A 144,179-nucleotide genomic window follows, 5' to 3' on the forward strand; every position below is an offset into this window, starting at 1 on the left:
ATCTCAAATGACTATATATGCAAAAATTCGCAACAAGATACTAGCAAACAGAACACAACAAAAATATCAAAAAGACAATACACCCTAACCAAGTGGGGATTATCCCAGGGATGCAAGGATGGTTTAACATACATAAATCAATAAATACATCACAGAAACAGAAGCAAGGACAAAAATCACGTGACCATCTGAATAAATGCAAAAAAAGCCCCTGATAAAAATCCAACATTCATCTGCAATAAAAAAAAGAATCTGGAAGAAAATTGATATAGAAGAACCTTATTTCAATCTGAGAAAAAGCATTTGTGACCAACCTACTGCCAAAAAAGGAAAAAAATTGAATGCTTTTCCTGTAAAATCAGTAAAAAGACCAGGTTATCTACTGCCACTTCTCCTACTTAAAATAGTGCTTGAAACATTTGCTAGAGCAATCAGGCAAGAGAAGGAAATAAGAGGAATACTCATAGAAAAGGAAGACATCAAACTATCATAATTTGCAGATGATATAATCTTCTATTTACAAAATCTGAAAATTCCACCAAAACACTCATAGAATTAATCACCAAATTCAGCAATAGAGCAGGATACAAAATCATCACACAAAAATTGGTAGCATTCCTGTACACTAACAATGAACTCACTGAGAAGAAAATTAGGAAAATACCACTCCCAATAACATCAAGAAAAGGAAAATACTTAAGAATTAACCTAACCAAAGATATGAAAGACCTCTACAATGAAAATTATATTACTCTGAAAAGGGACACCAAAGAGGATACTAGGAAGTGGAAAGATATCTTATGTTCCTTGGACAGGTAGAATCAATATAGACAAAATGAATATAATTTCAAAACTGATATATGGATTTAACACAATCCCAATCAAAATACTAACAACATTCTTCTCGAATCTAGAAATAACAATCCAAAAATTCATATGAAACCAGGAGAGACTTAGATTAGCAACAGCAATCCTGGGTAATCAAAACAGGAGGTACCACAATCCCAGATTTAAAGTTATACCATAAAACTACCGTGATAAAAACAGCTTGGTATTAGCACAACAACAGATATGAGGATCAATGGAACAGAATAGAGCAAGGAGAGACAACCCCAGAAACACTCAGTTTTTGGTCTTTGACAAAGGGGCCAAAGATATACACTGGAGAAAAAATAACTTCTTAATAAATGATGCTGGAGCCAGGGGATTTAGCTCAGCAGCATAAACGCCTGCCTTGCAAGCTCGCAGTCATGAGTTCGATTCCCGGTACAAAAAAAATTGAGATAAATGATGCTGGGAAAGCTGGACACTCACATGTAGAAGACTGAGTCCAGACCCACGTATCTCACCATGTACTAAACTAAAATCAAAACAGATAAAAGAGCTAAGTGTTAAAACAGGAGCACTGAATCTGCTGGGAGATAGAATAGGTACAACTCTTAAAGACATAGGCATAAGGAGGGACTTTCTGAAAAGAACCCTAATGGCGTAAGAAATAATACTGAGAATCAATAAACGAGATCACACTAAATTAAAAAGCTCTGTGCACCAAAGAAAAAACACCAAGAAAGTGAAGAGATAAGCCTACAGAATGGGAAAATATTTTGCCAGCTATTCCTTGGATGGAGGGTTGACATCTAGAATATAAAAGAACTGGATAAAAATAAAAAGTTCAATCAAAAAATGGCCAAATGAAATGAATAGAAACTTCTCAGAAGAAGATGTACAGGTAGCCAATAAATACATGAAAAAATGTTAGAACTGACTGTAGAGGGCTACACATTGAAACAATATTGAGATGCCATCTTCCTCCAGAAAGAATGTTTATCATCAAGAAGTCAAATAATAACAAATGCTGACAAAGCTGAGGAGGAGCAGGGAAGGAACCCTTCTACATTGTTGCTGGGAATATAAGCTAGTACAACTACTATGGAAACCAGGATGGAGATTCCTCGAAAAACTAAAAATAGAAATTCCATTCAATCCAGCTATTCTCCTCCTAGGTATCTTCCTGAAAGAGTTAAAGGCATCATATTACAGTGAGACCTATATGCCATTGTTTATAGCAGCACAATATGTAATAGGTAAACCTTAGAAATAGCCTATATGCTCATTGACAAATGAATAAAGAAAATACGTTATTTATGCACAATGGAGTACTATTCTGCCATAAAAAGGATAAGCTTGAGCCATCTGTAGGTAAACGGATGTGCTGAAAGACCATAATGTTAAGCAAAAGAAGTCGGGCACACAAGCTCAAAAATATTTGCAACAGCATGGTTTCTCCTACAGGAGAAACCCAAACTATATACTGCAAACAGAGTGGGGGAGAGAGAGACAGAGACAGAGACAGAGACAGAGACAGAGACAGAGACAGAAGATGCTGAATGCATCTTGGGTCACCAGGCAGTCTGAGTTGCCCTCTTGAGATGCATGTTATTTTGATCCATCAACCCATCAACTCATGTTATTAAATGATCCAGTTACACTAGGGACTCAACTTTCAGCAGGAAAAGGTGACCTGCCCAACAATTTAAGTCATCTTCTCTCCCTACCTAGCCCATTGATTATACAATGGGCTTGCAGACTTGGCAACTGTGGAGGTAAAGACAGAACAGTTCTGTGGTCTTAACAACATGGACTTTCCACTCCCGAGACTGACGTCACCAGTCAACTCTCAATCTTTCAGAAGTTACCAAGACTTGGAGTTGTCCCAAGCGTCCACATGGAAGTAGATTATATAGACCTCTTTGCCTGAGGAGGACATCAGTCACTCGTCCTCACTGTAATGGACAATGCTTTGGAACTTGGGTGTACTTGCCTGGCCCATCAATGCCTTCACTGCCATCCTTAGATTTTCTGTATGCTTTATCATTATAGTAACCCACGGTATTGCATCTGCCCAGGGACTTCATTTTATACCAAAAGAAGAAATGTTATGGGCTCATTTCTGTCCTTCAGTAGCAGCTGACTTTTCTAGAATGGTGGAATGACCAGTGGGAGACAATACCCAGCAAAGGAAAGTCCCTACCCTACAAAAATCTCTGAATCCAAAATCAATGTAGGGTACTACCAACTTGCAGTCAGGACACATGGCTGGCTATAGGAGCAAAGAGAATCTACTCATCTCTCAAGAACCCACCCACTGATCTATTTGCAAATTTTTGTGTCTGTTTCTTCCTCTCTAGGTTCCACTCATTTGAAAGTGCTGGTTACCAAAGAGAAATTCAGCCACAGCAAGGAGTGAAGCAGAGTTTTATCGAAATGGAAACTGAGACTGTGGGTATTTCAGAGTCTTCATCCCAGAGAGTGGTTGCAAAAGGGCTGGTTCTGAGACAGTGATAATTATGACAATAAGGAGAATCACGGAAGTGAGGTAGGTGAGTGCAATTCAGCCATGGAGATGCCTGTTGCTACCAGCAGGTCCAGTGGCAGACAATAAACTTCAAATTCCTCTGGGCAGTTGAGATGCCTGACAAAGGGAAAGGGAGATTATGCAATGGTCTGTAAGGCCAAGAGTCATAAATCCCAACTATAGCTTTATGCTCGGCCCCAAATGGGAACTCTAACTTCTGTTTTTCTCTTTGCTGTGGTCTACATATATTTATATCTATTTCAAAGTAGCACCCCTCCCCGTCTGTTCCTTTTTCTCTACCACTTTATATTTTATATAGGACCAACTTCAGTCTGTGAGTTACAGAATATTGAGATGGGGTTGCAACAGAATTAAAGGAGGAAGGATTACTACTTAGCGCTCCTGGGCTCAGAGCTGGACATAGAAAGTCACAATTCTTTTAGGGGAAGGAAGAAATGTGTTTTTCTGTTGTCAAGGAGTACTACATTATATTAAGTGTGTGCGTTTTTCTTATTATGGATGCACACTTTTACATTAAGTATCCATCATCTTTATTTTTAGAATTATAAGGATGGTAGGAAGTACACTGGGCCCTGGGTAGTCAAAGAGCTGGTGTACTGTAAACATTTGGCATTTTTTTCTGTCTATTTTGATGGTGTGGTAAAGATTGAGAGTTCCTCCCCAAATCCATCCCTCTCTTCATCTGTAATAACAGAACTGTGAATTTTAGCTGTGCGTAACACTATGCTGAATAAAAATGACATTTTCCAATTTCTCTTATAGCTAGCTCACTAAGGTAATTAAGTTTCTACCAGTGAGCTGCAAGTGGAGCCTGTGTGTTAGTTCTGGGATGGTTCCGGGAACAACAGAGGACAAATGCCAGTTAGTTCTTGTCTGTTTTCCCTAATATCAGCCTAATGTGGATGCAATGGCTGGAAAGCTATCCTGGATAGTGAGATGGTCTTGTGAATAGGGCTCAGGCACAATGCAGGAGAAATTTTAGAGCTTGAACCTCTGATGACAAACTCTATTCTTATAGTGTAATAAAATGTAGACAGAAGCTTTCTCCTTGTAGCAAGGGAGACACTGGCAAACAAGGCCTGGTTTGTCTCCCTAGGAAACTTGCAAACAAGTCAAGGTGCCTAGCAATCAGGCAGTGAGGTAAGGAAGCACACAGATGGAGCATTAATCCCAGGGAGTGATAGGTGCATGGGCGGTGCGGCCTGTGAAGATGGTCTGGAGGAAGTGACACCTCTGCAGATGAGCAGAACTGGGCCAGTTGGTGGAGGAAGTGTGAAGGTCTTTGCCTGTAAACAAGGGTCGCACTGCTCGCATTTAGGATATGACTCAGGAGATCAGCTGGGGAAGTTTGGCCAACAGAACAGTGAAGAGCAGAGAAGGGGAGTTTCAGCATGGCAGGGGAAGTCATGCTGGCAGGTGTATTCGTTTTTAATTTTTTTATTAGTGCATACTAGATAGGCCGAATAGGAGGATTTTGTTTTGGCATATTCAAGAATACACATATTGTACATTGATCACTCTCTGCTTTTCCCCTTTTTCTCTCCTGGCCCTTGATCTCACACTCTGTCTTTTTTCTACTTCATGTCATTACTTTTACTGTTAGATTCCACATATAGGGAGAAAACAGGAAATGTTTGACTTTCTGAGTCTGGCTTATCTCAACATGATGTGCTCCAATTCCATTCATTCTCCTTCAAATGATATGATTTCATTATTTATGGTTGAATAATATTCCACCAGATTTTTGTTATATCCATTCATCTGTTTATGGGCATGTAGGTCGTTTCCACAGCTTGGCTATTGTGAATTGTGCTGCAAAACATGGCTATGCAGGTATCACTGTAGTATGCCTGGCAGTTTCTGTCAAAAGGTTATCCAGACCGCTCTGCTCAGAACAGCTTGAGGGGAACAAGGCCAGAGGTGAGGAGACCAACTCCGTAGCTTCTCTTCAGAGAGAAGTAAAGAAGTAGAAGCTCAGTAGGAAGCTTGTAAACAATAAGTAATTTTGAGGAAAAGCCATATCCTAGTTCCGCTGGGTCCTCTTTAGGAAAAAGCCACCCAGTTCTGCACAAATAAGCATCAAGTTGAACGTTAAGAGGAGGGAAGAAATCACAGTGAATGACTGGCACCTTGGAAATTCGGGTCCCTCGGGTCCATCTGAATTGCTCACCTAGTTCCACCCTGCAGCCTGTCTTGCCCTCTCTGCCCAGAACCCTTTCCAGCTCCCTGTGCTCCTGGCCTGATGTTAATGTGGCACCCAGGGTAAACTGAGGCAGCTTCTTGTCCCCGAAGGGATTGCTAGGTCACAATGGCAGAACAAGATGTTGGGCCTGCTGGGCCAGGGAGACAGGACCCGCGGTAGACTGCTTGGAGAGCGCACCCTGAGGGTCCCCAGGGCCAGCTCCCGCCTGGGCGGGGGCAGCCGCCTGGCGGCACCATCTCCCATTTCTCCCATGAGGTTACAAATGGTCTCAGAAATACAGATCCGGTCTTTGGCGTTTGTGAATTTAGAAATAAACCTCACTCCAGAGACCCTGGCTAGTTCACAGCTAGAGTCGTAAAGTTTTATTTTTAAAAGGGGGAAAAAAGGAACCTGCAAAGCACTTGGCTTTTACACAAAAAAGAACGAACTGCTGCAAAAGAAGTGGTCTCCAACTGAATGAGCGCGCGAGAGGACTGGGGCGGGACCCTAGGGGCGGGGGCGCGGGCTGGGGGGCGGGTCAGGGCGTGTCGGGGGCGCGCGTGTCGGGGCGGGGCGGGAGTCCCGGGTCTGGGCGGGGCCTGGGCGGGCTGCGCCGTGCGCGGGCGCGCGGTCCGGGGGCGCGGCGCTGCCAATCTCAGACAAAGGCCGCCCCGAGGATCATGTGGTGCAGCGGAGGAAGTGCGGCTTGTTTTTTGCGCTCGGTGTTGGGCCACTGGCAGGGCTCGATGCCCCGAGATCCCCGTGGGGGCGGCGGCTGCGAGCCCCGATGAGGCGCGGGCGCCCCCGGCCGGATGGAGTCGTCGCGGTGGGACGCGGCGCGCAACGACTCGCTGCCGCCCACGCTGACCCCCGCCGTGCCCCCGCACGTGAAGCTCGGGCTCACGGTGGTCTACACTGTGTTTTATGCGTTGCTTTTCGCCTTCATCTACGCGCAGCTCTGGCTGGTGCTGCGCTACCGGCACAAGCGGCTCAGCTACCAGAGCGTCTTCCTCTTCCTCTGCCTCTTCTGGGCCTCGCTGCGCACTGTGCTCTTCTCCTTCTACTTCAGGGACTTCGTGGCGGCCAACTCGCTGGGCCCCTTCCTCTTCTGGCTGCTCTACTGCTTCCCCGTGTGCCTTCAGTTCTTCACGCTCACGCTCATGAACCTGTACTTCGCTCAGGTGAGTCGCCTCCCGATCTTTGGCAGGATGTGGGTGGGGCAAAGATTCTGCCCCTGGGGACCCACCTGGGACCTGCTCCGAAGTCACCCCTCCATTCCCTAAGGTGACCCAGGTTGGGACCCAGCGCCGTGCTGTGCCTATTGAGCAAATGGGGTCCCCATGGAGGTTGAGCCCTCAGGGAGGCCCGGAGCGCCGCAGTTTCCCTTGTCTGCTTACTCTAAAGTACCTAATCTCTCGCCGTGTTGGGGCTGGACACTGCATTTTTTTCTTTTAAGTAATAGGCCTGGGTTTGATGAGATGTTTTGAGCCTCTGGCTCCGGAGCCTTAGTGAACTGCGACTAATTCTTGCTCCTTGATTGCTTAACAGCAGTGTGGGGTCACGCCCAGCTCCCCAGCTGCCACAGGAGGTCAGACTTGCTGTCTGAGAGGCCCCTAGAAGAGAGCTGTAAAAGTTAACCGGTGCTCTTTATGTACAGCATGCCAGATTGCTTTTATGAGGCGTATTGTTTTAAGCTAATGGAAAGCCTATGAATTCTTTACCTGTGAACGTAATGAAAGTACAGTCCTTGGGAAGCACTTTGCAAGTCCTGTGAACAGTGTAAAGCATCCCAGGAAGGTTTAATGACACTGCTATCTCTAATCCCCAGTAGCTTTCCAAGCACTCAGCGTTCCTTTTTCACTGGGACTCTGCCCAAGGTGGAGGCTCCAACTGTGTCACCTGCTGGCTGTGATTTAAGCAGTTTCTTGGGCAGAGGTCCCTGGCAAGAGTGCAGCCATTTATCAAGAGAAAAATATCATTGATTAAAAAAATAGGTAAACATAGAAATGCTCTAGTATGTGGGAAGACACTGAGAGTTTGAAGGAAATGGCTCAGACAGCAGATGTAAGGTTTGTTTGTTGGGTGATATATCTGAGTGATGTGTCTGTGCTCAGTCCAGTGTGGTAGCCTGTTTATCAGCCCAGCAGTAATGGGTATCACCTGTCCACTTAGCATTTTAAACTTGCAAACTAGTTTAGGCAGGCCACCTGTGTCACCGAGCTTTGTAATTGGATGGAGATTTGTAATGGGATGGAGATTGGGTGGTTCCAGTTAGGTGCAAAAGTCAGCCAAGCTGGTACTTCCTCAAGAAGAGACAATAGTAATAGCTTTCAGTGAGCTCTGTATTCCTGTCCCTTTTTGAGGGGAAAAAGGGAACTGTCTGTCCTGACCCTCGGGTAATCATATGCAAATCCTGAACTTAGAGCTGGATTAGGACTGGACTGTGTGCTTTCTGCACTGTCTGCTGGTTGTTGAGTAAATGCTGAGCAAGGGGAAAAGTGACCAGACAAGACAGAGCCACTCTGGCCAAGAGTCCCAAAGTCATGGCCTTTGCCTTGTTTTTGTCTCCCAGGTAGGTTGCTGCCAGAGCAGAGGGTGCTTTGCCTGGGGGCCAGGGTGACTGGCAGAAGGTGGCACATATGTGCTGACATCTTGGACTATTGGAGGACAAAGCTGTGCCTGGATTCTTGACAAAAACTCTAGTCCATCTGGGGAGTATGGCAAGGGGTTGGCTCTTTGACTCCAGTCCTTGGTGCACTCACTTTCCCAAACCCACTCTTTTTTATACAGAGTTCTTATCTGGGGAAGTGCCTAAAATAGGGAACTTTTAGGATTCCTGCTGTGGGCTCTGCATCCTATTTTGCAGGGAGAGGAACGGGTAAGAAGCACATGCTTTGTGCCAGGCTCCAGGTTGGGCAGTTTGTTTTCATTGTGTTCACAACATGCCTCTCTGAAAGAAGTGCTGATGCTGTCTCCATTTTACAGAAGAGGAAGTAAGCCTTAGGGGGTTTAAATGACTTTTGCAGAGTCACAGTGGAGCCTGGCTTCACTGCTACACCTGTGATGTCTCAGTGTAAGCCCTAGTTTCATGGGGTGGGATTTGGGATCTCTAATATGGAAAAATGTACCCAGATTCTGCAAGCAGCGCTTGCTGTCCAGGAGCTGATGATTTGGGTGTATACCCAGCACATGGTTAAGTGGTGATTGCAATGTGTTTGAGATGTACATCAGAGAACTAAGCCCTGTGGCTAGAGGCCAGGTGGGAAGGGAACTGTATGGCAGAGGTTTGGAATTAGGTATGAATTTGAAACTTAAAGAGGGGGTGTCTGAGAGGTAGAGGGAACTTTTTCTTTTTGTGGTACTGGATATTGAACCCAGAGCCTTTGCAGTGAGCTTATCTCAGCCTTTTGAATTTTTAATTTTTTCCCTTTGATACTGGGGATCAAACTGAAGACCTTGCATTTACCAAGCAAGTACTTGAACCTCTGAGCTAAATCCATGGCCCTCCTTTGGAATTTTGAAACAGGGTCTTCCTTGTTAGTTAAGTTGCTCAGACTGGACTTGAACTTGCAAGTCCTCCTGCCTCAGCCTTCCAGAGTGCTAGAATTATAGGTGTGTACCATCATGTCCAGTTGAAATCCTTGCTTTTAACTCTGCTTGGTCAAACCTGTCAGTCCTAACGTGTAGTCAGGTGGATCCTGTAGGTTTCTAGTCGTATTAAGTTGTTAAATCTTTCAGTCCATTTAAATCTTCACTCTGCTCCATCCAGGGCAGGCCTGGCTTTGAGCAGCAGGGCTTGGAGAAGTGCATAGCCTATCTTGTCCTCTCCATTTCTGGGGCATGGTATGTTGTGGCTCAGGCTGTATACTCGTCTTGTTAGGGTTATGCCTCTATAGGTGTCTACATGGTGGGCTTTAGCTTCACCTGACCCTCTCTGCCATTCCAACTCATTCTTTAGGTTGGATACCTACATGCCTTAGGTCCTCTTTCCTGTAGTTTCCTTTCTCATGGAGCCATTGGGGCCATTGCAGCTCCTCTGCCACTCGGCCACACAGGTGAAAGACTGGATGACCAGTAGGGTCACCACCTTGACCCTTTTCTCCTCCATGGCAGCCAGGGGCCTTTGTACAGATCCCAGTGGAAGTGCATTGCCATCACCAGTTTCCTTTAGACCTACAAAATATAGGTTGGCTTTGCCTGGGGTCCTCTCCTCAACTCATCTTGTTCTTCTACACCTCCTGGCGCTGCAGGGCCTTAGCCCTGTCCAGGCTCCCTTGATGACCTGGGGTGAGTGTCCTCCTGCCGGCAGGCTGATGAGTGCCCTGTCCTGTCTCTAGTCCCTCCTGAAATAGCCTGTGGAGCTGCGGAGGTGCCCAGTGGCAGGACTGCACCTTCGAACTTTCTGAGGGACCCACAGGCAGCTCATGTATGTCTGGCCCTCCTTGTGTTGGCTCTTTTTGGGACATAAAGCATTGAGGATCTGTTATTTGCAGCCATGGGCTTGTGCCAGCTCCGTGTTGCCCGAGGAAGCGACAGATCTGGGTGTCACCAGGGGCTTTGGAGCCAGTCCTGAGTGCTGTGTCAGGTCAACTTTTTAAAAAGTTATTTTAGTGGTACACATTATCAATGCATTATAATTACCGGCATCTTGGGGAATTGGTACATATACATACTACATCTTGATCATTTTTGTTTCCCCTCTCCTCTTTCCATCTCCACAGTGTCTTATTTTGCTCTTTATATTTTAACTTTCTCATGTAAGAGACACCATGTGATACTTAATTTGTATGTCTGATTTATTCTACATAGCATTAAGTCTCAAGATCCTTTCATGTTTTGCAAGTGAATCCAATTTATTTTTTTGTGGCTGAGTACTCTGTCTTATGTGTATATATGTATGTATAAAATTGTATTTTTTTATCCATTCAGCTGTTGGGGACATAAGTCACTTCCGTAACTTTAGCTATAGGGTACATGTATCACCATAATAAGAATTTAATTGCTTTGGGACAGCACCCAGAAGAGGAGTCATACCTGGGTCAAATGGAATTTTTATTTTTATTTTTTAGAGGAATCTGCGTAGTGGTTGTACTGGTTCATGGAGTGTTGAGTGAGTGGGATCCTGAAAAGCAGGGTGCATTGTGCTGCCCTCCACCACCAGGGTAGATGCCTGAAGGCCAGGCAATAGCTTCGGCACCGGATGGATCTGTCTGCAGAGCAGGCACGGAGGTGCACTGTGACATTGGGCTCCATGACACCCTGGCTGCCTGTGTTCCAGCCACCTTGCTTCCTCGAAGTTACCAGTCTGGGACCTAAACTCAAGGCTCCTGAATTTGGTTGGATGAAGTGGCCTCAGCCTTTTTTGGGTCCTGTGACAGACTCCTGCCACTGCGGTTGACTGAGAAAGGAAATGGAGAACTGAGCTCTCTGGTTGGGGAAGTGGGGGAAGAATGTTTGACTCTGGGGCAGAGACCTGATGACACCTTAGAGTGCCAGTGGGAAGCTGGAGCTCACTGGGGTTTGGTATGTCCCGGAACTCTTCCCTATGCCTCTGCTCCTAGCTCAGGCAGGGAAGAGTTGTTGGTCCTGTGATCCTATGAGGTGCTGAGTGCTTACTCTAGGGAGGTTGAGCTCTAGCTGGGGACTGGGGCAGGACCTGAGGCTTGTAATGGGGCCTAGGGGCTCATGGTGGGGTGGGGCCTGCAGAGGCCTCTAAATCAGAAGAGGCAGCAAAGGAAGTGAGAGGACAGGGAGCCTGGGGGCCAAACTGGGTTTGAGTCTAAGCTGTGCCCTGGGTCAGTCCGTGGCCAGTTCTGGTCTCTGAGGCTGCTGTTTCACTGGGGCAGGTGGAACGTGGTATTTCACCCAGGGGTGGAGGAGGCTCAAGGGGACACTCAAAACTGAAGCAGCCTTCCTTCTCCTTAGTTATGGAGCTCATTGTCCATCTCCTGACAGCCCTAAGCCCAGGCTAGGCACCAGCCTCTATCAACTGGCCCTACCCTGTGCTGTCATGGTAACTTTTACTAGCAAGCCACAACTCTTTGTTTATGCTAAGTGGCAGTGACTCTTGACACAGCTTTGGTGGGAAGAGTATGGCGAGACAGCAGTCCTGACTGTAGCTCCTGAACTGGGGCATGTGGGCACTCACCACCTAGCAGCCCAGCCCCTTGCCTTGCAGATAAGCCAGTGGAAGTCTAGAAGTTGAGTGACCTATCTGAGGTCCTGCAGTCAGATCTGCACAGCCAGGGTAAGGCCTGGCTCTGATTTCTATGATGCTGTGGCACTTGCCATGCCCAGTCATAATATGGTCCTTATCCTACTGATGGGGTGCAGGAGACACTTGCAAATCTAATCTGGAAACTGAATCTGTACCTCTGCCAAGAAAAGAAAGACTGCTGACTGTAAGATCAGGTGGCTTTTGCTATGTGCCTTAGTTTGCTCATTGCTGAGGCAAAATACCTGACATCCAAAGTTAAAGGAAGAAAAATTTATTTAGCTCACAGTTTGTAGAGGTTTCAGTCCATAATCATCTGGTTCCAAGGCAGCATGGGATGGCAGAGGGGTATTGATTGCAGAGGGGTATTGCAGAGGAGAAGTAGTTTGGGTAGGCAGAAGGCAGCAGAAAATAAACCTCCAGAAAACAAACAAAACACAATAACAGACAAGGAATGAGCATAGCTCTTTCCCTTATATGTTTTTTTTTTTTTTTCCCGGTACCAGGAATCAAACTCAGGACCTTACTTCTTGCCAAGCAGGCACTTATGCCACTGAGCTGTATCCCCAGGCCTTCCTTATAGCTTGTCGAGGCTACTTAGGTAGTTAGCACTCATACTCTTAATCCTAATTCCCATGATCCTAGCATAACACCACAAATCAATCCCAGCATCATACACTCTAGATCCAGCCACCTATGAAGAAACCCCACCTATGACTGTGTGAGGCTTGGATAGACAGCTGGACATAAACCCTGAGACTATGGATTCTGGCAGGCAAGAATTATTAAATATTTGACCCAGTCCAGGAGATGGGAAGGAGGTGACTTCAGGCCACTTCTGATTGTGAAGAAGTGAGATGCTTAGAAGATAGAGCAAGCCTCTCCGCCCAACGTGCCACACTCTTCGTCTCGGATGGCTCTGTGCTGTGCCTGGACTCAGTGCCACACCTGGGCTTTAGGCCTTGGTCGCTCGCTACGCTCATGGCCAGTTGGAGCTGTGTGCTTTCCTGTGTGTCTGTGTATGTGGTACTTGTAGGATAGGTTCTGCTAACTCTGTGCTGCCTGTGCATATATGCCTGTGTGCCTGTCTGTGTGCGTACCTGTTATGTCTGTTTGCCTACCTCTGCATGGCATTGTGTGTGTGGACAAGTTGTGTTTGGCTGTATTCAGTTGGCTACCTGCCACCAGCCCCTGGGAGGAAGGTCCCTTTTTTCTACATAGTTTAGGCCAGTGATGGTGAATGTTTTAGAGCTTTCAAAGGTGCACACAGCCTGCTGTGGCACATGTGCCATCAGTTTGCCACCAGCGGTCTGAGCTCTCGAGTCTCCTCCTCAACCCTGCCTGTATTCTCTGTCCCTTCTGTTGCTTCAGTACCTCAGGGTGACCTGCTGTGAGCTGGGGAATGCGCTCAGAAATGAGAAATTCAGGCCCACAGCTGCTGTTACCTGGGAACACATCTCAGCACCTGCTTTTGGTCCCACACACCTCAGCACCTGCAGGCTTTGTTCCATCTTTTTCTCTCTTGCCTTTCAACAGACAGACAAGCAGAGGCAGGGGCAGAGCACTATGCTTAGGCCAGTGCCATTGCTCAGGTAAATTCTGGGATCCAGCTGATGGCTGTGTCTGACAGCTGATCCTGTCCCCAGGCTGAATCCGTCTCCTGAACTCAGTGGCCCTTCCACCAGCTGCTGAGCTCTGAGTGATGGAGAATTGAGAGTCGGGGCAGGAAGCCAGGAGGCTGACCAGAGAATAATCTCATTGCCGTTGTCTTGAGGTCGGGGAGTAACATGGCCATGGGACTTTTAGAGCCACATCTGTCGGCTCAGCCTCATTCCCTGGGTGTTTCCATGGCAGACAGAAACACCTCCCTAGTCTGAAGGCCAGTAGATCCTGACCTTCCGACAGCCAGTTCTTCCAGTACAGAAATAGCTGCAGCAGACAGTCCAGGATATACCTGGGCACAGGCATTCATGAGGTCTGTAAAGGTGCATAAATATTTCACCTCTTTCTTGTCCCACAGCTCAAGTTTAGAGTCTTAACTGTAAGGCAAGATGAACCTGAGTAGTTTTACTCCTACAGAGGAGGCTAATTTATTCAGGCAAGTCTCTGGCCGGTATTTTGGGACTGCGAGCCACGTGTGGTGTACAGTGTATGTCCTTTCTCTCTATTTTTAAACAACACTTTAACAAGGTGAAAACCATTCTTGGCTTATAGGCTTTACAAAAATAGCCTTGAGCTGAGCATAGTGGCGCACTCCTGTAATCCCAGCACTTGGGAGGCTGAGGCAGGAGGATCATTGCAAGTTTAAGACCAGCCTGGGCTACAAAGTGAGCTCAAGGCCAGCCTGAACTGCACAGTGAGACCCTGTCTCAAAAAGACAAAGCAAAACAAAACAAAACAACCCAGCCTCAAATCATTCAGGGAAATCAGACAGACTTTGGCTTCTTTCTAGGTTTAGGGAATATCAGTCATTCAAGTTTCTACTGCCTCTGAGTGCTACCATACTGGGGACCGTACTTCTAATGTGAACCACTGGAGGGACAAACCACATCCAACCTGCTGAGCAGTCACTCCCCTGTCCTCCATGCCTCAGGCCTGGCAGTTCTCAGTCTGTTCTCCTCCTGTGCAGTTTTACCTATTCTGGGTGTTGTTGGTTGATACAGGGTCGTACACTTTGTGTCCTGTACTGTTAAGCTTCTCACGTGGCATGGTGCTTTGAGGTCCATCCACCCTGCAGTGGCAGCAGAGCCTGGCTCCTTTTTGAGGCTGAATAATAACTTCACTGTCTGGACAGACTGCATTCTGTTGATTCTTTTGGCCAGTGGTGGATATGTAGGTTGTTTCCTCCCTGTGTTTGAGGCCCTGCTGTGAGCCACACACTCAGTAGACTCTGAGTTAAGGTCAAATGCGATTCCTACCTTTTTGCAGCTTTGCACTAGACAGGGAAAACACACTTTGCATAAATAATGCCTCTGTTGTGCAGTTGACTGATGTTATTTAATGGCAATGCTTATGAAGATGAAGTGTGGGGTGTGTTCAGTGGGAAGTCAGGGGCTTAAGTCTTTTCTGTGATTCTTTCTTGAGGATTTATGTTTAGAAAAAAACCAGTGGCTTTTGATGCTGTTAGCTAAGTAAAGCTCAAATTTATCTTCAGTGAGGGCTGGGGATTTAGCACAGCGGTGTAAGCACCTGCCTGGCAAGTGCAAGGTCGTGAGTTCAATCCCCAGTACCAAAAAAAAAAGTAGAAGGGCTGGGAAATTAGCTCAGCAGCATAAGCACCTGCCTTGCAAGTGCGAAGTTGTGAGTTCGATCCTCAGTACTGATAAAAAAATAAAATAAAAAGACTAAATGTAAATTTATCTGCAGTGAATATTATTATAGAAAAAAATCCCTCATTGCAGCGAAATAGAATATTTCCCAAGCCCAGATGTTCACTAAGAAGAAAGACAGACCCTGGGGGATAGACTCTTGGTCTGCCTGTGATTGGAGCTGTAGGGTGTCCACCCCATCATCCTAGGCCTGCTACTAGAGGCCACCGCTTGGATACCACTGCGGGGTGGGAGTTCAGCCTTGGGTTGACATGGGAGTGTTTTCTGACTGGAACTGAATTCTGGGTGGCCAGGTTACCTTCATGACTGATCTTAGGTTGTGTGTAGGAAGCCACAAGCTTCAGTTTCCTCCTGTACCTTGGTTTCAGGATGTTCATGGAGGCATCTGGGGCTTAGACCAGCATAAGGGTGGAAGATGGTGCAGATTTAGTCCAAACCCACAGTCCTGGGGCCACCCACAGGACAGGTGATCCCTCTCTCTGGGACAGACAGCTTGTCACAAATTGAAGGCCCATAATTCATCCTCCTGAAGCCCTTTCTGCTCGGAGGTCAGACCTTCTCAGTTCCTTTCCTTGTTCCTGGTAGAATATGGGCATGTTCCCTGCCCTCCTGGCAGCTGTTGCTCAAAAGCTTACTTTGTGTCCCACAGCAAGTGGAGGACAGCGAGCCAGTCTCACTCCCAGGGGAACTTCTTTTTGTCACACCATGCCACTTCTCCTTGAGGAAGTTCCTGTGACTGTGATCATTTAGTCAGTGGCAGGATCAGCGGTCATCATCTAATGCGGTGACATGCCCAGCAAGGGCATGGTTTCCTCAGAAAGTCTGAAACCTCAGAATTGTTGCATTTGAAGGATAGGGTTATTTTATATGTGTTTGCGGGGAGAGCCTTTTATTGCTAGCTTATTTTGTAGTTTTTCATATTTTACCCTTAAGGATTAGGGGGACCTGGTAAGTGATGGCACATGCCGCACTGTGGCCCTTTAGGCCTGGCTCAGAAGAGAGAGGATCCTGTCTGGAGGCTGGGCTGCTTGAGTAGTTTCCACCTCTGAGCTTGGCAGAGGGAGCTTCTCCCGTGGCCCACCCTTCCCTGGGCAGGGGCCAAGACAATGTGCTTCCCAGGCAGAAGATGTCCTCAGAGGCCACCAGGCTGCCTCCCTCTACCTTCTTCCACCTTCCCCAACCGGTAGGTCTAGCAGTGTGTGGCCCCCTTAGCAAGGGGCTTGCAGCAGGGCCTGTGGGGCCGTCCAAGGCAAGGGACACAGGTAGGCCCTGGGAAGGTACCTTGACAAATATTTTACTAATTCTTTTATCTGACAGAGGGTCACTGAGGCCCTTCTAGAAAGGTAACAGCTAACCATGGGCAGCAAAGCATGTTCTTTGATCTAACCAGGCTCATCCCCAAATCCCAGCTCTCATCTGCCAAGAGGGAACTTGGAAAAACAGGGACACTGAAGGCCAATGTGGCTGTGTTCATAGATTGGCTTGGAGAGTGTTTTGATGGAGGCTCCCTGCCCAGAGAACCTGGTCCCACCATTCCCATAGAGCCATCTTGTGACTGAGAGCCTGCTTTGGGGTGGCCTGCACCAGCGCTGTTGTGTGAAGTCGTAGCTTGGTCAGGGAGGACTGGGAGGCTCCTGGGCGGTAGAGGAGAGGAAGGCCAGCCTGGGGGTGCCAGAGAGAAGCTGGCCCTTCAGGAAAGGTAGTAGGAGCTGGATAGCCTCCGCTTTGAAGTAAAGACTTTTAGGTGCTACTTCAGCATTGAGTACTGGAGGGATGTCAGCTGTGAGCTGAGCATGGGCGTGCCATGTGTGAGGCTTATGGACACACATGTGAACTCATACACAGACATGCCTTTAGAAGCACACAGACAGCTTGAAGAAGAACCTTTGGTGCTGGCGCAGCCAGACAGAAGTGTCCCCCAGAGCTCTGAGAAGAGCAGAGAAGGCCAGGAATGTGTGCTGGGCTCTAGTGTTTATAGCCCAGGGGGAGGTGTTGGTGTCCCTCAGTTACCCGGCACAGGCTGAGGCTCCATGTTCTGAGGGTCACTATGAGGCCAGGAAGTCGGCCCTGGCAGGTTCAGAAGTGAGAGCTGACAGGTAAAAACTGACTTAGTCCCTGGGTACCCCTATGTCTTGGCTCTGGCACGCCTCAGACCCAGGGCCCACCTTGGCTTCAGGCCACTATACCCCAGAATTACGTGGGCTGCATGCTTCTGTCTTCTTTGAGGTCCCATGGCTTTTAAAAAACACAGATCTCTCTGGATGAGTTCGTCTTTGGAGCTCCAAGGATATTATGAGGAGGAAAGTCAAGGCTTCAACGCAAACTTCTTTTATGCGTGACAGCAGCCCTGGCTGCATTTAGAGTGATGCGGATGCTGGTGGGAGAAGCCCCTGTCCCATCGTCCCTTCCAGGAGCTGCTGACGTTCTCCTTTGTGGTGAGCTTGAGGGTGCTGAGCATGGCGAACACAGCTGGAAGCAGTGACCTATGAGTGGTGCCGCAGGAGCAGGAGGCCGGGTCACTTCCCTAGGAGATCAGGAAGTGGCAGCAGAGGGGCCAGCAGCCAGCCGCAGTGTCAGTGTGTCCTACCACCTGGACATGACAGTTCCTTTTATGGTCAAGAAGGTGTCTGGGACCACAGGCATGGGGTTGTGTATTTAGGATCAAGGTTTGGGAATAGTGTGAGGATGAATAGCCCTAGCAGTAGCAGCAGCACACCTGTGCATAGTGCTTACTGGGTGGCAAGGTTGCCCAGGGGCTGCACACAACACATTCCCACTGCTTGAACCCACCAGTGGGATGGGCATGACTGTCCCATTGGGTGATTTGAAGGAACCGTGCCACCTTGAGTCACTGTTACTGGTCTTTTTACTAATAAAATTCATAAAAAGCCGCCCAAGACCTATACATTACAGTCTTATTGTGAACCTGTTAACTCATCTTAGTCTCACAAAACCTGTAAGTGGGGTATTTGTTATCTCATTTTACTGACAAGATAGTTGAGGCACAGAGAGGATGGGTAACTGTCCCAGGGTGGCACAGCTGATAATCAGTGGAGCCATAATACAAGCCCCGGTAAGGCAGTTTCAGACTGTATACTCTGACTTCTTTCCGCATCTGTACTGGAGGTGGCTATGCAGTGGTGGCTTTGGAAAGCACTAAATCCTGGGCCTTAGTGAAAATGGACGAATGAGAGCTGTGCTCCAGACATAATCCTGGGTGAACAAGCAAGCTTGTGGAAGGCTTCGAGAGATGCTCAGACGCTCATGAGATTGTAACACTCTGCAAGGCTGGCCTGAACATCATTTATGATGTGTATGTACCTGGTAAAGGGCTCAGCCTTCCTGGGTAAACACCAAAAAGGTGGGCGTGGCAACACATGCCTTTGATTCTAGCACCCTGGAAGACATGCAGGAAAAATGCAAATTCTAGTCCAGCCTTGGCAATTTAGGTTCTGCCTCAAAATGGAAAAAAAAAGTTTGCAGGCTGGGGATTTAGTTTATCGGCATAAGCATCTGTCTGGCAAGTGTGAGATTATGAGTTTAATCCCCGATATAAAAAAAAAAGTTTAAGAGCTGGAGATGTAGCTCAGTGCACAGGCCCCGGTCTCAATAGTGACACAAAAAAACCCTAAAATGTGGGAAAGGGACTTTTAATGATTACCCTGGGGAGGGAATAGAGCCAGGCAGGGCTTGACTTAAAATGGTTGTACTATTTTTATTAAAAATATAACTGGAGGGGCCAGGGATTTAGCTCGGCCTGCTTGGCAAGCACAAGGTTGTGAGTTCGATCCCTGGTACCAAAGCAAAACAAAAAACCCCAAAACTGGAGCAAACATGCAATGTTCAGGTTGAGAGAACTGAGTGGTGAGCACATGCATGTTTATGGTTGCTTGTGCATATGTGAAATATTTTGCCCGTTTATTCATTTTAGTGGTGTTGGGGATGGAAATGAAACACATCCCCAGTCCCTTTTTAAGACGGTGTTGTTAAGCTGTTAAGTTGTCCAGGCTGGGTGCAAACTTGTGATCCTCAGTTTCTCAGTGTGCTAGTATTACAGGTGTGTACCACCATGCCTGGCTGAAATATTTTATAATACAATGTATAAGGGACTAGGGGAGTGTAGCTAGAGCTCTAGCCTCGCATGCATGAGGCTTGGTTTTAATCTCTAGTTGCAAGAAAAAATTGTAATCGATCCATCGAGTTGTAACATTTCTGAAGGAATTGGAATATGTGCATTTAAAAACAGAGAGAGTGTGTCGCATCTTCACAGTTATAGGCCCCTCAGTCACTCTGAGGGGCTCCTAAGGGGCCACAGCCCGCAGGCAGACCTAGGAGCACGGAGTTCCGAGGTGCCAGGCTTACCAAGGTGGGATGGGGAGTTGTACAGTGTGCCCTGTGCCTGTTCTTTTCCTGTGTGCCACACTTCAGGGGCTTGGGGCAAGACGCAGAGCGCCTGGGAAGGTTGTGTTTTGGGGGGATTGCAAAGCAGAGCTGCTGCACAGAGGAACTCCAAATCTGGTGTGGGGCAGGAAGCATAGCTTCATGTAGTCGTCACTCACCTCTGCCCTTGGGGACAGCAGAGGTTTCCTATTGACTTCACTGCACAAGGGGATGTGGTTACACCCCAAAGCTCAGCCCTGGGACTTTGCTGCCAGCTGCAGCCAACATGACATGAGAAAGATTGACTGTGGGTAGTAGCTGGGAACTGGCGGCAGGGTGAGACGGGCAGCTGCGTCAGCAGACTGATTTATCAGGGGCAGGGGCCAGAGTTCAGCCACCACTTCTGCTGCAACAAGTACGTCACCTGCAGAGCTCTGGGCCTCTTGCGTCACCTGAAAGGGTGGGTTGGAGGGCATGGGGTGACCTCGGGAATTTAGGTCATCCAGAATATGGGGGACACTGTGGGAAACTGTGTGGGGTCTCCTCGGCCTCATCTCCTCCTCTGCAACTCAGATGCACCGAGGTCTCTAGAGGAACCAGGCCACTCGGTGCCATCATGGCCCATGCGTGGTCCTGCTGAGGTGATTAGTAGGGTTTTGGAGAGCAAAAGAAATGACACTCAGTCCCAAAGGAGTTTGCCAAGCGAGAACCACATCCCTCAGGGATGACCTCAGGTTCTGGTGAGACCTCTCCAGCATGCTTTCCACCCTGGGACCCTGGAAGAGCTCGTACAGGCTCTGTGCTCACTGCTCGGCTCCTGATCACATCTCCCAAGGAGCCCCTGGGAATCTGGGGGCTGACGGTGGGCGCAGCCCCTTCTCCCCCGCCACACTCCCTCAGTCCCTCCCGCTGCCTCAGTTTCCTGGCCCAGGGCCTCTCTACCAGATCCTCTCCCTGTCCCTGCCTGGGCCCTTCTCAGGGCCTTGCTGGGGTCTTCCAGATGTTAAAAGCCGGGTCTTGCATCCTTGAAAGACCTCTTTTGCCTGTCCCCAGCATACATTTTTACAGAGAAGTCTAGAACTGGCTCGGGCTTTTCCTGCCTGCACACTTCCCCCAGCCACCTCCCCCTCTGCAGACCCAGGTCACACGTGTCATTGTCACTCCCTGCTGTCCTTGAGGCCTTGACTACTGAGGGGCTGCTTGTTGACCTCTCCCCGTGCTTTTTAAGTTTTTTTAGTAACATGTTTGTTGTGGTATAATTCATATTCCATACAATTACCCTATTTAAAAATGTGTCATATTCACAGAGTTGGGCAGACATCACCATCTGTTGCCTATCTTTTTTGTCACCCCATCAAGAACTCCCGTTAGTGGTCACTCCCCATGTCTCTCCAACTTCCCCTATCCCGAGGCTCAGGCACCCACTAATGTGTGTGTGCCTGATTTGCCTTTAAACCCGGGCCTGTTTTTATCTTCCGTCTCAGCCATAGCCCAGACCCTTTGCTTCTCTCCCCGCCCCTGGGCCGCTCTCCTAGGCACAGCCCTGATTGCGAACAGCAGCAGTTCTCTCCTGGAAACCCGGGTCCTGTGCCTCAGCCCTCCCTTAGCCTCCCCCTTTCCTCCCCTTCTTTCTCTTCTGTCCTCCTTCCTCACATCTCTTCATTCCACGGTGGCCGGGGTGGGGGCGGGGCTGTGATTTACAGACACGTCTGTCTGACTGTGGTCTCATTTAGGGGCATCTTTTCCTCATTTTCCATAATTCTGAATCCACCCCAGTGTCAGTGCTCAGTGCCCCTCAAGCTGGGTTGAACCTCTGATAGTGGAGACATTTTGAGTGTTTTCTAATCTCATTTGCCTCTTACCAACCTCTTTCCCCCTCTGGGGAGGGGTAGGTGGGCTACTGTGTCACTGTCTTCGCCTGCTCTGGTTTGCATTTTTGTGTGTCTGGGTTTTGCTCTGGGCAGCGAGCGCCTGTGCTGTCAGCAGGTCTGTAAAATATGGAAAAGTCATTAATCCATTCCACCCTCTCCCAAGCCCTCGCCTCCTCTGAATACTTCTTGCCAAGGTCAGTGGGAGCCAGTGAGGGGCTGACGGAGATGAGGGGCCAGATAAGAAGTCCTGGAGGGCCAGGGGGCAGATGGTGACCCGGGTACAGCTCCAGCTCTGGACAATAATCAGTCTTTCATGAAGCCCCTTGGAACACCCATGGGAGTGGAGAGGAGAGCTTGAATTTATTGTTTTGGAATACTTGGTTCTGACATTTATGCCCTTTAATTAACAAGGGCATAAATTGTATTGAAATTACAGACACATGCATATAGACACACACACACATACACACACACACACATATACGCCTGTATCTATGTGTATAATGAATTGTGTTGCCTGTGTGTATAATATTGGTTCATACATGTTGTTACTCACTTTCAAATGCCTGCAATTAAGATCCCACTTGTAGGAACTTAAGTTTAAGAATTCACTTTAAAAACCTCTAAGCCAGCTATGTGGGATACTGAGGCAGGAGGATTAAAAGTCTGAGGCCAGTCTGGACAACTTTGCAAGTCTCAAAAGAAAAAGGCATATGAGCCTAAGAATTCTTACAGGAAAAAGTGTTTTCCCAGCAATTTCTAAAGTTGTTTGATCACATGGCATTGTTTCCAATTATGTGTATTGTGAATTTCCAGTTCTGTGGAACATCTTAGAGGCTGCTCTCCCTAGTCCTGACTGCATTCAGCCCACCCCCAGCTCATGTGGGACCCAGCAGTGGGGCCAGCCACTGCAGGAACCTGGAAGGGCATGGTGTGGGTGGGGGTGGGCTACTCTGTCACCAGAGCCCTTGGCCTGTTCTTGCTGCTCTCACCCGGGATGTCATTCCCCAGCTCTCAGTGAAAGAGGCACAGCATTGGCAAGTTTGGGAGTGAGCTGGACCCCGCAGGGGCTGTGCACCGACGCCAATCATTTGCATTCCTTTGTCTTCATGGAACCAAGAGCTGTGCCAGCAGCAGGTGCCATGACGCAGAGCAGAGCCGATGTTCCCACCTGAGGTGGGGCCAAGCTGGCCAGATCAGCCCTCTGCACTCTGACCAGCTGAGAGCAGAACCTTCCCCTTTGCTAATGCTTGTGGGACTCCTGCCTCTCTGATGGGTCTGTGGGTGCGTGGAAGGCAGGCTGGTCCCCTTCTCATCTCCTCTCTCCTCTCATTTTTAGGTGATTTTTACCAAATAGCTAACATTAAAACTACATTAGGATACCATCTTACTCCAGAAAGAATAGCCATCATCAAGAAATAATAACAAACGCTGGGTTCCTGGGGAAAGAAGAATCATTCTGCACTGTTGGTGGCAGTGCAAACTAGGAAAACCACTATGGAGATCAGTATGGAGAGTCTTCAGCACTAAAACTAGAAATGTCATTTGACCCACCTATTCCCCTTTTAGATAACTTCCTGAAAGAGTTAAAGGCATCATATTACGGTGATACACCCATGTGTATAGCAGCGTGATTTATAATTGGTAGATCTTGGAAACAGCAAATAGCATGTCCCTCAACAGATGATTGAATAAAGATTAGTATTTATATGCTGTGATTTAATACTCTGTCATAAAGATACACTTGAGGCATTTATAGGCAAATGGTCACGATTTCTTTGTCATTGCTGACTTTGTTCAGAGTTGAATGCACAGCAGGGGGCTCCTTGGTCCCCATAGTCACCTTGGGTGATGCTGAGAGCTGTACACTGTTTGGTAAGAGTGGGCAGACTGGTTAGAATAAGTTACCTACCTAAAGCAATCACCACTATGACCCAGTCAGAAAATAAAACATACATGTTTCCTTGACAGCGTCAGACACTTTCATTTTTTGGTGCTGGGGATGGAACTCAGGGCCTCATGCATACTGGCAAGCCCTTTACCACTGATCTACCAACCTCAGCCCTTAACATTCTTTAAGACAAGTTGCCCAGGCTGGCCTTGAACTTTCTGCACTCCCGCTTCACCTCCCTGAGTAGCTGATGCCACCATGACTTGCAAAGGTCAGATACCTTTTTTAAAAATAGTGTACTTTCTCCTCCTCTGCTGTTTTGAAGAGTTCTTGCAATTACTGAAAGCAATATCCTCAAGTCTGTTTTAACAGGAGGATTGTACTTTGTGGCAAAACTTAACGGTCAGGTACTAACTTACTCCTTGTCCCTAAGAGAGATTGTGGGTAACATTTTTCCTTAAGGGTAGCAGGGAAATACCAAAGGTGACATGCCCAGCCTGAAAGCCCATGTGGGCTTCTGTAAGGCAGGGGGCCTGCTACTGTGCCTTTTCATGTTATCAGTGGTCATAAGATTTTAATGTTTTATGGTGTGAATTTCTGCCTTCTGTCTTATTTCTAAGAAGGTTTAGGCAAAGACAAAGTCTTGTCAGAAAATCATTCTGCTTTTTTCCTCTGTGGTGCTAAGGAATGAACTCAGGGCCTCACACATGCTGGGCCAGTACTGTCATTGAGCTACATTGCCAGCCCTTTATATTTTATTTTGAGGCAGAGTTTCACTGAGTTATCCAGACTAGACACCAACTTGTGATCCTCCTGCCTCAGCCAAGCAAGGAGCTAGGGTTACAAATGTGTACCAGTGTACTTCTACTTAGCTGAAGGCCCACCTACAAACCCTGAGAAGGCTGACAAGGAGGAGGTGCTTGCCCTTCAACCCCAGGGAATACGTGTGCTGCTCCCTGGTGATTTGGCTTGGAGTCCTCTGTCTGGCCGGGTGTAGAAGTGCAAGGTGGGCCTGGGTGTGGATATCCTCTGGGGCTCCCTCTGTTCCCTGTCCGCCTGCTTTCTTGCCCCTCAGTTACTCTTTTTTTTTGGTCTTTTTCATTTTTGATCGGTACCAGGGATTGAACTCACGACTGCCTGCTTGCAAGGCAGGCGCTTATGCCGCTGAGCTAAATCCCCCGTCCCCCCTCCTCCCCCAGTTACTCTTGACTCTGGACTGCTGATGACTGTGATTGCTGATGCTGTGATGATGGCTGGAGTATTGGGCCAGGCAGCTCCAATCTGTGTAGGTCAGAATTTCCCACCAGGGACCCCTGGGCTGGCTGGGGAGAGTCACCCTAGAGAGCCATGGAATGTAGATTCCCGGGCCCTGCCTAAATCCCCTGGACTAGGATCCTTGTAAGGGGAGTTCTGGGATGTGCATTTTTCACAAGCTCCTGGGGAAATTCCTCTGCTCGTGAAAGCCTGAGAACTACTTAGGTCATCAGAACATCTTCTAGAAGGTTCCCCAGGCAGTGGCTTCTGTGTCAGTGGATTCAGGAGAGGGGCCCAGTGTGTCCTGGGCATCAGCAGCCATCACAGTTCCTGAAGGATTTGCACGGTTCCTTTCAGATGTCCCTCCACAAACTGACTGCTACTTCTTCCGCAGACAAGGTGGCAGCCCTGTAACCCCGCTCACTGTCACCTCTCCACCTCCTTGTGTCTCTGTAGACCCTGAGCTGCCTGCCCCTCCCCTCATGGCAGGAGTTCCTGCCTCCTGCTTGCCACTGAATCCTGTCAACTTAGCCCTTGCTCGGTCTCTTAGGCAAATATTTGCAGGGACTGAACAAACCCTGAGAGCCTCCAGCAGAAAGCTGAGAAGGGGAGCCTTGTGACTGGGGATTTGGGGGAAGGGACATGTGTGCTGGGGGCATGGGCAGTGCAGGGAGACAGGTTTAGGGCTGGCACAAGGAAAGTCCATGGAGAACAAGTATGGAATGTGAGTTGTCCTTTTTCTTTTTTTTTAAGAAGCTGTATTGAGATATAATTGACAAAAATCGTGTTCATTCAAGGTGTACACCGTGACGTTTTGGTTTATGTATCATAGTGATTCCCATGATCAGCAGTTAGCACACCCATCCCTTACATAATTATTCCCTTTTTTTTTTTTTTTTTTTCCAGACAGGGTCTTGCTATATAGTTCTGGTTGGCCACGAACTCACTTTGTAGTCCAGACTGGCCTCAAACTTGCAGCTTCCTTAGTGCCGGGATTACAGGCGTGTGCCACCATGCCCTGCTATTATTCCCTTTCTTGTGATGAGAAGTCTTTTTTAAGATCTACTCTTTTAGCAAATTGCAAGTGTTGTGTAGGACACTGTGTGGATAGCACGTGAGGTCTCCAAGACTTACTCGGTGCCACCTGGACGATGCTGAGTGAATCAGCTCGGAACAAGCAGACAGGTGCTGCAAGATCTCCTTTACTTGTGGCATTGAGAAAGTCACAAAAACCCTGTAGAGGGGTGGGAGGGGAGGGATGGAGAGGTGCTGGCCAGAGGGCCCCTGACCTCACTGGATCATCGCTCTTTCCCTCTTTCACACTCCTTCTGCCAGTGCCCTTGCCTCCCTTGAAATGCCAGGGACCCGGAGACCATCAGCATAGGGGCCCACGTGCTCCTGTGCCACCTGCTCTGCCGAGGTCCTGGTGAGCCTCACATGGTGGAGGAGTGGGGCTGGCCTTGAATGGGACGTTTTTCTTTGTCCTCTGCACCTTCTCAAAGGTGCTGCCTGACCACTGCCACACCCACTGTGTGTGGGCACAGTCACAGTAGTGTACTTGAAGTTCTTGGGAAATTTTGGTCTGTAATATTTCCCCCAGAGAAGACAGCCTGGTGATACTTCTATGCTCCAAAGCCGTCATGTTACTGTAGTTTGAGACCTGGCTTGTGGGGTGTCTGTATTCAAGTTGCAGTAATTTGGTGCCAGTGCAAATTCTTAATGGAAATGTTGGCCTGTTGATTTCACATTAAGAATCTTAAAATAAGAGAAGAGCTTGGTACAAGTAGATCAGTAACAGCTTTACTTTTGTTTTTTTTAAAAACCATTTTAGCCATTCCTAAATACCTTTATTTTTGAATTTAAAATGGTACACACAGATTTAAAAAGTTTGCATAATAAATGTGCTTACATAATGAAGGCATCTCTGTTTCAAGAAATATGCCTGAGTATTTGGGTGTGTAGGAGAGGGTTTGGACCATGAAGGGGGAGGATTTGGGTGCCAACATGCTATATACTAACTTGTGGGGTTTTTTGTAATTACAGGTGATTTTCAAAGCCAAGTCCAAGTATTCTCCAGAATTGCTCAAATACCGGTGAGTACCTGAGCATTTCACCCCATGAGGGAGCTGGGAGTGTTCACGTGAAGCCATCCCTCTACCTGTCCTCTGGGAGCCCTGAATGGCTCTGCTTGCCAGCTGTGTGCCTGTGGCATCATCCCCAGGAGAGCCAGCTCATGGATTATGACTTAACTGGGTGTGTTAGTCCGCTTTTTGACACTGTGACCAAATACTGTACCTGAGACAATTAGTTAAGAGGACAAAAGATTAATTCTGGCTCACGCTTCCAGAGGTTCCGGTCCATGGTCAGCTGGCTCCAAGGCAAGAAGGGCGTGGCAGAAGAAAGCTGCATCCCCCGAGAGGAAAAGGCCAGGGAAGAAGGGGCCGGGAGCAGACGTAGTTCTCAGGGCCACACTCCCGTGGTCCACTTACTTCACCCAGTCTGCTCCCCGTTTTTAATCACTTCCTAATAATGCCGCTGCTGTGGGCCATCTGAGTGAGAGGAATTTTGTGGAAGAGTGGCTCATGCTGGGGTGCCTGCCGATAGCCTTAGGTTTGGAAGGGAATCTCTTAAATTATGAGCCCAATTTATAAGAAGAGGTAGCACCACGTCCTTTTCCTGGAGAGATGATCTGTGGCTTTCCCCAGATTTTCAGAGGCCTGTGACTCTCCCAAGCCTAGAACCAGTGGTTTGAAGAATAGGTAGACTTGAGATGGGCAGGTGGTGTGCACCTTGATCCCAGCATTCGAAGTGAGGCAGAAGGATCCTAACTTCAAGCCCAGGTTGGGCAACTTAGCAAGACCCTACTTAAAAGACAAAGTGGGTGCAGAAACCCTGGATTCAGTCCCCATGTGCTCCATCATGGGAAGAGGGGACCCACAGTGTGGTAGGGGTGGGCCTAAGGAAGAAAAGGCCTGTGGTGGATGAGTGGCCTCACCCTGCAGCACTGCCCACCCGGGGTATACAGTTCTCAGAGTGTGACTGTGGCGGGCCACCTGCATGGGTCAGGATGAAAAATTAATTTGTTACTTAAATGTTCAAATTATACATTTTATAGTTTCTTTAAATATAATCTATGTTCTATATCCATGGGTTCTACATCCATGGATTCAAACAACTATGGGTCAAAAATATTCAGAAAAAAATCATATCTGTACTAAGCATGTACAGACTTTGTTGTTATTCCCTACATACTGTATAGCAGCTACTTACGTAGTGCTTACATTGTAGTAAATATTGCAAGTAATGCAGAGATGACCTGAGCTCTTCAGATGGTATGTAAGGGTTCTGTGCAAATACTGTGCCATTTGATGTAAGGGATGTGCCATCTGGGTCTTGGTATCTGGGAGTCCTCAAATCAGTTCTCTGTAGATATTGTAAGTCCACCATGTGTATGGTCTAACTTGATTTAAAATTCTGAAAGTGTAATACTTTCACTGTGCTTTACATCCTGGGGGACAAGTTTAGAAAGTTTCTCTGAAGTTTGGAAAATGACACCCAGGGCCCAACTAGAATATAAGTCCTGAGACTGACTGTCCTGGGATTTGGTTGTCTCTTGATTGTGCTGTTTCCCTTCACCTCTTTTTGGGTCATTCTGCTTACATTTCTATCAGAACGTTCAGCTGGACTGCAGAGTCCATAAGAAAGGATGTTGGTCCTAAGGAGACTGAGCATCCCGGACATGAAAACTTCAAATCCAGAGTGCCCTCCAAATGGAAATTCCTCAAGCCACATGACACCAGAGTAGGAGATTCCACACTTGATCTCAAGTGACAGGTCACACTCAGAACGCAGGTGCACTAAAAATGTTGTCTAACATCATCTTCCAGCTAGGTGTATGAGGCATATGTGAACCATAAAAGTATGGTTTGTTTAGATTTGGATTCCAGCCTGAAGATACCTCTATATGTACACTATGCAAATATTAAAAATATCCTGAACCTGAAATAAATACTTCTGGTTCCAAGATTGTGGACAAGGGATGCTCAGCCTGTAATAAGTTGTGTACACTGTGCATTTGTGTATGCGTGTGTGTATACATGGACGTGTGTTTTGTTTTCAATACTGAGGATTGAATGTAAGACCTTTACACTGAGCTACATCCTTAGGCCTTTGTTTCATTTCTATTTTGAGACATGGTCTTGTGATCCTCCTGTGATGGGATTTCAGGTGTACCACCTTTTCCAGTAAACAAACCAGCGTGCCTTTACTCTGCATCTATGATATTTGCTGTCTGGTCTCAACCAGAAATGCAGATCAGCAAGGAGTCTGGAGGGGAGTGAATGAGGACCGGCTGCACATTCTGATTGGTCAGGGGACTGGTTTATGGTGATCAGGTATCTTCTGTTCCACCTGTTCAGGTGGAAAAGGAAGGCACTAGAAAGAAAGGACGTTTAAAACCATTCAGTTCCTGAGCTATTTCCCATCCCCCAGCTCAGGAAATACAATGATGCATTGCATTACATATGTTTGCCAACAAAAACTAATGTTTACCTTGCTTGTACAGCTTAGCATCCTGACTTTTTAACTTCTGATAGATCATGTTTTCCAAATTATTTTAAATCTTCCAACGCAGCCCTTATGATAAGGATAACAGACTTTTGATGAGTGAGCTTCGAGAACAGGATTTGATGGAAATCAGGAGGGGAAGAAGGTTGCAGGCACAAAGACTAGAGTAGGGACCCAGGGCTGTTGGAACCTAGGGGCCTAGCTTGTTTGTGCTTAGTGTCAATGGAATGACTTGTTGGGCAGTGACTGAAGAGTGCAGGGTGGAGTTCAGAGTGGAGGCGAGAGGCCTTGACTGAGGATTCTCTGTGGGGTGGGGATGGAAACAGTGTAGGGAAAATCCTGGTACCCCTAATAGAATTAGTAACACTCAGGAATTGAGTTTGGGATGCTGGTGTGGGGGACAGGGATTCCAAGCTGCAGGCCACCAGAAATGTGCATCTTTATCCCGAGGTGAGGGATACTTGAATTTAGTCCTCTGCCAAGTTGTAGCAGGAGCTGTAGGTGTGAACACACCTCCCAAGCAAAGGGCAGAGGAGAATCCACAATACCTTCCTGTGGTAGAAGAGGTGGAACCAGGGTCCTCCAGGGATAGGCCAAGGCAGGAGAACCAGGAGGTTAGGACCCCAAGGCCCAGCGCCCCGAGGCTGGGCAGCGCACCTGCTAAGTGAGGCCTTCAGTCCAGTGAGCAGGTGGCAGAAACTGTCACGAGGGCTGCTGAGTCCCGTAGGAGGAGGAAAAGAGACACTGGGCAGGGTGCAGGCGGAGGGCACAGAGAAAATAGGAAAGGGAGGCTTAGGATCCTGTTGGTCCTCACAGTGGCCAAAGGAGGGATGAACTGTCATCTTCCTGGCAGAGAGGAGACCGAGGTCTAGAGTGGCCCAGACTTGCCCAGTGTCACAGCTGAGACTGGTGGCATGTTCCTCCTGCCCCCCATGCCTGCCTTCTCCCCTCAGTGCTCCACCAGGCAGGGGTGGGTTGGGGTGAAGGCTGATGGGACTGATCTGGAAACCTGGGTTGGTGACAGTACGGGGAGCCTCTGCTGGTGGCGGGGAGGGATACTTGGTGCTTGGTGGGACGCTGTGACCAGTTTCTTCACCCTCTATCCTTCTGATACTTTCCCAAAGGGGAAGAACAAGTTTATACCCACAGTTTCATGGAATTTAAACACCACCTTTAGGGGTCGCCTGGAAAGATGACTGGCCCTGTGCTGCCTGAGTGGCCATGGCTGTCCCTGGCAGGATATATGCCTAGAGGAAGGAGATCTGGAAACAGCAGGGTAGGGTGTTCTCAGAGTTCTGCAGTGAGTGTGCTTCACAGTAGAACACTAAAACTGGACTTTCCAGGAGCCAAGGCACAGATCTTTGGTGATTCCTTCAGGGCACTGCTGTTGTCCTACCCGACGTGCCCTGGTTTCTCTCTGCCTGTGAGGACAGATGATAATCCATCCAGCTTCCTCTGAGCCAGGCACGAGCACCCACTTTGGCTGGAGAGTGGAGGGTTGGGACTTGGCCTGGCCAGGTGACTGCCCAATGCTGGGTGCACATTTCTGTTCCCGCATTTGACCCACACAGCTGCAGACTGAGGAAGGGAAGAGACCTCAAATTAAATGCATGGTATCTCCTGGGGCATGGTGATGCTGGTTGTGGGAAGCAGAGGGTGGCATGGAAAGGAACAGATAGGGCAGATGTACACAGCACGTGCTGGCAGGTGTCGAGGCTGGGGAGTAGGATAGGGTTGGGGGTACCTTTCTAGTGCCACAGACTTGGGATGATGCCAGAGTGCAGAGAGGACAACAAGGCGTGACACAGAACTGAGGTGGCACTGGAGGGTCTGGTTCAGTGGTTATGACCTGGAGAATAACTGTCCTTGGCAAATCATTAATGTTTCCTTTTCCCAAGCATCTCTTTCTGCTCAAAAAAGTTCTTAAGAGTATTGTGACCCACAGTGGAGTCCCCAGGACTTCTCTGTCCCAGGCACCCTTCCAGGGGGCACTGTTGGCATCGTAGACCTCCTGGGGGTGGTGGTAGTGGTTAGGACCACCCCACGCTCTCTGCCATGCCTCTTTTCCTGAGGTTACTTGCTCCCTGTTACGAGGGCTCCCAGGAAGGCTCTGCACCTGTGGACTGTCCTGCCTGTGCCCTGCACTGCGCCACAGATTGACCCACTCAGACTCGGAGAGAGTGGCCACCACTCGGTTGTTCAGCATTATGTTCCTGTGTCTCCTGCCAGCCCGCTTCTGCCCCCCTCCCCGCTGCTCCCTCGCTGTGTACCCTGCCCTGTGCTCGTCCTGCAGGTCTCTCTGGCTCTCGTCTCTGGCCCACCCACCTAGTCCCTCTGTGCAAGGCACATTTGGTCTGCTGTTGCACTTTCTTGCCACCCAAGCTGTGTGGAGGACAGGTCTGAGGAGTGAGTGGCCCCCAACACTGGTGGTGTGTGAACTCCTCCTCCCCTCCGGGGTAATTCCTCCATGCCAGATTGTCCTCAGCAAGGGGCAGAGAGCGGCAGTGTGATAGAGCGTTTCCAGGAGACAGAAGGGGAGCCTGTGTTGGGGTGTGTAAGGTAGTGGATTTTGGCCTAAGCTCTTGCTTCTTCCCTCCCTCCCTCTCGACACAGCAAGGAGCCCCTGCCACCTGCACGTAGACGCAGGGTTAGAAAACAGCCTAAGCCTGGTCTCGGGGAAGATAACATCTAAGTAGCGGTGGCATTGGGCAGGTTTTTGGCCACGGTTTTTGTTATAAGCTCTGGTAAGTCTGTGAAGTCAGTGTCAGACACATGCTTCTGTGTGTGTCGTGTCTTCCTGTGGCTAAGGGGGAGGTGAGTAGGCAGGCTGATACTGAGCGCCGCGGGGTATGTGGGAGTTGGGGGAGCACAGGTTCTGAGAAGCATGCAAGAGACTCTGCTAGTGATTGTGCAGTATTTGTTTGTTTGTCTTTTCTTTTCTTTTTTTTTTTTTTTTTTGGTCTTTTTCCTTTTTATCGGTACCAGGGATCGAACTCACGACTGCCTGTTTGCAAGGCAGGCGCTTATGCCACTGAGCTAAATCCCCAGCCCCCGTCTGTCTTTTCAAGAATGGGTCTTGCTATGCAGTTCAGGCCTTGAGCTCACTTTGTAACCCAGGCTGCTCTTGAACTTGCATGATCCTCCTGCCTCACCCTCCCAAGTGTTGGGATTACAGGCATGCGCCACCACACTTGGCCAGTGGTGCAGTGTTGGACGTTGGATGGCATGAAATCTTTCTAACCCAGTGTGAGAAAGTGGGGGTTAGCATATCACAGGGGTATCTGAGGGCAGGAATAAAGCTCAAGGCTGGGGCCAGGGTCTCTCCTTTCTCTTTCATCTGTTTATTCCCTGTCTCCACTCATCTTCTTCTTTCTCCTTCTCTGCTCTTTGTTTTATAGCCCCTCTCGTTTCCCCCTTGTCCCCCATCATTGGTGGATGTTTGGAGCCAGAATAGGAATCTGGGTTTCTGTGCTGTGGTCTGAGGTAACTTTCATATTCCTGTGTGTGTGTGTGTGTGTGTGTGTGTGTGTATGTGTCTGTGTATATGAATGTGTTTATTGATGGATTGATTGAGACAGGGCACACTATGCAGATCAGGCTGGCTTCAAACTTGAAGCTATCCTCTGGTCTCAGCCTCTCGCCTTGGTCTCCCCAGTGCTGGGATTAAGGTGTGCACCATTATGCTTGGCTCGAGGGTAGCTTTTGAAGACACTCATCACATTTAGTTCGACACACGCCACTCTTATTCCTGGTTTTCTGCTCTCTGAATTGAATTACAAATATACCCAACTTGAACCGGCCTGTCTTTGAGCAAACAATGCAGTCCCCTATCTGCATGCTACCACATGATGGTCACCTGAGATAAACTGTGGACACCCAGGAAGAGGGACTTCAGTTGCATCTAATCTGAGAAGACCTTAGACTGACTGGTCATGGAGCTCCTGTGGCCAGTTTGTAGTCAGTGTGAGAAATTCATGCAGTGTTGAGTGCGTCTGGACTCCACTTTATGACTTTTTGGGGTAAAATATCATTCAAAAACTGTATTAGAGGGCTGGGAATATAGCTCAGCAGCACAGCTTGAGCAGTTGGCTCTCTGTGAGCTTCTCCCTGCAAGTAGAGAGCATGTTGGGATCTCATGCAGGCCAGCCAGCACTTATGAGCTCACACTCAGGCCACCTGGAGACATGAAGTTCTTCATGAAGGACCCTTGGGCACAGCTTGTGGTCATTTAGTAACTTGAATCTGGAATCTCTTCGGTTAAAGTCCAAGCTCTTAAGTGTGTTACTCTGATTTGTCTACTTTGGAAGTGATTAACCACTGCACTTCACAGCCTGCTGACCCAGAATGTACAGACAGTGTGTGTAAGAATTCAGACTTAAATCTCTCCCTCTTCCTTTCCAGGTTGCCCCCTTATCTGGTCTCTCTCTTCACCAGTCTCATCTTCTTGGTGGTGAACGTGACCTGCGCTGTGCTGGTGAAGACAGGAAACTGGGATAGGAAGGTCATCGTCTCCGTGCGAGTGGCCATTAATGACACACTCTTCGTGCTGTGTGCCGTCTCTCTCTCCATCTGTCTCTACAAAATCTCAAAGATGTCCTTAGCCAGCATTTACTTAGAATCTAAGGTAGGGTGGGAATGTGCTCAGATCTCACCCATAAAACTTGTTTTAAAAATAGGTGTCTGGTTTGTAGACAGAAGAGACGCAAAAAAATCTTTTTTTGCACCTGTCTTTTAGCAAATGATTGCCACACTGTGGTCATTAGGACATAGGAGGATATAGTCCACTGAGCTTTGTGTGTAGGAATTGTTCTCTTCTGGGTGGCTAAAATGTGTTAGTGTGTGCAAGATCATTGGCAGGAAGTTCAGTCTCTGGCTTATAATAGTTATTTAATCCATATTTTAAAGGATTAGGGGGGTTGACTATACCCACAACACTAGTTGCAAACACATTATCTAGTGTCATGTCCCTGGCAAATTGACAAGCACTTTATGTGTATATACCTGATACCATTCTTACAGATCTACTGAGTTAGGAAGTATTACAATCCCAATTCTATGGATAGGGAAACTGAGTCACAGAGAACTCAAATACCTCACCCTAGGCCATGCAGCTAGCAGGTACAAAACCGAGAGGCACACTTGGCTGGATCTGTAGTGTTTGCCACCTTCTGCTGCTCTGGAGTCTCAGATTCAGGCTCACACTTGTGAGCTGTGCCCTCAAGCAGCTTCTCCTTCATGGTTGGAAGTGGGGTTCAGGAGACTGTCCTGCCTGTAGGTGGTTCAGAGATTGAACCACACATGGGTAGGAGGGAAGCTCCTGGCCTGTTCTCTTCCTCCATGTTCTGCATCCTCAGCTCCCACGTCCTGCTTTTTTGTAGCCAAGATTTTAAAGGGCAAATGTGCAGATATGCTGTGGTACCAAAGTGCATCTCATCAGCCAGATCCTCCAAATTCCCTCATTGAGTCTGGAAGTCTAGTGAGCAGTGGGCCCAGAGCTGGCTGGGAACCCTCCCTCTGTGGACCTGGCTTCCCTCACTGAATAGTTGAGTGATCTGCCTGTGGAAGACCTGCCATGCACCTGCTTCCCTTAGGGCTCATTTGATTGTAATGTTTTTTGGGTGTGAGTGGTAGCTTTGTCTCCCACAGAGTTGTGTCTTCAGAAGTGATCAGCAGATAAAATCTGTACCTCTAACTTTGACTCTCGGGCCATCTTGGTAGTTAGCCAGATTCTTGCAAATCCTGCAAGTTAGTGTGACACAGAAGTTCTTTCACTTATAAACTCTGTTGTATTTTAGACTTGATTTTGCTTTAATGTTCTGTTATTTTCTCTCTCATATAGGGGCTAATACAGACATTTTTAAAAACTGTAGTCTTCAATAGAAAGGGTTAACTTGCACACTATTAAAATGCCATTTCACTCACCTTTGTGGTTTATGAACCAACAAAGAACTACTGATGAAATAAAATGATATTTTGGATTTAATGACTTCCAAATGTAAAATTCAGTTTCAGTCTCTTTGGTCATGTGAACTATGTTTGCAGATAGGGGTTCTTTAATTGGCTTGACAAGTTGATAGCTTCATAGAGTGGAGCATGGGTCACAGATTTTCATGTAATTCCACTCAGAATCACCTCAGGACTCTGGCTGGTTATCCTCAGTGACTGGGTTTTGAGAAAGAGTCATTCTAGCACACTACAGTGCAGTGCAGTTTCAGTTCCTCTGAGACTGTTTCTGTGTCCCCTGAGCCTGGGCTCACCTGCTGTGCCTCTTGGCTGGGAGGATCTTGGAGCTGAGCATGGCAGCGGGAGATTTAACAGTATAAGCCCTGTGACTTTTTATGTTTGAGGCAAAGGGTTTGCCAAGACTGAACTGTCCCAGCCATTAAACACCTTAAATTTCAAGATGTATGGAGGCACGAAGGGGTTTTAGGCCTAGAGTGGAGGGTTCTGCCTGAGATCTGATGTGCTTAGCACCTCTGAAGCCCCCTAAGGGTATACCACTAGGTGAGGAACAGGCAAGGGGCCAGGACCCTGGGCTTGTTATGGCCTAACCTGCTGGTTCTTTTACAGGGTTCCTCTGTGTGCCAAGTGACTGCCATTGGTGTCACTGTCATCCTGCTGTACACCTCCCGGGCCTGCTACAACCTGTTCATCTTGTCCTTTTCTCAGATCAAGAATGTCCACTCCTTTGATTATGACTGGTACAATGTATCAGACCAGGTCAGTGTAGGCGCCACAAGGCATGACTGGGATGGGCGGGCACCATTTGCTGTGTGGCACTGTATGTGGCAGAGCTGTTGGCTTTGTTTCTTCTGCTGAACAGCTGGGTGACTTGAGCACACTTCCAGTGTGTCTTGTGTACTCTCATGTGTCAGGTGGGACCAAGGCGCTTGCCTTGTTTTTGTTTACATTTCCTGAGAATCCTGGATTGGAGATGATGTGTGCAGACATAAACCTGCACATACTGCACTCTCTTCGCTTTTTTCCCACCTTGTGGGGATCTTATCAAACAGTATTTAAACTTTTTTGTTTCAAATCAGTGCTTCCTTATAAATGTAAGATGGTGTTATTAAAGGGTAAATTTTGCAAAGATAAGTTGTATTCCCGTGTGAGAAAATATCTAAAACTATGAAATAAAGATACTTTTAATGCAGTACAGCACTGGAGAGAAGCTAGACCAGAGTGACTGAGGATGTTAAGGTTTAGTAAAGCCTCGCTGCATTAGTGGTCTAAATAGGATTCTTCCTCTCTACTCTAAATGCATCCTATAATCCATAAATTACCAACTGTAGAGCAAGTGAACAAAGTTTCCCCATAAGCTCAAAAAAAAAAAAAAAACCATTGATAAGTATCATTTTTTTTTATCAATTTTTAAATGCTGGGGATATAAAAATGGATAGATTCCCTTTGTCCCTTCCTATGGGAGCTCATCCCACTCTGAGGCAGTGGCAGCTGGGCTATTCCAGTAGAGAAGTGTACCTTTTTTCTAGTAGTTACATTGATTTGCACAGGCAACTTCAGCTTTCCCTGGAAAAACTGAATTACTAACTATATTTAAATCTACTTCTGAAATTTCAATAGTGCTCAAAACTTGAGCTGAATTAAGGAATAGGAGAAGGAACAAAACGATCACAGTGAGCTGAAATGGAGGACAAGGTGACTTCCCAAGAGGCACAGGTAGGGGAAGAATGAAATACGGCAGCAGCCCCAGTCCCCAACACCATTAGCACGGGCTGGGGACAGCTGGTGAGGCCTGGCCGAAGTGTGGCTGGTAGAAAACACACATCTACTAAAATCCGAACTTATAGTGACAAACCAGAGACCACTCCATAGCACACAGGGTTTTTAAATTGTCGTAGGCTACACATAAGATTCACTATGTTAATCATAATTATGTGCGAGATTCAGTGGTGTTACTGTGTTCACCCTTCATCATCATCCACCCCGGAGCTTTCTATGTTCCATTAAATGATTTGGTTTAAACAAAATAACTATTTCCATTTTTGTTTCTTTTTCCTTTTTTCTGGTACCAGGGATCGAACTCCCATTTTTTTTTTTTTCTGTCTTTTTCCTTTTTATCGGTACCGGGGATTGAACTCACGACTGCCTGCCTGCAAGGCAGGTGCTTATGCCGCTGAGCTAAATCCCCAGCCCCTCAAACTCCATTTTTTAAACAAGATATAGTAGCCATGGATTTAGAATAGGATGAGTTTTTAAAATTCTTTTGTTTTTATTTGATATATGTATCTAGATTTGTTACAACCCAAATAACTGAGGAGCCAGCGGGCCAAAACACCACAGGTGCACACAGGCAGAAGCACAGGTGAAATGTGGGCTGGGAGTGTGAGTGATCAGAGGCGCTGGCTCCTGCACTTTCACTGTGTCCTAACAGAAGGCAGAAATCAGTGTCGGGGACTGACCCTCTGTGGCTTGGTTTTGCTGCATACTTCTTTAATGAAATGCTGGTTTTTCAGATGTATGCCCACACCCAGCTCCCCTCTTCTCTGCTGAAGGGAGAAAACTGTCAGCAGACCCCTTGTCATCTCCCTAGGCTGGAAGCCAAATGCCCAGGGCTCTGAGGACTTTTTCTAGACAAGTTTACCAGCAGTAGGCTTAGGGGTTGAAGAGCAGGATGCAGTTTATATGAGGAAAAGTTTACTACTGGCATGCTTATCCTAGGGTCACATGTTGCTATGGAGAATCAAGGAAACTCAGTCTGTTTATATGTGGATGAAAAATTAAGTTCAGATCTAAGTGAAGGAGTTCATTTGCACACAAGCAAGTGTCTGGGGAATGAAGTAATATCAGAGATGGGGAATTATTGTCTGATACTGAGTGGTTTAACCATCCAAGTTGGCCATTATTATTCTTCTTCTTTTTTTTTTGTCTTTTTCTTTTTTTATTGGTACTAGGGATCGAACTCATGACCACACACTTGCAAGGCAGGTGCTTATGCTACTGAGCTAAATCCTCAGCCGAGGTTGGCCATTATTATTACAATACGATTTCTTTATGCATTTTAGGGAAAAGGAATGATACGGTTTTAAGATTCTGTTCCTGGGAGGCAGAACTGAGTCATACATTTTCTCTGCCTTCAGTCTACTATTTTATCCTTTTCCTAACAGGCAGATCTGAAGAATCAGCTGGGAGATGCTGGCTATGTAGTATTTGGAGTAGTGCTTTTTGTGTGGGAACTCTTGCCCACCACCTTGGTAGTTTATTTCTTCCGAGTTAGAAGTCCCACAAAGGACCTCGTAAGTATACCATTTTATATTTGCATAGAACATTTAACTCTCATGAAACTTGCAGAATGCTTTTCTAGCTTTTTTTTTTTTTTTTTTTTTAAATATAGGAGAGAGCCTCTTTCAGGCCTCTGTGGTACAGAAAATCCCTTGACTATTTTATTCAGACTTTCTTTGCCTTAATTTTCTTTTTTAGGGCAGTGTTTTTTGGTTTAGCTTTATTTTGCAAAAGAAAGTAAGGTGCATTTCTTGACTTGGGGAAAGTAATTAACCATTTTGGTTGATGAGACACAGCCTCACTAGTTTTTGAGTATTGCAGCAAGTAGGTAAGGTTTTCTTCTAGTAAAGAGCAGAGGAGAGTGATAATTTAGTTCTTTACCCCTGTAGTGTGCTGGGTGGTGAATGGGATGACAAGGAAATTAAAGATCAACCAGGAAGGATGCTGTAAAATCACTCCCTCAGTTTATGTTTCTGCTCAACCAACTTCATCTAAATAATTTATACGGGCAGTGTAGAAAATGCATAAGTAGCAAGAATTAAAAAACTCATGGGAGCCTTAAATTCCAGTCACACAAGCTGGCGGAAGAATTTTGATGGACTTGTGAGCTCGCAAAGGAGTTACTGAATTTTGGCCTAGGGGGGCAGTGAGGAAAGTTATAAAAGGAAGCTGCCCAACAAATTGCAGTTCTTAGTTCATGCCCAGTTAACATAGGCATTGTTTTATCTTTTTTTTTTCTTACTCATCTCTGGATCATCACTACTGAGGCAGGAAAAGTAAGTGGTGAGGCTAGGCAGGTGGAGCATACCAGGCCTACGGCTCTTGAATGGCTCGGGATGAAATCCAGCAGTATGCCTTGGAATTTTTTCAAGATGGATTCAGTTTTGGTGGGAGCAGACACAGTGACAGGATATGAAAATGGGACAGGCAATGCTTCCCAAGTGATTTCACCTTAAACATTTTTTATTAGGAATGTTTACATGAGTATATATTTCCAAACTGCACTATTTATTCTATTTTGGCTAATTTGGGCATCTGTTAGTGAATTAAAACTGATGATTTGTTATTGCAAGCAATACTGGGTAAAATGCTAATCCCTGTTAAACAAAAGCAGCTGCAGTGAACACTCCAGGTGAAAGGAGCAGACTCTGCAGGTGGGGAGAACAACTTTAGTATGCCCAGTGATCATCTGTCTTTCTAGACCAATCCTGGAATAGTCCCCAGCCACGGATTCAGTCCCAGATCTTACTTCTTTGACAACCCTCGACGATATGACAGCGATGATGACCTTGCCTGGAACATTGCCCCTCAGGGACTGCAGGGAAGGTAAGAGTGTTCACCTAGAGGGGGCCTTGTGGAGGAGAGGGTTACACCATAGCAGTGATGCATCTGAAGGCTAGAGAGCACTAGGATGAGAAAGGACTGACAACGTTGTAAAAGCCCTATAGTAGTTATATATAGTAGTGTTTCCCAAACAGTAATTCATGAACACAGTTTAATAGTTATCCCATTCACATGACGAGAAATGAAGGTTTAAATAGAAAATCGGCTTACATCACAGAATTTCTCAGTCTGTAGTATGCTAATATATAGTCTGGATGTCTTAAGAGCACTAGGCTATGGAATCACTCAGTGGAACATGATTTGGGAAATCAGGCAATGAGATGTTCTGATCAATTAAATGGTACTTATTTTTAAAATATAGCCTAAGGACCAAATTTTAAATTTGATGTCAGTTCTTAGTTGGAATGCAGTCAGGTCAGTACTGTCATAAATAAACCTCTTATTTCAGATGAAACTAAAACCCTCTCTCCCCTCCCAGTCTGGGAGAAGAAAGGTTTATCTTTATGCAGCTCTTTTTGAGCTTTAAGACATCATTAGCATTTCAGTGTAAATGTGTTTTCTGCTGGGATGAAGTGGTAAGAGATATACCAGCTCTTTTCCTTTTTATTAATAACAACTTTGAAAACTTTGAAAAAATTTTGAAGGTCCTTGCTTTGTGGACAGGAGAACTGAGAAAAGTAGACCTATGTGCAGGCCAGCAAACAGAAAAAACTAGCTGGAAGACAGCTGACGTTTTAACAAGGACTCCTCAAGGTCAAGGACTGTCCTTCAGCTTGCTGTTATTCTGAGTACCACTTCTTCCCTAAAACTACCGTTAGCTCTGCTTATCCCTTTATGTCGATTTTATATTGCCACTTGAAGATAATGATGAAGAAAACAGTGTGTTGAATACTGTGTTCTAAGGACTGTTAGGTGTAAATTTCCATTGGATAGAATTTGTCCAGACACATTTAGTGGTGAGCTGTATTCCACATAGAAAGATTGAAACACAATTTACTAAAAAATGTGTTAAAAAATGTGACTGGTTTCAGGTTCTGGTATGGCCAGACTGTATGAGTGGAGAAGAATGTTGTAGGCAGGATGCTGGTACTGCACAGCACTGTTTTGCGTAAAAATGGAATTCAGGAAACCAATCTAGGGTCTGACAGGGTAGCTCAGTGGTAAGAGCATCTGCCTAATTTGCAGAGCCCTGGGTTCCAGCCCTCCCACCACACACACAACAATTTAAAGAATTTGGGGATTGACTACAGTTTATACCAGTTCCCAGCTCTGTGTCTCTAAACTATCTCCCATACCTATAGGGTTTTACCTCTCAAGCCACTGAATTTTTTTTTTTTTTAAGCTTTGCTCCAGACTACTATGATTGGGGACAACAAACGAACAGCTTCCTAGCACAAGCAGGAACTTTGCAGCAAGACTCAACTTTGGATCCTGACAGACCGAGCCACGGGTAGCATCAGTTGGCTTTGTGGAAGGAAGATGCCTACTGGAAAACTCCACAAAGATAAACTGCAAGATGATCTTTAGGGCGCTTTTCCTTAAGATAAAGGACTTGGGTTTTATTATAGGTTCCCAAGACTAAGCAATTCTTTAGATTCATAGATCCTATTTTAGTACTAATAAGTGAGCCTATTTCACTGGGTATAATTTAAACTTTTAAAAATCTGTACTTTTATAAAGATGTATTTTATATAACTTAATAATAATGCTAAAGTATACTAGGGTTTTTTTTCAAGAATGTTATTGCAATATATGTTGTAGTTTGCACAAGACTGTTATGCATAATTCACTTTAAAACAACGTAATATATGGTCTAATAGTTTTTTTTTAAAAGCTTTTGGACTAAAGTATTCCGCAAATCCTTACCTCTAAAGGTCACTCAGACTCGTTCCATCCTGATAGACTACTGAAATTCACTTGACATATGATTCCAGTGTTCAAAGTCAAAATGAAATAGCTTTTCATCAGTCTTTAAAGTAACTTGACTTTTTAGTATATTAAGGTCTAGATGTTTTGTTTCAAAGGTTTTCTTGACATTTTGCCAAAAGTCTGGTACTTTCTTTCATCAGGGCACCAATGTACACACTTCAGTGCTAACAGGTGGACCATGTTAACAGTGTAGGTGACACTATTAAACCTCCTGCTATAAACAAAGTGACTGCGCATAGTTTTTTCAGCTCAAAATATCTATTACATCAGAACTATAGCAAGACTGTACATTTCCAGCTCAGTGAGTGGTCACTGTTACCAAGGGAGAACCAAGAGCATCCCAGGAGAGCATTATACCCCCCGTGCTGGTGTCAAAAAGACAGAAATCCAGATAGTTTTTTGTAACCGCCAACCATTAAACCATGGTTTTTAAGTAAAGGTCATGATCACACTAAGTCGTATCTGTAGAAAGTCCTGCATCTTTTAATATAGTGGTGCCTTCATTCACAAATGCTTGTTTGGGAAAACTTTATGAACTCTGCATCAGGTGGCAACTGCAGCTATCTTTCCTACATGAACATGGCCAGATCTTTTCTAGATTCATGGAATGAAGTTAGTGACCCACTGTATTTGGTTAGCAGAGGGCAGGTATATTTTAAGAGTACAGTGTTTGGGGCCAGGAATTTAGCTCAGTGGCACAAGTGCCAGCCTGGCAAGTGTAAGGTCCTGAGTTTGATTCCCAGTACCAAAAAAAGAAGAAAAAATACAGTGTCACTAAATTATGTAACAGTATCTACCTTATAGTACATAAACACTTTATAAAATAGAGATATACAGCATTGTCAGAAACCATAATCTACTTTGATAAAGCTGCTAGTATTCATACAAACTGTTATTCTTTGTTGAATAAAAAAAGATGCAAATGCCTATTCTGCCCTCCTTTTACAAAGTTAATGCTGAAACTTTGAGGAGTTCAGTCAGCACATACTAGAAGACTTTTAAGAACCATGACTGGGGGGAGACTGTCCTGTCCACCGTGCATGCCTGGTTGGGGTGGGGAAGGAAAAAAGGGAAGGTCTCTTGAGGCTCTTCATTCATCTGCTGCTGGAGGCAACCAGTGCTTTTCCTCATGTGGAGTATCACCCCCGAGAGGGAAAAGGTGATTGCCAGTCCAAAAAGACCCATTCTATTTTGAAGATAAAACTTACACTTTGAAAGTTGCAACTGCATGAGGAAGAGCTAGTATTACGTAAAGTTTTGTACCATCACTCGTCTGTCTGAATGCAATGGCTGAAAGTGTGTGTGTGTGTGACTATGACTACTGGAAAGGATGGCAGCTCTGTAGTTGTCTAAAATTCTAACTGATCTGTGTAGAAAGCCGTCACTGGTTCCTTTTGTAAATAAAGTCTAGAGTGTCTTACACTTGGTTACAGTTGATAAACACACTAGCATCTTCCAAACTGCTCAGTCCTTTTAGGGCACTGATGGTGAAACTTCCTAGAGATGAGTGCCCAAAGTGCAACCTAAAACCCACCTAGTGCAAAGTGCTAGCATTGCAAACCTGAGATTTTAGTTTAGAAAAAAATAACTTATACATTAACATCTTTTGTTTTAAAAGGAAAATATGCATCCTATAGGTTTGCCACCACTCACTTAGGACAACTGCTCTCAGCCTTGGTGTTGAGCTGATAATCTCTGTAGCAAGCATGAGTAATATTCATCAACCTGAGACTTGACAATGAGAAAAGATTCTCATTCATAGCTACATAATGGATATAAATAGATTGCTTTTTTTGTTTGTTTTTGGTGCTGGGACAAACGCAGCTCATATAAGCTAGGCAAGTGCTCTTACCACTGAGCTACATCCCCAGCTCATGATTTTAATAGGTGGATTTATGTGAAAACTAGGCATTCACTTGTTTCCCTTAAGCTTGCATTTCCTATCTCTACTGCCTGAGCTGTGTCTGGACCCTGCCCCATTTTCCCTGGCACTGACTTAACGCCAAAGAATTCTTCAGTTGCACGCCAAAGAATTCTTTAGTTGCACATCTCCATTGTCCTTTTGGACCTTGGTGCCTTACCAGTGTGTTAGACTATGATGTCCAGAATCAAGTTTCTACTCCTGACCTTGAACCTTTTTAGAACTGGAGCCCAGAGTCTACTCTCCTCATCTAAGTATTATGACCTGTGTCTCTTCAGTCTGCACTGTCTTCAGAAGTCCTCCCTTTCCATACTGATTCCTGTTGCCATGCCCTTCATTCATGTATCTAAGCCCCAGGAGTCCTCCCAAGTCATGGTGCTCCTTGAAGGAACATTAGCTAAAGTACAGAAAGGGTGCATTTGGACAAGCAAGTATTGCTTTTCCGGGCCCCTTAAATGTGCTTAAGTGCGACTCCTTGCTGTACTTCGCCTGAGTGAACTCACCAGCCTGGAGCCTCAACTGAAAGGCTGCAGAGCACTTACCCACTTGAAGGTACTTTCTGTGAAGGAAGGCCACAACCTGACACCAGAGGTAAGCCCTAGGCAACAGGTGTCTGGAGAGTGACTTCACCTATTACAATGTAATGGCACTAACAGAAAGGTGCCACAGTTCATTCCTGTGCAGGGGGCCTTCTCCACAGACAGATTTCTAGATTGGCACATGTCCTCTCCAGCTTCTTTGGGTAATTTCTCACTATAAATGGTATATAATCTCCTTAGGCTATAAAATGCTAACTTACACTTTTAACTACTGTGTATTGATTTTACTGGTGTACTACTACCCACTTAAAGGCTCCTCCCTCTTACAGATTTTTGACAGATATCCAAAGAATACTAACAGATATGAATGTATGAACATAACAGGAAGAAAGGTAATAAATATATGTGTATAATCCTCAAATCATTCTTGGAGATGATGTCTTAAGATAGAAGCACCAAGATTAATTCTGTCCACAGCCACTGCAACATGCCTCTATTTGCCTGTTACCTGATTGGCAGAGAGGTTACTGAAGTTAACACACAGTAAATAGATAGATCTTTACCAGGAAATGAGTCAAATTTAAAAAATGACTATCTGTGGGTAAAAGTGCTCCAAATGTTAAAGGATTATTTTAAGCTCATATGGAAAAGTAAGAATAATCATGAGGTAGAAAAGATATGAATATAAATATATACAAAGCAAATACAAATGGCTCTTAAATATTAAAGTTGGTCAACTTTATTCATAATTAGAAAATAAACTAAAAAACACCATTTTTTCCATCTATCAGAATGGCCCAAGCCAACATTATAATAACATCTCTGACAGTGAGGTTGTGGGTAAGTATATAGCCATAAATTTTAGATGGCATGTGAATTGGTACTGTTCTCCCAAGGAGGAGTGTACCAGTTATTGTCCTTCAAAGTTACAAAGGCACATAAGCTTTAACCTCAGAATTCCCTTTGTATTTCTTATGGAGGCACATATGCAAATACAAAATGACATCTTCATGGTCTGGAAACAGCCCAAATGCCCATTAATGGGACCAGTTAGTGATGGCACATCCATATGATATAATACCAAATAGCCCCTGAGAAAGTAATAAAACTTATCTACTGATGTGTGGAAAAAAGCAAAATAGTATGCATTTGATGTCACTTTGGAGAAAAAGAGAAAAATAAGACATGTATATGCCTTTAAACGTACGGCTGTGAGAACAGGGATAGAGAAACAGTGGGCAGCCAGGTCAGACACTTGAGTCAAATGAGGTAAGCGCTGGCAAAGCTGGAGCACGGGAAGAGGCTCCCTGAAGTGTGCCCTGGGAAGCCAGAGGACAGGGGAAGTCTGTTCTGAAATCAGAGGCCCAGCTAAAAAATGCCAACAGTTTCATTTCCTCACACCCACTAAACCCCACAAACTGGGTGCCACCTGGCATCCTCCTTTGGAGCCCATCTTGGTTAATGGGAGTGCATCTTTAATAAACTACTCTCCCTGTGTACCCCGGTTCTGTGTCTACTTCATCCTTCATTGTCCTCAAACATGAGCTCAGAGAGAAAACATAACAGATGGAAATAAGAGACCAAGAACAGGTTGGGTATAGTGGGGGTATGTGAAGTGCAGCAAATTGGGCCTGAGGCATTTACTGTATAACTTTCGGTCTTCTAAACCCATGTGAATGTACAACCTATTTTTAAAAGTCAAACAAAATATGCTATTTTTAATTGCTAGATACCAAAAGATGCTAAAAGTTTCTACTTTCAGCTGAATGGTAATAGAGCAACTTATGAAATGACATAGACTATGTTTACGTATAGAGGCTCTGGAGTTAAAGATATTCTGATTTCAAATTCGAGCTAACATGACACAGCATTTGTGACTATCAGTATTCTTAAATCTAAAACGGAGTTTTACTTACCTATTACTGCTTTGATGAAGATGAAATTATGCATGGAAAGCCCTTAAATCAGGGCTTACCAAACCTTGCCTTTGGCTACCTGGAAAAATACTTTTTCCTATTTGGCATATTATAAACATCTTCAGCTCATAAAAGAACATTTAAAATGGGAAAAACAAGGCAAAAGATTGCAGAAAGATGTACTTTTAATTCACATTTTCTTGCGTCTGATGATACAGCAGCAAATTACTTGGAATTCTGTTCATAAAAATCAAAGCGGGGCCCAAAGATATTACTGATAATGCAACATGGATTTATGTGTTGGGCTTTGATGTACCTAACCTGCCTTTTGGTGAACAGCTACGCTTTCCTCAGGTATTTCAGTTTCCAAAACTGCTGGGAGGGGTACTGTGAACTGTGCTCAAGTTTCCAGCTGAAGGCAATGCTGATGCAGACCAAAAGAGCTGTCCTTTCTTACATACAGTGGCACCTAGGCAAAGTGGAAAAGTGGCTCAGTGTTTCATACACATGAGACTACGAAACTGACTAATTCAAATGTCTGAAGTTAAAACATTTGATAAATTTTTAAGTAAAATCTATTACTACTCTGATTTTCTTCATAACCCAAGAATCAAAATGAGTGACTATGAAAATTTACTAATATACAGTTTTTCTAATTTACAGATTCCACTTGTAAAAAACTGCATGCCACTGAAGGAAAGAATGCTTCCTTTTCTTCATGTTCATTATTTCTTCAGCTGTTACAATCGTTTCGGTCAGTTACATGGTGAAGTGCTGGACTTTAAAGTAGGTGAGAACATTAAAACAAAACGCCACGAGGTGCTCACTAGCCGGCATGTTCACAACGCAGACTGCTCCTCTGTCACCTCGCAGCAAGGGGAACATGAACTAGAAGACAGTCCATGGTACAAGGACCTAACACAACACCACCAGGCTGATAGAACACAGGCTCCCACAGGTTACGCAATGTTAGAAATACATACATACACACAATGTTGGCAGGCCCTCCTCAATCTGATTTACAGTAAAATAGTTAATTAAATCTCAGCTTAAGAATACTTCATTTGTTTCTTAGTGAAAAAATTCATTAAAACTTTTGAAGAAAACATCTTACTCCAACTAAATCTTCTAATTTCCTAGAACACGCAGTAAGACTATTTTTCCTAAGCTTGAGGCAAATTACAGTAAAGAAAAACGCAATAAATAGAAACAACTAAGTTTCTTTAGTAATAGTGTTTAAATATTATCTTTTAACTACAGGAATGGTGAAATAACACTACCTAGAAAATTTTAAATTTAAATAAAAAATACACAAAGTACAAAATTTTTCATTGTTTAACTCCAAATGAACACTAAAAATAATTAATATACTCTTAAAATTAGTATATAATTGCTTTCAAAGCAGTTTGCCTTAAGGTCCCAGCCTACCCTCACCATAAAATGCTTGCAACCCTAAAAAAGCAAAGAAAAAGTACAGAAAGTTTTCATCAAGCTAGCCTTTACTATTTTACAAGCACCACTGCCACAACCAAATCCCAAGGTTAGCAAGTTAGTGATAATTAGGTGAGAAAACAGTGAGACCTTACTCCCCAACTATATTCTTCATAGGACAGCTAAGTATTTTTAAAAGAGGGTAAACTATGTACAACTTAAAATATGTCAAAACTCAACACATTTCAGACTTTGGCAGAATAAGATGTGGGTTTAAGGGCACTTAATTCACAAAAGAGTCTAAGGAGAAACTAGACTAACATTACTTCACAGATGCAACCTTTAAAATCAGTCCTATTGTATCTCCTGACATCTTTAAAAGATTCAAGATTTTAAATACTGTTTGAAGACTTTAAATCCCAGGTTTATAAACTGATAGTCTAGGACCTGTGAGTTGTTCCTTGATCCAGGTCACACAAAGTACCATCAATACAAAATGAACAAAGATGGAAAGAGGAGGGAGGACAGGAAGCTTGGAAGAGGGCTACCTCAACTCCCTGCCAAATGTCTCACTGGAGAAAACTAGATGGGGAGCTAGAGGATTGCATAGGTTGTATTCAAAATTAACCCCTTTAAAAATGTTTATTTTGAAATAGCAAATTTTATGTAGTTTCAATCTGCATTATAAATTCATAGAATTCCACTTGTTTTATCAAGAAATAATTATATGAATGGGCACGGTTTTTCTTTTAAAGAAACATGTCTAAAATTAGGAGAGAAGGAGAGGCAGAGTTGGAAGAAAGTGAGCTGCAGGCTCTGAGGAAAGAACACTCTTGCACAGCCCAGTAGTGCACAGTGCATCTGCCTGGCTGAGCACTCACCTAGCCACCTCTCACCACCACAGGTCCTTCAGACCCAAAACCAAGAAGCGCGACCACAACTTAAACACCTCAAATAAAACCAATAAATTGAAGTTGGAATCCTGGGGAATCTTAAGGAACCTCTGAAACCACCCACCAAAAGGGCAGTCACTGCACTGACAACTCCATATTGTAGATGACAGCTGTAGTGCTGGGCAAGGCTAAAAACACCTTAAGTCACTGATAAATTTTACCACTGATGGCAGCCCTGAGCAACAATGGTTCCCTAGTTCTCCTTTTCTACAATAGATGGTAATGGTGTTACCAGAACAGATAGTCATTGAAAGTTCAACAAATGGAAATAAAAGAACAACAGAATAACAGCAAAACCAATTCAAAACAAATATAATATTCAATAGACAGAAACACAAACACAGAATTAGTATAACACACTTTTTAAAAGTATATACTTCACTTATAAATAGCTCTATTAATCTACTATGGATCATAAATATTCAAGTGAGCATTTGAATTTTCTCTTTTAAGAGTTCAGAATTCTTGAAGTCTTAGAAGATTAGTCTTTTTGCTGAATGTCCAAGACTAAAAAGGCTTCACATAGTCCCTTTATGTGTCTAATTAGGCATATAAAAGCCTTCATTACCTACTGTGTTGTAATAAGACTTTAAAATTCTGTAACTCTCTTATACTTGTAGAAAGCCTATAGGAGGGGGGAAAAAAAGCAATGTTAGTACATACAGCTAATATGATGTGTACATATTTCAAATTATTGATACTGTCATATGGGTACAATTTAAAAGTGAAATCCAAAATATATAAGCAACACTAAACATTGAAGATTCCAGTTTTAAATGAGTATGCTCTAATTTTTTTTTATTGAACACTGACAAAACATGGTTTTGGTTATTTGGTTATTTGGTCTTAGTTTAGAAGAGGTAGAGAATCTACATAGTACTTCTTAATAGAAAGCAGATTAGGTTGGAAACCAAGACAGGAATAATTCATAATAAATAATCTCAAATCAGTTATATTGGACTTTACACTTTATTTAGCACACTCTTCTCCAAAAACCCCTACAACCTCAGTCTTCCTTATGTACAACTGAGAGAGAGTTGACAAAAAAAATATTTCTCTTTCCTACAATTTAAGAGTTTAGCTATTTTTATCAACACTGGAAATATTACCATTTATTAAGCGCTTAGGATGTGCCGTGCAACTTTCTAGTGTTAATCTGTATTTTATAAAAAATTCAGTCTACCTACTTCTTATTGTGTATATGACCTCAAAAACACTGAAAAGCAGCAAAGTACATACAATGAACCCTGCTTTTACATTTCAGGAAAACCAAGGCTCAAATTGATGAAGTATTTCCCCAGGTTCACGCACCTAGTAGATGGATTTAAACTAAGGTTTTATTTTCTTCTTGTCACCTAAAAAGGAAGCAGGCCAGAACAGCAGGGATTTGGTGGAGCCCACACTGTTAGTAAATGACAGACCAGGATTCTAAAATTCTTAAAGAACCATAAAGGTAATGGGTTCTAGATACAGAACTAAAACTACAAGAATGCATTTATGAGTCTCAGAGAAATTTACATAAAATTATTTTTTTTAATCTTGGACTTAAGCATTTCAATTGAAGTCTTTTTCATTTCAGTTTTATTTTCCCTTTATTTTATCATCTTTTTGAGACAGAGTCTCGCTATGTAGTTCAGGTTGGCCTTGAGCTCATTTTATAGCATGGGCTGGTCTCCAACTTGCAATGATTCACCTGCCTCAGCCTCCTGAGTGCTGGGATTATAGGCATGTGCCACCATGCCCAATCACTTTTTGTTTCCTAAAACAGAGTCTTACTATGCAGTTCAGGCTGGTCTTTAACTTACTGTGCAGACTGGTGTTGAACTTTCGGTAATCCATCTCAGTCTCCTACATGCTGGGATTACAGGCATGAACCTCCCTGTCTGGCTTCATTTCTATTTCATTTCAAATAAATTTTATCATTTCTCCTATGTTAACTTCCTTGGTCCTCAGAAGTAGGTGGACTGAATTTTTTATAAAATACAGATTAACACTGGACATTCTATCTTGTGTTTTAAATCTCAACCTATACAGTTATCATTAAATATAGGGAAGCAAGAGGTACGATTTCTGTTATGAGGGGAAATTGTAATATCTATTTTAAATTATGTGTTTTGAACATATGCATGTCTTTTAAACATATACAAAGAAAACATACACAAAAATTTCTGAATCACTTGATCCCTTATTAAAAAAAACTTTTCCTTGATTTGACTTTTTGCCCTATTTTTCTAACATAGCATAGTATTATTTTCTATGATTGTTATTCTTGTGTTCTATGTATTCCTCAGTTGGTACTGCAAATATCTCTGTGGGCAAATTCAAATTATTTTTGAAACTACTTGTGGTTCAAACAAGCAAACTATGTCTGTAAACAAAAAATGGAGTAGAAATGTGTGAATCTCCACAGCTTAAGAAATAAAGAGCAGACAAGTGTTGAATCTCCTCTCTTGCTTTCCTTGACTCCTATAATTGTGCTGCAATAAGTTAGAGCCACTGAAAAAGAAGATTATTAGGAGACTATTTTCCTCATAAAATTCAGAGGCAAACAGACCAAAAATACTGGCAGTTATTCTGAAACAATTTTTCCTATGCCCCATGGAAAAACTGACTTGTCAGCCTTGAGGCTATTCTAGGCAAAGGGAGAACAGGTATAATATAATTGCATCATTTTATCAACACACCAAACCAAAGCCAATTCTATGGTAGAAGAGAAGGTGATTTCTGCATGATGGAAACCTGCAGGGGAATTAAGACTTTGCTGCAGAAATGGTTCTTACCTTCCAAAAGCATTTAAAAGGGCCACTATTTCCTGCCGTGTGAGTTGGAAGCCTTTAGAAGGACTGTTCTCTGGAAGCTTTTGGATTTCTTTTTCAGAGAATAGTATCTTCAAGGCAGTTCCTAAACCCTGAGTCTTAAAACAAAACACATGTACAAATAACTTCATATCACAATTCCAATAAAGATTTAATGGAATACCCAGCCACCCTGATGACCATCAGAAAACTCCTATGAGCTGAACTTTTCACAAAAAACAATTTTTTTAAAGAGACAAGATCTCCCTACGCAGTTCAGGCTGGCTTCAAACTCATGGCGATACTCCTGCCTCAGCCTCCTGAGTGTTGGAATTATTAGATGTGTGCCACCACGCCTGGCCAAAATGCTAAAGTATATGCACAATATAATTTTTACTCCAAGGTTTACGTGTAATAAATTTAGCTAAACTGTTAAGGAAACCCAGATAGTCTAATACTTCTTGAACATGCCCTATTTCAAACTACTAGGATTTCTGTTCTAAACTTTGAAAATACTACACAAGGACTACAACATTTGATTTGTCAACTTGAAAGTTTTTCCTTTTTAGAGTTGTTTGTTTGTTTTCTTCTGGTGCTTGGAATTGAACCCAGGGCTTCATGCATGCTGGTCAAGTTTTCTACCTCCAAGACAAATCATTTTTTTTATAGGTCCTAGTAATTCAAAACTCAGATTATCAATGATAATTATTTAAATTTCTCAGTTATTAACAGAGGAAAAAAAATCCTTGAATTTCAGTGTAGCATCCACTAAAATTATTATGTTTTTTGAGACTTGGTCCTGCTATGTAGTTCAGGTTGACCTCAAAATCATTATGTAGCCCAGGTTGGCCTTGTGATCCTCCTGCTTCAGCCTCCGAAGTGCTGAGATTATAATTATGTGCCACCACACCTGACTTACAATTCTGACTCTTGATTTTCTCTAAATCTTATCGTCTTTGTACATCTTTAAACAAGATTTAAAAATATCAAACAATCCTTTTGGACTGAATATTCAGGGTCATGATCGTTCTTTGTAGAGTTTTTGTTTCTTGTGACTCAGTGACTTCTTTTGACTATCAAGACAAATTCAATTTTTATAATTTTACCTTTTAAATACACAAAATTCTTTATTCATACATCAGCATCAGAAATGAACCTGAGATTGTACCACAGACATGAGATACAAGAAAAATTTTAACAGATAACAGAAAAACATTCTTGCATGTGTACACACAACAGAGTTTAACTGTATTTTTTATCAATAAAACAGAAAAATCACATGTATCAGCCTGCTGGTAAACTCAATTCAGTGAATGAAGATATTTAAGTAAATACTTGCAATGACTCAGTGAAAAAATGTAAGGTTAATAGTTTAGAAGAAAAAGCATAACATACCTGTAGTTTTCCCCATAATCTGCATTTGTCACATCCAACACAGTCCATAATATGAGAAATATTCTTGAAATGTAATCGAAATTCCTCCTAGAAGGCAGAAAACATTTTCAGACTAATTAGAATGTTCTTTTTTTTGAGATAGAGTTCACACTATGTAGTGCAGGCCAGACTTGAATTTACTGCAATCTGCTTCAGCCTCCCAATTACTGAGATTATAGGCAGTTTGGTTTAATTAGTCTTTTAAAAGTAAATTCTATTTAATCTATAAGAATTAAGTTTATTAATGAATGAGCTGCTTTTCAAAAATAAAAATAATTTGAATTTGTATAGCAAAACATCACAAAAACTGACAATGGAAATTTATACAAATTCATTCTGCATATTAATTAAAACTTTTTATTGGGGGCTAATTGATGCAAAACACCAAAATATACATTATGATGCACTCAAAAGTAAACAATACATGTTTTTTACTTTTAAGGAATTTAACTGCTGTTTCCATTTGATACCTTATAAGACTAATGGAAAACATATCTTTTTAATGTTCCATTTACTTTTGAGGATTTGCTTTGTGTGTATCTAAATGAGAATGCTGGCCCCAGAACAATGATTAAGTTTTAAATCATTCCTTACTACTACACTGTTTGTCACAGGTGCTCAAGTGAGGATCACCATTTACAGCACAATCCAATCAGAGGAAGTTCAAAAGTTGTAGATGTAGGAAAGAAAAGTGTTTACATGAATACAATTAAAATATAAACAGTAAACAGCACCCCATCCTATACCTCAACCAAAAACAGTTTTTACCTTTAATGATTTGGCCCCCTTTTTGTCACCTGCAAACATGGATTTCTCATCAAAGTGCATGGGGAAGGACCTGGTGAAATGACAGTATCATAATAAGCTACAGATGAAAAATTCAAGTACCTTGTATTAGAGCTTAAGGAGAAATTTCTATTTCTGTACTTAGGATTCATTATTCACTTATAGGACAGTAACAGTTCACATGAAAACTATTTAATCAAAGACTAAACTACAAATAGCTGTATAATTTAGTAAGACTGTCATGTCTGGAGGACACTGCATGATAATCTTAAAAGTGAAAAGCAATTTATGTGGAAAACATGCACACTCTATATTCTTTTAAGACTTAACTTACTTTTAGCTCCTTTTAACTTTTCTTCTCTGCTCATATGAACATCCACTAAACTTGAGTTTTAGTGACTAAGCATTTTTTAAAAAAAGTTATATTCTGGAAAATAAGGCTAATACTCCTCTATGTATTCATCTTAATGCTAATATACTTTTGATATCACTTAGATTTAAATAGCAATTGGAGGAATACAAAATTGATAGAAAAAAACTTATAAGTAGCATTACAATGTGAGAGAACACAAAATCTCAAATCATATTTTAAAATACAGCCTATTTTCAAGTGTAAAAGTTTCTCTAACAGAGTTTTATAGATTCTTTTTAGTTCACATGTTTAGAAATACTTAATGGGCTGGGGATATAGCTCAGTGGCACAGCACCTCCGTGGCAAGCACAAGGTCCTGAGTTTAATTTCTGGTATCACAAACAAAACCTTAGAAATAATTATGCTGTTGGTCTACTGACACTGCCTTCCCAGTTCTATTCCTCCCTTTTTCTAACACCTAGGAGTCGGTTTTGGTTGTATGCCAGGCATCACATCCTCTGGACACAATGTCAGGATATCTCAGAACACTGACAGTCCTTACTTTGTATCTTGAAAGATACTCAGTAGAAGGGTTTTGGTGTCAGCATCTTCTTCCATGTTTCCAGTGTAAAGATCCACAATGGAGCGTTCAAAATAGGGCGCCACCTTTGACAACGCTCGCAGCTCAATTAAGTATAAAAAGTAGAGATTCTTAAGCCGTCTAGGACCTTCTCCTTTGGTTTCTATGGGGTCAAAGCGGCGTTTAAATTCTTTGATATTAGGTCCCCAACTCGGTTTACCCCAGGTTTCTAAAAAAAAAAAAATGAGAGAGAAATACATTACATTGTTTTAATAGAAGACTGCTCTAGAGAATACATATTCCCCTTCCAATTAATCTTTACAGTGAAAATGGCAAAATCTCTATTTAAAACCTGATTACCTTCCATAAGATAATTTGCACATAGATGTAAATTGATACTGGCATGAAGTCCTGACATAAGCTTATAGAAGACTCTCTTCTCCAGACACAAACCTGTTCGGAAAATATTGGAAAAAGAAATCATGCATATTTAGATAACTGAAATATTGAATCAAGAATAATCACTACACAGGCTTATTTTCAAATTAAGATTCAAAACATTAAAAATAAATCAAGAAATACTATTTAAACAACTAGATCAAGATGATCCCAATAGAAGACAAAGAAAGAATCTGCCTTCAGAATGGAGCTGTGTATGATGAGAACTTAATGCAGAAAAAAATAATGGTCAGGAGTGCAGATCCAGGAGAAGCGGGGAGGAAGCTAAGCCCTCATCTGTGAACCAGCCAGCATGTGGGCAAACCCCGAGCAACCAGCTGATTTGGAGGAAATGTATTATTTGATTGACTTTTCAGGCCTAAGCGGGTAGTCTGAGCCATTCTTGAGAGGACAACAATATGCAATATAGTAACTATTGTAAATTTCTTAATGTCTTATCACTGTCTCGATTCCTTTTATCGTTCTGTTGTATTTCTTTTAAAATTAAAAAAAAAAAGACATAATGGTCTGGGCTTCTGCAGTCAAACACTGTGGACATTGCCAGTAAGTTCCCACATTGCCCAGGAGGTGATAGCACAAGCTCTTCATGTGTTAGGCCAAGAATTTAGTAAACCAAATGAACTATAAGGTTACTGCCTTGGCCAAGCAGTAGCGATTTCTCCCTGTGCCTCTAATAGCATTTCTTTGAACCTACTTGGTAGTGAATAAGCTGGAGAGAGTCAACCATTTTGTCCTCAACTCCTCTCCTCCCTCGAGCCAGACTGTCATCTCTGCCTGTCATCTCTGCAGAGGAGCCCTGAGTAATTTTGACAAGAGGTTAAAAAAAAAAAAAAAAAAAAAAAGCCGATTGCTGGACATTTGTCCTCCACTCTGGTCTTCCTTCCAGGCACTGTACCTCAATATAGGCACCAAAATATAGGTTGCTTACACTGTAACTGGGATAATTTTCTCTCATTCTTTTAGTAATATCTAAAAGCCTGACTCCAATCCTGGAGATATATCTCCAAGTTTCCAACTAATCAAAATGATGCTGAGACTGATTTTTATGAATATAGTACATATTGTTGTTCATATATAAAAACTTATGAGTCTTTCATTTGTCAAAATAGTGTATTAATCTGATTCTCCTACATTATCAAAAATATAGAGATAATTAACTAAAGCTAGGGGAATTTACAACAAAATGTCAGATTCTGTTAATAAAAGATCCTAAAAGCCATGGGTTAAAATTGCTATAACTTAGAAAGTTTCTACAATTACCTGTCAAGTCTAACACTAATGCTTTGATTATATATGCCTTTATATATATTGATTATACATGCTTTGATTAAAGTTTGTTCTTGTCTGAAAGGTGCCAAACCCCAAGACATCATACACATGAAACCAATACCCAGCAGCTCTTATCCACAAAAAGGTTATATGATACATATTGAAGCCTTACCTATACTCAACAGACTTTAAATGACATTGTAGCCCATCTCTCATAAACAAAAAAGGTAAAACTAATAAAACTGGCCATCCTCCAAAATTAGATGGTATTAGACATCCTAAGCACAGGAGGTACTTGTGCAATTATAAAAAGTAAATGTGTGTACATTCCTGGTCCTTTTGTTAATATCTCAATTAACTGTTCAAGATATTAGACGACAAATCAATGATGTCAGATTCTAAAATTTCTTGGACCTTGTCCTTATCCTCCTTATGAGAAGCCATTACTATCTCTTTTTGATGGAACTGTTAACTTACTCATAATTATCCTACTGATTCTATTATTTGGCCCATGCATGGATGGCCCACGATGTCTTAAGAAATTTTTGATGTGCTTTAAGGTTTGGGTTTTTTGCATGTGGATATTCAGTTGTTTCAGTATATTTATTGAGGGTACAATCCTTTCTTCATCTAATTGCTTTTGAATCTCTGCCAGAAATCAGTTGTCTGTTACATAGGTATCTATTTTGGGACCTTACCTGGGTACTCTGGTGGTTTGCCTATCATGATTATCAATGCCATTTTGTCATGATTGGTGTAACTTTGTGATAAGTCGTGGCATTAGGGAGGATTAGAGCTCTAATTCTGTTCCTTTATAAAAGTGGTTATACTATTCTGAGGCTTTTCTATTTTTACAGAAATGTAAGAATCAAAATGTTCATCTTTATGAAAAAGGATGTTTGCAGTTTGATAAGGGACTGTGTTTTCTGATCTTTATTATGTTTTTTCTATTCCTTTTTGGTTTTATTCTTTTACTTTTGATTTCTCAAGGAAAGATATGGGGATATTTAGGGGATATTTTATGCCTTTTTTTCTGTTGAATGTACCTAGTGTTAAAAAAATATATATACTCAGAGAAAAAAATTTTAAAATATATGAAGATACAGTAAAGTTTTAAGAATCCACTGGATTAGAGCAATTAAGCTTTCTCCCTTCATTACACGACAGGTAGGGCTGTGTGTGTGTGTGTGTGTGTGTGTGTGTGTGTGTGTGTGTGTATTTTAACATCCTCCTGTGGAAGAAAATGGGTTTAACAGTAGAAGGCACAGTGTCATCTATACTCTTGGCAAATTTTCTTAATGTAAGGGTATTTTGTGGTATACTTTGCATTTGTGAAGCTCTTTCAAATTTCAATTTACCTTTTGTGTCTTAGCATAACCCATAGCAAGCAGCATCTAATTGGAAAAAAATACTTTTTTGATATCTTATTCTCTAATTTGGAATTCATGGATAGAAATAAAAAAGTAGAAAAATTCTATTTTGTACCTTACTCTTAGAAGTCTAAGGCCAATTTTAAATGCTCATAGATAATAAGGGATACAAACAATATGAATAGATCCAGTAAATAATTAAGTACTAATTCTACAATAAAAATTTGGGGCTGGGGATTTAGCTCAGCAGCATAAGCTCCTGCATTGCAAGTGTGCGGTCGTGAGTTCGATCCCTGGTACCGATAAAAACGAAAAAGACAAAAAAAAAAAAATTTCATCAAATCTGTTTTCAAGTAGCAAAAGATAAATCTGAAATTCACTTTCTAGTCTTTCTAACCTGCTTCTCTATCGGTACTTAACTCCAATAAAATGGCTTAAAGGCTAGAGAAGAGCAGACAAATGACAGGTCATGAAAATCCTATATCTAAAATACAGGCACTGGAAAACTGGGATATCTAACTTGTAAAGCTCATAAAGCCCTTAACCTAGAGTGAGACGGGATAAGTGAGAAAAGGTGGGGCAGAAATGTACTTTATGAGCTGGGAAGAGGAGTACCAGCAAGCAAAATGGTAACCAGTAAGACATACAAAATGCTTTACCAGCATACTGATACTGCTGGAGAGGTTTTCTCCTGCCTGTCTACTGCCAGGCGGTGGTGTGTCTGACTATGGAGGGCATGTACAAGCCTTCTCAGTCTTGCTCTGAGGTAACATCTGCCAAGAGCAACTATGAAAGCAAAACTCACCAACTTCTAGTTTAAACTGTACACAGCAAATTCAACTGCCCAATTCAGGAAATGGTTCTCTTTCTCTTCTAGAATTTCATTCAAATTTATTTTCAGCAATGGAATTATGGAATATTGATACATTCCTCTGTCTTATCAAAGGTCTAGATGCACAGTGGCAGTATACTTGGCATTTCCACACTATGCAGTGGTTTTCAAAACATTTTACAGGGATCATTTATGCTAATATTTTAGGTATGATTGCTTTTGTCATTCTGAAGCTCCAGATGACAAAAACTGAATCTCTGAAATGGCTAGGCCAGCTGGCAATAAAAAGGACTGCTCTCTAGAAGCATGTATCCACATTCAGGAACACACAACAATAGGATACTAGAAAAATGGTTGAGACCTAGAGTCTAGTATGATCCCAAATTTTATTCTAACCCTTGTTATCAACATTTGGCATTTCTGATGACCTCTTTAAACCTAAATGCTACTTTCCACAGTTTGCATCTTTAGAGTAGAACTTAATAATTAAACATAGTTATGCATCTTTTACTTAAATCATTTTCTCAATATAACTCTTAACAGTGTACAACAATCTTTTCTTTAATAATGACAAATATACACATGTAGTTCATTAAAAACAAAAGTTATATTCGTAAGACAACATGACCAAATAGCAAGTAAGATAGAATTGACTAGTTTAACTTTGTTTATTGTAAGGTTATGGCTATGAAATATCAATTTTCCTATGTAATTTAACTTGTTCACTTCCCACTAGTATGTTTTAACTTTTAGTTTTATAAGCCAATAGTAACTTGATAAAGGGAGTTTTCAAAAGTATCACATATCCAGTTGGTAACATAAATTGTTTTTTTATTAACATATATTGTTAAAAGCCTAAAACATTTTAAAGCTTTCCACAAATAACATTTTATCTTTCAATACTAGAAATAAGAAGTGCAAAGTATCTAATATATTAAGATCTGTATCACTTCATCTTTTAATGAGACAAGTTTTGACTATATTAACATAGGCAAACATGTTTAGAACTTTCTGAACTCAATTTATCATCCCTTATTTTAAAACCACTGTTCTCTGAAGGGAATGTCTCTACTTTAAAGAAAGGTTTGCTTACTGGTTATCAGAAGAGCAGTTCAAAGGAGCACTACATACAGAATGAGGTAAGCTTGGGGAAACCAATTAGGCAAAGCTGGCCTATATAATAGGCCTATATAATACATACTAGTTTTCAGCTGACCACAAAATTTTTCAAATAATTTTTCCTTTAAATAACTTAAATGTGTGTTATTTCCTTTCAAACAACTGTCAAAATTATTTGTCTAGGTAATAAAATCCTAAAACTCACAAGTTTTTTTTTTTTTTTTTTTTTTTACAAAAAGCCAATAAATTTAAAACAGACAAATTACCTTCTAGCCATGTGTAGAATGATTCTCCTATGAAAAAGGGTGGGGGGAAACTAGGTTAAAATATTTCAAATGAGCCAATTTGCCCTTCCCATGAGTTGGCAGAAACTATGGTGGGTCTGGAAGGAGAAACAGGCCAATTCACCCTTCCCGTGAGCCAACCGTTGCGGGGTAAAGCGCGCGCACGCGCACACACACACACACACACACACACACACACACACACATACACCCATAAGCAATGGGCTGAGGTAGCAAAACAACTTAATGCTTGTATTGTTCTACCGACTTTGCAGGCCTAAGGTTGGTAGTATGAGCATCTAGTAAGAAGATAACAATATGCAATATAGCAAATATGGGAGATTTTGTCTTGTTTTTGAGATCCAATATTGTTCTGTTTTGTTTTGTTCCATTATATTGTTTGTTGTTCCATTTCATTGTTTTGTTTTATTCAACGTTTCACTTTGTTTGATTTTATTATGTATGATGGTATGGGCAATTCTGAAGATAGCAAGAGACTTTATGGTAGTCATTACTGATTTTCTATTATCTTGTTCTGAAATCCTGTATCACTTTCACTGTTTTATTTTGATTGGTCTTATTCTCTTTAAAATATGCTTTCATTCTTTTGACTGGTTTTATTTTGTCTTGATTTTATTATGTCTGATGGTATGGAAGTTCTTTTGAAGAAAACAAGAGACATTGTGGTAGCCACTGTTGATTTCCTATTATCTTGTTTTGAAGTTCTGTATTGCTTTCATTGTTCTGTTCTGATTAGTTTTATTCTGTTTTATTTGGTTTTATTCTCTTTAAAATAATACATATTTCAAATGTTCATTTATATACTAGAATGAATGAAACTGTAAAATATTTATTATGTCAAATTAAGGACTATCACTAAAAATGTCTATTGCTTAAGGTGAAATGGAAAAACAGGCATACAATTTTAGAAAATAAAATCCACATGTAATTTAAACAACATTAGAGAATGTTCTTAAAATCTTATTTTACTATTAGTATTTGAGACATTTCTGTCTAAATATTACATAAAATTTATTAAAGATTTAAATATCCAAAACCATGGAGACAAGCTAGTTTAATAATCTTAAATTTGCTTTTGAGGATAAAATCATAGTACATTTTTTAAATTCCAGAAAAAATAGTGAATTAAATTAATGCAGGATCAAATTATTAATAATTCCATTTTTCCTAAGTCAATAAACATATTTGCTTAATCACCTAAGTTTTAAGGAGTAATTTTAAAAGCCCTTGGTTTTCAATATACTTCTTCAGAAAAGTGGACAGAATACAGAAGAATGTGAATTATCTGTGTACTGGTGCTCCAGAAGCTATTCTGGAGTTAAAGAGATAGACGTCAAAGGCCACAAAACTTTAGTTATAGGACGGAATATGTACAGACTTACTGTACAACATGGTGACTACCCTCAGTAACAACGTTATTAAACTCCTGAAAACTAAGATTTTAAGTGTTTTCACCATAAAAAAATGGTAAGTACTTGAGATAATGTGTAGTACTTAGCTTGATTTAGCTATTTCACAATGGATACACACTACAAAACATCATGCTGACATGATAAATATGTATAATTTTTTGTCAATTTAAAAAGCCAGAGCAAGTGAATAAGCTAATCCTGGCCCAATACAGCACTTCTGAGTGAAAACAAGTAACATGGCAATTGGTAAGGATTAAACTGTTAGTGTGTGTCCTAAATTCTTATCTTTAACTATTTTTTAAATTGAGAAAATAACAGAAAACCCAACACACTGTGAAGCTGTAAGAAGTCTAGGGTATAAAACCCATGATGGGAATTTCTTTGCCTCCTGAGATACTCAGCAAATAGCACAAACATGTTTCTACAGTCATTTGTTCAACTTACCCTCACTAAGGATCATTATTACCTAACCTGACAAGTGGTACCAAAAGTTATCAATAATTTGCTCTTTGCCAATCATTTTAAGTGAACATTACAACTAGGCACGGGATTGATTGCTGTAATCCCAACTACTCAAGAGGCTGAGGCAGGAGGATTGAGTGTTTGGGGCAAACCTAGGAAACTTAATGAGACCTTGTTTCAAAGCAAAAACAAAAAGCAAAAAACAACCACTATCTGGTCTTATTGCTAACGTGACTTCCTTCCATGTTCCACTGTGCTCGACTTTTCCTTACTCAACCCACTTTAATTTGCTTCCAGTAAGTATGTACTATCCAATTCTACTGGCATACATTTGCTCCTTTATTCAAATGCCAAAGACATCTCCTCCAGTATGTTTTCCCACATCACTCTGGTGACATATTTGTCAGACCTGTAAAGAGCTACATCACCTACTCTTTGATTATATAGAGAGCATTTCTTCATTTGTTATATTATTTATTGTACAGTGCTCATTTCTATTATGCATTGTCAGCTCCCAATGCTAAGACACTGTGCTTATACATCTTCCTCTTCTGCACAGTACTCATCACAGTGCCCCTGAAACAGGTAAGTAAATAGCCAACTGAAATTATTATTTTGGTGGTTTTTGGGTGTCTTTTGACAGTTACTCAGTCACATAAAGTAACCAACTATCGAGAAATTCCTCATCAGATTATTACACTGAAAACTGAAGTTACAAATTTCAAAATGTACAAGAAAATCAAGCTATAAATTATCTGGTATAACTACTTTAAGTTTGCTCGACTTCTTGAGAGTACAATCAAGTACATTTTAATAACTAGAAAATGGGGAAACTGGAATGTGAACTGAGTTTCTATACTGAACATTTAAATTAAATGACCTTTATACTTTTTTAAAAACAGGATAACTTTACATATCAAAAATAATTTTATGTTTGTCACCATTCGCTAGTAGCTATTTTCTGGAAAAATAAGATTTTTCTTTCAAACCAAAATGAAAAGTCACATTTTGAGAGTTGAAAATGTTTCTTCTATACTTGAAGCAAACAAAAAGAATAATTTCTTTTTACTGTTATTTATTTATTTAGTTTTTTTGACACAGGGTGTCACTATGCAAATTTAGGTTGGCCTCAAGCTCACTTTGTAGTCCAGGCTGGTCTAAACTTACAACTATCCTCCTGCCTCAACTTCCCCAGTGCTGAGATTACAGGCGTGTACCACCATGCTTGGCTAAACAGAAGAATTTCAACTTACCATCATCTTCACCTAAAAGAGAAAACAAAAAGATTTTAGAAAATGTTTGTATTAGAAGTTACTGTTTGTTAAACTATTCATATCATAGTGTGCAAACATCTGCAAATAAGGCTTTTTAATAAGCAGGCTAAAGAATTATGATTTTCACATAGTTTTATATATTACATTGTAAACGTAAGCAAATAAATAAAATACTCATAAAGACCACTAGCTTCAATAATTAAGATATACCATGGCTCCTTTATTTATATGCACACACCTCTTTGACCACTTTTTCACTCTTGGAGACTACTGGATAACAGCTCTTCAGCACAGAGACAGAGACCTCAATGGGAGGATTTAGGAGACCCTGGCTGGGCTGCAACAGGGGGCCAGGTGGTTGGCTGTGGCTTCTACAGAGGGTTTGTCTCGGTCAGCTTTTTCTGGGGAATTCTAATGGAGCATTTCACTTTTGGAAAAAACATTCTACTGCTCAAAAACTTTTGGAAAAACAAGTTGAGACGCCTCACTGCTCTGATTGGAGAACGGTGGATAAAAAGCTGAGAAGGTCAGTGGAGATCCTCACAGTCGGCACTCAGGAAGGTTACACAACTGCTTCCTGGCATCTGCCTGCTGGGCCAGCACTCCCCCAACCCCTTGTTCTGTAGATTTTATCCTTTGTTTTTCCTCTTCACCCTCCAACTTTCTCTATGTAGTAGTAGTTTCATTATCCTTCTAGCAGTTTCATGTCTTATTACTATAACACAGAAATGATTTAAGACTTGATGTTTATTAAGTAAACAATTATATATTTTCTGCTTCAAAATTAACCACGGAAGTGTGGAAGAATTTCTTTACATGGTGTACTATGGTACAGAAAAGTGCAGCAGGGGCTTTCCCATTTTACTTTATATAACTTTTTGTTTTTTTCAGACAGGGTTTTACTATGCAGTTCAGAATTGAGCCTATAACTTTTTATATTGCTATCATGTCTATAAAATTTTGTTCAATTAAAACATTTGAGTTGAAAATTGAAAAGCTATGAGATAAATTAGTGAAAGAGGCAAAATATAAGAAGTTGTGCTCCTTTTGGATGATCCAGTTCCCTTCTCCAGGAGTTTTGGAATGAATCTGGAGAACATTTGCCAGTGTGAAAATCTAAAAGCATCCTTCCAAGTCTGCTTGGTCCTCAGAAAAACCAAGAGACTCATCAACATTAGAGAGTTCAATTTCTTAATTCAATCCTGGTTTAAGGAAAACAGAGATTTGTTCCCATTTTTTTCCTTCTCTTCTCATTTTTTTAAAAACTTCTCCCTTCTTTCTCTCCTCCACTGTTCCCCTCCCCATTTGAACATTTTCTTCCTATTTCACAATACCCACTTACCATATGCTTTGGCCCTTATTTACACTTTTAGTTTCTCACACCAGAGAAACAATGAGGTATTTGTATATACCTAAAATGTAATAACGAAAACTGATTGGAAAAAAAAAAAAAAAAAAGCAAGCACTAAATTGACCAGTCAATTACAGGATGGCTCCCACCATTTGATTTTTCACTGAAAAAAATGAGATGGTCCCCACTGTCCTGATATTTTATGCTATTTCAGTTTTTACATTTGAATGAATGAAAATTAAATAAAATAACAATACAAGTTCACATTGCCACATCTCAGTGCTTGATGTCCATGTGGCCACTGGCTGCTCCCAAGGACAGTGCAGCACAGAGCACTGTCCAGGGAACTCCTTCCTTGTGTCTGTGTCAGCACCCTGCTGCTGAACTCTGGAGCTGATTAGGATCCTGGGCCCTGGCCAAGCCCTAGGGACTCAGGGATGGTGATCTGCATGCACAGGGAAGCTTCAGAAGCACTGTTCTGAGCCAACTGGTTCTCAAACTTGGCTACACACTGAAGCCATCTGAAGAACTGAAAAATCACAGATGCTTGGGTCTTTGTCCCAGGACTTTGGACTTAACTAGTATGGGGCAGAGTCTGGGCATTCAGCGTTGAGGGAAGTCTCTGGTATATGTGGATTTCTTATATCTTCTAATGTATTCTACATAAAGTTCCTAGATTAGGGTCTGGCACATACCAGGCACTCAGTAAATGACAGTAATTACAGAAGACATATATAGAAATCTTTTAACTATGAACTAATCTTACAGTTTTGCTAACCATTCAAATTAAGCAAAATATAAGACAGCTAAATATTTCCTTATAGAATTTAGTTACAGAGACATTTTATAAACAATCTCTAAAGGCATCAAAATATATCAAAAACCTACCTCGGCTGGGTGCCAGAGGATTTAAAGGTCGATAAACAGAACGAGGCCTAAAAAAAGAGCATAAAACCCAAACATAAGCTGGTTGGATGTATAATCTTGTCCCAGTAGAAACAAATCTCTCCTCTCCACCTCCCAGATCCCTCAGTTACTTGAAACAGTTTTCTTCATAGATGCTGTTCCACACTCTCCACGCAGAGGGCCCCTTGTAGCCAGTGTACCGCTCTGGGTTCAGCAAAAGGTCGACATACTGGGCAGCAGGAGATCTCTCATCTGAACAAGATCAAGTCATCTATAAGCCACTGGTTACCTGGAATTCAGCATTACAAAGCAAATAGGACTATCCAAAAGCTACAGAAATGCTATGCTTTTCAAATAATCTCCAACATAAGTGGTTGAGTGATTAGCATACTTGTGGCTGTTCTTGACCCACGATTTGTAAAACATGGGCAAATTACTTAGAGAGGAAAAATAACTCTTCCCTTTCCTTTGGATACTTAAGAGTTCTTTTAAGAAATGCATCTGTTATCGTAGTTTTAATTACCCAGGAATGCAAAGAACAGAATCATAACCTGCTTTAATGTTTTATATGATTTCTTCTCCAAATACAGTATATATCTAATCACAGGCTTGGAAATGTTTATTTTGTTTAAACTTTTTTTTATATTAAAAATTGAGATTTCTCTGATAGTCTATTCATATACTTATAAAAGTAAGCGGCTCAGAAAGTTTGTTAATTCAAATCTGATTACTCATAGAGCTATAGTGCTCCAGCTTAAAAAAATTACTATTTTTAAACCATTATTAGCATACTACAGTGCTTTTCCTCTCCAAAACTAGTACATAGTAGACACAACTTTTAAAAACTTCTTGAAATAGCTAAAATTAACCATTTTCCATGACAAACCCAAATGAACACTAAATCTTCCCTGCTTGGACATTTTAATACAGATCTCTGAAGAACACAAAATGGTCTTAACCATTAAGGTTTGTATTTTGAGTCAACAAAGGAAATATACTTTCATAGCTGAAGAAAAATTATAATGAATATGCTTCACAAATGTGTAACCATAATACATATAAGCTTTGGCATAGATTTATTTCTTAAAAGATTTATAACCTTTCAGCGTCATGAGAATAAATCAGCTGTACATAGATACCTGACTTTTCCTATGAGTGAACAATATTCACTGGACATTCAATGCCCATAGTTTAGGATTGTCCATCCTCATAAGAAAAACTGGCATCTGGTCAATGTATTATCTGCTTTCAAGATGTAGGAAAAGTACAAAAGTAATTATAAATTATTATCATTGGAGCTGGGGATGTAGCTCAGTAGTAGAATGCTTGCCCAGCATGAGGAAAATCCAGAGTTCAAACCCTAGTACCTCAAAACAAATTCTTATATAAGATACTGGCTCTATTTCTGACTCTAGAATTACAAACCTATTTTACTAAACAAATTAAGGCACAGGAAACTGTCCAAATAAAGGACTCAAATTGACTCAGGATTTAACAGTAACTTTTAAAATCTTAACTTAAAAAGTTTAAGTTGAAATTATTAAAAGTATGGTTTTCAGTAGTTTTAAAATTCATTATTTAATTTCTAATATTTTTTTGAGCTCTTAAGTTCACCTGCAAAGTTGACTAAGTTAAGCATAAACTTCACAAATATTACTGAACATATATGTTCCCTGATGTGTATTGTCAACAACTATCAATACTCTGTATGCACATATAACACTACATGTATTCAGGGTCATCTATGATTGTGCAGACTGTACTAGTATCAATCTCCTCTCCACAAACACAAAAATAAAACATTCAGATATATAAAGTATATGCAATATTTATTTATACATATATATATAAAATATGATTGATATATAGAGAGACAGGGTCTTGTTACACAGTGTAGGCTGACCTTGAACTCACTATGTAGTCCAAGCTGGCCACAAACACATAGAAATCCTCCTGCCTCAGCCTCCTGAGTGTGGGGATTACAGGTGTGCACCACCACATCTGGTGACATAAAATATATTTGAAGGGAGTTAAATCCAGAGAATAAAATAATATCAGTTTTAAACTGTTTTCTTAAAATTTTCAATTCAATGATTTAACTTATAAACACTTTTTTAAATCATGAAAAGGATGGGTTTTATGGTTGGCACACTATACTCTGGGCCAAATCTGGCCTGTTTTTGTGAAGTTTTTTTGGGACCAGCCATGTTTTTTGGCTTATGTGGCAGAGTTGAGGAGTTGCCAGAGAGACTATATAGTACATAAAATCTGAAACATTTACCATTTGTCTGTTTGTTGGAAAGTATAAGTCGGTCTCTGACTTATACAAAGCTTTCATGATGCTAGAGTGAGCAGTGTTGGGGAGAAAGCATACAGTGATTAGTTCCCCTCGTAGGCACACCAGAGCTGGGGCTCACCTTTGCCCTGGGTGACCAGTGACACTGATTTTAATTAGCTTGTTCCTCAACTATAACTTCTCTATAATGGTACAGCTGGATCACTTACGTGGACCTTTCTGTACCCCAACTATGTTCTCATCCCAGAAAAGTTTTTTCTTCCTCTCTCTACAAACCTGCTAAAAAGTTGTATTCTATATGACCATTATCTAAGAATTCAAAGACTTTCCACTAAATCATGATTCCTAGTTCTGGAAATTTATCAGATTGGACTGTTTTTTCTTCTCTTCAAGTATGTATCCCCACTGAATACCCTTCTCACTGTCTTAGTTTAATAGTAATGTGACGAGATCACAAGCCATTTTCTAGTGTGCAGACATGTCCTGCCTCCTCACTCACATATCTGTAAGACATAGCAGCACAGATCAATCTAGGGTAAAAGCTTTTTCTGATAGTCATAGATTGCTATGTCAGGGATTCAGGATTGAGCCTACAGTCTTGCACCACCAACTCTACCCCAGATTGCTACTAACTCACTCATTGTTAGAACATGCTCTACACAGTCAAGGAACATCTACAGCTTCTGAAGTCCTCAAATTATTTTGATACACAGACTTAGTGACTACTGTTTTCTTAAAGGTATTGTAACATTTTTAATGTAACTACTACTGATGTAATTTTAAACTTTCATTTTTAAAGATAAAAAAAAAATTTTTTTGGTACCGGGGATCGATCTCACAACTACATGCTTACAAGGCAGGCGCTTATGCCACTGAGCTAAATCCCCAGCCCCTAGATAAAAATTCTGAAAATTACAAAAACATACCCCAGTTAAGGTATGATTCATGCAGAGTGTCATGTCTCTGAACTAAAAAAAATAGATAAGAATGTAATCTAAGTAGTACTGTACATGTAATTCAATACTTCAGAAAATAACAAGTGATTCAGTCTTAGCTTAATTTTCCCAATCATTGTAAAATCCTTTATGGAAGACAGTCTTAAACTATTCCAAGCAATTAATATTATTAACATATTTTTTCTATTACAAATATAGAAAGAAAACATAACAAGGCACTTAACAGTCACATTCCTCAAGTACCAAAAAAAGAAAGAGAGAAAGCAATGCCCATGGTTTTACTTTGCATCTTGTAATTACCTCTTACACCAGTGATCCTCAGTATCATGCAAACACTTTCCTATCATAAACATTTTGCACATTATGGGTTTGTGGCACCCTTGAAGCCTACTCATGGATTTTATTTTCAAAAGTAATAACTTCAAAAAAGAGATTCATTTTCTCATGTGTATCTTAAAAATGCCACCTCACAATGTTCAACTTATTTTATAAAACAACTGATGTTACCATTTAACAACTATGTAAGACTACAAGGAGCACAAATATCCAGCTTGGAAGACATTTTATTATACACAGTTGACTGTTTTCTTTTAAGAAAAACGTGTTGCAATAAAAACATTGAAGACATTTTCCTTTGTGTGAAGAAATGAGTGAAATGAGTATTAATATTTACAAGCAAAGTATTCACTGCCAAACTAAGTATCTCAAGAGCACAACAAATTCTAAATACATTAAGATCATGTAGCTCTTTTCAATATTCTTGGGAATGGTAAGTGATTAACATGCTGTGGCCTATGCTTGTTTCTTGAGCTTCTACTTACAAGAGCTTTTCATCATTTTTCAATGTTTGCTGAAACTTATGGATGATGCTAAAAAAGAACATGAAACTGTTTTCCATCTCAATTATCTTTATTTCTTTAGCATGTGAAAGATGCTCTAATTTTTTCCCCAGAGCCCCTAGTTTGTTTAAACTCTCATGCCTGTCAGGATGCTGGATCATCTTGGCCAAAGAATCATATTCTTGAAAGAAACCAGCAGTGCAGAGACTCCATAAAGTGATCATGGCTACTATTCTGTACTGGAAGAGGAGAGCAGTCTTCTCTGATGAGCCAAAGAAAGAAGCAAGCCATGCACAAAGATGATAATGAAAACAATAGGACAGGTACAGCAGCTCACTTTAGTGGATATTAAGCTGTTAAATTATTTAAAAGGCTGTTATTTCATCCATAGGGATCATCTTCCATTCAAAGACAATAACAGTAGCAAAACAGCAGGAACAGGGTCAAATGGGTATTTTCTCTAATAAATTAGAGTGAATAGTCTTTACATTTCAACATTCTGAATTTAGATAGCAGAAATAACTAAACAATGATCCTAAAGCTACTCTGACAGTAAAAGAAATTATAAGTATAAATCATCAGGACACATGAAAACTACTATTCTGAGAAATGATGGTAATCCAATTAGTAAGCAGCATAGTTTTATATGGGTAAGAGTTAAATTAAAAAAACTGAAAAACATCCTAATTATTTTAAATATATAATCCTAAAAATCTTAAAGGATGACTTTATACAAGTTTGTACAGAATCTGTCTCCCATTTTTATAACTTAAGAAATTAATGTTATTAAAAATAGAACTGGGTATGGTGGTGCATACTTTAATCCCAATACAGTGGAAAGCTGAGGCAGGAGGATTGCAAGTTTGAACCCAGAGCCTGAGCAACGCAGCAATTTAGTAAGACCATTTCAAATGAAAAAAAGAGAGTAGGGTCTGGGGATGTAGCTCAGTACAAAGGCACTAGGTTCAATCTCCAGTACCACAAAAAAGAAAAATACTAACACTATACTGGGGACAAGTAAATTTAGCACACTGATTGACCTATAGCAAGTAACCCTTGCAATTGAGTAGCACTCTTATGAAAAAAATGAATAATTTGTAATTATAGAAATAATTAATCTAAAAACATAAGCATGATCAGATTTTTAAAAAACATTTAAGAAGTACATGAGGGACTTGAGAGAGTTGACGATAGTGTTAAACATGCAAATATAATTAGAATGACAACCAAAGAGCAAATAACAGAGTAAACAGTGACACAACTTCACACAAGTACAGTGGCTTGCTCTGATAAAACTTGTGTCAATTCTAAATATCATAATGGGGATATTTCATTAACTGGCCATTAGTATACCCAGATACCCAAAGAACCCTTGCTTATATTTCTTTAAAATTTCCCTAGGTAGCATGGTATAAATGGTGATAACAATATTTTACCTCCCAGTATTCAACTTACTATCCTTTAGAAGCCCATAGTAACTTATCTTATGGATTGATAGCACAGTTCTAGTTCTGAATTCTTTTTAAACTTTTATAAAGCATGATGATCAGTTTAGATCCTTGAAGGGTATAAAAAAAATCCTCTGTTGTCCATTTTCAATTGTGCATGCTTGAACCCCAAATTGTGTCCCATCACCAAAAATTTAATAGCAACAAGGTAAAGGTGAAGAGGCTAAATGTCTGATTCCAGCCTATACAATACAGCTCTTTGGAAATATATTTTTCTATTCATGGCTCTTATTAAATACAGATAAAAATTTCCAAATCAGTGTAATAATTATCTCCTGTTCAGAGAAGGGATAGTTACTCTGCTGGACAGGGTCCCACATTTGGATCCTTCTAGGCGACTCTCAGAAAGAGGGCTGTGAGGAAGTCAAACCAGAGTTCTCCTCAACATTAGAGGGTATCATTGTGAGTTTGTTGAGACCTCAAGAAAATTCCAGTGTAAAAATGTTTGTATGTTTGTTATGGCTTGGGTCTAGATGTCCCTGCAAAGCCTCCTGCAGTCACAGGTGGGGCTTTTTCAAAAGTGGTTGGATACAGTGTGACGCTGGGAATTGATTCATGGTGCAATGCTAGCAGCATCAAGGGAAGTAGGATTAAGGGTGAGTGCTACCCACCCTAAGTAGCCTGGAGAACATATAAGGGATAGAAAGCTGTGGTAATCCTTTTTTTTTGGCTGCCTTCTGGGCACTCTGAACTGTTCTCTACTTGATGTCACTCCTTGGAGCCCACTGATAATGGACTGAAATCTCCACAAACGTGAGCTAAATACACCTTTCCTCTCTTAATTTTTGTTGTCTTGTACTTTGTCTTAGCAATGAGAAAAGTAACTAAGACAGTATTCAAGATCCTATAACCAAGTGGCTCAACCACAGGAGATGGTGTGGATGTACTGGAAAGAACACAGATTTTGGACTCCCTCAGGTCTGCAATAAAATGCCAGCTCAGCCTCTTGCTACTGTATGATTTAGGGAAATAATAGTCTTTTACAGAATTAGTTCCCCAGATATGGAAAAAAACATACCTATTAAGGTACTTGCAAAGATGAGAAATAATGTTTTTAAGGCACTTAATACAAGGCATGGAACACAGGTTCTCAAATGCCCTTATGAATATAATCTATCTAGCAAAATCTAATGTTAAAACTATAACACAGGTTACACTGTCATTGATTTAAATGTCTTATAAAAGGGATAAAGTTAAAACAATTTAATTATAATAGTTATTACCATCGAGTTCACAAAAGTGATCCTGTGAATCATCATATCTTGCCCAGTCAATGAAAGCTTCCTTGCTTTGATTACTAAGGGAAGGAGGAATAAAAAAGAAAAATCATTAAATTTGGAGTTGAGAATTTTTACATTTACAGATATTTTGAGGTCACTTCTTTATTAGATGATGTCACAATTATTAGTGCTTACATGAAGGAATGATTAAGAAACAGTTATATGAAGAGCAGATACTAACTTCTATGAGTGACTTATATTAACTGCACTAAAGTGGCTATTAGTCCCAGTTGAATTTTTAACTAAAAATTAACTTACAAAATACATATCACAGTCAATTAAAAAATTAAGTTGGCCTTTTCAACTGACTTAGAAGTTATGGCAATTATTGTACTTTTCCTAAAATAGGGATGAAATTTACTTTCAGAATATTTTAAATTAAAATTGCTTTTATACATATAGGATCTAAAATCCCAAGAACTGTGTATCTCTGATCCCTTGATCCAAAGTGGTGCTAAACTGTTAAACCAAAGTCATCTTCCCCATGGCAGGTCATACCTCAATTTAATAGAATCTATAATAAAGATTTCTGACCTGAACTGCTAAGGAACAACTACATTTATTTAAATAAACTGAGACCTACATTCAGTTATCCATATTCAGATCTTCTATCTTAAATGCATGAGGGCAGCATCAAAAATAGAAGCATCATGTTGCTAGCCTTCCTTGTTCACTACATAGAGCTCCGTACTGGAAACAAACTATACTCACAATCCACTATGGAGTGTTCACCCAAGCCTACAGGTATATGCCTACATAGGACATGAGAGGACCAATCACTGGAATGTAACTGGAGCAAGCCACAGATCAGGTGAAAGCCAGAAATGCTGACAGTTAAGAGTGAGGCCACTACTCAGGGCCCAGGCACTTCTGTCTGCACAGGTTTGGCGGGCTTGAGATTTAAAAAACCCTCCTGGAGAAGCAACAGCCTGGAAAAGCAGCAACTCAGTGTCCAGCCCAGCTATTACCCTTACTTGCAGCCAGGGTCTTGTAGCCTTGGCAGTCCTGGAAGCCACTGGAGTCATGAGCTAGAAAGACTAAGCTGCTGCATAGCTAAAGAATCAAAAGAGCCAGAGGCAGATAGAGAAGCCAGGCCAGTATTGGTGGTACAGGCCATAGGAGGGCCTGCATGAGAGGCTGCACTAATGCCACACCATCAATCTGTGGTTACCAGAGGTTTGGACCATGACAGACTAGAGACAGCAGCACTGACAGGTGCTACTCACCCTAATCAACAGCACACAACCTCTGCCCTGCTTGGGTACATTAAGAACACTCGCTGCAGCACTGACACTTTCTAGTCATGTCTCCCTTAATCTGGGGCCACTATCTAGGTCATTCCTCAGTCAAGGCAGACAGAGGTTCAGAGGACCAGTCTAACTGTATGTGTGCCCTTGTTCCCAGGTATAGCAACAATAACAAGTACCACGTATGGACTGAGCCTTGCCGCTGAGTTTTGCCTTAGCACTGCCTGTGGTGATGCAGAGGTAGAACTCAATCTAGACTACCCCAAACTGTCTTAAACAGAAGCTGAGAAGGAAAACTGTGCACCAAGAATATTTTTTACAACTCTCCTAGCATTAGGAAGTATTCATAATTGCCCCCACTATAACTACTTCCACAAGGATGTATATGCTAGTTCTGCATGTGTTGTTCTGCTTATTTGTTGGTTTGAAGTTTGGTTTGGATGTGTGTGTGTCTAGGTAATAGGACTGTTTCTCCTACTGCTTCTATCATGTTCTGGTAGAGCAGAAAAGTCAGCAAGAAAAAAAAAAATCCATGAAACTTAAATTAGCAGCAAGTTTATCATTCGAAAGATAACTTACAGATTGCTTTGCTATATATATAAGATTTAGAAGTTCAAGTCTCTTTTCTCCATAATGATGATAAGAATGGATCCAGAGACCCTGCTGAGTAATCTTCTAAATTTCTGCTTTTGGATAGATTTGCTACTGATGATAAATTCCAGAACTCTAAGGGTAAATCATTCGAGAAGAGGTAAAATTGTTATGAGGTTTAGGATAAGAGTAACTTTTTCCTTCCTTTAAATAGTTGAAAATTTAATGGGTAGCAGAAATATTTTATTAAAATCACGAGAAAAAGATTAATTAAATAAACTAAGTAAGAGTGGCTTCTTAATACTAAAATAAAACTTGCCTCAATGTGCTGTTAACTGCTCCCAGCTTATTAGCTTGCTCACAGTCTTCCAATTCTTTGGTATTATTTGCCACTTTTGAATACTGCAAGGAAGTTCATGATAAGTTTAGTAATAATTATTGTTCTCTTTTTCTCAGCTGCCACTGGCAAACAATCTGTCAATGATGATATACACTAAATACAGATACATTCTATTATCAAAATCTGCAACACATATAATAGGAATAAAAAAGGGTACAAATTTCTACCTACCAAATTAGCAAAGACATTAACACTTTAACAGCATCAGTGTACTGTTGATGACACAAACTAAGCAAACTCAGGAAAGATGTTTGACAGTATATACCTAGAGTTATAAAAAATACACAATGCCTTAAACTCTATTAGGTGGCCACATTTGAAGGTAACAATCAGAAAAAGTATGACCAGTTATAATCCTATTTCTTAATACAGAGGCAGAGAAATGGTAACATATGTCCACAATGAGACAAAGGGCAAAAATGCTAGGGAATCACAGTATCAACAAACACTGGACACAAGTGAAATGTCCATGAACAAAGAAATGGCTACTCTGTTAGCCTCACACTGACTACTAAACAGTTATGAATGAACAAAATTCATATATATCAACAGAGAAAAAAGTTCAAAAACATTAAGACTAAAAAAACAAAAAAAATGACATATGATTTAACTTTCTTCAATTCTATATAAAGATAGTATACATGTTACCTGTGAATATGAGTGCAATAAAAGCAGATTAACACATAGCTATATATGGAATGAGAGCAAAAATCATGGAAGGGTACTTCAGAAAAATGCCTCGCTCTGGGGAGGGAGGAAACAGAATGGGGTTGAGAAGACCTTCAGGGGATGGCATCTACCTTTCTACTGAACAAAAAAGCCAACACCAAACAAACAAAAGTGAGAGTGAGCATAAACAAACGCAGATGAAAGAGCTAGAAAATGCACAAGATACACAAAAGGAAGGTAGAAAAAGGGTGATCTTTCTCTGAAGACCTTTATATGTATACACAACAGTGAAAAATGAAGTAAACTGATACCTACAAACATGCAAGGCCAAAACAAAACAAAAAACAATGATGTGTTCCTAAGGAGAAAAAGGCAGTATTTGAGGAAGGAATACTTGGAAAGTACTTTGCCTAAAATATTTTGATAATTATTTTCTCTATACAATATAATCCTAAATCTAACAGGCAGACTGAAACAGAAAAATAAATATAATAAAATATTTGATGTAAAACTGTGTGATAAAATAGTGATGGTGAACCTTTTAGAAACTGTCAAACTGCAACTAAAATCTACTTATTTCTCACAAAGTGCCAACACTACAATTAAACCTGAATATCGAGATGTGAGTTTGGAAAAAACAACTCACACAGTGACATTTTTTGCCTTAAGAGAAAAACACAATAATATGTGCCACAGGTTCACCATTTCTATGATAAAACATCTGTTGAATAGGTCATAAAAAACTACAGTTGCATATTAAGAGTGCTAGAGGGTCCAAAACGGTGCAATAATAAAGAAGTTGGAATGCACAACCTCTCTGCTTACTCAAGAATTAGGGATTTGAAATCCTAGGGCAAATGTCTCCATTCTCAACTAGCTATATTACAGTCTCTGCAGCCAGTGTTAAGCATCATAAATGGGTAAGTTAAACTGTGTAAAGCAGAAATATTCAAGGAACAAAAGTGACTCACCTTATTAGAATGCCCAGCTTTTATTCCAACTGGAATTTTACTCTTAAAAAGAAAAACAGTAAAAATTTAAAAAATGACACAAAGAATATTCTATGAGGTACAAATATATATTCAAATACCTTTTAAATTAAAAAAGTTATCCCAATTTATAAACTTGTAAATTAAAGTACAGAAAACTGAATGACATATGTAGAGTCGAAATTATCTCTAATAACTCTCAATGCAGTATTTTTTAATAGTTTATATAGATTTTTGGGTAAAAGAAGTGATCATCATTTTTCCATAAAGTTTACCAAAGAAAAAGCAGCTTTTAAAAGTTCAAAATTAGTTAAAATATATTACGTTGGATTTTAATTTTTTGTTCTAAGATGACACTTGGTAATTTTGGATTATTGGAGGCAAGAATCATATTTCTGGCCTATAGACTAGAAATTTAGGATTTATCAATCTAAGCATTCTAGGGTTTACCAATGGAAGAACTATATTAGATCCAACATTCTTCCCCAGAAAACCATTCATTGGTGTTAGGCTTTACTAAATGAACCTATCAATTATTTCAACTGGCTTATCAAAAAGAACTTTAAACAAAAATCATACCTAAAAGAAGACGATCCCAGATTTTTTATTTTAATCAATCCAGGGCTCTTTCACAACCTCTTAATCTACTGACTATTAACAGCAGCAAATTACCTATTAAAAATTACTCAATTTCAAAAGTTTTAACAAAATATGGAGAATATTTTCTTGTTAGGAAAATGATGATGATGAAGGGTTTTTTTTTTCCTAATCCATAAAAAGACTATATGGATAAAATGTCACCTGCTGCCAATATTTTACCATTTTGGTATTTTTTTTTCTAACACATCTGGACAGGATAGAAAATGACAACACTCAAGTCAAATCTAGACAATTGTAAGACCCCACTTTACAATCTGGAGCAAATCTTAACCAAAAGTAGCTCCTGCCTACTGTACGTTAGTCTATATACATGGTGTTCACCCAATACAAGTTTGGATGTTTTATACTAAGCTACAAGTCAGCCGTTAATGTTTTGAGGCAAGGCCTTGGTAAGTCACTAAATTGCCCAGACTAGGCTCCAACTTGCAATTCTCCTGTCTCAGCCTACCCAAGTACTGAAACTATAGGAGTATATTACCATGCCAGGTTCTCATTAGTAGCTTTTTAAAAGGTTTGATGTAGAACATAATGATTTAAGCAAATATTAGCTACAGGTTATGAAGAAATACTAGGGTACCACTGGTGACTGTCGTGACTAATGTATCGAACTCTCAAAAAGTGTTATTAAAAGTAATAAAATCAAATGTAAAACAACTAAAATCAAGCATAGAATAAATCTGGTAATTGATACTAATACAAATTATATGAAGCAGTATGTAAATTATAAAGTGATTCTCATAATTAAATTAGATTTGAAATTATAGAAAGCAAATTGTGGGGCTGGGGATTTAGCTCAGTGGCATAAGCGCCTGCCTTGCAAGCAGGCAGTCGTGAGTTCGATCCCCGGTACCGATAAAAAAGGAAAAAGACCAAAAACAAACAAATAAACAAACAAACAAAAAAAAAAAAAAAAAGAAAGAAAGCAAATTGTATCCCAAGTTTGGGTAAAACATGAAATGCCTAATAAATTTTGAGAGATAGGTATAAAAATTCTCACACTATTTAAAGAATCAGTAAGAAGGGACAGTTTTTATCTCTGGGAGAAGGAAAGGGAATGGGATCAGAAGGCAATTAAAGAGGATATTTGAATATATATGTGTTTTATTTTGTATGCTGAGAGTTCTTTTATAAACACTTTCATTTATTCTTACTGTTAACTTTAAAAACTCATTTTTCAGGTGATGCATGTCTGTAATATTAGTTTCTGGGGAGGCTGAAAGAGGATCAAAAGTTTGAGGCCGGTCTGGGCAGCTAAGCAATACCCATCTCAAAATTAAAAAGGCTGGGGATGTGGCTCAGTAGTCTCTAGCTTCAAACACATGTGTTTCACTGCCTCCCTTTAAAAAAAAGTATGAACTCAGTTTAGAAATGTATACTATGTGTCAAAGCCAAATAATGAACTCTTAAATTCAGCAGTAAAGAACAACTCAGCTTAAAAATGGGCAAAAGGGGAATGCAGCTGTAGCTCAGTGGTAATGCTGTGACTAGCGTTTATGAAGTACAAGGCCTTTGGCTTGATCCCCTTTATTGCAGGAGAGGAGGAAAAGAGAATACTAAGGACCAGTCCTAAAAGAAAAGACACTAAAGAGACATGAAAACAAATGCAAAATATAATTCTGATTGGATTCTAGACCAGAAACCTTTTTTTTTCCCCACTATAAAACACAAGCATATTTGATTAAGGGCTCTACAGCTATTAGTAAATATATCAATGTTAATTTTCTGGTTCAATTCCCAGCACCACTGAAAAAATAAAAAAGTTTGGAAGTCTAATATATAGCATCCTCTTGATAATAAGTACAGCGTACCCTTTTAAAAAAAAAATGAAAACCCAATTTCAAGCCTGCAAATTTACCCTTTAGCCAATGAAATGTCTACTCTAAATTTGAAGGTTAGGGTCAAGGATCATTTTTGGTCTTTATATGTTTTGCATGTTTTTTTTAATGTTTTGCATGTTTTTAAACCTATGAAATAGGATGCAGATTCCATAAAGCATGAAATAAAAGCTAGGTGCAGACCTAATACTAGAATAGGCCTCTGATCTTCTTTCCATTATAGAATTGGACAATACTTCCACATCCAATCACCAACACCGAGGGACAGAAAAGTATCTCTAAACCCATTTTGATGACAAGTATAGAATCAGCCACTGACCTATAAAGAAGAGGGCAGAGAATGTACCAATTTAATGACAAGTCCGAATTCACTGACATTAGCCTAAAATACAAAGGATATGCTTATCTAAAAGTACAAGAGAAAGTAAGTTTTTTCCTCTTTGCTTATTATACCTCTGGGCAGGGCTCCACATGGCAGTCTTTTATTGAACAATGGCCATCTTCTGCCCAGAAAGGACATGGTCGCTTCAGATTAACCTTGAGAAAAAGAGTAAGCTAATGTTAGTGTTATGCTTTAGATTTAAATATCCCCCAAAGCATTGTATGACCATATGTGGGGCTTTTGGGCAGTGACTGGATGATCAAGACATCACAGCTGACCGGCTGAAAGAGGCAGGACACTGAGAGGGTGGCCTGGAAGGGTTTATTGCCTTTCTCTCTTCCTCCCTTTACTCTCTGCTTCCCTGTGGCCATTCAGTGAGCAGCTGTCCTCTGCCATGCCCCTCTGCCATGCCAACCTGCCTTGGAGCCAGCTGAATTTAGGTTGAAACCTTCACAAACTGTGAGCTAAAATAAAGCATTCCTCCTTTGAATTGTCAGTATCAGGTATTGTGTCCCAGAAATGACATGATTAAAAGTTAACAAACACACTATATGTAAAACAGAAAGGCTTTCTATCCTTGTGGTACTTACATAGCTCAGATTTTAAATAACTTAAGTTTTCCTGACACTCAAATGTAATATTAGTTTTTAAAATAAATGGTTGCTATTAGGTCTCTAACATTTGAAAAAGGGAATGTTCAACTTTACTGCTCCCTTTAACACCGGACAGCATTTAGGACTACTTTAATGTCTCCCTGTCCCTAAGGTGATTTTATCACTAGGTCTCCTGAATCCACTGCCTTAGAGAAGCACTGAACAAATTCTGTGTGCCAGGCACTGGGTTAGGCTCTGAACAAAGCAGCAGCAGCAAAGGAATTCCCCCTTCCTCTACCAAACTTAAAATCCACTGAAGGAAATAGAAACAATCCACATTACAATCCACTGAAGGAAATAGTATCTGTATGCTTAATTAATTGTAAAAAGTTATCATAGATGCCATAGAGGAAAATCCAGACTTGTAATAGTTGGCATAGGGATGAGAGATCTTTGAGGTGGTAATGTTTTTGGATGGATAAAAGTTGAAGAATGTGGGGCTAGGGATTTAGCTCAGGGGCATAAGCGCCTGCTTTGTAAGCACGCAGTCATGAGTTCGATCCTTGGTACCAAAAAAACCAAAAGTTGAAGAATGCATACATTTAGGTAAGGCAACGAAGAGTTCTGGGAACCCAGAGTCATCGGTCTGGCTGATGCTTAAACAGGAAAGGAGAGGGGGACAGGGTATGGCTGTAGAGGCAGGATACTTCAAACGAGGTAAAAACACTACTATTCCATATTCTACAGATGAAGGGAAGCTGGTAAACTAGTAAGTAGGGCTCGCAGATGGGCTGTCCAAAACAAAAAATCTAAGTTATATCCTGTTTCATCTTTCTTCTTGTTCTTTATACAATCTACTTTTATCTACTTTTCACCACTTCCACTGTCATCATTTATCTTTTACGAAGCTACTGCAATAGTCTCCTTGTTTCTACCACTATTTATGCCACATTACAAGAGTTAGTTCAAAACCCAAATCCTAGCAATCCTTGCTAAGTTACTTTTCTCATTACTGACACAAAATACTAACACCTAACCATTAACAGAACAGTCTGAAGATGTTGCAACCCACAGCTGACAGGCTCCAAGGCAGGGCAGCATGGCAGAGGAGAAACTGTCCATGCAAGCAGGTAGAAGGTAGCAAAGCAGGAAGCACAGCAGCCAGCAACAGCAGCAGCAGGAGCATCAGCAAAGCCTCTCTTTCTTTACCATCCCGGCTGTACCACACCCAGGTTAGGTCTTCCCATTATTTACTCCTAAAACTATGCCAAGTCAGTGGACTAATTTGGTTCCATAAACCCTTAATCCACATTTACACACCCTGGATACAGCCATCTCTGAAAAGCCTCACCTATCAGTGCATGAGGCACTGAGGGGACATCTAGATACAATGCTAACACTCACCCAGAACCTTCCTGTGACTTCCCAGCATCCTCAGAGCAAAACCAAATCCACATGCAGCAAGCACTGCAAGGTGCTCCCCAAGGTGGGTCCCTGCACTTGTCTCTAGCCCCTCACCTACCATGAGTTCCTTCCCTGAGCCACTCTGCCTCCTAACTGCACACACAGCAACCTCCTTTTGTCTTGAAGCCTTGGCATTAGCTCTTTTCTTTACCTGCACTCTTGCTCCTCACTCAGTTCTCTCTCAATTACTACCTCAGTAGAAACAGTGTCTGAGTAAACCCTCTAGAGTAATACTCAGAACATAATCCTTGCTGAACACTCTGCTGACTACTTATCATTTATGGCACTTATCACTACCTAAGTATTTGTTCACTTCTTTATTGTATGCATCTCCCAACATAGTGACCACAATTTTGCCATGTTTATTTTATCCCCAGTAACTACAACAATGCCCAGAATATATCACAGCTACTTCAATAAACATGTGTAGTAACAATATCTGTATTACACATAAAGAAGTAAGTATAGAGAGACCAGCACACAGAGGAAAGGGTGACCAACTGTTCTTAGTAACATCTGAAATGGAGAGAGAGCAAGATTTCTAGGCAGAGAGTTAGGATGTCTAAAGACAAAGAAACATAAAACAGCATGGCACATTTGGGAATGAAAAGTTCTCAACCGACAGCCCTTGAGCTCCTGCGTCTTTAACATCTCAAAGGGGCATTCACAGTGCCTCAAACTTAGCACATCCAAACACATGCTCTTCCTCCTTGTAATTCTTACTCAGTGATTAGCAACTCCATTATTCTCATTCCTTAAGCCAAAATCTTGGTATTAATCTTGGTTCCTCTTTCTCATTCCATATAGAGCACTCTAAAAATCTGCTGTTCTGGCTTCAGAAAATACTCAGATCTAGAGATGACTTCAGCATCATGGCCATGTCTAGCTTCTGTGTCCTTCCTGCAGACTCACTGAGCAAATACCTACATGTATCCATTCTCTTCAGAAGAAAGCCAAATCCAGTTGAAAGACTCCTACACACGCTAGCACACTAAACTCATGCTGAGTACTGTGCCTTAACATCAGGAAGGACACCTCAAATCCCAGCTTCCTTCCGAGGAATGAGGGCCTTATACCACATGTACAGCAGCCAGTTTCTACCATTCCTGCCAAAAGGCCGAGTTCTTCAATGTCCCTGAGGAAGATCAGGGACAGGGCATCAGAGGATTTCCTCAAAGAACACAGGGAGGGTTTGAATCATGCATATACTTCAGCAGCTTTAATGTTAGGATCAGGGACCAGCACGGTCTTTCTAGCTCCCAACCTTACTCTGGAGCTCCCTGTGGTTCTGGCCTCTAAGAAGTCAGTATCTGGGAGCCCACATAGTAGATAATGAATAAACTACTTGAAAATAGGAAAAATGGCATACCCTGCCCTTCCTCCTCTCGGAGACAGATCTAGCCCTATAAGCTCTATAAGGTAAGAGGTTGGAGATTCTGCCAGCAAAAATGGGAGGAACAGCAACCCCTACAATCCACTCCTATGCTTTCTTCCCTAGTTTGTCTCCTACATAAATTTCTATACATTCTCAATGAGACAGCAGGAGACCTCTCCACATCTTCAAGGGAAAACGGGCACACCCTGAGCCTTTCTACCTGGCTTTCTTCAGTGCAAATGCTGAGCAGAGGCTCCTCTGTAAGGGCCTTCTAAGATGACTCCTTTTCTCTTTCCCATTGCTCCCATGATAATCCCAGACTTGAAACCTTTCCATATAAAAAGCTGAAGGGCTCTGCCAGTCAGAAGAGAAGGGACAGCATGCCCTACACCCCCCTCTACTGGCATGCTCTGAAGACAAACCCTTGCATTCTTTCATTAGGGTAATTTCAGACCAGAAGGCTTCCTGTAGGATGGTATAAGTCAGGTGCTTGCTCAACAGGACAGTGGGTCCTCTGTGCACTTTCTTCCCTGGATTGCTCCAGCAGTAAATCTCACTGAGCAAACACCTACTGGAACCACTGACTTTCTTGGAAATAGCTCCTATATGTATTAAGCACCCCAACTTTTACAGCCTTCACTGAAGAGGCTGGTTCCTAAATCACCAAACTCTGGGAACTGATGGAGTTCTGTACTCCTTTAGAATCCTAGACCACAAGAACAAGATGACTTTCAAACTTGAAAGTATACAGCAGCTACCTCCCCAGATTTGAAGTGGACAGTCTGATCATATGCATCTGCCTCAGAACCTTTCCTTGGGATAGGCAAGACAAGTGGGAGACAAACTCTAGCTCTCAGCTCTGAAAGAAATGTAGCTAATAAACTACTAAACTCTGCAGCTTGCTCTCAAGGTAATGGCCACCATCTCACTTTTTCAAGACAATAGTACAACTGGACACAAATTTCTTGGGAATCAGTAAATAAGAACAAAGCAAGCTGGAAAAGAATAGAAGGGTTAGAGGCACCTTGAATCTATGGCCACATTTACAGGGAAGGAATACATCCTACATGAGACCTGTCTAACAAAACTAGGATGGAAGCTGGTTCTTTAATGCACAGAAACCAACTGAGTGAGTCAAGGGAAAAGAAGAAACCATACTGTGTTCCAAATTTAAAAAAAGGTAAATCTCTAGAAGCGCACCCTAATGAAATAGAGATATCCAATTTGCCTGACTGAATTTTAAAAGACAGCCATAAAGATGCTCATAGGTAACACATTAAAAAAAAAACTATTAACTTCAACCAAGAGTTAGAAAATATGAAGGAGGACTAAACCAAAACCATCAAGCTGAGAACATAACTGAAATCAATAAATCAGCAGAGACTTTCAACAGAAGATAAAGCATATTGAAGACAGGTCATTGAAAATCATCCACTAATAAGTAAATGAATGAAAAGTAAAAACAGCCGAAGTGATATATGGGTACACCAGGTAAAACTTTATACAAATTTTCAGAGTACCAGAAGGACAAGAGAGAAGGACTGGAGAACATATTTAAAGAAATATCAGAAAACATCCTAAATGTAAGGAAGGAAATAGAAATTCAGGTCCAAGATGCTTAGCAGATACCTAAAAGGGTTAATTCAAAAAGACTCACACCAAAACACATTATAATCACATTTTCAAAAGTCAAAGACAAAGAGAAAAATATTGACAGCTGTAAGAAAAAAAGTCATTTTTTACATACAAGAGGACCTCCATAAGACTACTTGCAGATTTTTTAGCAGAAACCCTGCAAAACAGAAAGGAAAAGGAGAATGTACTTTATTTATTTATTTAATTTTTAATCGGTACCAGGGATCAAACTCATGACCATGCGCTTGCAAAGCAGGCGCTTATGCCTCAGAGCTAAATCTCCAACCCAGGAGAATGTACTTTAAAAACAGAAAAAAAGAAAAAAAAAATCAACCAAACAATCATGCCCTTCAAAAATAAAGGGGAGATAAAACTCAAATGAAGAGGAAGAGAATTTACTAACACTAGACTTGTCTTTTAAAAAATGCTAAAAAAAAAAATCAAGCTGAGGGGAAAGGTCACAAATAGAAACATAAAAATATAAAATTAAGTATATAATTGGATTTGAAAGAACAAAATTACTAAAAAAGAGAAAATTACTTAAAACAACTATTAACCACTATTAAGGGACATAGCTATAAAAGATACAAAGTATGCCATCAAAACCAGATTGTGGAGAAAGGCACAGGGGTGTGTATGCCTGCAATTCCAGGGTGAGACAGGAAGATCTCATGTTCAGGGTGAGCTTGGAAACTTGGCAAGACTCTGAGTCAAAAAAAAGGACTCAGTGAAAGAATACCCCTGGCTTTAGTACTCAGCAGGAGAAAAAATTTTAAGGAAAGAATAAAAGTATAGACTTCACACAAATGATCAAAGTTTTTAAGAGATTAAAATAGCATGTTATTAGTACACATAAGTCTCATGGTAACCACCAAGAAGGCAGATCCTTAATAGATACACAAAAGATAAAAAAGGATTCAAGACACACTACTACAAAAAGCCATCAAACCACCAAGGAAAAGAAAAGGGTTGGGGAAAGAAAGGGAAACAAAGATCAATGAATAAACTATAAAACAATAAAATGGTAGCAAGTCTTTACCTACCAGTAATTATTTTGAATGTAAGTGGACTCTTTCTAGTCAAAAAGATATTTTGTGAAACTGGGCTCACTCTTATAATCCAGAAACAAATAAAAGGAAAAAAACAAAACAAAGCAAGATGCTATGTGGCTAAATGGGGAAAAATTCACACATGCTTCCTACTAGACTTGGTTTACTTCTAAGAACATACATAAACTTAAATGTGAGGGGATTGAAAAAAACATTCCAAACAAATAAAAAACAAAAGAGAACAGGGATATATTACGCTTAGACAAAATAAGTTTTAGATTTAAAAGTATAAAAAGAGACAAAGTCTTCATATCACAATAAAAGGGTCAATTCAATAAAAAGTTATAACAATCATACATGCACTCAGTATTTGGGCACTTATACAAAGTAAATATTAATAAATCTAAAGGAACTGCAATAGAATATTAGTAAACTTCTGTTTTTAAGTCAAGCTTTAAAAAAAGAAGAAGAAGAAAATACCCAGAATTCACATGTTACCACTTCTACTGTTACTACTGTGTTTCAACACATCGCCATCTTGCCTGGATTATTACATGGTCTTTTACTAGTTTCTCTGCCCAGTCCTTATACCTATACAGTTGATTTTTCAGCATAACCAGTGATCCTTTGGAAAGCACACAAATCTGCCAAGTCATTTCATGATGACTAATAATGTCTTACATGTTTTGGTCCCCTGTTCTCTTCTCCTTGTTCACTGACCTACTTGTTCCTCCAATATGTAAGACACACTGTAATCCTAGGACCTCTGCTTTTGCTGTTTCTCTGCCTACAGTGCTCTTTCTCCAGATAATCAAATACCTGGCTTCCTCATTTCCTTTAGGTCTTCCTCAAATGATGCATTCTCGGTTTGCTGTTTTGAAGTACAGTAGTAAATACTGGGCTACTTTTTTAAGCCAAAAAAGCTAACTAGTACATGGCGTAAGAAGTAGATTATGGTAGACACAGTAACACACTACTCAGATCTTCGTTCAGGGATACAGGGGTTTACAACTATCCAAGCCCTTCTGGAAGTTCTTCAGGTAGCTGAAGAGATCTACTTTGTCAGGGCTGTATGTCCTTTCCTACAGTGCACTTCAATGACTGATTCAGGGATATAAGGATCTAGAGCTCTCACTGCAAATAAGGACAATTCTGAAGAGTTATTCCATCTTAAGAATTTCCCACAGAGTCAGCTAAGATTTCACTGAGGCTGCATCACAGCTTAAATTCTCCCTTTGGCCAATCCTAATCCCTCCCTTCCTTTTCTTCTCTTAAATTGTTGATCCTAAGAGTAATTCCCTAATTAACCTCTGGAACACCAATCCTTGAGTGTGTTTCCCAAGAAATCTAACCTGCGACAACTTGTCTAGCTCCATACAAAACAAAAACACATTGGCATTTTTATGAGGATCATGTATATTCATATACTAACTTGGGAAGAATATCTTCATGCAGTGGGGCTGGAGTTTGGCTCAGTAGCACAGCATTTGCCTAACATGCACAAAGCCCTAGGTTCAAGTCCCAGCACTGTAAAGGTAAAAAAAAGTCTTAACATCTTTATGCCAAAAAAGATCTTTTTCTATCTGAACAAGCCTACTTTCATATGTTTCAGGAATGTTTTCAAGCCTTTAAATTTTTTTAAAATTTTATTTTAGAGAAAATAAAACCAGGCAAAATAAAACAGAATAAAGTGAATCAAACCAAGACAGTGTAAGTGACACAGGATTTCAAAACAAAGTAACAGGAAATCAACAATGGTTACCCATAATGCCTCTTGTTGTCTTCAAAACAGCTGCCAATACCTTCAGACATAGTAAAATCAAACAAAACAGAAACAGAATAGAACCAATAAAAACAAAATAATGAATGCAATACAGGACTTCAAAACAAGGTAATAATAAATCCAAAATGGCTACTATATCTTGTTATCTTTGAAATAGTTGCCCATGTCGTCAGATACATCAAAATCAAATAAGATAAAACAGAATAAAACCCAACCAAACAAAACAATGAGATTTTGAAACAAGATAATAAGGAATTAACAATGGCTACCATCTTTAGAAGGAGATCCCCTATTGCATATTGTTATCCTCTGAATAGATGATCAGACTATTTAAATTTAGGCCTGCAAAGTCAGTGAAACACTAAACACTACAGCATTAAGTTGTATTTTACCTCATTAGCTACCATCACAGTCTATGTTTCTCCAGATCTTCTTGCCTCCCTACCCGTGCACCAGAAAAGGCTGGTGCCTGGCTCTCACTTAGTCAGCCTGCACACGGCCAGCCTTCTTTCTTTAGGTTTAACTGCACATTGCTTAATACATTTATGCCTATATATTTTATTTTATTTTTTGTCTTTTTTGTTTTGATCGGTACCAGGGATGGAACTCACGACTGCCTACTTGCAAGGTAGGCGCTTATGCCACTGAGCTAAATCCCCAGCCCCTATATTTTATTTTTTTATTCATGAGGTTTTCCAGTCTATCTTCCAACTGGTTATTGTTAGCATTTAAAGCTATTAACTATTTCATATATAAAGTGTACAACCATTTTTTGCTTATGTTTGCAAAGTATACTTTTGTCACAAGTGAAATCTTTTTATTTTTTGAAATATTTATACTTCTAATGGCTTTTCATTGTTTAACTGTACTCGACACAATAATGAAGACTATAGGTATTCTTTTCCTGGTTTCTGAAACTGTACTAGACAACATATCCAACAATAATGAATACTATCGGGATTCTTTTCCTGGTTTCTGATCTAAGTGAGAATTCTTTTACTGTTTCTCCATAAGATCTTGGTTATGATGATGTTAGGACTGAAATCATCGTGTTAAAGAAATATCAATAACTCTTATTTTAAAAAAATCTAAGAAGTTTGTTGACAAGCTAGAAGAATCATCCTTGTAGTATAGTAAATAAAATTTATTTGGTTGTGATTTTTTCATATATATATTCAAACCTTAGGTATCATCACTTCTACCTTTACACTTCACAATCCATCAGAAAAGCCAGTTGGTGTTACCTTTTATTTAAAAAAATAAATATCTCATCATTGTTCACATTGTCCAACTCTAGAATCCTTTGCTAAATCTGTACCATCTTATGTAGAGTATTGCAATAGCTTTCTAAATGGTTTCTCTCTTTCTGCCTCATACTCTTACAGTTTATTTTATACAAAAATACCTTCATTTCTTATCATATGTTGAATGAAATCCAAAATTTTCCTATGGCAAATAAACCCTGATTTAAAAAAAAAAAATCTGGTCCCTACTTAACTCTCTAACTCTCCCTTTTATTCATTTTCCACCACAAACATCATCAACCTTTTTCCTATTCCTTGAAGATAGTTACTGTACTCCTTTGTCAAGATCTTTAAAACTGCTGTTTTCTTAAAACTCCATTTCCTGAAATGTTCTTTCTCCAAATATTATCACAGTTTACCCTTTCACATTAAGTATGTCTTTGCTCAAATGTCACATTAGCATATCTTTTGTTGTGGTTTAAATTAAAAGTTCCCTCAAAAGATTCACATACTAACAGCTTGACCCTCAATGCAGCAATGTTCAGAGGCAGGGTTATCTTAGATCATGAGAGCTATGTGGATTAAATAATGATCAACTTGTAATACACTAGTATTACAAGAATGGATATATCTCTTATACCCTTCTCCATTTGACTTGCTGGGTGAATATTATAAAATAATCTTATAAATTATGTGTCCTATATTAAATCTATTCCCCTGCAAATGCTTACTATAACAAGGTCGCTCACCTTAATCCATTTATGAGCCCACAGCTCATCAGTGGGGGCCAGCTGGAAGTAGGTCACTGGAGGCAACACTCTCAAGGGTATTTGTTGTTCCCAGCCCTTTTCTCTTTGCTCTTTTCCTGCTCTCTCTACCTCCTGGCTGCCATGAAGTAAACAATTTTCCTCTGCCATATCCTTCCACCATGATGCTGCTGCCTTTAAGTCAGGTGACCATGGATTAAGACTTCTGAAACCATGAGTTACATAAACTTTCTCTCCTTTTAAGTTATGTGTGTCAAGTATTTTGCCCCAGCAACAGAAAGGTGATCTTTCTTTCCTGATCACCTTCATTAAAATAGGGTTATCTGCCTTTTTTCTCTCCATCATCACTATCTTTTTTATCTTGCTTTTCTTTTCTCCATAATATTTATCCTATAATCATCTGAAAGTACATGTACTGTTTCCCTGATCAGAGCAAAAGCTTTGTTTTATTCACTACTGTATCCACAGAACTACCTAGACTAGAGGCTACCACAAATTACTCTTCCAATAAATATTTCATCAGAGCCAAGCATGGTAGTGCATTCCTATAATCCCAGCACTTGGCAGTTTGAGGCAGAAAAACTGAGTTCAAGCACAGCTTGGTATACAAAGCAAGTTCCAGACCATCTTGGGCTCCACAACAATACCTCATCCCAAAAATAATTAAGTAGTGAGAAAAGGAATGAAAGAAATACACACTGGTTACTTTTCTCTTGTTACTGAGACATAATACTTGACACCCAAATTGAAGAAGGAAAGATTTAGCTCACAATTTGTAGAGGTTTCAGTCCATAATTGGCTGGATCCAAGTCAGGGTGGCATGGCTGAGAGGCAACATGGTGGCTGTAGCAAATACCAGAAGTGACAAGTGCAAAAAGGGAAAAAGGGCAAAAACCCCATCACCTTCCTTCTCTTACATTGTACGCTGGCAACCTGTCCCAGGGCAGATGCCCCACTTACACCACCAATCCCAGCGCTAGACAATGAACCAATCATAAACACTAGATTCAGCTGCCTTTGAAAGGCCCACCATGACTGCATGAGGCTTTAGGGGGACATTTAAACAAAAAACCATACATAGTAGGATAATACAAAGGAAAAGTTATAAATACCAGGTATAGCAATCAATTGACCAGCTACATAAAAGCAGATGGTTGTTTCTTCCTATATTTCCTTGCTTGCTTAATCAGAAGTATGCATGTGTATGACTGAAATGAACCTCTTCTCTTAGCTTTGTTTGCCTGTATTATATGAAGTGGTTGAATTTCATGCATTGACTGGTTAAATTTCCTTTCTACATCTTTCATAGGTTGACAGAATTAGAAGAGCAAATCTTAGACTCATAAGCTGAGGACACTCATAAATCAGGACACTACCTTCCTTTGGGAAAGGACAGGAGTATGTTTTGGTTATATATAAAACAATTTCACTCTGTTAGTTAGTACATTTTTAAACTACATGCATGAGAGGAGAGAAAAGACTATATGTTGGGTAGCCAAGTGGCATATTGCTATTTTTGCCTATCCAACACCCATGTTTCCTTATGTAGTAGTCCCCGAATTTACCTTTGAGAAATAATGACTCCTCTTATATTCATGTGAATGAGACTATTGACAAAGTTATCCTTTCTTGACCTTTGGTCAAAGGTCACATGACTTTACCTAGAACAATCAAGATTCTTACCTCTTGGATAAAGTGTTGTAAAATATGAGAATTAGATTAATTTGATCCAAAATTTTGCCTTTAATTATTACTAGTGCTCATTCTTTTAATTTCATCTACAGTTATACGCACCTTAGTACTCATCCTCTTTGAAATTCAAATTGGCCCCTGATGCAATTTAACTCAAAAATTGTGTCCCAGTATTCATCATTTGTTTGGTACTCAAAACACAAGCTAGAATTTATCGTTGTTGACTGCCTCATGACCCACTACCCTTTTCAGCAAAACAATTTGTTTGGTACTTGTCATACCTCCTGGAACCAATTAATAACCAGTACCAAAATACCACTATGTTCTAAAGTATGCTTTCTCAATTTGTCATTCAATTTTGTAAACTACTATCTTTTCTTAATTAACTTGTTTTCCTAGCCAACAAAAATGCCCTACCTATGATATCTAAACCATTATTTCTTCATTTGAAAAATGTGGATAATACTAAAAACTTTTGGTGTGAAAGTTAACAAGATATTCATTTGTTGAAATATCTGAGTGATTCTATTTACCAGGACTTGTAGGGATATATAAATAGAAGATGCAATACCAAAAGGAAGAGAGAAAGAATGAATAGTCACAATAGTCACTGGAAATGTAGTCTGGCCACCTTTGAAGGTGCAGTTTTTAATTAAATGAATGCTTCCTCCATTATATTAGTCTGAACTATATAAAAGTGTGTATTCAATAATTTTTGAAATATAAAAGTAACAACTGCATACAATTCAATCTAATAATAAGAAGGATAACAGCAACTATAAATACAGAATAGATTCGGATTCAGTGGTGGCAGTAATTTATATGCAATATCCCTAGATTAAGAAAACAGGTTTAAGGGGCAACAGATGAGGCTCAAGAGTAGAGCCCTGCACTGTACACACAAGCCCTTGGGTTTAATCACCAGCAGTATACACACACACACACAAAACAGGTTTAGCCAAGCATGGTGGCACATTTCTGATTGTTATGAGTTCAGGACCAGCCTACCCTACACATAGTCAACTCAAGGCCAACCTGAACTACACAGCAAGACCCTGTCTCAAACAGACAGACAAACAAAAAAACAAGATAACAGGTTTAGATATAGATTTCTCTTTGAAATACACTTATAATACACTAAAATCTGAAATACACTAAAATCTACACTTATAATCAATTTTTTGTATTGTTTATTTTGAGATAGGTCTTATGATATAGTTCAGGTTAGCCTCAAATTCCTAGTGATCATCCTGGCTCAGCTTCACAAATGATGAGATTACATACATGTGCCACCATACCCAGCTATAACTGTAGAAAGAAAAGAAATAGTCACCCCTTTTTAAGATATTCTTGGTACTGAATGGATCTTTAACTTTCTAATTTATCCTCCTGCACAACTTAAAATTGCCAAAAGACTGAACATTTTACCCTTAAAAATATTTGAAGAATTGATAGTCTACATAAAATTAAGATAAAAAGAAAATCATGCTCAGTTTTTAGAATAAACACTAAAATCAAAGAAATTATAAACCAACTGAATCCTGAATGCAAAAGCAAAGGCAAAGCCTAACAGCAACTTTTAAAACACTTTTCAAAAATTTAGAATAACTATCCTTTTGAATATTGCTAATTGCATTATTTGAAGACTGCTGTGGTCTCTCAGGTATTATTGGTATTTCATGTAGGTTTAGGATAGAGTTACTAGATTTAAGATCCAATCCTGCATATTACTATAGATACTGCATACAGTGTTTCCTGTAGCTTTGCCCTGTTTTGCCAGCTCTCACAGGGTACTAAGCAATGCATATTTGCTGTTATGTCACTTTGTACTGCTAAGACTGCTAGTGTACAGCCCAACTTGAAGCCTAGGTAGATGGGTCTACATGACAGAATCTACATTAAAGGGAGGCTGATGAACTCAGTCCCTGGCATTTTCAGTTGCTGTAAAGGAAAGAGTCTCTGTCTTGAAACCAAAAGTGAGAGATAGAGAAATCTCCAAACACAGCATGGAGGCTGAGATTCTCAGTGATTAATTAATTAAGAATCACTATGATTCTGAATACATTCAAATAACAAAAGACACGCACAGGCTGTTCAAGGGAGTTAAAACGGGTTTTCAAAAGGGTCATAAAGTCACTTCCACAGACTGCTATAGAAAAACTTTTGGCATCAACAGAATGAAACTTATAACCTTACCTTGTAATAACGGAAATAGTCTCGTTCTTGCAATTTTTTTATTTTGGGGAAGATCTTGTAGTTGTTGAAGTTATCAATGCTGTCAACATCACACAAGCAATCATCCAGGACTCCAGCCACCTAGAATTCACATAAATAAAAATTTAAAATATGTAAATTATTGATGTTTCAACCTTAACAAATCTGTATTACGATACAAAAGAATCATTTGTTCATTCAAGATAGCCAGTTTTTGCTAATTAAGATTCGTAACATTAAAGCAGCTACTTATGCTGCTTTACTATGGTCACTGATACAAAAGTATGAAGATCATGCCCACCCTGAAAAACTAAAACTTCTTAGTGCTCAAAATAAAAGACTAAACTCTCCTTCTCTTTCCTAAACATATATAAATTCCAAGTAGCTAACCTATGTGACAGGCACATTGCTAAGACCTTTAATATGTCATGCTTTACTCTTTAGAAGTATCCTATAATATCCTAATTTTACATGTAAGGAAATTAAAGTTTAGCAAACTTAAATTAGTTTTCCAAAAGTTTGAAATTCATTCCCCTACTAACTAAAATATCCACTAATCCAAGAAAAATTGTTATTTACAAAGTGACTTTAGAGTACAAAAATTCCATAAAACATTCAACTGAACTAAAAATTGGACTCAGTGTTATGCAACAATTTGAATGAATCTTCTAGGAATTATTCTGAGAAAAAACGCCAACTCCAAAAGTTTACAAACTATATGGCTCCACTTACACAATATTTTTTAAATGAAAAATTTTAGAAATGTAAAAAGAGATTGTTGCCAGGGCTTAGGGATGGGAGGTGGAGTGGAGGGGGAATGAGGTGGAGTGAAGTGGGAATGAGGTAATATGGTTATATAAAAAAGCAACAGGATGGATGCTTGTGGCAACAAACCACTCAATATCTTTGCTGTCGTGGATACACACAGCTACTCATGATACAGCTATATAGAACTAACATGTACATGTGCAAGAAAAACGGGGAATCTAAATGAGATACCAATCAATGGCAATGTTCAGGTTATATCACTGTACTATGTATGTTTATAAGATGATACAATAGGATAACTGAAGGGTACAGAGCATTTATCTGTACTATTTCTTATAACTGTATATGGACTTACAAGTCAATTTTTCAATTAAAAATAAGAATGGGGCTTGGTCTGAAGCAGGTAATTCATAAAGTCCACAAGAGGAACACACGCAAGTGGTTATCAGGAAATGGAAACCAGTCCTTGCCAGCTGTTTCTTTTCTTTTCTCCCTAGGCATAAATGTATCTCCAAACTCCCTGCTATATCATCTTGAGATAAAGCATAAGAGATCATTATCAAGAACTTCAGCTCTTGGGATTCTTTATGCTTTCCTATCCCATTTTCTAGGATCCCATCACTAACTTGCAAATCTCATTCCATTACTCTCAGTACTCACACAGGACTCCAAATTCTAGCCCCCTACATAACAACAGAAAAGCAAAATCAAAATACAAACAAAAATATTTGGCTTTAAAATACTGTTCCGGGATCAGGTTTTAGCTCAGTGGCATAAGTGCCTGCCTGGCAAGCACGAGATCATGAGTTCGATCTGTACCAAAAATAAATAAATAAATAAATAAATAAAATATTGTTCCTAGTAATTGCTATTTCTTGAATTGCTGACTATGTCCAATTTAGGAGGCTAGACCCAGGAGTTCAAGGCCAACACAGCAAGACATTATCTCTTAGGCTGAGTATGATAGACACAGCAGTAATTCCAGCACTCTAGGAGGCTTAGACAAGAGGACTGCAAGTTTGAGCCTAGACTGTGCAACTCAGTAACTTGGTGACACCACGTTTCAAAGTTAACAAAAAGGACTAGGGATATAGTTCAGCATAAAAACTCTGGATTCAATCCCTTAATTGAAGAAAAAAAAACCCATACTTTCCTTTTTTTGGTAATATATCCCTAAGCAATATACTTTGAGGTTTTCTACATTTTTGAACTTTAATACTAATGAAATCTAATATGTGAATTCTTCTGTAATGTGCCTCTGTTACTATCATTTTATTTTAGTATCTTTTCATAATTAGTTTTACTATTAAAAGTGTAACATTATATAAAAATATCACAATATATTCATTCTACTGTTGATCTATATATCAGAAAGAATAATGCCTTCCCCACAATGTTCATGCCCTAATTTCTGAAACTTTCCATATGTTACTTTACATGGCAAAAGAAACTTTAAAATTGTAATTAAGCATCTTGAAATGGGAAGACTTACTGGAGTATTTATGTTAAAACATTATAGTCATAAAATTCTTTATAAAACAGAGACAGAAGTGTTGGGTTCAAAAAGAAAAATTGTAAGATGGTACACAGTTGGCTTTGAAGATGGAGAAGAAAGACAATAGCCAAACAGAAGCCGTCTAGAAGCTTGAAAAAGGCAGGGAACCATTCTAGTCTCTATAAGCAAAATAATCTTGCTGACATCTTAATTTTAACCTTCTACAATCCATCTTCAAAATCTTGCCCCAGAACTACAAGATTAATATGTGTATATTCTTTTTGGTCACTAAGTCTATAACAATTTGTTATAACAGCAACAGGCAACTAATACAATTTAATACAACTAAAACTAATGCATGTTTTCAGGTTTGGATAAACAACAATATACATCTTAGTATACATGTGCGATAATTTCTCCAGGTTATATGATTAGAAATGGAATTGCTATAAGTACATGTTCAGTTTTACTAGGAAATGACAGGTTGATTTCCAAAACAGTCTTCCCCAATATTTGATATTAATGTATGCAATCTAGTAAGTACGAAAGTATTTTAGGAGACATGTGCCAGGAATCAGAAACAAATACTAAATACATTTTTTATAGTATGTCACACTGAGTAAGAGAGGAAGACAGTAGAGAGTTTTAAGCAAAGGATGAAAGGCATAGGGAGTAACAGATAAGGAACAAAAGGTTTCACTTGTACATTATATGACCAGAGCTGAAGAATATTTTAGATAAGGGAACCTGTTTGATAAAATGACACTTTAGCAGAAAGAAACAAAGACAGTGAATTTTATGCATACCGAGTGCTCTTTGTAGAAGAAACAGTAAGAGGGAATCAAAAAGTATGGTGAATGCCTAAATTTTTAAAATACTACAGTAAAAGATACATCACCAAAACCAATGGGAATGTGTTTAAAGCAAGAGGGAATAATATGAGAGGTATTAGTAGCAGTATGTCTTTTGCTGTAATAAATTTTAAAAATTTAAACATTGTTATTGTATCTCACACAATGGCCTTAAGGCAAGAACACAGTTGCTCTGCTTGAAGAACAGGGAGGCTGGTTCACTGGAGCATATCTGACAGGGGGAAAAGATCTTGAGAAGAGCAAATTTAAGGAAAGGATCAGGAGTTTGGTTCTTAATACTCAAAACCGAGATACTTTCAACTGAGAGGTTGAAAAATGGTAAAATATAAAGATCTAGGGCTGAGACTTCTACTCTGGAGATTTAAATTTGAAAGTGACCAGTAAGCCAAAATAGAAGAAATGGTACAAGATTCAAACTCTGAAGTCCAAATGGTTGGCAGGCAAGGGCAAGAACAAGGAAAGGATACTAAGACTGGCCCACTGGACAGGACAGAAACTACTGAAATGTTGTATTCTGGAAGCCAAGGAGAGCTAGCATTGAGCTTTGAAAATTGCTGCTAATAGGTAAAGCTGAGATTTAAGAACTTACCAACAAAGGCCCTGGTGATTTTAACAAGATCAATTTTAGAGGAATGGAGGATCAAAAGTATGACTGGAATGAGAATAGGAGAACCAAAACAGAAGAAATAAAGATAACTCTTGAGTTTTTCCAGAGAGTGAGAGAAAAAATGATGCAGAAGCAGAAAGAATAGGTGAGTTCAGAACTTGAAAAAAGTAGAATAATTTTTTTAAAAAATGTGCTGTGGTTCTAATCTAGGGTCTTGCACATACTAGGCAAGTGTTCTATTATTGAACTATGCTTCAGAGAAGGAAAAACTGATCCAGGAGGGAAAGAGAAGGCTGGTGGAACTAAGTCCTTGAATGGGAAAGAGGAACTGGGACCTAATTTACGTGGAGGGACTGCCCTTTGACAACATAAACAGCTCATCATGGTTAGCAACTGGATATCAAAATATGTGGGTAAGGGATAGTAAGTGAATGATGTCAGTTATTGTGGGAAAATTCTTTCCTGGTTACTCCAATTCTGTTAGTGAGGGTGCAGATCGAAGAAAATGGGGCTCAAAGAGAGAGAAAAGACACAAAATGGCTGTTTAACTGAATAATCATTTCTTCACCTAGGTATAATCAGTCCACCACTGAGCTTTGTTTTGTTTCTAATACTTCTATTTTTACATCTTTTCAGTCTTTAAAATCTTGTTCTTTTTCATATTTTCAAGCTTCTCTTTTTCTTTAAAGTGATATTAAATTACCTGTCCCATAAATTTTTGTTGTTTGTAATGTAGTTGCTCAATTTATAAGAATACGTCCTGATAAACCCATTGAAATTGAAAATATCAAGTGGAAATGCATTTGAGACACCTAACCAACTGTATATCATAGCTGAGATACACAATACACTGTGGAGCTCCAGCTGTTTACCCTCTGGCTCATATGGCTGACAGTTCATGCAATAGAGACCTAAAGGTCACTGCCACTGTCCAGCATGGAGAGAATATCTGAGCTCATCTAGGAAAAGATTACAATTTAAAACTTGAAGTAGTTTTATCTGAATACACTTGTTTTGCATCGCTGTAAAATTTAAAAGAAAACTGCAAAATTGTAAGTGACCTATAGGTCAGGGACTAAACCTGATTTCTGGAGCCCTATTTTCTTATGTATTTTGTGATCTTTTAAAATCTACTTATTTATTCTTCTTGGCACTTTATCTTTGGGACTCCTTTAGGGCTTAAGTTGAAAATAAATGTATCAAGGAGACTGATGCTTGCTTTTCCTTGTCTCCTGGGGAATACAAACATGACTTTCATTTTTTTTTTTTTTTTGTCTTTTTCATTTTTATCGGTACCAGGGATCGAACTCACGACCGCCTGCTTGCAAGGCAGGTGCTTACGCTGCTGAGCTAAATCCCCAGCCCCAACTTTCACAAATTAAATTTTCTACCTGAATCATTTCTAGCACAAATAGCTTAAAATTGATCTTGAACTTAGATAAGGTTACACTTTTTTCAGAGGATTATTTTCTCACTCCTCCAGCAAGTTTTGTTACTTTCTCCTTACTTGTAGTGCATTTCTCATTTACTCTTAAACTGAAGATGTAACTTTTTAGAATCTAGGCTTTATTGTGGGGTCTCTTACCGGTTTCCTTTCTCTGGGCAGACACTCCACACCTATGTAGGTTATAAAGCAGGAGTTCAAAGTCTTCAGGGTTTGGGGAAAACACTAAAAAAATCATAGACTAGTACACCACTATTTGAGTCTCAAGTTTCTGGCACTTCATTTGGTGGGGGATTCTGTGTATTCCTTGATTTTATGCCACCTCAGAAAGTCATTTAGAAGGACTTCAAACATATCTGACCACAATTACTGTACATAGTTTTTCAGATTATCACTTGCAGCTCTATGCCTTTAGTTCCTAGTGTTTTGCCATACTACAAAGCATATCTCCATTTATAATGGGGCATGAGAAATATATCATTATATGTGCTAAAAATATTTTTATGCTTTAAATGCAAGGAGATCTATTAAAGTTACCTATTTCCTTAAATTACTTTTATCTTTTTTAGGGGGAGGGTGCTGGGGATCGAACTCATGACTGTGTGCTTGCCAGGCAGGCACTTATGCCACTGAGCTAAACCCCCGGCCCAATGACTTTTATCTTGAATAGAGATTTTTCAAAGATTCTAATGCTTCCCTTTCCTTTTTCTACCAATCTAATACATGCAAGAAATGGGGGGAAAAACCTGACTTAGTTCCACTTTTTGATTTTCCTGGTCTCTTTTTGCTTCTCTATTCTCCAGAGAAGTAAACACTGATATGTGGTATAGTGAGGAATGTCAATTTAATGTCACTCACTCAACATTTAAATTCTCTAGACTTCAGTCAACACAATGGCCTCATTTCTGAGAAATGTTCAGAGAAAAGGAGATCATGCATATTTAAGCATGTTACAGGTTATCTAAAATATGGTCAAACTATATCAGAAAGTCCCCCTGGAAACAAAAACAAAGATAACTATTTTAGATGACTACCTGGCAAATGCTACTTTGAATATGCACAAATCTTTAAGTGCTGAATTACCTATATGTAGTTAAAGGAAATTAGAAGTATAGATGCAATTATAAAATATTAATTACATATAATTAGCAGTAGATGAAAAAACCTTAATGAAGCTTTAGACTTCTCATAAAGTATATAATTAATGTTATGTTAAAAAGTGAGAACTTTCGTTTTAGAAAAGTATCTAAGGGGCTGGGGATTTAGCTCAGCGGCATAAGTGCCTGCCTTGCAAGCAGGCAGTTGTGAGTTCAATCCCTGGTACCGATAAAAAAGAAAAAGACACAAAAAAAAAAAAAAAAAAAAAAAAAAAAGAAAAAGAAAGAAAAGTATCTAAATGTAAATTCCAAACACAAACATTCAACTAGTAACCAGGAAATAACTTTTTCAAAGATAATTTGGAAAATTTATGTTTTCTAAGTTCAATAGATATCTCCAGAATTCTACTAGTTAAGTGTTTTTCAAGTGGGACTTAAGAATAACTGCATTACAATTACTTCCAAGGTCTGTTTAAATGTTGATTCCTGGGTCCCATTCTAGAACCACTCAATCAGTACAGATGGAAGCAGGGCCAGAGATCCTACCTTAACCAGCTCAGTATCAAAAGTTTACTCATTTGTGTCAAATCATTTTAAAACTACTCAAACATGAACATAAATGAAATAATCATTCAGGGATTTGGTGCTGAGCACCACAAAACCATTGGAGAATATCTGAATAAAGCCAGAAAAACATGTTTACGCGGTTACACTCAAGAGTTACCGTCAATTTTTCTTAGAGATGAGCATTAATTGCTTCAAATGGCATCTCCCCTTATTATCAAGCCACCTGAGGCACTCTTTTTGGCTCTGAGCAGTTCCACCACTTAGCAGCAGGTGCAGAGGAGACAACAGCACCTGGCAATCTATTCAAATTCTACTGAATAAAAAAGAAGTAAACACAGCTCTCCTGGCAAAAGGTTCTGGTCGGCTAACCTTCAGGTTTCTACGATGACAAGAGGACTGCTTTTAATCACTTCACGGAGACACCTCCAAACTCTAGCTTACGGTGCCGCTAGCACCTCACTGTCAGATCCACTTAAAGAGACAAAAGGCAAGAGGGTAAAAACAAAGCGATACTGAGCAGGGCCAAAAGCCAAGGAATCGCTAGTGCACAAAATCAAAGAACTCAAGTTTTGTCCTCCTCCCAACCCACTCTCAGGGCGGCCAGGAGTGGGGCTCCTCGGGTTCCGCGGACTCCCGGCTGGCTTCAGGAACTCCCGAAGGGAAGGGCGACACTCGGATGCGTTCCCTACAGGCAGCCGAGATGTTCCGCCCGTCCCGTCTCCCGCCACACTCCTGGCCGCCAAAAACTACAAGAATAAGAACCGCAACGGTTCAGGGGACCATTACCATCTTCCTCTCCTGAGTGCCAGCACCCTGGATGTCGCCATCCACGCGCACGCCAGGGTTCGCAGACGTTTCCTGCATTGGACGGACCAGTCGGTGCCCCAGCTTTTCCCTCGCACCTGCACCCGGCTGATGTGCGGCCCGTTAGCAGCCGGCTCGACCGTCGGCGAGTTGCCGGGTGGACCCTCTCCGGGCTTACCTGGGCCTCGACGACGCTCGGAAGGAAGCTGAGGGTGACTAACAGCTGCACTGCGGCCGCCGCCCCCTGCCCGGCGCCGGCCCGGCGGAGCCCCCGGCTCATGCTGGCCTCCCCCCTCCGCGGACAGCCGGGCCCCTCAGGGGCCGGGAACCGAGGGCGGCCCGAGCGATGACCGTAGGGGACCGAGTCGGCGGCAGAGCTCCCCCAGAGGTAGAGGTCTGCGCGCCGACCCGAGGCGGTGGATACTGCCGGGCGCCTGGTAGTGGCGGCTTCTAAGGTAGCAGTGCCGCGCGCCCCCGCTTCATGCCCGGGTGGCCCCGCCCCCGGCGTCCGAGGCCGAGGCCACGCCCCGACGCAGAGCCTTCTGGGAGTTGTGGTCCCGGCGGCCCCTGCGACTGGAAGGCGGAGTCGGAGGCCCAGCTAACCGCAGGGTAGCGCTAAGGAGGCTGCTCCGCCTCCTCGGGGCCGGGCTCCGTGGCGGCCAATGAGGCGCAACCACGAGGGCTGCAAAACACCGAGAGGGCGGGGGATGGGGGTCCTCTTCGGAGTTGGCTTGCCAAAGCCGCACCCCTCTCTGGTTGTTAGGGAAACAAGATAGAGGGCATCCCAAGAAGGTCCTTGTCCCCTCGTGGCCACCAGGAGTCAGGACTCACCAAGGACTTACTCAAGTCAGAACTGCAATTTAAGCGATTGTCTTCTTCACTGTAGCCTCACAAACTACAGTTACCTTAAAAAGTCGTCTAGTTCAGTCGGGTAGATTCACCTCTTTGATTTTACACGTCCAAGGTATCATCTCCTGCACCAACCTATCCCCCCATTGATATATTGACATATGCAAATATAACGCATATTAAAACATGAAAACAAAGCTAAAAGTTTATAGGGAAATGAGGATAAACGTATATAAAAACTTGGATGACAAACTAGACTGAAATTTCAAATGTAACACATTCTAATTAGCTATGTGGCCTTAATTCCAATCTCAAATATTAAGATTACATAAGTAATATACATAAAGGGCTTAGAATATTACCCAGCACGTAGCAGGAGGTATCAATAATGCTGTGAACTTTACCAGTACTCTGGGTTTCTACAAAACTAGTGCTTGGATTTACCTAGTATGTAGTACTTTCTAACTGCCACTATAACTAATTACTACCAATGTGACTAAAAACAAACATATTCTAGATGTCAGAAGACCAAAGTGGGTCAGCAAGGCTGCATTCCTTTTGTAAATTCCCGGAGACAATATGTTTCCTTACCTAGTGTCCAGCTTCTAAAAGTCACCTGCAGTCCCAACCCATGACTTCGCATCACAAGGTTACATCTCCTTTGCTTCTGCTTCCATTGTCATATGCCTTGTCTTTCTGACCCTAATGCTGTTGCTTCCTTCACCTAAAGAGATTACTTTGAATTTACCAGATAACAGAGGATAATCTCCTTATCTAAAAATTCTTAGTCACAATGGCAAAATCTCTTGCCATATGAGGCAAAGCATTCACCACTTCGGAAGATTAGGGAATGGACATTTGTGGGGGGCAATTAAGCAGCCTCCCAAATGTGTGCTTCACATCTTTCAGCGTACTTTCACATATATGTCTCTCCACCTGAACTGTTACAGAACCTATGGGGCATAATGAAAAAAATTCAAGAGTGACAGTAAAGAATTAAGTCAAATGTAAGGCCCTGGGTGAATTCAAAGGCCCCTTGCCCATAGAGCCAGCTCTGTTGATCCCTTTCCTCTGCAGTGGCTCTTTCTCTTTTGCCTCCAAACATGTCTAGATATTTCAGAGCTTAAAAACATAAAAATTCTTGATCCTTCCAGTTATGTCTCCATGTCTCCTCTTTTTTTCTCTGCTAAACCTGTACTTTTAATCCACTCCTTCCCCTTTGCCCAATGTATAAATATTTTGGATAAGAAAATAGCGTTTTGCTTTCACGGGAATCCAGTGGACCCTTATGAGTCTTTTGTGCTGCACTGGACATTAACAACACATACTATGTGAAATTTTGTTACACAAAATTTTTAAAAATTTTTATTTTAAAAAGAATAAAACCAAAATAAGAATAAAACCAAACAAAACAAAGCAGAACAAATTTAATCAAAGCAAAACAATGAAAGTGATACAGCATGTCAAAACAAGATAATAAGAAATCAACAACCGTAAACACAATGCCTGCTGTCACCTTCAAAACAGCTTGTCCATACCATCAGAGATAACAAAATCAAACAAAACAGAATAAAACCAATCAGAATAAAACAAAGTGATAGAGGACTTCAAAACAAGACAATACAAAATCAGCAATGGCTATCATAATGTCTCTTGTTATCTTCAAAATAGCTGCCCATACTATCAGACATAATAAAATCAAACAAAACAATAAATCAAAACAAAACAATGAAAGAGAAGTCTCAAAACAAGATAATAGGAAGTCAACAGTGGCTACCATAATATATCTTGTTATCTTCAAAATAGCTTCCCATACCTTCAGACATAATAAAATCAAACAAAACAAAACAATGAAAATGATATAGGACTTCAAAACAAGATAATAGGAAATCAACAATGGCTACCATAATATACTATGTTATCTTCAAAATAGCCCTACAGACATCAGACATAGACATGTAAAATTAACCAATCAATACAAGGACTGTTACTTCTTTATTTCAGTTGTTATCTTTCCAGAAGTTTCAGATGTATGACTTCTAATTTCTACTATGTCTACCATGTCTATTGTGTCTCCTAAACTTGTTCTGTGTGAGCTGGAGTTCTGAGATTGTATTTTACTTCTTCCTCTTGATATTTTCCTGGGTTTCTCTGAATCAGCCCACTGTTGCATCCTGGGTGCTTCCTTCCTGCCTTTGCTGCCAGACCCTTGGTGTAGGTGATTGGACTAGGCACCTGGGTTCCTCCAAACCAGTGTTCTTGGCTCTGATATTTCTTGCCTGATTTTCTGCCTAGTTGATCGATCTCTCTGTCTAGTTGACAATGTGGTAGTGAGATCTCCTGTTGCAATTGTGTCATTGTTTATTTGATTTTCCATGTCTACCAATAACTATCTTATGTAGTTGGGTGCTCCTATATTAGGCACATATATATTTATGATTGTTATGGCATTTGTGCTGTCTCCAGGTGTCTAATTGCTCACTGACCACAATCAATCTTGTGTTCTTCTTTGCTTCATTTTGTACTATTGGATTGGTTTCTTATAGTCAGTTGCTATTTTTGATACCTTTCTTTTCATGATCACTGACTGCAATTCAGTTTAAGCTTTGAAATTCTATCCTTTCCTTCATTCAATCTGTTGCATGTACTTTCAATGGAGATTTTAATCTCCTGGATCTCTTTTTATATCTGATTCATGGATCCTATTTCTCTCCTATGTTGGGCATTTTTTGTTTTCATCTTTTTCTAAGGTAATCTATTCTTTTATTTGTGTCTTCTCTAATATGATTAATTTTAAGCAAAATTTCTTTTTGTACCTGAGAGATCATTTTCTTTATGCCCTTTTCCACTTCTGTTGCTATCGTTCAGAAAGGTCCAGTATTTGACTTCCACCTTCATCTATCTTATTGAGTTCCAGGCCTGTCCTGGTAGGCTGGAAGTCGGGGGGGGGGGAGGGGGGGGTCCTGTGGCTGCATCTTGCCCTTCTCCACCTCCTCTTTTTCTAAATTTTGTCTGTTGATGCCCACCAACCTTCTGTGATATATAGCTCTATCACTAATATTGAGGCTTCTCTCAAAGAGGAAAAGTGATTTCTTTTCCTCAGGGACGTCTCCAGATGTAGCTGATTCTTTAAAGCTGTTCCAAGAACCCACTTCATCTGGTTTACAGTCCTGTGATAATGTCTAGTTGCATCCCGGAGATGTGCTGATGTTGGTCTCTGGATGTGAGGCTGGGACTGGTCTACTTACTGTCAGTAGAGTTCTCCAGAGTCCAGCTGCTGTCTCCTCACTGCTGCTTCAGATGCTTCCATGTCATTGGCCTCATTGATTACTTTGCCCTCCAGAGAGGTGTGTGTGTGTGCATCTGTGCACTGTGCTGTTGTCCTGGGTCTTGGGGTTCCTGTGGGTTTTACACTATTCCAGCCAGCCCACCCTCCAGGATGCAAAGGAGGAAGCCTGGATCTCAAATTCACTGTCTTCTAGCTAGCCCTGCCATCTAGGATATAAAGGAGGGCACAAAACACAGACTCACTGTCTTCCAACCAGCCCCACCATCAGGGATGTAATGGAAGGGTACACAGTGTAAATTTGCTGTCTTCCAGCCAGGCTTCCATCAATAATGTTTTAATTTTAAATTTTAAGACATTGGATTACAAACTTTCCTATTTTAAAATCTCAACCCCTTTAAAAGCTCTCTCATACCAAGGTCTGAATCTATGGTCTATAGATCAGAACCCTTCAGCACATGACATTGAACAATTTGAGTGGTTGGCTGATGGGAAGAAAATAGACAAGGAACTGTGGTCCAGGAGTCAACTATCTTGCAGGCAACAACAACAATAACATTCTCTTCTTCTTTTTTTTTTTTTCTTTTTTTCAGCTCAGAAGCCTGACACACAACTTGTGAGTACAAATGGGGGTTTTTCATTGTATGTGAAATTAGAAATAGGTATTTGTCATAAGACATAAGTGAACCAAAATGCATTCATATTGATGCCTGTCTGTTTTGGTGTTATCGTTATGAGTAGTGTGAGGGGATTTTTTCTTTGTGAGCAGACTGTCTTTTCTTTGTTCTGTCACCCTGGCTGCTTCTGTTTACCTCTTTTTTTCCCTAAAATCAACTATGCCAAATCCAACATTTTGAGAATCACTGATATGCTGTCACCCCTGCTTCCTGCCAAGAATGCTTAATTTGAACCTTTCTGTCTCTAATACATACCTGGCTAGAAATTGAAACAGGAAGGCTAACTAATCCCTTTTTATTGTAAGCCACATGCAACCCGCCCCCCCCCCAGCTCTACCTTAACTTAAAAATAATAAGCAGTGTACCAAATGAAAAAACATGTGGACTCAAAATACTGAAGAAGGTTTCATTACTCACATCTCTGGAAAGGCAAATTCATCAGGATACAATTAGGGAACTCAGGAATAGGAACTAATGGACAGTCTTTCCAGGTCACTGCCATTGTATTAATAATTTTCAACCTGTTTTTGTTATTTGTCTCTCCTCTTAAGATTCAAATTTTCATAGAGTTTAGCTTGGGGAGATAGACCAAGAACTTTGCTTGGCAACCCCTTAAGACTTCAAGGAATGGCAAGAGGAAGTTTTACAAATAAACAGCAAGGCTGCTATCCTTTATCATCAATAGAGAAGGGATGCTGATCAGACAAAAGCAATAAATGTCTCCTTCAGAAAGTCATTCTTTTACCTGTACTTCTTTTGAGTGCACTTTCTTTACTTAGCTTGTATTTGTACATTAATTAAATTATCATAGATGTTCTGGTTGTGGTACACCAAAAAGCACAAATCAGGACACTGGCCAAGCAGAAGTAAAAAAACAAAACAAAACAAAAAAAAACCTATGTTCTTGTAGATAATGTAATTTATGATTTACTAACACTGCTTGGGTTGCATAAACCTAATTATCTGGAACTAAGGTACAGAAAAACTGACCGCTGTGGGAGACCAAATAGGAAAATTAAGGCCTAATTGGCCTCTTCTCAGAGCACTAGGGAGACAGGTAGTGTGTGTGCTGACACGTGGCAGGGAAAGTTAATACAGCTGAGATCCTGTTGTTTACCTACCTAGACGTGTACCATGGATGGTAGGAGGCAGATAAATCCTGTTGTATTCTAATTGCTTGTGCCCATGTTTGAATGAATAAAAATAGAGCACACTGGTCATGCGGGGTGCTTTGTCGAAGGGAGACAAAGGCCCCGACAGCCCCCACATTTTAACCTATTTCTGTGTCTCTTTGTTTTTTCATCCTCATCATTCCTCAGTCAGGTACAAGCTGGAAGGTTGGCTCCTACAAACTATATTTTTAAAGGGAAGAATTTACGAGCCTCCTAGATCTATTAGACTGAGAAGGGTCAGGTCCAGCCATGACAATCATTAAAACTTCCTACGCAACAATGATCATTCATTATTGATTTAGTTGGGATTAATTACAGGAGCTAACCTGGGGGAACAAACAGCATAGATGGTAATTCTACCTCGGCCAGCTATTACTGCATTTTCTGTGGTTCCAAATGAAGCCAAATACAATCAAGCATAACTTGTGTTTAACTTTTTCAAATTGACAGTAGTATAGTCAAATATACTTGGTTAAAACTAACCTTATTCATACTGTAAATGTCACATAGGCACTATGTACAAAAATAGGCTTATAGTTATTGAAGATTCACTGTTTTATTCTCAAATATAAATGATTCTGCCCATTCTTTATCATTATATTTCTCTCCCCTTCTCATTTCATGTCTCCTCTGAGGACAGCCTGACTATTTCATTTCCATTTCCTAGAGTCATTAAAGTCCTACGACAGCTTCTACCTATGACATTCAGTCAGTGTTAGCTTTTCCTGTGGCTGTGTACATTCTAGCCCATCACCTGTGCAAAGTTCTAATAGATCATATCTTCTTATACTATATTTTCTGTTGTTCTGTCTTAATTTCTAAAAATAGTGGTTAGTAAATATTAGTGGATTGACTAGCTAATGTTGTTTATAATCTCAATTTATCTTAAAGGATATCTGTTTCAGAACAAATGCTAAAGGTAGGGTCACTGAACAATTTCTGTGGAGGGCAAGACAGTCACTTCATTGGAAAGGAACATTCTTGGAAAATGCATTGAAACGAAAGCAGCAGTCTTTCATTTAGGCAAAGGAGTATACAGTACTTGGGGACTATCAGAAAGGCTGAAGGAGTAAGAGACTCATCACTGTAGTAGAGGCCAATCACTAGAAACTATCACTTCAAGAGCTTTCCTCACCAGCTCTTGTATGGAACCTATATTCCCAGTGCTAAGGAGACTGAGGCAGAAGGATTGCAGCAAGTTTGAGGCCAGACTGGGATACAGAGTGAATTTAAGGCTAGCCTGAGCTACAGAGTGAGATGGTCTATGAAAAAACAAAACACACAAAACATTTTCCCCAAACACTGCTTGACGTGTCTATACATATTGGGGTGGGTTTGAAGCAAAAGTTTAAAAATTACCTTGAATAGATTGCCGTGAATTTAGAAACTTCGTGAATTAACAAAATTGCAGCAAGTATTTACATTTTCAAGATATCATCAAGTATATTGTGTTTCTTTGATGACATTCCAGCTTGGTTAACTTGTGACTTCTTATAAAGAAGAAAATCACTGGTGAATGGCTCTAAATAAAAATCAAGGTAATGGGGTAAAAATTTAATAGCACAAGTAATTTTCTCTCCTGATAACAAGCTGAATTGTGATTAATGCATCCATGAAGTAATGGTAATCTGTTATGTTTAAACAACTGTGTTTGTAGATCGCCCTGGTGTGTCAACAACTGACCATGGCACTAAAAAAAAAAAAAAATGAGTTTCCACCTGTGACTCAATAATAGGGGAACTTTTGCTTAGGGATCACATTTCTGCATTTTACTGAGGGGATTTTTCCCCTTTTCTTTTGACAGTAAGGATTAAAAGTGATCAAATTCAAAGAACTTGGCTGGCTTAGGGTTTTTCTAGTTATTCTATCTAACGTATTTCTTGTTTTTCCTTAATGTTTACTCAGCTGTGACACTCTCAAAGTATTTTTAGTAGCGTTAAGGCTGATAAACTTGAATCAGTTAAAAGTATTGTTATTTCTAAATGAGTTTACAAGGGGATATATGCAATTTGGATAAAACCTTCTTTTGTATAACAAGTATAATATGCTAAATATTAATATATGATTTGATGGAGGAGGGGAAATTTGGGAAAACTAAAATCATAATCTACTAATTTCCAGCTCCCACCTAATTTCTAAAATGCAAAAGTCTTTATACAATCATAAAATTGTATGTAAGCACTTGCACATTGGGACAACTTGGTTTCTAACTATTCTTCTTTTCTCTCCTATTCCATATATAGGTACAGCACTGATCACAATGAGGACTAACACTTCAAATGTTTTCACAAATCATGGGTGCCCTAATGATGAGGGCTGCAGAGAGGAATAGGCAGAAGAGGTCAAGGGTGTTTTAGAGGTTTGCTGGGTGGTTCTGTGCTGGCATCATTTGAGTCCTTGCTTTTTGCTAATCTGTACCCCAAGTCACTGGAAAACTCAAGAAGTTTCCAAATTATTTTCTCAGAATTTGATTGAGTATGCTCCTTGATTCCAAACAGTTGCTAAGTCCTTGCCTTGTGTTGCAGCTGCTTCTACACTCTGACTCTCTCTTTCTCTCTCTCTCTCTCTCTCTCTCTCTCTCTCTCTCTCTCTCTCACACACACACACACACACACACACACACACACACACACACACACTATCTCTCTTCCCAGTCCTCAGTCCAGTGTGGTCACTACTGTGCAGCCCTAATGTTGTAATTACTTTTCCCATTGCTGAGACAAAATACTCAACATTTAAAGTTAAAGTGAGTAGGATTGTGTTGGCTCACAGTATGTAGAAGTTTCAGTCCATAATCAGCTGGCTCCAAGGCGGGGTACATGGCAGAGGGGCCTTGCAGAGCAGACATGAGGCAGAAGAAGACAAGCAGCAGCAACAGAAGCAGTCGCAGCAAGCAAGAGCAGCAACCCTCTTCCTGTCCTTTATATTCTACTCACACATAGGGTGCGGCACCCTTAATCCTAGTATCAGATCATGAATCAATCCAGCATCACATCCTTAATCCCAGTATCACACACTTCAGATCTAGCTACACACAAAAAGCTCCACCTATAACCACATTGAGGCTTTGGGGAGAAACTAGATACAAGCCATAACTTCTGGTCAGCCAGGACCCTAACCTCCTGGGTGTCATTGTCTCTCACTTGTCAACACCTTGACTTGGATTTGAATTCCATTTGGCTCTTCAGAATCATCTATTGCTGGTTCCCATTTTATATTATTTCCATGGTCCTATTTAGTGACTTCTGATGATATCTCATAGCCTTATTCTTTGAGAATTTTCTTTTTGTGCAGGGCAACCATCTTGCATCTAGAATGCTATATCAAAAACCATGTGCTTTATTTTCTAGAAGAAGACAAGCTTAGCACACACTCTGCAAAGCACTTGAAGTACCTCTTACCTAAAACTACTTCCAGTTGGAATCTGAATGGAATCCTCTTTCTTTGTGACTATCCAGTTACCCACAGGAACAGGATGAGCCACTGTACTAAATTACATTCTAGGTAATCATCTAGTCCTCGAAGCACGAATTTGCCAATTATGCCTCTTCTTTTTCCTGTGATTTGGGGGTTCACTTTGTATTCTGTTAGCCCATAAAATCATCTGGCTTGCTTCCTCCTTCCTGCCACCCTCTTCCTCCCTCCCTCCCTCCCTTTTCCTACCTCTTTTGTGGTAATGAGGATCAAACCAAGAGCTTAATGTACACTAGACAAGCACTCTATCACTCAGCTATATCCCTTTGTCTGACTACTTCTTAGAAAATTCTACCTGTTTTCATGAGTCTGCAATTGGTGCCATGTTATGAAATAATCAAAAAATCTCCAATTACTGTAAGTACTTTTGTAGCTACCTGAGAGAACCTTTCTCCCAGTTTTTAGTTGGTCTCGAGGCTCTCTTAAAATCTGTGTTGCTGGTCTGCCTTAAAATCTGTGCTGCTTTTTTAAAAAAGAATTTTTACAAATTAATCAATGAATTTGATGTTTTGTTTTATTCTACATGACAAAACACTCAGTAGTGATCCTATACTATGCAAAATAGTTTAATATAGAGGTTCTCCTATCAAATGACTTTGGTGTACTTTTTAAACTCTGTGTACTCTGCCAAGAGGGAAGATAAACTTGCATTATTTGTAGGAAAATGGATGTGCCTTAAAATCATCATGTTAAGTAAAATAAATCAGCCACACAAGCTTAAATACCAGTCTCTCTTCTATGAGAAACCTTAAAGACAAAGAGCAAAATAAAAGATTAATAGGAAGATGATCAAAAGATGGAGGAAGGAGAGGCGATGAAGATGAAAAAGGAATTAAAATGTGTTATGTCCATGTACCAACACCACGTAAGGAATGCAATCATTATGTAATATAAACATGTACTAATAAAAAATAAAAACTGAAGATATTTACAAATTTATTAAAAAATGGCTCGAAGATTGTAAATAAAAAGAACATTCTGAAAATCAGAAGTTCTACTTATTCACAAACATGTTTACATTGGAAAGTTTTGTGAAATCATTTTATAAATAGTCTGTCTTTTAGAGAGTAGTTTTAGATCCACAGTAAAAGTAACTAGAAAGTACAGAGTGTTCCATACACACCTCCCACACACACACAGCTCGCCTACTATCAACATCATCGCCAGAGTGATGCACTTGGTATAGTCAATCAGAGAGCTACACCATTACCAACAAAGTTTATAGCTTACCTTAAAGTTCTTCAATGTTTTGCATTCTATGGGTTTTGATAAAAGTATGTGGCACTGCAGAATGATAAAAGAATAGTTTCACCACCCTAAAAACTTCCTACACTCCATCAATTCATTCTTCTTTCCTCCATTGAAATAATTTTTTAAATAAACTTTCCTGCTTGAGGTTTATGTCACAAATGGAAAAGTTTTCATCTGCTGGAATTCATTCTAACCTTGTAAATGAAAACTGTACATCAAATCCATTAATTGAAAGTGGTCTTTCTTCATTTTGTCTGCATGGTATGCTTTGAAGAGTAATTGTGTTCAATTATCTTATTAAATGTTAATGATTATCCACCTTATTCTGACCAAAATTATGAACCAAGACAGTGGGATTTTAAATCTTGCAGCAACCTAGTTTCTTTGGGCAAATCAGAAATAACAAAAGAGTCTGCAGCATTATCAGGATTCTGAAGGATGTTAAGACACAGTAACTACTTACAGAATGAATGCTTGTGTTTCCGTCCCAACCCTACACACAATTGTTTTCTTTTGTGATATGGGGATCTGGTCTCACTGAATTACAACATGTATACTATAAAACTATACTCTGGGAATATATAGATGGACATCATATCTGCCAGCACATTGGTATTATACTTGTTTATTCCCTTTATTTTCAAGTAAATATAAGATTCCTGGGGTTGAGGATATTTGTCTGATGTCCTCTGCTATAATCGCAGCATGCAGCATATATCTGACACATAGAACTAACTCAATAATTATTTGTTCAATGAATGAATAACAGCATGGACTTTATACCAAGCATTATCCAGCCTATAATGCATAAATGTCCTCAGGTACAAAATTAACCTTTTGTACAGTGAGAATAGCACAATCCCCTGGCTCAGGATAAGACCAGGGCCTTTATTTGAATAGCTAAAACAAAGCAATGAATGGAGGATTTTCCTGCTGCCTTAGGCAGCAAGAAAGTATGGAGGGAAAGCATTCTTCAGATTTATGCCACTGTTTAATAAGATTCAAGAAGTAAAGTGTAGCCAGGTGTGGTGGCACACACTTATAATTCCAGTACTCCAGGAAACTGAGGCAGGAGGACCACGAGTTTGACCTCAGTCTGTGAAATTTAGCAAGAACTTTTTCAAAATAAAAAAAAATGGCTGGGAATATATAGCTGAGTTCAATCTCCAGTAACACAGGTGCACATGCACGCACACACAGATAAAATGTAAATATCACAATATCGTCAACTCAAAGTAAGCAATTTATTATCCAGTAAACAATGATTCCCTACTACATGATCTCTTAGAACAGGGATAATCTGGTGGACACCTAGAATATGGCAGAAAAGAAACCCTGGCAAAGATCAGACTGATCTGGGAAGCAAAGTTACTTTTGCTAAAATTACCAAGCCCTCAGAGCCTGGAACTATTAAAGAAACATATGCTTCTGTATTAATCTCCCTTTTCATCCATTAGCATATAGAAAAGCAATTTTATGTTATGGGGGAGAATTAATAGGTGTATAGTAGACTAATTTTTTTGGAAAGGAAGAATGTGTTACAGAGATGGAAGAGTAATACTAACTCGTAGACCACAAAGTAAGGAAATAGCCAGCCTGCAGGAATAAGTTGGAATTAGAGTCTCAAATCCCTGGAAGACGTCAGTGTTTCCCATCTGTCTACCCTTCTCTAATGTCTACTTCGGCTTTTCTCATTATGCAAGAACTTTCTTGGCTTATCAGTCTATGTTAACACAGCATGGTGGCCTCTTCAGATTTTTTCCAGAATAAGAGTATAATATCCTGAATCTGTTTCAAATTTTGAGACCCAGCCTAAGCCAGGTATCTGCCTAGAATCAGTATCTTCATACAAATAAGGCTGCTTTTACTTAAACAGATGAAAGTGAGCAATTGCCAGAACATTTGGGAGTGAATTGGGGGATAGATTAAGCCAGGTATCTGTCTATTTTACTTAACTTTCATGCAAGTAGCCCTAAATTCAGACTTTGAGAAAAGTCTCTGGAAAAATTTCTTGAAATGTCAATTTGATAACACAACTGATTAAAGGAACCTTAAGGGACACTGATCCTGGCAATGCTTAATTTCCATTGAAACATGGTCAAGTTTTTCTTTTTAGGCAAAGATAATTGTGTAGTGCTGGGGATATAGCTAAGCATCACAAGTGTCTGCCTGGCAAGTGCAAGGTTCTGAGTTCAATTCCCAGTACCAAATAAAGAAAAGATAAGTGTGTAAATAAACTTTCAATTACTATAGTAAAATACCTAAGATAATTCTAAAAATAAAAGAATAAGGTTTATTTTAGCTCCTAGAGTCAGAGATGTCAGTCCTTGATCAGTTGGACCTGATGCATTGGGACTGCAGTGAGGCAGAACATCATGACAGCAGCAGGTGGCGGAGGAAGCTGCTTACCTTTTTGTGGTTGGGTAGCAAAAGAGAGACAAGAGGAAGGGCCAGTATCCCTTCTGAGGACATATTTCCAGTGATGTCATTTTTTCCCCTCAGACCCTGTCTTTTAAAGGTTCTACATTCTACCAAAATTGTTGCTCTGGAAAGCAAACCTTTGATACATGGGTCCTGAGGGACAGTTCAGAACCAAACTACAGCCGGGGGCCCTTTAGAGGAAGTATATCATGGCCTGTGCCACTCTCAGACTTCTAGGGTGAGACCATGAAAGACAGCGAGAAGATGAAGAAATAAAGACAAGACACAGAAGGCTGGCATCAGGTGGAGCCCTCACACCCGATGCAAGGAAAGGGATCGCTCAACTAATACAGTGCATTTAAGGAAATGAATGTCACCCATTGTCTAGCAATCTGCCTGCACAGCAACTTAAGGACTTGGGGTTCTCTATACTGGTGCAACTTGTTCACCTGGCTTACCTTGGGTGTTGTTTGTTTTCAGGACCAGCCTCGCTCCAGCCAGCGTGTGGGATGGTTCTCCAGCTTCAGTCACTCCTGACAGAAGTAGAAGAAGAATTTGCTCAACAAGAGGAAAAGAATAGTGATGCCCTTTCCTGGTAAACTGCTTTCAAAAATTCAACTTCTAGTCATTTTTCTACCCAAGTAGTTTTTAGTAGCACAATCTAATAATCAAATCACCTAACCTCTGTTTATACAGCCTCATACAACCTCTGTTTATATATCCTCACAAAGCAAGAGCAGTAATACTTGTCTTTCTTTGGTAGGGACAAAGTGAAATAAGAGCTGGGATTTGGTGGTACCAATTCCTTGCTATTTGCAGACATTTTTTTCTTAAGTTTTTGTACTTCATCCAAATGTCCTCAGAGAATCCAACTTCATAATGAGAGACTAGGTCTACACTTGGAACTATACTTGGGACAGTGCATTGCAAAAGTAAGCTCAAATGACAAGGCCTTGATTTCTGTATTGATAAGGCTGATAAGGCCTTGATTTCTGTATTGATCACACCTGAATGCTCAGCCCTGGGCCAAGAGGCTGACACATAAGCAGCAGGTCAACAGATATCTGTCAAGTGGGCATGAATACTGGTCTTCATGGTTATCTGCAGAGCTAATCCCATGACAGTTGCCCATGCTTAGCATCTGAATGCAGTGCTCAGTATTTCTACCTGATGTGGAAGGCAGTCAAACAGGAAGAAAATTATAAAATACATACTAATATCTTTCTGCTTGCTTGTTTGTTTAAGCAGTATTATGTTGAGATTTTTTTCCACTACTGCAGATTGGATTTTGTGCTGAACTATATACCCAGGCTTTTTCTTTTTAACTTTTGAAAATTTTGACACAAGATTTCACTAAGTCATTAAGTTGGTCTGGATTCGAATTTGCAATCCCCATGTCTCAGCCTTCCAGAGTGCTGAGATTACATGTGTGCCACCATGCCTGGTTTCAATAATTGTCTTTGAGGTCTACAGATTGCATAAATATGGATATGAAAAGTGTAGTCAGAGATTATAAAAAATAGCAATATATCACTTGACACATTGTATAGAGTTAAGGAAATCACTGGCTCTTTCAAACCCTATCTGTAGTTAGCTGACAATAGCTTGGTTCAAGTTAGGGTATTTGCCAGTTGGATTGTTGCTCATGCTTCGTTCAGTTTTGGTTGCAGGTCCTCATGACTGTTCTTTCTCTTTAATAATTATTACAGTCCTATAACAAAGAACAGGCTAACAAACAACCTTATTTTTGTCCATGGAGTTTGGGTATCCTGATGAAACCCTATCTGCTACCTGCTCTTGATGGACTCCAATGCTTGAGTGAAGCTGTTTCAGGAGAAGATTGAGGCCTGGGGAGGAGGCTGCCAATGTGGGTTGCCTATGGCTCTTAATGAGCTGGTGGGCAGGAGAGCAGGTAATAAGATCTACAAGTACTTGGCATATCAGCCCAATAAACAGTCCTTTGAATCCATTTTGGCCTTTTATTTATTAGCTGACTGACAAGCTACAAGTGGCATAGCTAAAAGTTCCCTGAGCTGGCCTCTAGTCTCAGGAAAAGCTGATATCGAAGTGCTCACTATGTGCCAGGATTTGTAGCACATGCGTTTCATAGGTCACCGACTCAGAACAATCACGTACTCAGGCAAAAGCCATGCTTCCTCCTATTTGAGAAATGAGGAAATTGAGCCAGGGATGATACACATTTGTTATCCCAGCTCTCTGGATAACTGAGGCAGGAGAATGACAAATTCAAGCCCAGCCTGGGCAACATAGCAATTCAGCAAGACTTTGTAGCTAAGTGGGAAAAAAAATTTAAAAAGAGCTGGGGATGTAGCTCAGTGCAAAGGCCTAGGATATGATCTCCAGTACCACAAAAAATACATTATGTACATAAGTGAATACACGAGGAAACTGAAGCTCAGAAATAGTTTCTGATTCCCCAAGTAATAGAGGACACAAGAGGTGATCTAGGATTTGGCCCAAGAGCATCTGATTATAGGATCATACACCTAACCACTGAGGCACATGGATCTAGAATCTAGTTACCCTGTCACCAACTCACTGGGTTACATTGTAAAAGTCTTAATCCATCCCAGCTCTGATTTCCTTATCCGTCAGTGATCATTAAATAGCTGCTTGTTAGCTGAAGTTTCATGACTTTTCTTCAGTCACCTGCTCTTTAAATGGCATTTGCTGATACAAAAATGTTGAGCTAATATAAATATTTCAGAGTGATCTTGTTGGTGTTCATTAATTTAGCAAGACCATGTAGTTCAGGCAGACTCTGAACTACACTCAAGCCTTAACTGATGCTACCATGTCCCCAGACAAGCACCGACTGAAAAGCTTTCTGTTTTCACCGCTAAAAGGCTAAACCTTTCTACTTGAGCTTCATTATTTCTGGAGAGATTTTCTTCTCCCCTGCTCTCTGAGTTTTATGGCCTTTACAGCTTTGCCTGGTATTCTTCACCATTGCCTTGAACCTGATTTCTACTCTATCATAATTGCTTAAGATTATTTGCCTAGAATTATATTTATTGTTTACTATAATATACTGAATTCAAATGCAACCAGGATTTGCAGCAAAACCTAGTTACATGTAATCACTTATATTAAATAATCAGATGAACCCAATATCATGAGAAAATTTGGGGGATAGGCCCAAAAGACCAAAATACTGTTTTACTGACTTTAGAATTAGATGAATTAAAGTTCAAATAATAGCACCTTATTTTTTTTCAAAGTAGTATGACTTTGGACAAACCAGTTAGCTTCTCTGATCCACATTTCCCTCAACTTACTGAAACAACATTCCCCTATAACAGCTAGCAATGGATGGTGTCCTATTCCAATCCTCATGACAACCTCATAGGTAGCTATTTTATTATTCCCATTTTACAGGTGAGCAAATGGCCTACGATTAGAGAGTTTCAAAGCAAGTGACCTCAAAGTTCATCCTCTTACCCAATGCATAAACTTGATGGCCTGACTAGTAGATATAACACCTGCACCTGAACCCCCACGCTGACTGTTATATTCCAGGCTCCCAGTGATTTGTCACTGGAAAAGCCAATGCCAGCCAATATTCAGGAGGAAAGCAGACTAAGGTAAATGACTCCTTGCACTTCTTCTCTTAACATCCTCTCAGAGACTGCAGCATCATCGCCCATGATCTGATTAAACTGGGAAAACTGGCTTGTGTCTTATGTGCAAGGACAGGGCCTCTGCTTGTTCTAAAAATGCTGAGAAGGTAGAATATTGGTTTTGTAGCCCATCTTTAGGGAGGGAGCTGGCCCAGCTGAGAAGAAGTTTTGTGTCAAGCTTTACTGTGGATGTTCCCCAAGAGCAGAGGTGAGAAATCTTCCTGCTATTAATTCCAAGTTTACCCAGTAAGAGGACAACTTCTGTCCTCAGTATTCTTCAGCTTTCTCTGGGAAATGTCCTATCCTTAGGCCTTCAAGCTAGTGGTGTGTGGCCTCATATGACTCAGAACTGTGATGTCTGGCTTGCAGTGTGTTGACCTACAGATTTCTAAAAATTGGTTTAGTTACCAACATTTAGCACGAAGGGATGTTCATATTTATTTCCAATATGCAGATGCAGCAATGCTGCTGCCATGAGGATGGGCAGGCATATCACTTCCCACATTCCTTCCTGTTCCCAGCAGCCCATGTCATTAACAGCCTTACTAAAGTGGCTTACTAAAGTAGTATCTTAGACCCTTTTCCTGACGCCAGCCCTTTTTAGCTAATGCCTGGTAGTGTACAGGTGGAGGCTGTCTACTTCATTTACTCAATTAGAGACTGTCCAGGTATAAAAAAGGAAACAATTTAGCCTTGTTAAAACACAAACATCTCCAGAGAGGCCACAGAGGGCAAAATATTAATAGTAAAGATTTCAGGTGCCCAGAAGAATCATTTTATCAAATGGCCTCTTGGCAGGATTTGCTTCATAATAAATCATCTTCAGAGAATAAAATATATACATTTTAAGGTTATAGTTTTTTTAAGTTTCATTTTACAAATGAGACTTTTGAGAAATAAATGTCAAGAGGCTAGACTTACACAAATAATATGTCCCAAATGTCATGCCCCAATGCAGAAAGCTATAATGATAATTTTTGTTAACTTAAAGGATTGTTTCTTGAAAACTCCTGTAATGATATGCATATAAATAAATAAGGCAGAATTCTCACAGAGAAGATTTGCTTTTGTTTTGAAGCTGGTATTTTGCTATGTTGTCTAGATTAGCCTTGAATTCCTGGCTCAAGTGATCTTTCTGCCTCAGCCTCCAAATAGCTGAGACTACAGGTGTACACCATTATGTTTAGCAGAGCATTGTCTTTATGATAACTCTTTACAAGAAAATTTCCAACCTCAAAATTAGGATATGTGGTCAGAGTACCCCTTCCTCAGATTTTATATTTTCTAAAAGGTTATCCTACTCTGCAATACTTTAAGATATACTTCACAACTCATTGTCTGTTACAACAGTTAGCCATATTTAGTTGGGTTTTTTTTTTGTTTTGTTTTTTTGTCTTTTTTCCTTTTTATCAGTACCAGGGATCGAACTCACGACTGTCTGCTTGCAAGGCAGGCGCTTATGCCGCTGAGCTAAATCCCCAGCCCCCAGTTAGCCATATTTAATCAAGATGTCAAAAATCTATAACTACAGTGTCATATATAGTGAAAATTAATTCAGATTTAAGTGGATATGACCCAAGACAGCAGTGTCATCCTAACCACAATTGAGAACATTGCCTCTCCTATAAGTTATCAGTACCAACTTATGTTATATTTAGAATCTCTTAGAGCTTCTGCAATACAGTATAAAAAGTACCATAATTATATTGCTTAGCTAGGAATGAAAAAAATATTGCTGACAAACAGGTGCAATATTCAGAAAGTACAAGAAACATATATTAGAGCTTAAGTCTTATATTTTCAATCACAGTCCTTGTTGAATCATATTTCTGACATAATTGAAATTACTTTCTGTCTTTTAAAAATTGTATAAGACCATTAGTGGTCATGGTTTCCCTTTTAATTTTTATAAAATATTTTAATCATAGTACATCAGGAGGGAGGGAGGGAGGAAGTTACCCATGATATTTCTGCCGTTCAACATCAACATCAGTAAGTTCTGACAGTCTCTGAATAGAAGAAAGAGAAGTGAAATTTTTAAAAATGGCAAAGAAATTAAGGGAATGGAAACTGACATTAAGAACACAGTGGTCCTCAGGTCTTCCTTCTCCGCAGCTGTTTTTCTGTAAGTAACCAAGTTTCGGCTGTCATGAGCACATTTCTATCAGATTTAAGATCTCTAAAAATTTTTTGATCATTCTTTCTAATGTGTTCTACTATGTTTTATAATCCCAAATGACTTGTCTCATCATTTTGTGCTTGTTCGTTATTTCCTGTTACAAATAAAAAATCCACAGATGTTGGCAGAGGCAGATTACCCAGAGGAAGCAAATCCAAATGCAGAATGAGTCTGTTCTAGGGAAGGAAAAATTGCTGCTGTTTCCCAGAAGAAAGGAGTTCAAAGTCTCTGGCATACTACCAGGGAGCTGGCTGATCACCCTGGAACAGAGTGCCAAATTGGTTCATTGCAAATCAGGAAAATGAGGCAATCTGCAGTGGCAGCTTTGATGATGAAGAGTCCACATTACTGAGTTCCACATAACTTGAAGCCTACCACTAAGAATAATGTATCAGTGAACTCTTTGGGCTGGCAAAGAAAAGAAGAGACTAATATCTAGACCTCGGGTTATCATGCATCTTTAATTAAGAACTTTCTTTCTAATGGGCTATAAATAATCTTGTCCTTATTGGAGACAGTGAAGGTATGGATGAGAGTGTCATGCATATGGTTTAAAGCCAGTATGTCCATTATTACAAGTTTTGGCATTTCTGCCACTGCATCTGGGTTTCTTAGCCTTGAGACTATAGTCATTTGGGCCAGGAAGTGCTTTTGTGGGGATGGCTGAGGGAATGTACTGTTTATTGTATGTGTCAGAAGTGTTTAGCAGCACCTCTGACCTATGCCTATGATGTAGCACCTTCTCAGTTGTGATAGTCAAAAATGTCCATAGATACCACCCAGTTGAGAAGGACTGCTCTTACACCATGCCAAAGGGTTTCTTAACTGTTTACATAATGTAACTCAGGTGTGAGTTGCAATATCTAACCCATAAAACTGTTCAAAATGTAACCAATTATTAGGTCAAGCAGACTGAGTACAAATTGTAGTGATTATACTGACAACACATCTAGCCAGATTGAAAATTATGATTCTCTTTGGTCAAAGAAAGAAAATGCAAGTCTCACAAATATTCCCCTAGCATTTGAAAAATAAATCGGTGCATTCTTGCAGTTTCTATTTTCCTATTCTTACGATGCAGTTTTGCAAACCCTCACCAGGCCAAGGTTGCACTATGATGGAACTGGATCATGTGTCAGAACCTGCTACTGTTTCTGCAAAGGTTGCTCCTAGCCCTGCTCTTCTGGCTGTGCTAGCTGACCCAATTCTCCTGGGAACCCCAGGAAGTCAGTGCTGAGACATCAACAAGCCAAGCAAAAGCCTGGGTTTTCCTCAGTATGCCTGTAAAAGTTTTCAAGGTGTTCCATATCTGATCAAATTGAGATTTTTAAAAAGTCCACTTGAAATTTGTAATAAAAATTTACCACTTGAATTTAAAAAACCAACAATATGCAAACAATTGTTAATAAAGTCTTAAATAACTGAAGAAGAAGGAATATGAAAGAGGAGGAGGAGGGGAAGAAGAAGAAGAGAAATAAGGAGCTTTAAACAAATTGCCTAAAATCAGAGTAAATCATGGCAACGTAGTAAGCTGGTGACCACTTGCTTTCTTCAGTAAGAAAGGCAGAAATCTGTTTGTTTGGTGGAACTTTCATACTTTACACTAAGGAAAGTACTAGATATGAGAGAGGAGATCACTTGGAAGTCCATGACATATAATGGTTGGGATGGGGAATCCTAATGTAGAGCCATTTCACTATGGCTATTGCCCTGTGAATGGGCCTGGGGGAGTCATGTGTGTGTGTCTCAAGTTTTCAAAGGGAAGTGTGAAAATATGCATAGATCAGTGAGCTTGAAATATATTTAAGTCCAAGCCAGTGCACTAAAGAATACTTCAGCTCATTGAAGATCCCTTCACTTTGTTCTGGAATATTTCCCCTGTCCTCCTGCAGTATTTGCTCTTCCCTTCTGTTGAGACCCTCCTGATGCTTTCACTTGTCCAGCTCTCAAAGTCCGGCTGAGGTGCCACGTTTGCTTTGTCTGGAGGTGCAGGCTGCCTCACTACCTCAGAGTCAAAACAAAATCTTTCCTTTGAAGTTCAATGGTGTTGAACTCTGTTACTGCATATTGTCAGCAGCTCTAATTTTTTTGTTTTATTTTGTTTTTTTCTTAATCTTTTGTGATGTGGAGGATTGAACCCAGGGTCTTCACATTGAGCTACATCTCCAACAGTGTTTTTTTTATTTTTTATTTTGAGACAGAATCTTGTTAAATCACTAAGTTTCCCAGACTGGCCTCAATTTGCAATCCTCCTGGCTCAGTCTCCAAGAATACAAGTATTACAGGTATGCACCACCATGGTCAACTATATTATTATTGTATTTCAGGTGTGTTTCATCACATCCAGAAGAGAATTCCTTACTTATTTATTAGTTTTTACTACTTATTATATCTCTCCCACACATCCACCAGTAAACATTTGTTAGTTAAATCATTAATATTAAATTTTCCATTTACTCTCCAAGGATATTACAGTTGACCATACTAAAACTGGTGCTTTTTGTGTAAACAGGAACGTGTAAACATTAAATACTTTGATTTAGTTTTATTAAATTTGAAGTCATAGATAAAAATATCAGGATAGTATTTCCTTGAGATGAGGAGGTGGGTGATGAAGACACTTTTCAGACAGCAACACAGAACTTGCCATCACTTAGGAGAGAAAGAAAAGCTGGGAAATATTGACTGTGAATAGCCACAACAGCAGGAAGAGAAAAGAGCATCCACCAAATGGGGTAAAGTTCTGAACACATTCTGATTCTTAGCATAGGACAGTTGAGTTTATGGCTAATTTTTTAATAAAGAGTAAAATATTGTCTTATAACAATCTGCCAAAATTTTTTGTCCCTTCCTATGGAATTTAACCCTTACATTTGAATGTAAGTTTACAACTTTGTTGTAGAATAATGTTTTTATTATGAGCAGGTACAATTTTAAAGTTAATTTAATATAGAAATGTAACTTACCCACCTAAAGTTTAATGTCTAATCCATCACTGCATTGATTAGTTCATCATCTGTGATCTATAATTTCACCAGTGTATGTGTCCCATAAATTCATTTTCCTGGCAGAAAGTACTCCATCACTTAGTCTTTACTTTCTATGCCCACTTCAGAAAAACATATTTATGATTTTAAAAGATTTATTTCTAAGTAAGAAGTGAATACTGTTTCTCCAATATTCTGTATGTTTCTTTTAAAGGGCTTAAATATGGCATTTCTGGAAAAGATTGCCAGATGGAAAGTAGTCTTCAATTTAAACAAAGGATGTTATTGCTTCTTTCAAAAAGATCTTTAGAATGTTGCTATGTACACATGGTCAAGCAGATAATTCTAGGAAGTGGTGATTTAATTTCCTTAAGGTTTATGTCCACAAGAGGATTGCTAATATGGAGACAACCTAAGTGTCTGCTGATAGATGAATGGATAAAGAAACTCTGGTGTGGGGCTTTAGCTCAGCAGCATAAGTGCCTGCCTTGCAAGCACATGGTCGTGAGTTCGATCCCCGGTACCAATAAAAAAGAAAGAAACTCTGTGTGCATACACCAAATGGAATATTATTCAAGGTCAAATAAGAGTGAGATATTGCCATGTGTCACAACACAGATGAATGTGGAGCATATTCACATTATGCAATGTGAAATAAGACAAACATGAAAAGTATTGGGTGATCTTACTTATATGTGGAACAAATGAAAAGGAAGGGAGAAGAGAAGTGAAGAAAGGAAGAAAAAAGAAGGAAACAAAGAGAAAAAAAGAAAAGAGGAAGAGCTATACACCGCTAGAGGATAAGACAGGGCTTGGAGCAAGGTGGAGGAGAGAGGAGGAAGGGGAGAGGTCACTTAGAGAATTTAAAGTAGCAAATGTGTAGGAAGAACAAATCTAGAGGTCTAATGCATAATATGAGGACTACAGGTAACAAAACACCTGCATTTGCCATAAAACACCAAAAAATTAGTAACTAGTGACATATAAATAATTAATACATGAGGATATGTCAATTTTCTTCACTATTGTAATCTTTCCATTATCTATATGTATCCCATAACATTGTTGTGTATCTTAAATACACAAAATAAAATTTTTTTCCAAAAAGCTCATCAGAGAGTCAAAATGTCTTAATACTTGTACATGCTGGTAGCAATACATGAAAGCTGTCAGTTCATGGTTCTCTCTGAAGCAGTAATTTAGATGCAAACAATGCCATTTGTAATGAAGCCTTCAGGGCTGCTTGTTAGATAACCATTGTGCTTAGTGTAAATTAAACTGCACAGCATATTTGCATTTTCAGATGATACCAAATGTACTCTTGTTCTTCCATGATTGTGTTTGGGATGTTTTGTCATTTTAATGAGTGAAGAAATATATGATGAATAGTTCTACTTCAACATGTAAGTGTTAGAGTAAAAATATACTAACTTAATGGCATTTTTAATAGCAAGATGGCATTAATGAACCAGCTGGATATTGGTGCTTACACATATTGTATAATAAAGAGGAAGCTACTAATTTGGTTTTTGGATTTATACCCTTCACTTGTATGAAACAATTTTTGCTTGACATCAACTTTTCTGCCATTCTCTGAGAACATTTCTCTTTTCTTTAGGAAAAGTCATAGGAATAAAAATTTATCAAAGATAAAGCACCTTTCCCCCTGAAATATTTCCTCTATCTATCTATCTATCTACCTCTAGATATCTATCATCATCTATCTAATCTGTCTATCTTGCTGCACTGGGGATTGAACTCAGGGTTTCTTTTATGCAAGAACCTAGCACTAGGTTACATCCATAGCTCATTTGTTTTTATTATTTTTTTATATCGAGACAGGGTGTCCTTAAGCTACCCCAGCTAAGTTTGAACTTGTAATCCTCCAGCCTCAGCCTCTTGAGTATCTGATATTACAGGCATGTACCACCATACCTGGTTCCCCTGAATATAAGACTTTCTTCTCATTACTGCACAATACATAAAAACTAGGGCTGGGGATTTAGCTCAGCGGCATAAGCACCTGCCTTGCAAGCAGGTGTTTGCAAGTTCGATCCCCCATACCAATGAAAAAGAAAAAGACAAAAAAAAATCAATACATAAAAACTTGAAATAATTTAGAATCTTTAAAACAAAACAATGAAACAAACTCACAGCAAGTCTATATATTGAGAAGTGTATTGTGGAGGAAGACCTTTATAAAATAACCACAGTTTAATGTGCTGGGCATGTGCTGGAGACTCTCATATTCACAAAATTAATAAAACATCACCATTCTGCTCTATTTCTTCACACATTAACTCCTATAATGCAAATGTTAATATGGCAAGAGGAATCAGAGAAGAATGAAACAGAGCCAGCTTGTCAGCATATATTTCTTTACTCTTACCAATTTTCTTACTCTAATCTTCTCTGCCCAGGATCCTAGGAAGATCACCACAGGTCTGCCTCCACCAAGGTTTAGATGACATGAAATGGTAATCACGGACAGGTGTGAGGGACAGGGTCATTCAGAAGGCAAAGGCTCACTACACATTGGAACTGCTCATAGGTGGCCAGGGTGGCTCTAGGTTGGCTCTGATCAAGTCCTTCCTTCCTATCAGTCTGCACCCTTAGCCTTTGGGAATCTCAGAACTTTGGGTTTCTGCACTAGTTTAAGTCCAGTGCTTTTTCCCTTGATTCATTCAAAATCATACTCACCTGGGGGTGGAGTACAGCTCAGTGCTGAGGGCTGCTTACATGAATGACACCTTGGGTTTGACTCCCAGCACTACACGCAAAAAGAAAAGAAAGAAAAAAAGCAAGCAGGCAGGCAGGCACACTGATTAATTCCACGTGGTTGTTCCCTCTTGCTTATGCTTTGGAAGTTCTAACATGCAGGATTCAGGATTTTCTTTTCCAAGGGCCAGGCCTCCTAGGGACTGCCCCACTAAAGGGTGTAGTGTTTTCTATTCCAGCTCAGTGGGACAATTTCTGCTCCTGAATGTGTCTGTGTCATATCCCAACTCATGTTGGGAGTATCTTCCATGACTGAAGAATTTTGGATCACTGTTTCCCTTCAAGCACTTCTACCTTTTCCTGCAGGCAGTAGTAGCTTGTATTTTATGAGCAGTAGACACAAATCCTGTGTTCTCAATTGGAGGAAAGAAAAGTGGAATACATGTTTTTCGAGTCTAATGACTCTTTTTACTTAGTTGTTCTTCCTCTTCCTCTTCTCCTCCTTCTCCTTGAGACAGGTCTCATTATGTATGCCTAGGATGAACTTTAACCCTGGATTTAACTGGTCGTTCTGCTCATACTTGAGAAGCCAGGACCACTGGCGTGTGCCAACACATCTAGCTTTAGTTCTTACTAAGGCTTTTCCTTTCTTAGTCCCCCTAATGTGACACCTAGGGTGAGGCATGATGTTTCAGTGTGTCTGTCTCCCAGGATGGCAGGAGCCATGCCTGCCACTCCCTTCCTTTCCGGCTCTCACCAAGTATCGGCCACCCAGAACAATCAGTGGGGGAATCTAACCCGATTATCTTTCTCTTTACCATAGTTAAAGTATCGATTTTAAAACAAAAGTTTTAATTCTTTTATAAAAACTGCAGAAAACCAAGTATCATCATAAAATGCAGATTATACCACAAAATATTAATGTTCTACATTTCTTGGTGATATAAGAAAAAATAGAAATTGGGTGCAGAATGAGAGAGTAGAAGTGAATTATTTTCAAAGTTCCCAATACTTGGAGATCTGGTCTATGACTGAGAAATTCTTATGCGTGGACAACAGAAATTGCACACATGAATCCTCCAGATTTGACTCCAGGCACTGTGAGAACAGAAGCTCTCTTGGTAATGGGTAGTTCTTGTTTAGCCAGTGTTTTCTGTGTGCCAGGCACTGTTCTCAGAGTTTTAATGTCCACTAAAATTGAGTCCTTTTAGCAATGCTCTCTCCTTGGAAGTGGAGTCACCTGCCAAGGTTACAGATCTGGTAAGTGGAAGACTGGAATTTATACAAGTTCTGGCTGCAGGATCTTTTCTTTTGCTCTTATGCAACCACTACATCTTATATGATTATCTTTCTCCTGAGAGAGTAGTGAAGGAAGAGAAAATACTTCGTTCCAAAATACTAATGACTCGTAGATATACTAGCATTGACTTAGAAACAAATGCTTCTAAGTTTTGTTTTCAGCTTTGGGCAAACAGAAAATACTTTCTTTGAAATACATTGATTTTGTTTCATGCCTTTACTGTTTGGTTGTTTAAGTTGGTTTATACAAACAAGGAACTGGGGGCATCTATTTCTAGAAACAAATTGGAAATGGCAATTTAACACTGCCAGGATATATATTCTCTCTCTCCTCTCTCTTGTTTCTCCCTCCCTCCCCCGCATCATCTTTTTTCACTCTCATCTTTCAGTGCAGATTACACTTTTCTGCTTCCCAACTCACGTGGCAGGGAGGACACCCTCAGCCACCAAGTTTTTATCATTTTCCTGCTAACTCACCTTGTCAGTGAGGGGAATACGCTGGTACCAATCTCAGCAAAGGGAACCTTCCTTGGTAAAGCGTAGGTCACGTGCTAACCTTTGGAGAAGCAACTAGGACTGGGGCAAGGCCATGTGGCCCAAATGTGGCATTTGTTCTGCAGATCTGTAGCTATGAATGGGCAATTTTCTGAAAAGGGATAAATGGTGGAGATGGCAGTGGAGAAGGCCAAACAGCCTAGTAAATATCTGCTACATTTAGATTTCACTGAAACTCAAATGAGAAATAATCTTTGGACCCATCTGTCTCTTCCTGAATGCACCAGTTTGGGCTTAGCTATCTGAGTTCACAGAATAAGGACCAATTGTGTTTATAGCTGGATCAACAACTATGTGTAAGTCTAAAGGGGCCCAGTGGCGTTAAGTAAAGCCCACAAAAAAAAAAAAAAAAAAAAAAAGCAAAATCAGGATCGTCAAAGACAAGAGTAAGCTTAAGTTTCTGTTTTTTTATTAGTACATATTTGTCATATGCATTGATCACTTCCATCATTGGTCATGTTTTCTTCTCATTCCCCTCTTTAACCCTTCTTCCCTGCCTATTTACAAAGGCTTTGTTTCCATTTTTCCTCTTTTCCTTTTCTTCCTCCTCCTCACTCCCTTGTTTCCCTTCCCATTTGAACATGTTCTTCCTACTTCCCAACATCTAACCTCTCCATTTTGCTCCTTATTTACTTATTGGGTTTCTCACACGAGAAAAAGAATGTGGTATTTAGTGTCGGATTTACTTCACTTAAAATTGTGATCTCAAGGCTGCATCCACTCACCTAAAAATGATTCATGTTTACTTTTCTTGATGGTACAGTAGCACTCCGTTGTATACAAACAGCACATTTTCTTTATCCATTTATCTGCTGACGGGCATATGGGCTATTTCTAAGAGTTAGCTATCATAAATTTAGCCACTATGAATATGGATATGCATGTATCACTGTGGAATGATGCTTTTAACTCTTTCTGGAAGGTACCTAGGAGAGGACCAGTTGGGTAAATGGAAACTCTAGTTTTAGTTTATTGAGGAGTCTCCGTACTAGTTTCTACAGTGGTTGTACCAATTTACACTCCCACCAGCAATGGAAAAGGATTTTTTTCCCCCACAAGCTTGCCAATGCTTGTTACTGATTGATTTCTTGATATACTCATTCTTTCAAGAGTGAGATAGAATCTCAAAGTTGTTTTTAATTTGCATTTCTCAAATGCCCAGTGATGTTCAGTTTTTCTTCATATATTTGTTTTCTGTTTTTACTTCTTCATCTGAGAAATGTGTATTCATCTCAGATGTCCATTTTTGGATTGGGTCTCTAAATTTGGTGGTGGGGTCAGAGGGTTTTTTAATAGTTTTTTATGCACTCTAAATATTAGTTCTTTAGACAAGAGTAAGTTTTATTAGGTTTCTTTAAATGAAAGATGCCTATCTTGTTCCATGAGATCCACAGCTCCTAGAGCCTTGGCTGCTATTTAAATTATTTAGAAGGCAAAAAATTAATAGTATTACACATTGCTGATGGGGGTTAGGGTTAGGGTTAGGGTTAGCTGACATAGGAAAAAGCATATTACTCAATAATATCATTTGGTGCTGACTTTAATCTTAGCATTATTCTAGACCAAGGCCCAATGCAGTATGGTAGTGGTACAACAATATAATAAAGGAAAAAATTAAAAACAAGACAAGTGTTTTAAAGCAAAGATTATATGAATCATTTCATATGCTAATATTAAACTTGTAGTAACCTCATTAACTGCTATTTCCTTCTATTAATTTGACCTCTTTTGATATCTTAAAAGTCAGTCTTTTAAATATCTTCCAGTATGTGGGTATATATATATATATGGATTCCACAAAATGCTTATTATTTGCTATGATCTAGAGGCATTAGGGCACAGATAATTATTATCTACAGGGCTGTTGATAGCTCAGTGGCACAAGTGCCTGCCTGGAAAGCACAAGGTCTTGAGTTCAATTCTCATACTAAAAATAATAATTATTATTATCTACAATTAACAAGTAAATATTGTTAAAAATATTTTGTGTCTTTTTGCACAACTCAAATGCATCAGAAATATTTCTTTTTTTTTTCCTCTTTTTTTCTTTTTATCAGTACCGAGGATCGAACTCACCTGCTTGCAAGCTCAGCTTATGCCGCTGAGCTAAATCCCCAGTCCCTCATCAGAAATATTTCACAAAGAACTGTCATTCTGTGGAGCAGGAGGATTTTGTACTCTCATCCCTCTCCATCTGGGTGGTTATTACAACTTCTGATGACAAAATCCAGTTGGTTATTTAGACATAATTAAAATTACCACCTCCATTCCATGCCACTTGGAGATATTGCTCCCGTCATTCTTGGAATGACGCATTTCAGCACCCTCTAAAAGGAGAAAGAACATACAGCTCTTTCTCAGCAGTAATCTTTGCTAAGGTAAAAAGGCCATTGAGTTCTTATATTTTACGTATGGAGAAAGTTATCATCAACAAATAGATGAAAGATCAAGGATGTAAGTGCTGCATACAACTGCTATAAACTAACTCTTCAAGTCATGTGGTTACAGAATTTAAGAACAATGGACCAGAAAAAGAATCACACAACTAATTAGAGAATGAGATAGCACTTTGATTTATATCCAAGCACAGAACATTTCAGGAAGTAATTGGTGCAATAAGCTCTTAAATCCAAATTCTGCAATGTCTTTTTGGCACATGCCTTCTGGTAAACCTTTGCTTGAGAATTACCACATGCTGCCAGTATTGATTTGTGGTAGGATTTTTGGTGCAGTAGGGGAGAATATAAAGTAAAAGGACTTGGAGAGAAACTCCTTGATCGCTGGGGCCTGGCTTTCTTGGCCGGACATGTGGTATGGGGGCATACATATAGCTTTGGTCTGGGGTGAGGGGTGCCTGAGGGGTACCACTGACGCCCAAGCAGCCCATTGGAATTCATTTCGCGCCACAGGTAAATTGCCTAGGGGCGGGGAAAATGACCTCAAGGTAAACATCCCTTGGTCCCACCTCTCACTGCTCTAGGGTCCTATCTAGGGCAAAATCCTTTCAATTTGAGCTTCCTATAGCACAGAGCTTCCATACTTCTCTGTCCAGTTTACAACCTTTCCAGCTATCCTTGCCTAAAGTTTTAAAAAAATTAATAGAATGACAACAATATAGATATATTAGTTTTTAAATGGGGGAAAGGAGATATAGCTCAGAGCTGAAAAAGTACAGCAGGGACAAGGAAAACTATAGAAGAACTGTAAACTTGTGGATCTAGGTCAAAAGATTATGGGTAGAAAAATAAAACAGAATATTTAATGCCCTGAGAGGCTGAGCTGAGACTTTCTGAAAATTAAGATATGTAAAAGCAGCTCTATATAGAGAGAGGTAATAAAAAACTAGTGAATACACAGGTTCAGAAAGGATACGTGCCCCCCAAAAGACCTGAGAAATCCTGGGCTAATCTCAAGTTTCAGGACCTTCTCTACACTTTAGTAAAGATCTTCTCTAACACAGTGGAGGGGGCTTTTATTTTAAGTGAGCAATTTTCAACAAAAAAATCACAAAGTATATAAATAAACACAAGACTATGACCCAGTCAAAGGAGTAAACTAAATCTCCAGAACCATCACTAAAAAAGCACAGGCATTCAAGTTACTAGGAAAAGGTTTTAAACCAATTATGTTAAATATGCTCCAAGAGATAAAGTAAAACACAAGGAAAAAACTAAAGAAATTAAGAAAATAATATGAATAAAATGAGAATATCAACAGAGATTGAAGTTATTTTTTAAAGGAACCAAAGATAAATTTAGGGACTAAAAAATATGATAGTTCGAAAAGTAGAGAGGTTCAGTACAGACTTAAACATGTAAAAGAAAGAAGCAAATAATATGGAAATGGGTCATTTAGTCTGAAAAAATGATACAGTGAACAGACCCTAAACTATGTCATACCATTATACAGACCACTGCAGTAATTAAGATATAAATAATTAAAGATAGAAGAGGATAGTTTATTTGAAGAAATAATACTGACAACTCTCTAAATCTGATGAAAGACATAAATTTACAAATTTGAGAAGCCAAGTGAATGTCAAGGACAAACCTAAAGAGATTCACACTGAAACACATTATGGTCAAACTGCCAAAATCCAAAGACCAAGAATCTTGAAGCTGCAGGAGTAAGGTGATTTGTCATGTATGAGGGATCTTGCTTTAGAATATAAGCTGATTTTAGTAGAAACTGCTAGACTTTTTAAAGCACTGAAGGGTTGGCTTCAACTCAAGCAGTTACTTTGTCATGCTGGACTTTTCATCCATCTAAAGTGCTAAAAGTAAAACAAACAAACATGTCACCTGAGGATTGTATATCCAGCAAAACTGTCCTTAAAAAAATAAGCTGGGAATTTAAGATATTCTCAGGTTTTAAAACTGGGGGAAGTTCATTACCACTAGACTTGCCCTACAGAAAGTGAGAGTTTTCCAGTTTGAAATGAAAGTATGTTCAACAGTAACCTGAAGGTCCAAGAATCTCTGGTAGTAGTAAGTAATGGACAAATATAAAAACCAGTATTATTAAAATTTTGGTATAAATCTACTTTTTAATTTCTATGTGGGTTTTTTTTTAAAACCAGAAATTGAACTCAGGACCTTGTGACTGCCAGGCCCCCTACTTTTTAAATTCTAAAAAATGTTAAAGACAAATGGAGGGTTAGGGGTATAGCTCTATGGTATAGCATTTGTCTAGTATGCCTGAAGCCCTATGTTTTATTCCTAGACAAAAATAAACAATCAAACAAAAAGTAACTTAGCCAGCCTTTGTTTCTTTCCTGTATTTGAGCCTCCCCTACAAGGACCGAATTGACCCCTACATTGAAACCATGTGGACCTCAACACCAGAGAAAGCACCAGCTTGGCAAGAGACTGTATGCTTCCAGGGCCAGGGTCAGGTCAGAGAGCATGGGGACACCACTTCCTTTAGACCCTAGCCTACTGCTCCTCCTTCTCAAGCCCAGGACTCAAGAAGCCAAGGTTTATTTTGGAAAAAAAAAATAAGAAAATGGGACTTTGGAGGGTCTTCCTGCAAGGAGTCTCCAAAGTTCTCCAATTCAATTTTAGCCTGTCCTGAGAAAGCACAGAGCTCTAGTACCTGGATCACACTCTCCAAATGTTCCTCTCTTTCTCCTTTTATCTCCACTTAATCATATACTTACTGAAAATTCTAAATTTCATCAGCAACCTCCAGGTGCATCTTTTGCAGCATTTCATGGAAGCCCTATTAAAGATTTTCACTACTACCACCATTAAACATTCATATAAGCAAATAAAATTTTAAAATAAACAACAAGCCAACATTTGTGACAAGACTAGAGTTCCCTTACTTGAGAATAATAACAGAGGCTGGGCTTAGAGAACCAGGATCCTGGACCGTTGGTAGTTTCCTCAGTTACACATAAAGACTTGCTAAATTCTAATGGACAGTGCACTAATAATCTGCCCACACTGAAAGAAGGGGCATTAACTGAAATTAAAAGAGATAAAAGCAATCCAGCTGTGAATCAGGCTCAAAGACCAGACACAGATAAAAACATTTCCCTACAGTCATGAATGGTCACGCCACAGCTTGCAATGCCGAAGTTCCTTTCTTTGAGGGTCTTTCTCACCAATGACAACAGCTGATTTACTTTGCTGATCTGACCTGTTACCAGGACACTCTGTCATTGTGATAACATCTCATTCTGATTAGTCCCTGCTTCTGTGAACCCTGCATGAGGCATAGAAATGGAGTGCACAACCAGTAGGAGACACTTTCCTTCTTTTTCATGTCAACTAGCAACTATGGTTCCTGTGAAATGTCCACGTCACTGTACTGAATCAGTAACTCTCATTTTTAGACTACAACCTCATCTCTGATGGTCTTTGCAAGATCAGGTTTAGGACTTTTTTTGGTATCGGGGGATTGAACTTAGGATCTCACACTTGCCAGACAGATGCTTATGCTGCTGAGCTATACCCCTGGCTCTTCCAAAATTAGGTTTAAATCCCTCTGAGAAAGTTCCTGATAGACCACTCATGAAGGAATGAATTTTGCTTTTGAAGCCTGTTTTTTCACTGTCCAACCAGCATGCACAGCTGAGACCAAACCTCCCAGGTGCTATTTTCCCATACCATTCACCATTTGACTCTGTCACAGGCCAGCTCTGCTTTCATGTGCTTTCGACATAAGAGCCAATCACTAGAGGATAGAAAGTGCACTGATACATTATCTTAATGTTAGGAAACATTTATTGATTGCCAAGCATTTGTGTGTATGTGTATGTACCAAGAATTGTGACAAATGCCTAATAAGATTTTAAATATTTAAAGTTCAGAAAATAAGCCTTTAAAACAGGCAAAAAACAAAACAAAAAAAATAGCAAAAAGAAGAACCAAAAACTAGACCCAGGCCATCTGACTTCACAGCAGGCAGAATCAATAAGCACATGGACCTTGTTCTTCAGCCCCATCCTAGCCTCACCACAACCTTGGAAAAGAAAGCTGCTTGGAGTCCAGGATTCATGCAAATGAGGGATGTTCCCACAATACTCCTCGGAACTCCATTCTTATATGTTAACTGGCTATTTGAATTTTTATAAAGAATTCTGAAGGAGCTAATCTTTAACCTTCCCTGTATAATCTGGCCTGCAACAGTTTCATAGGTGCTGGCAACCACAAAGTGTTGAGGTCAGAATAGAACTTTAATACTCACAGCAGTAGCAGGTGTTAAGCTCCACGTTCATGTCAGTTTTGCTCTTTTCTCAAGCAACACAGAGAAGCCTAAACAGCAGCTGCACACGCATCAGGTTTGTATCACAGAATAATCCCGAGCATAAGGAACTCTAGCATTTATAACAGCTATAAAGCTTGATTTTTCTCCAGAGGTAGACATGATCTTATTACAGTAGACAATAAAACAATCTGCCTTTGTTTTGGAAACAGACACTTTCTCTGCTATGGTTTGGTTCTTGAAACACAGTTTCCAAAGATATATCAGTAAACATTTGGTCCTCAGCTTAGTATTATTGGGAAGTGGTAGAAACTTTAAGAAATGGGGCTTAATGGGAGGTCTTTAGGTCATTGGGAGTATCCCTTCAAAGGGGACTGTGGGACCCCAATATCATTTGTTTTCCTCATTTAACTTGCTTACTATGAAATGAGTAGGTTTGCTGTGTCATGTGTTCAACCCAGGATATGCTACCTTGCCACAGTCCCTAAAATAATGGGTCAACTGATCATGGACTGAAATCTCCAAAACTGTCAGACAAACCTTTATTTTTTAAGTTAATTATGTCAGGTATCTTGTTACAGTGATGGGATGCTGACTAATGAACCTTTACATTGTCAAGGTGTTCACTCCACAAACATCATTGGAAGACAGTCTGGAACAAAAGCTTTTAGTGCTTCTGCTCACAAGAGGTACCGAAATGGAGATACCTGTGGAGAATTGTCTCTAAACAATATACATTCCCTGTTTTTTCACTCTGATTCTGGTAAACTTTTGAGTAAATGAGTGCTTCTAACCAATACAAGCTGGGACCAAATCTCTTCATTTTTTTCTGACAAACCATTTAAAACTTCTCTCTTTTTCCTTAACTCACTTTTTGAAGTGCTGACTGAATCCAAGGCCTCATACATGGTAGGCAAGCTGTCTACCAGTGAGCCACATCTTCAGTCCCTGAAGTTACTCTTAACAGGACTTAAGCAGAAAGATGAGGCCAACTTGCAGTATTGACTCCAACTGTGACTCCAAAAATAAAAATAACAAATCAATCAATTAATCAATCAGGCTCAAAAAGTCTCAGAAACTATCATTGTCATGAAAGTTGTCCAAGGAATCAATCCAGATGCAGAGAGGTGATTGATTGTATAGTCGCTGCCTCAGCCCACAAGGAAGAATTCTAGAGAAATTATGCCATTCATTAATATCCCTAGACAATGGATTAAGGCTGACCTAACCACCTCCTGAGGTTAATTAAGTTGGAGATTAGTTTGTGAAAGTCAGGGAAAAACTGGGTATCCCTTTTCTACTGAATGGTTCCTATTACAAAGAAAACTCTCTGTGATGTGTGCATGAATAGCAAGTCAGTTATCCTCTGGGAGGTTCTGGTGGGTCATCAAGAACAGTTCCATTTTAGAGAGACTGCTGTATTCTTGTGGCTGCATGACCTTCTGGTACTGTTTGATGCTAGACAGAATTGCATCTCCAAGCTTACAAATAATGCAAGTAATACCCAACTTACAGGAGAGTGGTCAAATATGAGAGTGGTCAGCCTGGATATCCACAACACCTGAAAGACCACCAGGATTGAGGAAGGTACTCATAGTCTTAGAGGAAGTGGGCCAAAGCAATCAGGATTATGTTTTGTGTTTCTGTGTATATACAAAGGAAAATCACTGTGGTTAACCTATGTGCCTTGCATTTTCAAAGAGAAATGTCAAAGTAGTATACAGATGATAGCCACAGATTATGTTTCAAATGAACCTAGATCTACCCAAATCCAGCACAGTGCATCATTTTACAGTCTAGTCTTTCATTTGCTAGTTGGCTCCTTCCATTTGGTTTTCCTCTTTTTCTTCTTCTTCTTCTTCTTCTTCTTCTTCTTCTTCTTCTTCTTCTTCTTCTTCTTCTTCTTCTTCTTCTTCTTCTCCTTTTCCTCTTCTTCTTCTTTCTTTCTTTCTTTTAGTAGTAGGAAATTGAACCCAGGGCCTTCCCTTTATTAACTTATTTTTTGTCACAGTGTCTCTCGTGAAGCTGCCAAATTGAGCAAGCTGGACTGGAACTTGCAATTCTCCACCTTGAGCCTCCCAGTGTACTGGCTGCATACCCAGTTTGTTTCCTTCCAATCCAGAATCTCAATGCAAATCTTGCTCCTTGACCAAGGACCATGAACTAACTACAACACTATCAAAGGCCAATGTGATTCACTAAAAATTACTTGATTTTGCATAGCAAAAATGTGCCAGGTATGCTGCTAAGTGCTGGAGACACCATAGTGAACAAAATGGCAAAGATCTTGCCCACTTGGAGCCCATAGTCAGTGGGTTCACTCTTTTATTTCCCAGTGGTACTGGGGATTACCACTAGGGCTTTGTGCATGCTTGACAAGTAGTCTACCACTGAACTACATCCCTACCATCCTCCTAGATTTTTTTTAAATTTTATTTTAAAGATAATAAAACCAAGCAAAATAAAACAGAATAAAGTCAATCAAAACAAAACAGTGAAAGCAATACAAGAATTATAAAACATGATAGTAGGAAATCAACAATGGCTACCACCCCTGATTGATGTGTTTTGAAATTTTCTTATAAGGATTTTTCTTTTCTTATTCCTCTATTTTAAAATTTTTTATCCTTGAAATAAAATGGATTTGGAAAAAATTAAAAATAAATAAATAAAAACAATGGCTACCATAATGCCTCTTCAAAATACACCCATTCCATCAGAATAACAAGATCAAACAAAACGGAACAGAATAAAACCAATCAAAACAGAACATTGAATAAAACAAAACAATAAAATGGAACAAAGCAAACAGCAAGAACATATTGGATTTCAAAAACAAGACAGAAGGAAATTCCCCATAGTGGCTGTACTGCATACTGTTATCCTCTAAATAGATGCTCTGATGACTAGCTTTAGACCTGCAAAGTCAATTAAACAATACAAGAATTAAGTTGTTTTTGTATCTCAGTTGCTACCAACTCATCCTGTATTCCTCCAAATCAGTTGGTTGTTTACAGTGGGGTAGGAGGGAGGTGTCTCCCAGGCACTGCACCAGCTGGCCCACAGGAAGGGAGAATTGGCTTTTTGTTTCTTCTCCCAGATTCCATATGGCTGCCACTGGCTCACAGGATTGGCAAATTATCTTCTTGTTTCTCCTCCTAGGCTCCATAGGGCTGCCACTGGCTCATGGAAAGAGTGAATTGGTTTCTTATTTCCCTCTGAACTTTTATATTTACTCTTTCTTTCATTTATTGGGCATTCTGCTTTAAAATTTTTCTTTCCGTATGTATATATGAGAGAATCGACTCCCCGTTTGTAATGTAACCCCCCCCCCGAGCTATAGAACAGAGCTATAAGGAATGTTTCACTCCCTAAACCTTTCCCAGGAGATAATCAGAGCAGGGCAGAAAGGAATGTCTCTGCTAGTCATTAACCACTAGATGTTCTGTTCTCTGTAAAGATAGAGATAAGCAAAAGAATGTACTGCATAAACAGGACCAGGGGGCACCTGGCACTCTAAGGTCAACCCAAGACCCTCGGTCTCCATGGTTACTCAGCCCCAGACCCTCAAATCAGCGTTAGCCAAGTCCTGCGCCGTTCAAAATTAACCAATGCGATTTGCTTCTGTAAACTTGCTTGCCTCCTGCTTGTACCTTTAAAAACCCTGCACAGATTCCCCTCGGGGCCCCTCCGCACACGTTTGCCTGAGGGACCCCATGTGCATGGAAATAAACTTTTTTCCCTCACCAAGAGTTGAGTCCTTGGGGTCTCTTTCCCTGCGGCGTCGGCCCTAACATCTTGGAGGCCCCAGCGAGATAGCACGTCTCACGGAAGGTGACCTCAACGGCTCTGCGGTGGGTGAGTACGACCGGTCGCTTCTTATTTTTACTCTGAGGATCAATCTACCGGTATTTTACGCCCCGAGCCAAACGGCTCCGGTCTAGGGGCAATTTTTGTTACCTGTTTTTGTTATCTGTTCTCTGTTCTCTGGTGACCGGGGGACGCCCCACACGGTTTTCCGTGGCTCACCGTCTGCGATAGGATTTTCCTATCGGTTTGGGGCCCAATCTGTGGTCCGTCAGGGCCAATTCGGAGACACCCTCTGAGGTGACTCGTTCGGGGAATTTCATTCCCAATCTGTGGTCCGTCTGGGCCAATCTGGGGAATTTCATTCCCAATCTGTGGTCCGTCTGGGCCAATCTGGGGAATTTCATTCCCAATCTGTGGTCCGTCTGGGCCAATCTGGGGAATTTCATTCCCAATCTGTGGTCCGTCCGGGCCAATCTGGAGGCACCCCCTAAGGTGACTCGTTTGGTGTGAAACTAATGCGTGAGAGTGAGGTGGCCGGCCTGTTTGTCCTGTGTGTTGTGACTGTTGTGAACGGTTATTTGTTGTGTCGCGCGTACGCTAACCACTCTTTGTCTTCAGAACACCATGGGACAAATGACATCGTCCCCATTGTCCCTCACCCTCGACCATTGGTCGGAGGTTCGAGAGAGGGCTCACAATCTCTCCTTTCAGGTTAAAAAAAGTAAATGGCAGACTTTCTGCTCGTCTGAGTGGCCCACATTCTCCGTGGATTGGCCACCGGAGGGGACTTTCCACCTTCCCCTCATCTTAGCAGTTAAAAACATCATCTTCCGCCCTGGACGAGAGAGCCACCCCGACTGGGTCACCTACATCTTGGTATGGCAGGACCTCAAAGAGAAGCCCCCACCGTGGGTAAAACCCTTCCTTCCTCCGCCCTCTCCTTGGTTGCCTGTTTAAACTTGTTACTAACTTAGGGGCTTGTTGCCCATTTCTGTTGCAGGATCCATATGGCTTATTAGATTCAATTACTTCCTTTAGCTCACCAAACTGTGCAAGAAGCTCCCTTTGTTTGTGTCTTTAATGTTGTGGCACCTTGTTTAATATGTAAGACTTCAATTGATTGCTTTCAACCTCGGCATGCCTTTTAAAAGGAGTATTTTTTCTCTCTGGTAAAAATGTAAACATGTGCACATATATATGTATATCTATGGTTGTTAAGAGTCATGTCAACTTTGCCAAGTAAAAACCAGGCGGTACTCTATTTGAGCCAGTTAAAAGGCTATAGTTTTGTTTTTAAAATACAACATTTTTATGTGATAAATAAGTATGTTTTGGACTACTAAAAGGTGACTTCAAGGGTTTTGTTGAGAGTTTTGATGTTGTCTGAAAAGTGAGAGAAAAGGTAATTGACTGGTAATAGTAAAAAGAGGGACAAAGAGAGTGGTCTTCAAGTAAAGATGTCTGGCTATGCCAGAATGTAAAAAAAGATTAAAGCTTAGTTTGAGAGGTATTATTGTAAGTTGTAGAAGGCTCAAGAGGATGTAAATTTTATTTGTCTTGGTTTATAGTACTACAAATAACAGGTTTGACAAGAAGTAAATGTGTTCAGAATTTGACAGTATTAGATCAGTTTTGGTAAAAGTATACATAAGATTGTACTTTGCTGCAAAATGTTTTCATTAAAATGAGATTATAGGTGATACTAAAAATAAGATACAAGTTCTTACATGTGCTGTGAACATCTGGGAGATTATGCAGCACAATTTTGTTACCTGTAAAAAAGCCCTTTTTGTTAAGAATATAATTTTAGTAAAATGATGGCCTGTCACGTGACACCCTTGGACAAGAAGCAGTGTGCCATCCAGATGAAGCTGGCTCTCTGATCCGGAATGCCAAAACCATGTTCTCCTTTTGTGCCACCCTGACTGGACATCCAGAGGTAAGAAGGTTTCCCAATATTGCCAGTTGTTCTCTTTGTAACTCAGTGGGCCCCACATGTTAGACAAAAATTGCAAAGGTTTAAGAGGTTTAAGAAAATGCCCCTCAGCCAGTTAATAGAGATAGCACAAAAAGGTCTTTGAGAACTAAAAAATTTACAAAAAGATAGCCAAGATGTTAAAATTACTCTACGAGAAAAGACTTTTAAAAAACAGACAAGACTTTCTGGAGACAGTTGGATACTGTAGGCTAAATTTTACTGAAAAGCTTGCCTCTATATGACTCCCATAAGGGAGAAACTCAAAATTCGCTGAACTGGACTGATAAATGTAAACAGGCCTTCCAGTAGCTCAAGCGGGCCTTGACAGAGGCCACAGCCCTGGGACTCCCTGACGTTACCAAGCCTTTCACCTTGTTCATAGATAAACTCAGAGACATTGCCAAAAGAGTCCTAACTCAGGACATTGGCCCTTAAAAGAGGCCTATAGCCTACCTCTCCAAAAGACTTGATTCAGTAACAGGAGTATGGCCTCCCTGCCTTAAAATACTAGCTACTGTGACAATGTTACTTAAGAAAGCGAAGAAACATGCTTTGGGCAAGTGATTTCTGTGGTAACCTCTCACAGTTTAGAGACTCTTATCAAAACCCCTCCTGAAAAAAGGCTCTCAAATGCCAGAATTCTACTGTCAAGCCCTGCTTCTAGACCCACAGTCAATGATATTCAAGACTTCTTCAGCTTTAAACCCAGCCACCCTTATGCCTGATGATGATCCGGAGGAACAAAGGACACCTCTCTCCACGAGTGCGCTGACATCCTCGAACTGCAGCAGAACCTACAGGCTGATCTTACTGACCAGCTTTTGGGAAATGCCGACAACTGTTCGATAAAAGCAGCCTCATCCAAAACGGCAAACAAATGGCCGAGGCAGCAGTGACCACGAAAAAGGAGGTACTCTGGGTTAAGCGGGTAGAGCCTGACACTTCTGCCCAAAAGGCGTAGCTTGTTGCTTTGACTGAGAGGCTAAAACTAGCCACGAAAAAGAGGGTAAACATTTTTTACTGAAGATATCCCTTTGCTACTGTACATATACGTGGAAGCCATCTAAAAATGCTCCACAGATTCTAGATTTGCTGGCAGCTGTCTGGCTGCCTCAATGGATTGCTATTCCTTACAAGGCTCACCCAACCAGAGATAAAAAATAGCAACCACATCAGAGGGGTCAACCAAGAAAGTAACTGCTCTAATACTAGTCCTCTGACCTTGTCAGAACCAGTCTGCACAAAAAAAGACCTACAGTTGGCATCTCAACTTGGAATAAAGTCTCCCACCCCAAGGAGCTGATACCAGTTACCTGATAAACAAGTACTGTTACTAAAGACACTAGGGCGGGAGCTGTTTCACCTTGCAGAATTGTTCAAAACTCAATATTTTATTCCAAAACTCTACAAACTGACCACCTCTTCGAGCTCCAGATGCCCACAGTGCTTGTTAGTCAACTCAGCCGAGAGCTCTGCGTTGGAGACCACCCAACATCAAGAAATTGTTCCAGGAGAACATTGAGAAATAGACTTCATGGACATGGTAAAACTTAATTTACAGGGACACTGCTATCTCTTGGTATTAATAAACATTTTTACTGGCTGGGTAGAGGCTTTCCCTACTAAGTCTGAGTCAGCCTTAGTGGTAATTAAAAGGCTATCGCATGAGATCATACCTTAATTTGGCCTCCCACTATCAATGGGGTCCGATAATGGCCTGGCTTTCATAGCCCGAGTCACCCAAAAGTTAGCCCAGACATTAAAGATTAATTAAAACTCCACTGTGCCTATCAGCCACAAAGCTCAAGGCAAGTAGAACGTATAAACCAAAGTCTCAAGGACATTTTAGCTAAGCTGTTTTCAAAAACTGGCGATAATTGGATGAGCCTTCTTCCCTTTACACTGTTAAGAGCTAGATATACCCCATATGTTTCCAAAATTTCCCCCTTTAAAGCCATGTTTGGGAGGCCCCCACCATTGGTTCCAAGATTGTCAGAAGACAAATTAGCTAAAATTACTAATCAAGATCTTAAGTCCCTACAGACACTCCAACCTGTGTTGGCCTGGATCCACCAGCTGTTTAGACAAAAACACCTGGACCTGCCTTCAGAGACGCCTCTCAAGGCCCCAGGGACTCCAGTCTTGGTTCGATGTCACCACCGTGACTCCCTTAAACCCCGCTGAGAAGGACCTTTCACCGTGGTGCTCAGTACCCTCACTGCCATCAAGGTAACAAAAAAAACTGCGCGGATTCACTACACTCATGTAAAGCCACTGGAAACAGCAAACAACGAGGGACATACTCAGTGGACTACACAACAGACTGGTAACCCTTAAAGTTAAAAATTGACTAAAACATAGATTATGCTGGTTATAAACTGTTTTAGCTTGCTTGTTTTGATAACATTGATGCCGACCTTACACGGCGGCTTTGGTCCCCCTGTAAACAAAAAAAAACTATTGTTAAAGATCTTTGTATGAGAGCCCCCTTCAAGTAAAACCAAAATGTTCTCTTTCCGGGAATCAATTCTGCCCTATATCCTCCCTTTATTGGGACCCCTGGCCGGATTCATTATAGTCATGGCTATAGCCCCTTGCCTCATTAACCGAGTAACCCGGTTTGTGAGGGCCCAGATTTCTCAAGTAAAAGTTATGGTGCTACGTCAACAATATGATCCCTTACCCATACAGGACCTTTAAGATTAAAAGTCATCCACAAGAAAAAGGGGGGAATGAGAGAATCGACTCCCCGTTTGTAATGTAACCCCCCCCCCCCCGAGCTATAGAACAGAGCTATAAGGAATGTTTCACTCCCTAAACCTTTCCCAGGAGATAATCAGAGCAGGGCAGAAAGGAATGTCTCTGCTAGTCATTAACCACTAGATGTTCTGTTCTCTGTAAAGATAGAGATAAGCAAAAGAATGTACTGCATAAACAGGACCAGGGGGCACCTGGCACTCTAAGGTCAACCCAAGACCCTCGGTCTCCATGGTTACTCAGCCCCAGACCCTCAAATCAGCGTTAGCCAAGTCCTGCGCCGTTCAAAATTAACCAATGGGATTTGCTTCTGTAAACTTGCTTGCCTCCTGCTTGTACCTTTAAAAACCCTGCACAGATTCCCCTCGGGGCCCCTCCGCACACGTTTGCCTGAGGGACCCCATGCGCATGGAAATAAACTTTTTTCCCTCACCAAGAGTTGAGTCCTTGGGGTCTCTTTCCCTGCGGCGTCGGCCCTAACATATAGATGTAGTATTATGGAATTAAGGAGGAGTTTTTTCTTATGAATAGAGTTTTTATGACTGTTGTTTTGAATTTCAGTTTTATCTTGGAGGATATCTCAAGTGATCACTTGGAGATGGTTCTCTTGAAAATTTTCCAGGAGTACTGGTTCATATTGTTAAATACAAATGATAGAAAGCCATTGTTTTGGGCTGTGGTCCTACACTAGGTATCAATGGATTAGGATAAATATAAAAATGGAGCCATTCATGCTCAGGTTCTAGTCAGCAGACTGATACTGTTTTTTACTTGATTTTCTGAAAAAATTAGGATTAGAGAGGTAACGGCCAAATTTCCCAGACAAGTTCATTTGGCAAGATAATAAAATAATAAATAATAATAAAATTTCCACTGATGCAATTGTTACACCAAAAAAGTAAGTGATCTGATCTTAACCAGATATTTATTTTTATTGCTCTGTCTCCTTGTCTTACAAGAAAAGTAACTTTGAGGTCACTAATCCACTTTTTTTTTGTTGTTTCTGCTTTTTTCAATCCTTTCCTGTGCATAAAACCAGCCTCCTCTCCTCAACTCACAGCAACATTTATTATATTTTATGGAATGAAGAGGTGCCTGATTCTACAATTTTTAAAAAGCCACGTAAGACCTTTAACCAGGTATGGTCATGCGTGCCTTGCAATTGCAGCACTCTGGAAGGTTGAGGCTGGGGGATACAAGTTTGAGCCCAGCCTGGGAAACTAAGTGACTGAGACCTTGCCTCAAAATAAAAAATAATACAAAATTTAAAAGAGGGTTAGAGATGTAACTCAGAGCAAAGTCCCTAAATTCAATTCCCAATATTACCAACAGAGAAAGGAAGGAAAGTAGAGAGAGAGAAGAAAAGAGCAAAGCAAAGCAAAGCATTAAGAAAAGAGGATTTTGATGCCTTAATTACAAGTAAGTTATTTAGTTGTCAAAAAGTTCACAGGCTTCCAGACTAACTAACGTAACCTGTCAGCTCAGAGGTTATTGTTCTGCAGGGCACTGGGAAATCCTTTTAGTTAAGGACTCTCCCTGACAGGCTTAACAATGGCTGTGACTCATTCACTACAGTGGTTAAGAAGTTGTATAAATTAAAAGAATTGCGGCACTTACATTTCCATGATACAATCTAGAGTATTGTTCCTATTGAAATTTTGTGGGTTTCTAATTTAGGAATCAGTTAATTCAACATTAGTCTCAAGGTAATGGTATTAAAATGTAACACATAATTCATGTGTATTTCTGTAGCTGAATTGTGATTAATAAACCAGTTGGGATCTACTAATTACTTTTACTAATATGGCATAATGGAGAGATTAAAAGTAAGTAAAAGACTTCTGAAGAAGCTGATAGTTTATATGCTGAATTACATCTTAGTTTAAGCATAAATTTCAATTTGTGGTTAGTAGTAAGATTCTAATATTTACTTTCTTTTTTCTTTGGCAAGTTCACAACATAAAAAGTAATAGAATAAGCCCATTGTTTTTCTTCCACATTTATAGAACTATAAACTGAAGGGTTTTTTACCAGACAGATGGTGAAGATAAATTAGATAAATGTAGAATAAAGTTAAAATGACTCACATTTCTTAAAAAAGGAAACAAAATGAGAATTGTCTCTTTGAAGAAAGCCTGTTTTTAAAACCAACATACTGTATTGTCTGGGTTGGAGATTGATGAGAGCCGTGCTCAGGATGGAAATGCAAGGGCTCAGTGTTGGTACAATTTGTTCTAGCCCTTCACCGCT

At 40.1% G+C, this 144,179-nt stretch overlaps 2 protein-coding genes across 3 annotated transcripts; one reads left to right on the forward strand and one right to left on the reverse strand.

Moving 5' to 3' along the window:
• The first annotated feature begins 6,203 nt into the window (after positions 1-6,203).
• On the forward strand, positions 6,204-42,503 carry Gpr137b (G protein-coupled receptor 137B). Its single transcript, XM_003473506.5, has 7 exons — positions 6,204-6,739; positions 26,541-26,590; positions 33,465-33,687; positions 35,634-35,783; positions 38,189-38,317; positions 39,505-39,629; positions 40,990-42,503. The coding sequence occupies exons 1-7, from the start codon at positions 6,371-6,373 to the stop codon at positions 41,099-41,101; spliced, it is 1,158 nt and encodes a 385-aa protein (XP_003473554.2). The 5' UTR covers positions 6,204-6,370; the 3' UTR covers positions 41,102-42,503.
• Positions 42,504-46,119: 3,616 nt separating this feature from the next.
• On the reverse strand, positions 46,120-100,683 carry Ero1b (endoplasmic reticulum oxidoreductase 1 beta). Of its 2 annotated transcripts, XM_013156463.3 has the most exons (17): positions 100,343-100,683; positions 92,493-92,612; positions 78,766-78,849; positions 75,800-75,841; positions 74,079-74,161; positions 71,865-71,938; positions 65,174-65,294; positions 65,025-65,071; positions 62,765-62,776; positions 59,599-59,625; positions 54,644-54,736; positions 54,266-54,512; positions 53,334-53,403; positions 52,527-52,613; positions 51,117-51,250; positions 48,905-48,961; positions 46,120-46,421 (listed from the first exon to the last, which is right to left on the reverse strand). In XM_013156463.3, exons 1-17 carry the CDS (start codon positions 100,442-100,444, stop codon positions 46,406-46,408), a joined length of 1,416 nt encoding a protein of 471 aa, XP_013011917.1. In that variant the 5' UTR covers positions 100,445-100,683; the 3' UTR covers positions 46,120-46,405. The 2 variants fall into 2 exon arrangements, with proteins under 2 accessions (XP_013011917.1, XP_013011918.1); XM_013156464.3 differs by lacking the exon at positions 59,599-59,625.
• Between the last annotated feature and the right edge of the window lie 43,496 nt (positions 100,684-144,179).

Source organism: Cavia porcellus, unplaced genomic scaffold, assembly GCF_034190915.1.
Source record: "Cavia porcellus strain 051 isolate PalLab524CR breed Dunkin Hartley unplaced genomic scaffold, mCavPor4.1 scaffold_13, whole genome shotgun sequence".
NCBI classification, from domain to species: domain Eukaryota; kingdom Metazoa; phylum Chordata; class Mammalia; order Rodentia; family Caviidae; genus Cavia; species Cavia porcellus.

What these genes read in the sequence shown, in the direction of transcription:
- Gpr137b (XM_003473506.5), top strand. Translation starts at nt 6,371, where the DNA reads ATGGAGTCGTCGCGGTGGGACGCGGCGCGCAACGACTCGCTGCCGCCC. An exon ending in GCATTTACTTAGAATCTAAG is followed by an intron (nt 33,688 to 35,633) that starts GTAGGGTGGGAA and finishes GTTCTTTTACAG; the next exon opens with GGTTCCTCTGTGTGCCAAGT. An exon ending in CCTCAGGGACTGCAGGGAAG is followed by an intron (nt 39,630 to 40,989) that starts GTAAGAGTGTTC and finishes TTTTTTTTTAAG; the next exon opens with CTTTGCTCCAGACTACTATG.
- Ero1b (XM_013156463.3), bottom strand. Translation starts at nt 100,444, where the DNA reads ATGAGCCGGGGGCTCCGCCGGGCCGGCGCCGGGCAGGGGGCGGCGGCC. An exon ending in ACTATTTCCGTTATTACAAG is followed by an intron (nt 78,850 to 92,492) that starts GTAAGGTTATAA and finishes CTTTTTCTCAAG; the next exon opens with GTTAATCTGAAGCGACCATG. An exon ending in TATGAAGAAAACTGTTTCAA is followed by an intron (nt 65,072 to 65,173) that starts GTAACTGAGGGA and finishes CTCTTTTTTTAG; the next exon opens with GCCTCGTTCTGTTTATCGAC.